This window comes from Panthera leo, chromosome C1, assembly GCF_018350215.1.
Source record: "Panthera leo isolate Ple1 chromosome C1, P.leo_Ple1_pat1.1, whole genome shotgun sequence".
Taxonomy (NCBI): domain Eukaryota; kingdom Metazoa; phylum Chordata; class Mammalia; order Carnivora; family Felidae; genus Panthera; species Panthera leo.
This window is the reverse complement of record NC_056686.1, coordinates 169,415,959-169,560,137: the sequence shown is the minus strand read 5'-3', so window position 1 is coordinate 169,560,137 and position 144,179 is coordinate 169,415,959. Positions and strand designations below refer to the sequence as shown.

General features: G+C 36.4%; 1 protein-coding gene across 2 annotated transcripts; it reads right to left on the bottom strand.

Annotated features, from left to right (window-relative positions):
* Positions 1 to 36,194: 36,194 nt before the first annotated feature.
* Positions 36,195 to 88,326, bottom strand: DNAJC10 (DnaJ heat shock protein family (Hsp40) member C10). Of its 2 annotated transcripts, none has more exons than XM_042949333.1 (23): positions 87,869 to 88,326; positions 86,042 to 86,390; positions 84,444 to 84,609; positions 82,797 to 82,847; positions 69,801 to 69,883; positions 69,390 to 69,521; positions 68,908 to 69,001; positions 67,789 to 67,866; positions 64,249 to 64,292; positions 63,475 to 63,612; positions 59,806 to 59,895; positions 58,937 to 59,050; positions 56,379 to 56,493; positions 51,395 to 51,522; positions 50,981 to 51,097; positions 47,820 to 47,921; positions 46,631 to 46,786; positions 45,544 to 45,677; positions 44,402 to 44,455; positions 43,992 to 44,139; positions 40,567 to 40,686; positions 38,628 to 38,732; positions 36,195 to 37,314 (listed from the first exon to the last, which is right to left on the bottom strand). In XM_042949333.1, exons 2-23 carry the CDS (start codon positions 86,243 to 86,245, stop codon positions 37,303 to 37,305), a joined length of 2,385 nt encoding a protein of 794 aa, XP_042805267.1. In that variant the 5' UTR covers positions 86,246 to 86,390; positions 87,869 to 88,326; the 3' UTR covers positions 36,195 to 37,302. The 2 variants fall into 2 exon arrangements, with proteins under 2 accessions (XP_042805267.1, XP_042805268.1); XM_042949334.1 differs by lacking the exon at positions 87,869 to 88,326 and adding an exon at positions 87,131 to 87,843.
* Between the last annotated feature and the right edge of the window lie 55,853 nt (positions 88,327 to 144,179).

The window sequence follows — 144,179 nt, the reverse complement described above, 5'->3', positions numbered from 1 at the left end:
TCAATATTTTATTTAATTTATAGTTTATATTCCAGTTTCATCAATTGTCCCAGCAATGTCCCTTAGAACATTTGTTCTCTTTTAGTGCAAGATTAAATTGTATTTGTTATTCTTCTTAACCTGTTTTTCTGAAATAATTCCTCAGCCTTTCTCTTTCACAGTGTTAACACTTATTTTTACATTACTTTAAAAAACTTTATTGAGATAAAATTGCCACACAACTAACTGTATATAAATTGTATGATTTGGTAAGTTTTGAAATATGTATACAAGTTTCCATATGTCCATTGTAATTTCTTCCTCCAGCCATCCACTGTCTCCCATTTTCCGTACAACCAGTGATAAGTTTTCTGCTATTTATATTTTTAGTCTTTTATATAAATGGAATGATGAAGTGTATGCTGTTTTCTTCCAGCATAATTATTTTGAGAATCATACATGTTTATGCATGTATCAATATTTTGTTTTTATCGTTGAGAAATACTTCTTTGCATATTAGCATAGATTGTTTACCCATTCTCCTGTTGTTGGACATTTGGATTGTTTGCAGGTTTTTGCAGTTACATATAAAGCTATGAACATTTATGTACAAGTCTTGTGTGGACATATTTCCCTTCTAGGCGTACAAGGAAATATGTGGATTACATGGTAGGTATATGTTTGACTTCTTAAGAAACTGCCAAACTTTTCCAAAGTTGTTGAAATATTTTACATTCCAACAGCATTATAGAAGTGTTCCAGATCCTCCAACTTCTAGCTAACTTTAAATGGTTATTACTTTTTCTTTTCTTTTCCTTTTTTTTTAAGAAAGAGAGAGAGAGAGAGAGAGAGAGAGAGAGAATATGAGTGGGGGAGGGGCAGAGGGAGCGAGAGAGAGAGAGAGAGAGAGAGAGAGAGAGAGAGAGAGAATCTTAAGCAGGCTCCACACTGAACTCAGAGCCTGACATGGGACTTGATCTCATGACCCTAGGATCACAACGTGAGCCAAAATCAAGACATTCAACCAACTGAGCCACCCAGGTGCCTCTAAATGGTTAGTCTCTTTAATTTTAGTTAAGTGCATAGAAATATCTCATTGTGGTTTTAAGCATTGCCCTAATAACTACATTGAGTTAATTTTGTGTGTTTGTCATATATATGTGTATATATATATATATATATATATATATATATATATATATATATATATACACATATATCTTTTTGGTTAAGTGTCTTTTCAAATATTTTCCTTGATACTGAGGTTTTTGAATGTTCTTCAATCTAAATTTGTCTGACTTCTTTTTTTAGATTTAGGTTATATGTATTCAGCTGGAATACTATAAAAGTAATATTTCCTTCTCAGAGCATCCTGTCTGGAGGCGTACTTTATTTCTCTGCTCTACATTCATAATATCACCTCATCAACATGTGGCCCATTCTTTCCACTTCATAGTTCCTCTTTTCTTCCTTGGAACTAATAAGGAATCTGTGGGGAAAGACTTTGAGACCCTGGAAATTGTCCTGCTCTTCATCAAATTTCCCCCTGGATTTAGTATCCCTTGATGATTACTTCCTGAACTAGTCTTTACTAGTATCATTGCAAAATGTTGGTTTTAGGGGCTCCTGGGGGGCTCAGTTGGTTGAACATCTGACTCTTGATTTTGGCTAAGGTCATGATCCTAGGGTTGTGGGATTGAGCCCTATGTCAGGCTCTGTGCTGAGCATGGAGTCTGCTTAGGATTCTCTCTCCCCACACCCTCCCCACCCCGCGTCCCCTGCCCCTTTGCTCTGTTCACGCTTGCTCTCTCTCTCTCAAGTGTGCATGTGTGTGTGTGTGTGTGTGTGTGTGTGTTGATTTTATAAGCACTCCTTCTACATTTATTAGTTCATATTCTACTCTAAGAGCCTGCTGATGTCTCTCTCTCACTCTTTCATGTGCACACCCTCCCTTTCTCCTCCCTTTTCTTTCATGGATTTCTTATGTTTTCAGTGAGTTAAAATTCATTACTGTCCTTATACTGATGCCCCAACTGATGCCCCAGATTTGGACAGGGTGTGACCTCTCAAGCTACCTTATGTGTCCTTATGAGAAAGGCCCTCATCATTTTTTAAAAAATTTTTTGTTCATTAATTTTTTTGAGAGAGAGAAAGCAGGGGTGGGGGAGAGAGAGAGGGAGACACAGAATCTGAAGCAGGCTCCGGGCTCTGAGCTGTCAGCACAGAGCCCGACGTGAGGCTTGAACTCACTAGCTGTGAGATCATGACCTGGGCTGAAGTTGGATGCTTAACCTACTGAGCCACCCAGGCACCTGGCCCCCATCATTTTTTGATCACTCCTTACTTTGTCACAGAAAGATGTTCTAAGCTTACCATGTAACTTTCCTGTTGCAGCCCTGAAATTAGTCATTTTTCTAAGTGGAGAATGATATTTAGAAACTAAGATCTGAACAGTACATGTTCTTATTTCCACTAGCATGTAATTGCTTCTAGGCCTTTTAAGGAGATAGAGCTAGGAAACCTATTCATCTATCATTTATTAATGAACTGGAAAGTTTAACAACTACCCAGTGGGGGAGGGGCAGGTAGGGATGGAAAGCCTTGATTTTTAGCATTTGCCAATTTTCAAGGTATAATCACTCCCACTGTGGGTGGTTTCAAGCTACCATTATGAAATCACTAAATGTGTCTGTGCAAAGAAATGGACGATTGACTTTCATGAGTCAGTAGAAGTGAACTCCAGTATACCAACCTAGATAATCTAGTTAATCTATCCAATTGCCTATCTATCCACCCATGTACCTAATTCCAATCCAACCCCACAGGGTTTTTTTCTTGACTTTACTCATTCCATATTTTAGCTTCCCTTCTTCCATAGTGAGAATCTTGTCTCTCAATAACATTAACATGTGAACTCATTTGCTCATTCCTACCAAATACAAAGAATTATTTAAGAATGGCTACATCCATATCACTATCTAAAACAAACCAGTTAAAAATAGTTCAAGATTTATTTGCATTTCCCCTAGACTGTAGGCGTATAGTTGAATCAATTTTTTAAAGTTCCTACAGGAGTGCCTGGGTGACTCAGTTGGTTAAGTATCCCACTCTTGGTTTTGGTTCAGGTCATGATCTCACAGTTGGTGAGTTTGAGCTTCATGTTGGGCTCTGTGCTGACAGTGTGGAGCCTGCTTTGGATTCTTTCTCTCCCTCTATCTCTCTGCCCCTCCCGCCACCCTCAAAATAAATAAACTTAAAAAAAAAGTTTCTAGGATTTGTTCTCCCTTCTCCTTCAATTCAGTTATGTAGTTTATTTGAAGTATATTTGGGTTCATTTATATTTGTATTAATTTTGAGGGTTTTCATTTCATCTTAGACAATTCTATTTTTTGAACATGTGGAACATTAACATGATTTCAAAAGTACAAAAAGGTATACTCGGAGAAGGTAACTGTCTCCTCTATCCATTCAACCCCATTCTACCATACCTCATGTAGGTCTCCAATTACCTTAATTTCTCATTTATCCTTCTTGTGTTTCTTTTTGCAAAAATAAACATGTATATTCTTAATTCCTTGTCTTTCTTAGACAAAGGTAACATAATACAGATAATCTTTTGAAGTTTGCATTGTTGTCTTTATAGTATATCCTAGAAATCACCCCATATCAGCTTATTATAAATCTTCCTTTTAAAAAAAACAAATTTTTTTCACAGCCAACTAGTGCTCTATTGAGTATAAACTATAGTTTATAAATTCGGTTTCCTATGTGTGAGTATTTAGGTTGTTTATAGTATTTTGAAATTACAAATAATGCTGTAGTGACAAAATTTGTGCATATCTTCAGTGTAGATTTTCTAGCAGTAGGGTTGCTGGGCAGAAGATAAATGCAAAAGTAGTTTTGGTATATGCTGCGAAACACATTTTTTTATGTTTATTTACTTTGAGAGAGACAGAGCAAGCAAGAGAGGGGCAGAGAGAGGAGGAGAGAGAAAGAATCCCAAGCAGGCTCCACACTGTCAGTGCAGAGCCCAATGTGGGGTTCGAACTCATGAGTTGTGACATCATGACCTGAGCGGAAACCAAGAGGTGGATGCCTAACCACCTGAGCCACTTGAGTGCCCCTGCTGTGACATACTTTTTAATTAACTTCCCTATTGTAATTCATCCTCAGATACTTAGCATGCTTATGGTGCTTTAAAATACATTAATTTAGACATTGACATTTGATTTCTCTTATAATAGGTGAGGATTTAGCACACCCAACACCTCTTTTCTTCCTCCTCCTTTCTTCTACAGTCTTATCACTGCTCTCTGACCTAGTTGTGGCTGAGGGAAAAGGAAAGTTATCTTTTGTAATTTCCCCTAGACTCCTCCTGAAGTAGACACAAACAGTATGCTTGCAGTGTCATTGCAGCCTTAAGACAGATCCCCTAGCTTGATTTCAGCAGATGGCCCTATAGTGTTCCAAAGCTGCTGGTGCTGGCTCAGCTTCTCCACTGGTCAAGTATGTACCTTCAAACACCTTTTTTTGCTCTCTGCTGTAGCAGTGTCACAAACTGGAAACCCCAGATTGGATCTGGCATTGTTTGACCCTTATAATATTTTTTAATGCTTTTTAAATTTTATTTGTTTTTAGGTAGGCTCCATGCAGAGGAGCTCCCCAACAGAGGGCTTGAACTCACGACCCTGAGATCAAAAGTCAGATACCCAACTGATTGAACCACCCAGGCACCCTAATATTTTGTAATATTTTAAAGTAGTTGACAACATTTGAAACATTTTTCATAAAAATCCAGACTCTCACTTTTCTTGGGAAATTGAAATCTCTAGGTCTCGGTTTCTACATGCCCATAATATTTTGGAGCTGAGAAACTGCTGCCCCATTTAGATAGGGCATGTACTAACGGCCCTCACTTATTTCACCTACTAGGCTATGTGACTTTGCAATCCCTGAACTACAAAGTCTCCCTTCTCTCTGGAAGGTAAGGACAGTAGTCCTTTCCCTTTATCCAAGCCAATGTATATTTTATATTGTTAAGCTGAAAGTCAATAACAGTATTTGCATTTTTATGAAAAATTTATTTGCTTTATAAAAAAAACAGTCCACTGAAAAGCCAAGTGGTAGGCTAGAATTAGATTTTTTTACTCTGTAGGTTTACTGGCATCATCACTTAGAGGAGAGTCTGAGGGCATTCTTCAATTCCACATTTATTTCCTATGTACCCAAGTTTTTCTCAAGCCTACAGATATAGATGTGCCCCAGTACTTCCTCCTTATTACTGAGACTTCTTTCCCAGGTCCTGTCTTTCTGGCTCCAATCCAACCTGGATCATTTTTAGTCTTTCTTGCTCCGTTATTGTCCTGTGATTGTGCTTCATTGCTCTATTGAGTTAGAGCCATTGTTAACTGGATTTTATGTATCTTTGTTTAAGCCTTCATTCAGTGGAGGCATACTGTTAACTAGCCACCTAAGAAAAAAAAATCTTCATTGTCTGCCTGCTATTTGTGCCTGGGTAAGCGTGTATGGAATTTTAGATTTCAAAATTTCTTCTCAGAACTTTGAAAGGCTTCCTTCCACAGTTTCCCAACATATCCAGAGTTCTAATTACATTCTGATTCTTGTTCTTTTGAAGGTAGCTGTGTGTGTGTGTGTGTGTGTGTGTGTGTGTGTGTGTGTGTGTTTCTTCAGAAGATTTTAGGATCTTCTGTTTGGTTCTAGAATTTGACAATTTCACTTTGAGTAAAAGTTTAAAATGACCTGCAGAGCCCTCTGTGATCTGCCTTTTTACTCTCAGTTTCTCCTCAACTCCTATCATTCTCCAACTAGGTCACTCCACTCTGTGGGAGGCTACTGTGAACTTGAACTTGCCAAGCATTTTTGGAGCCTCTTCTTTGGCTATTCTTACTTTGGATATTTTCCAGCAGCAGATATCCCTGTGGCTATGTTTTTCACCTCCATTGATGTCCTTTTCTCCAGGAGACCTACCCTGCCTACCCTGTTTAATACTGATACTCTCTTGCTGCTGCCCCTGCACACTTGATTCCTCTTCCCCGTGTTGCTTTTTTCTTTATTCCATAACCTATCTCCTTCTAATATGCCATAACATTTCCTTCTGCTAGGACTTTATTTTCTGTCTCTCGCTGCTAGAATCAAATCCTCATGAGGTCAAGAAATCTAATTTACTACCTGAAATACATACAACAAAGCCTAGTCTCATTTAAGTGCTCAGTGAATTTTTGTTGAACAATATGGGTTCATGTTGACCTCATGCAGCTGGCTCATAAATGACATCTATTCAGGCAGGCCAAAGGATAGGTGACAAAAAGGATCACAGTGTTCCATTAGTGGAAGAGTTGAACCTAGCATCTACTCACTTTGCAATTATAGGCCTGCAATTTATCAAGAAAGAAACTGGGATGCATTTTAAATAGACTGCTATAAGCCAATTGGTCTACAATCGGTGGGTGCAAGGAATTGTTCTTTCAAGAAATGAGATAGGTGAAACAATCCATTAGATGGGACTTTTTCAGATATTAACTTGAAGTGCCAAATAGGAAGCTATCAAAGAAACCAATCAACTCTACCAAGGTTGAGAACAGCCCTAATGAAAAGTTTTTTAGGAAATAAAATTGAATAGGTCCTTTATGTTATTTTTGGACTTTAAACTTTTCTCCTGTTCCACACCCTCTAAACCCCCCCTTACAAAGATCACCAAGCACACTAGTATAATTTTAGTTAGTTCAGTAAACAATATACTTCAGTTAGTGCATTTAATTATAGTGAAAACTATGAAAGAATTATAGCAGACTTTGAAGAAAAATTGTTCATTGATGATTTATGTACATTTGTGAAGATTGCTTATAAGTGGACTTCTACACCTATTTTTCTTTTATTCATTTAATCTCCAAATAAATATTGAGTGCTGAGCCCATGTCATAAAAAATGAACAAGATACAGTCTTGGTGTTCAAGTTTCATCTAGTCTAGGTCAGGGAAACAGACAAATAAACAGGCCTAAACTTACAAGGTAAATGTTTGAATCTAATATTCTGATTCTCTAGAATATTGTTTAGGAGTACTGATATCAAATTTAAAATTTGTGCCTTCTACACTTTGCAAATGCAAAATATAATTTAAAACACTTTAAACATTCACTGTTAAAGTGCACTTTTGACTTTTAAACATCTGTTCTATATCCGTGTTGGAATTAATTAAAATGTGATACTAAAAATTCTAACTAGAAATCTTATTGCTTAGTTATAATGATTAAATTCCTGTTTTTAAATTGTCTTATATATATTACATTGGAATGTCTTGAAACACTGCGTACAATTTGTATGCCTGGATGCTGATTTATTAATCAGAAAAGAAATGAGAGGAAAAATAAGGTATAGTTTTCAGTAAACAAAGTACAGCACTGTAAATATATTTTCCTTTTGATTTTTTAAATAAAATTTTCTTTTCTTTAGATTTATTGTAAGAATACAGTATATTAATACATGTAACATAGAAAATGTGTTAATTGGCTATTTATCAGTAAGGCTTCTGGTCAACAGTAGGCTATTAGTAAAGTTAGTAAACGAAGGTTATTCAAAGATTTTTCTTTTTTCTTTTTCTTTTTTTTTTTTTTTTTTTAGAGAGAAAGAATATGAGGGAGAGGGACAGGGGGAGAGAGAGAGAGAATATTAAGCAGGCTTCACACTCAGCACAGAGCTGGACACAGGGCTCAATTCCCCAACTGTGAGGCCCCATATTCATTGATTTTTTTTTTTCTGACTGGGGTGGGGGGGGGGGGAGTTGGTATCCCTGGATCCTTCATTGTTCAGGGGTCAACTATAGTCATTATTGGTGCCAGGTTTCACTTGTTGAGAAAAATTTCATTGGAGAGGCCAGTTTGAATAGTGTCTTGAATATAAGACATGGAATAAAATCAAGTTGGAATAAAAACCAGTTTTATACCTGGTTCTGCTAACAGGTATAAAATCATCATGGGCAAATCTGTTTACCCCAATATAGTGTCGGCATACACATTGGCTTCTAGCTGGGCTGAACATTCAAGATGTTTATGTGTCTTTAAAATTTCACTGGATTGCAACTCATTAGATACTAACTTGGGCAAAATAGTATTGAAAAATACTGTGTATAAATGGCCACCTGAACACATTTCTCTCTTAAATGCTAACTCTGGAGGTTGGGGGAAGATTTTTTATGTTAAGGCTTATTCACACCAAAGCATTCCAGCTTTTGTCGCCAAAAAATTATGATTCAGTAGGACTGAAAACTAGGCTGTGGAGTTTCTTTAATTGGAGAATTACTACTTGGATTCAGTTTTTATGGCTTGATCCCATCATGGATGAATTGGCCTCTTCTGACAGAACTCATTTCATGTAAGGTAGATCTGTGTGTGGGTATTTATCCAGTGGATTTATAGAGTTTATACTTTATCCCAAAGAAAGAATGTTAAAAATATTTACTTGAAAACAAATCATAAAGTTTAAAGACTAGAATAGAAGTTTAAATACTAGAATAATGAACAAGGGTAGAAAGAGACAGGAGAGAAATGAATATGATTAATTGGAAGAAGTAAAATAGAAAATAAAGGCAATGTCAAGAAACAAATCATATTAGCAGGCAGTGTAACTGATATATTAAGCAACTAAGGTTATTTGATATTTGGTGCTGGAAAGTATAATTATTACTGTTGTAACCTGAGAGAAGGGAAAATATGCTTCATTAAATAATGGCTTTTACTTTTGCCATTTTATGTACCAGATTTAAATGCATGTAAGTATTCAGGTCTATAAAGCCAAAGTATTTACACTGCAAACTTCTCAAATTTCACATGCAGGAAGTCATGCAAATTAAGTGAACAAACTACCAAGTATTTAGTACACGAAAGTATTTCAGTGGCTCTTGAAGGTTATAAGTATAAAACAAATTTCTTTTGCTCTTGAAGACCTAACTATCTTGGAAGACAACATATGGAATAATTGGAGAATAATACAGGGCTGAATAAAAGCTAATGCTTTCTTATAAACAAAAACAAAGCTATGTGGTAGAGAGTGAAATATTTTTAGAAATTTAGAAATCAATATAGAATAAGGAAGTCAATAAAGGCTTCATAAAGGAAGATGGAGTTTCTATTTCAAGGATGAGGTGAAGGATGTAAAAGGGATCCACGTGGGACAATACTATGAAGCAAGAATGAAAATATAATTTAGCTAACTTCCCATAAAATATTTTGGTATGAAAAAAGTAATAATTAAAAAACTGTAAATGTACAAATCAAAACCACAGGGTATCACCTCACATTCATGAGGGGGGCTAGTATGAGACAGAAAATAGCAAGGGTAAGTGAGGATTTACAGAAATTGGAATACTTGTGAACTGTTGGTGGGAATGTAAAACGGGGCAGCTACCATAGAAAACATTATGAGATTCCTCAAAAAACTAACAATAGAATTACCATATGATCCAGCAATTCCAATTCTAGGTTTATATCCAAAAGAACTGAAATCAGGGCATCAGAGGTATTTGTATACTCATGTTTATAGCAGCATTATTGACAATAGCCAAAAGGTAGAAGCAATCCAAGTTTCCCTTAATGGATAAAAGGAAAAACAAAATGAGGTACATAAATATAATTGAATATTATTTAGCCTTAAAAAAGAAAGAAAACTCTGTGGGGCACCTGGGTGGCTCATTTGATTGAGTGTCCAACTCTGATTTTTGTCTCAAGTCATGGGATCAAGCCCTATGTCAGGCTCCATGCTCTTGTGGAGTGGCTCTCTCCCTCTGCCCCTCTCCCTGACTTTGCTCTCTTTCTCTAAAATGAAAGAAGGAAATAAAAACTTTGATACATACTACAATATGGATGAATCTTGAAGACACGCTAAGTGAAATAAGCCAGTCACAAAAGCACAAATAGTGTATGATTCCATTTATATGAGATACCTAATGTAGCCAAGTATATAGACACGAAGTGTCTGATTTAGAAGTAGGACTCACAGTTCTAGGAATACTGAGGGGTTAGGCTGAGGCTGGTGTTTAGGTGAATATGTTCTCTAGCTGATTCCAGCTAATATTTTTTTCAATGAAAAAGATTTTTTTAAAGATAATTCTTTTTTGGCTGGAACTTTACCATGTGCATCAGCTACCACCCCTGTTTAATATTTTGTATTGCAAAATGAGACAGGTGAACATTATCAAATTACCACTATCATTAATTCTTCCAAACCCCTGGTCCCTATTGCAGACCTGCTACTCATTCTGACCCTTTCATTCCCACTATTTCCATTGGAGCTCTCATCTCCTGATTTGAGTGGCACTATGAAGAGAACTTCATAGTAACTAAAAATAATTGTTCACAGACTGTTGTGAAATCTGAAAACGATATTATAGCAAACATTAGGTGTCTGAATCCTTCTCAATTTTCTCCTCTCAAACCAAAGGAATTTCCTCCTTGATCACTATTAAACTTACAGGACCGAGTTTGTGCCTCCAACTTGGGGCACTATGGCTTACCTAAGAATGTCTCTGGACCCAATGTGTATAGGTGCATCTGTACCTCACACTGGGATATGAAAGAAATCTTGAACGTTGTTCCTAGGTTCTCTGGAGGATTGAATTCAGGTAACATCAAGAGGAATAATGGGCTGTACTCAATAACACAGGGAGAGGGTAGGAAGACTGTACATTCCAAGGATTATGGAAGCACATTCAAAGCCAGAGGAAGGTCTGTGCTCTGCCTTGGAACACAGAAAGGAATTAAAGGGGCAAGGGGTGTATATTACAGATCAGAATCCATGCGAATCCATTTCAGTCATTAATTACATAACTATGTACTGTTGTAACTATAGTGCCTGTGGTGTACCATGTTTCTTAAATAAGCATTATTATTCAGAAGTCTTCAGAATCATCTGTACAATTCACAAAATCTCTTAAAGAGCTGTTTAAAGGAAAGCCTTGTTTCTTAGAAATACAAGTTTTCATATAGAAGCAGTACTGTGATAATAACACAAAGGTGTTGAGCTGCAGAGAGAGAAAGAGATTGATTGATCCAGGACAGGAAAGAGCAATTTAGATTAGGACAAAGCATCCCTGAGATGAGCAACCACTGATGGTGGCTCTTTGAAGCCGTGGTATCCATCCAGGATGCTGTGGTATATCCATCAAGGACAAGTGCTAGGTGCTGCCAGCCAAAGAAATGGCCCTTGGGAACAGGAGGAATGGTTACTTTAGGACCATGGTGTGCCCTGCCTTTTCAGGCAGGTTCAGTTAGATTGCCCGTGCAGAGGATGGTGAACCTTTGTGTATAATCAGTCTTTAGTTTTGTTAGTGTGGGTTGACTGGAAAATCTCTAGTTAATTCTGTTGAAGAAATTAAGTCTTATGACCTGAGGAGGAAACAGGATCATAATTTTCAGGCATTCTGATAGCTGGAGCCAATTACATAGGCTCTAAATAGTGAAATGGCTCTCAGGTTCCAAATTGGGAGAGAGTAATGAAAGGAAAATAAATTGCACATACTCTCTTCCAAAGTAGTCCTACTTAGTGCCAACCAATTCCATTTTTATTCTGTAATTTTCCTACCTCTCCTAATACACTGATTTACCTGGCAAACAGATGATTATAAATTTGTCATTTGGAGTTCTGCATAAAATTTCAATAACATCTTAGTTATAAAGACAACACTTTGCCTTTTAAAAGCTAAACTTAGTCATTAAGCTTTATTATGGAAACTTTCAAACAGAAAAAATAGAATTACATAATCAACCCCTATTTATCCATTATTCAGCTCCAATACTTAGGATACAGTGAATCTTGTTTCAAGAGGTATTAACAACCACCTCCAATCCCTGGATTATAATTTTTTCCCTCCTCTACATCACCTCCCTTCAATGTCCCAGTTAGGGATTATTTTATTTTAAATTAAAATAAGTTTTTTTTTAAATTTATTTTTGAGAGAAAGAGCATGAGGAGGGGATGAGCAGAGAGAGATCTGAAGCAGGTTCTGGGCTCTGAGCTGTCAGCACAGAGCCTGACTGACACAGGGCTTGAACTCATGAACTGTGAGATCATGACCTGAGGCGAAGTTGCCCGCTTAACGGACTGAGCCACCCAGGTGCCTCATATTTTATTTTATTTTAAAGTTTGTTTATTTAGTTTGTGAGAGAGAGAGAGAGAGAGAGAGAGAGAGAGAGAACAAGTGAGAGAGGGGCAGAGAGAGAGAGAGAGAGAGAGAGAGAGAGAGTATCCCAAGCAGGCTTTGCACTGTCAGCGCAGAGCCTGACATGGGGTTCAAACTCACAAACCATGAGATCATGACCTGATCCAAAATCAAGAGTCTGACGCTCAACCAACTGAGCCACCCAGGTAATCTGGTCAGGGATTATTTTAAACCAAATTCCAGACATTGTTATTTTGTAAATATTGTTGGCACACCTGAACACCATTATTCCCTCTTCCCAAATAATATTTGGTTAATATCAAATATCCTGTCAGTGTTCTAAATATCCTCAAATGTTTCATAAATTTTTTGTGGTCTGTTTCTTCAAGTCAAAATCCACATAAAGTCCACACATTGCCTTTGACTGATACGACTCAAAAGTGTCTCTCTTTAATTTCTCTTTTAATGTAGAAGTTACTCTGTCCTCTTTTTTTCTTAAAAAAATTTTTTAATGTTTATTTTTTTCAAAAAAAATCTTTTTTAATGTTTATTTATTTTTGAGACAGAGAGAGGCAGAGCATGAATGGGGGAGGGTCAGAGAGAGAGGGAGACACAGAATCTGAAACAGGCTCCAGGCTCTGAGCGGTCAGCACAGAGCCCAACCCGGGGCTGGAACTCACGGACGGCAAGATCATGACCAGAGCCGAAGTCGGACGCTTAACTGACTGAGCCACCCAGGCGCCCCTTTAATGTTTATTTTCGAGAGTGAGAAAGAGTGCCAGCAGAGGAGGGGCAGAGAGACAGAGAGAGAGAGAGAGAAGGAGACACAGTATCTGAAACAGTCTCCAGGCTCTGAGCTGTCAGCAGGAGCCTGATGCGGGGCTTGAACTCGAGAACGACAAGATCATGACCTGAGCTAAAGTTGGACATTCAACCACCCAGAGCCACCCAGGCACCTCTTTCCTCCTTTTTTTCTTACCTTTTTTTTTTTTTTTTCCCCATTAAGAAAACTTATCAAGGCTCCTGGGTGGCTCAGTGGGTTAACCTTCTAACTCTCCATTTTGGCTCAGGTCATGATCTCATGATCTTGAGACTGAGCTCCCTGTTTGGCTCTGTGCTGGGCATGGAACCTGTTTAAGAAGCTCTCTCTCCCTGCCCCTCTGCCCCTCCCCACTCCTGCGTGTATGTGATCTGTTTCCTACCTTCCCCCACCCCGCTCCACTCTACTGCCGCGCAAAAAAGAAACTATGTCGTTTATCCTGCAAAATCCTCACATTCCTGATTTTTGTTGCTTGCATAAGTTTTTCTTAAAAAGACATGTTCTCTCATTTTATCTACATGACTACTTGATTAACTAGTTTTGTTTTTTGTTTTTTGTTTTTTGTTTTTGCCATTTAGCATATGAGTTTATCAGGATATGGAGAGATGAGGTAAGCAGTTTGTCCAAACTTAGAGTTACTAAGTAGTTGAACCAGGGCTAGACTGTAGGAAACCCTTTTCTTTGACCAGAGAGCTCTTTTTTTTCAAACAGTGGGCCTCATGTTTCATAAATTATAGTAGTAGTAGAAATACCAAAATATCTGAGGAGAATTTTGAATATTTAAAAAATGAGGCATTATCAGTATAATTTAATAAATGTTTTATGGCTTCTTAAAAGTAATCCATGTACACTTAGTTATCCAGGCACCATTTTTGTGACTGGGAATCCAATCAGGCCTAATATAGGTCCATATGTTTATCTGTATACAGTACTATATGTGCCTGTAAGACCTTCTTGAATTTTTTCTTTCATATCATTCATTCATTTACTTATTTTTGGCTTGTTTGCTATACTAGACTATACATTTTGGGATTCAAATTACAGTGTTAGTTTCTTTGCAATTTCTTATGGTCAGATGTACATGACTGATATTCAGGATCTTGATAGTGAAAAACAAAGGCAAATTAGGCTGTGTAAGTCTCATTCACTTCTAAGGTAGAAACAGCATTTTCTAGGAGTAATGAATTATCTTCTATGTCTCTGCTTATTTTTCACTGCCATCTGCTGGTGCCTGATATTGCTTTTCACTAAAATCTTTTAGGGAAATTTATCAAATGGACTTCTACAGAGAAAAAAATTATGAAGTCATAAAAATCAATTGAGAAAATGCCTATTGAAGGAATAATTGCTTTTTTGATAGGTAAAGCTAACTTAAATATACAATAGAAAGCACTAACTTCTAAAAAGTGTCGATTATATCTACTGCAATACTCCCTAAGTATTATAAGGGTTGTGAATTAAACATACAATCACCTACAACTTTTAGGCATTAAAATATTTATAACCTCTGGCCAACAATTCTTAACGCAATTGAATTGCTGACAAATTAATTTTAAACAGATTTAACAATATTGTACAATACTTCTGGTGGTTAATTAGAGTATACACTTTGTGTGTTAAGTTCTAAAAACAGAGGAGGACACAAGAAAACCCTGGCTTATCCTCAGAGAAGATAATTGTAAATTATGGGATGGGGGGGGGGGGGGAGATGGAAGAAATTTCTTATCATTTAGATTTTTTCTAACTTTATTTTTTTATTTTTTATTTTTTTAATATGAAATTTATTGTCAAATTGGTTTCCATACAACACCCAGTGCTCATCCCAACAGGTGCCCTCCCCAATGCCCATCACACACTTTCCCCTCCTTCCCACCCCCCATCAACCCTCAGTTTATTCTCAGTCCTTAGGAGTCTCTTATGGTTTGGCTCCCTCCCTCTCTAACTTTTTTTTTCCTTCCCCTCCCCCATGGTCTTCTGTTAAGTTTCTCAGGATCCATATATGAGTGAAAACATATGGTATCTGTCTTTCTCTGTATGATTTATTTCACTTAGCATAACACTCTCCAGTTCCATCCACATTGCCACAAAAGGCCATATTTCATTCTTTCTCATTGCCAAGTAGTATTCCATTGTGTATATAAACCACAATTTCTTTTTTTTTTTTAATATATGAAATTTATTGTCAAATTGGTTTCCATACAACACCCAGTGCTCATCCCAAAAGGTGCCCTCCTCAATACCCATCACCCACCCTCCCCTCCCTCCCACCCCCCATCAACCCTCAGTTTGTTCTCAGTTTTTAACAGTCTCTTAGGCTTTGGCTCTCTCCCACTCTAACCTCTTTTTTTTTTTTTTCTTCCCCTCCCCCATGGGTTTCTGTTAAGTTTCTCAGGATCCACATAAGAGTGAAACCATATGGTATCTGTCTTTCTCTGCATGGCTTATTTCACTTAGCATCACACTCTCCAGTTCCATCCACGTTGCTACAAAAGACCATATTTCATTCTTTCTCATTGCCACGTAGTATTCCATTGTGTATATAAACCACAATTTCTTTATCCATTCATCAGTTGATGGACATTTAGGTTCTTTCCATAATTTGGCTATTGTTGAGAGTGCTGCTATAAACATTGGGGTACAAGTGCCCCTATGCATCAGCACTCCTGTATCCCTTGGGTAAATTCCTAGCAGTGCTATTGCTGGGTCATAGGGTAGGTCTATTTTTAATTTTCTGAGGAACCTCCACACTGCTTTCCAGAGCAGCTGCACCAGTTTGCATTCCCACCAACAGTGCAAGAGGGTTCCTGTTTCTCCACATCCTCGCCAGCATCTATAGTCTCCTGATTTGTTCATTTTGGCCACTCTGACTGGCGTGAGGTGGTATCTGAGTGTGGTTTTGATTTGTATTTCCCTGATAAGGAGCGACGTTGAACATCTTTTCATGTGCCTGTTGGCCATCCGGATGTCTTCTTTAGAGAAGTGTCTATTCATGTTTTCTGCCCATTTCTTCACTGGGTTATTTGTTTTTCGGGTGTTGAGTTTGGTGAGTTCTTTATAGATTTTGGATACTAGCCCTTTGTCCGATATGTCATTTGCAAATATCTTTTCCCATTCCGTTGGTTGCCTTTTAGTTTTGTTGGTTGTTTCCTTTGCTGTGCAGAAGCTTTTTATCTTCATAAGGTCCCAGTAATTCACTTTTGCTTTTAATTCCCTTGCCTTTGGGGATGTGTCGAGTAAGAGATTGCTATGGCTGAGGTCAGAGAGGTCTTTTCCCGCTTTCTCCTCTAGGGTTTTGATGGTCTCCTGTCTCACATTCATGTCCTTTATCCATTTTGAGTTTATTTTTGTGAATGGTGTGAGAAAGTGGTCTAGTTTCAACCTTCTGCATGTTGCTGTCCAGTTCTCCCAGCACCATTTGTTAAAGAGACTGTCTTTTTTCCATTGCTTTGTCAAAGATGAGTTGGCCATACGTTTGTGGGTCTAGTTCTGGGGTTTCTATTCTATTCCATTGGTCTATGTGTCTGTTTTTGTGCCAATACCATGCTGTCTTGATGATTATAGCTTTGTAGTAGAGGCTAAAGTCTGGGATTGTGATGCCTCCTGCTTTGGTCTTCTTCTTCAAAATTACTTTGGCTATTCGGGGCCTTTTGTGGTTCCATATGAATTTTAGGATTGCTTGTTCTAGTTTCGAGAAGAATGCTGGTGCAATTTTGATTGGGATTGCATTGAATGTGTAGATAGCTTTGGGTAGTATTGACATTTTGACAATATTTATTCTTCCAATCCATGAGCAGGGAATGCTGAGGTATTTTTAAAAACAACAGTATAGTTGACATATTAATATCCTCAGTTTTTTTTAGTAAACTACATGAGATGTTCCTGTTCTAAACCTGGACATTTTATTATATAAATTTACATATCACGTTTATAAATCATTAAAAAGTTTTTCAATCCTATAGCAAAATAGAAAGTAAAGGATATTTAAAACACAGAACTAAGGAGAGTAAGCTGGAGACTAGTTAACATAAGTCTAAATTTACTCAGAAACAACGGAAAGATGGTACAGACTTTACCTTTATAATTTTCATGGTAACTAGAGAAAGAGAACATAGGTGTTTTATAAATTAACTAGTTAGTCATCTTAACACATGTAGGATAAATTGTCTTATTTTCTTGTGTTACTGCCTCCATTGGTGATGGCTCCTGATACATCCACATCCACATCCACATCCACATACACATATATTACATATATATATAAAATACATATATAGTGTCAGAGCCAAATACTTTATCCAAAGACCTGCAACAGATACTTCAATGCATAGGTGGGTCTCTTTGCAGGTTAACTGGCCTCAGAACCATGTTTTTATTGCCCAGAGTTTTATTGTTTTGTAATATGGTCACAAAGGATTTGAGTTTTTTGAATACTGATTTGATATCTTCCAAAACCCAGCACGAACTCATTAAAAAATGAGATATAATGACATACAACATTGTATCAGTTTTAGGTGTGCATCATAATGATTTGATATATGTGTGTTGTGAAGTGATCATCATAAGTCCAGTTAACACCTATCACCATACATAGTTGAACTTTTTCTCTTATGATGAGGACTTTTAAGATTTACTTTCAGCAACTTTCAAATATGCAATACAGTATGGTTAACTACAGTCACCATGCTGTACATTACAACACCAGGACTTATTTATTTTATAACTGGAAGTTTGTACCTTTTGACCACATCCACCCATTTCAACCCCCTCTTCCCTGCACCCTGCCTCTAGCGACTACCAATCTGTTCTATGTATCTAAGATTTTCTTTTTTTCCTAATTGCATCAATTCGATATATGACATTTGCATAAATTTAAATGTGTTACTTTGATACATTTGTATATTGTAATATTACTGCCAGTGTAATGATATATTTTACATTATTATAGTACAATATTGTCTATATTTACCTTATTATGCATTAGATCTCTATACCTTGTTTAGTACCTGTTAGAAGTTTGTACCTTTAAATGGCATTGGTCTTCTTCCCCCACCTCCCACCACCTGATCCACCAGTTTACTCTGCTTTTTTACAGGTTCCTTTTTACAGACCTTTTTAGATTACACACATGTAAGTGACAATCACATATTACTTGTCTTTCTCTGTCTGACTTATCTCACTTGACATAATGTGCTCAAGTTCCATCTATGTTGTTGCAAATGGCAGGATATCCTTCTTTCTCATGAATGAGTGATAATCCATTGTGTCCATACACCACAGTGTTTTGGTCCATTTATCTGTCGACAGGCACTTAGGTTGCCCTCATATCTTGACTACTGTGAATAATGCTGCAATAACAGAGGAATGCATACATCTTTTTGAAATCCTCATTTCCTTCAGTACATACCCAGATATGAAATTGCTAGACTATATGGTAGATATATATTTAATTTTTTGGAGAATCTCCTTATTGTTTTCCATAATGGTTGGACAAATTTATATTCTTGAAACAGTGTATAGGTGTTCCCTATTAACTACATCCTTACCAGCACCTGTTTTCCCTTATCTTGATGACAGTCATTCTAACAGATGTGAGGTGATATCTCATTGTGCATTTCCTTGGTGATTAGTGATGTTGAGAATCTTTTCACATGTCTCTTGCCCCTTTTGATGTCATCTTTGGAAAAATTTCTACTTAGTTCTGCCCATTTTTTTTGGATTTTTTAAAAGTTGAGTTCTTTATATTTTGGATATTAACCCCTTATCCTATATATGGTTTGCAACATTTTTGTGCCATTCTCTAGGTTGTCTTTTCATTTTGTTGTTTCTTTTGCTGTGCAGAAGCTTGTAGGTTTGATGTAGTCCATTTATTGGTTTTTGCTTTTGTTGTTTGTGCTTTTAGTGTCATGTCCAAAAAAAAACCATCATTAAGGCCAAGAATGAGGAGCTTCTTCCCTATGTTGAGTTTTATGGCATCAGATCTTATGTCTAAGTCTTTGATCCATTTTGATTTAATTTTTATGAGTGGTGTGAGATAGAGGTCCAATTTCATCGTTCTGCATGTGTTTCTCCATTTTTCCCAGTACCACTTGTTGAAGACGTTATCCTTTATTCATCGAGCTCCTGGCTACCTTGTCAAATATTAGTTGACTTTATATGTCAGAATTTAATTCTGGGCTTTCTTTTCTGTTCCTTTGGTCTATATGTTTTCTTTTGTGGCAGTACAATACTGTTTTTGTTACCATGACTTTGTAATATAATTTGAAATCAAGAAGCAGAATTCTTCTGGCTCTGTTCTTTTTTTCTCAGGATTGCTTTGACTATTTGGGATCTTTTGTGGTTCCACACAAATTTTATGATTGTTTCTTCTATTTCTGTAAAGAATGCATTTGGTATTTTGATGAGTATTGCATGGGATCTATAGATGGCTTTAGATAGTATGGACATTGTAACAATATTTATCCTTTCAATCCATGAACATAGGATATCTTTCTATTTGTTGTGCTGTCTTCCATTTTTTTCAGCAAAGTCCAGTAGTTTTCATTGTACAGATCTTTCACTTCTTGGGTTGAATTTATTCATAAGTATTTTATATCATAAATGGATTTTTTTAAAGATGATTCATCATTAGTGTAAAGGAATGCAATTAATTTCTGTATGTTGATTTTGTATCCTGCAACTTTACTGAAATTGTTACTTTTTTTCAGCAGTTTTTTTAATCTTTGGAATTTTCTATATACAACACATATCATCAGCAAATAATAATAATTTTATGTCTTCCTTTCTAACTTGGATGCCTTTTATTTCTTTATGTTGTTTAGTTGCTCTAGCTAGAACTTCCAGGACTATAGTAAATAGAATTGTGGGAGTGGGAATCCTGACCTTGTTCTGGATCTGAGAGGAAAAGTTTTTAATTTTTTTCCATTGAATATAATGTTAGCTGTGGGTTTGTCAAATATGGAATTTATTATATTGACGTATATTTTCTGTATACCCAGTCTTTTAAGAGTTTTTATCATGACAGAATGTTGTATTTTGTCAAATGCCTTTTCTGTGTCTATTGAGATGATTATGTGATTTTTGTCATTTGTTTTATTGGTGTGATCTATTATATTTATTGATTTGTGTATGTTGAACCATTCTTGCATCTCAGGGATAAATTCCACTTGGTCATGGTGTATACTCCTTTTAATGTGTTCTTGAATTCAGTTTACTAATATTTTGTTAAGAATTTTTGCATGTATATTCATTGGAAATAGTGGTCTATAGTATAGTGCGGGTTTTTTTTTTTTTTTTTTTTTTTTTTTTTTGTGGTGTTCTTATCTGGTTTTGGTATCAGGCTAATGCTGGCTTCATAGAATGAGTTTGGGAGTGTTCTCACCAACTCAGTATTTTGGAAGAGTTTGAGAAGGATTGGTGTTAATTCATCTTTAAATGTTTGGTAGAGTTCCCTTGTGAAACTGATCCTGGAGTTGGGTTTTTAATTTTTTTTTATTTTAATAGATTTTTTTTTTATTTTAGAAAGTGCGAGGAAGGGTAAGGGGCAGAGGGAGAAAAAGGGAGAATCTTAAGCATTCTCCATGCTCAAGCAGAGACCGATGTGGGTGGGGCTTGATCCCATGACCCTGGGATCCCATGACCTGAGCCAAAATCAAGAATCAGACACTCAACCAACTGAGCCACGCAGGTGCCACTGTGTTGGGTTTTTGATTACTGATTTAACCTCTTTAATCATGGGTCTGTTCTAAATTTCTTTTTCTTCAGGATTCAGTCTTGGTAAGTTGCTTATATCTAGAAATGTATGTAGTTCTAGGTTATCTCATTTGTTGGCATGTAATTATTTGTAATAGTTTTGTATGACCCTACGTATTTCTGTTGTATCAGTTGTAATGTCTCCTCTTTAATTTCTAATTATAGTTGAGTCAAATTCTTTCTTTTTTTGTCTTTATTTTATTTTATTTTACTTTATTTTTTTAATATAATTTGTTGTCAAGTTGGCTAACATACAGTGTATACAGTGTGCTCTTGGTTTTGGAGGTAAATTCCCATGGTTCATCGCTTACATACAACACCCAGTGCTCATACCAACAAGTGTCCTCCTCAATGCCCATCACCCATTTTCCCCTCCCCCCACCCTACCGCCATCAACCCTCAGTTTCCTCTGTACTTAGAGTCTCTTATGGTTTGCCTCCCTCCCTCTCTGTTTATAACTATTTTTCTCCTTCCTTTCCCCCATGGTCTTCTGCTAAGTTTCTCAATTTCCACATATGAGTGAAAACATAGATATCTATCCCTCTGTGACTGACTTATTTTACTTAGCATAATACCATCCAGTTCTATCCACATGGTTGCAAATGGCAGGATTTCATTCTTTCTCATTGTCAAGTAGTATTCCATTGAATATATAAACTACATCTTTTTTTTTTTTTTTAAATATATATATTTTAAAAATACTATTGCAGTTGTAAATGGCTGTACAACAAACAGTGGAGTTTCAAAATATATAAAGCAGAAACTAACAGCTAAAAGGATAAATTCACAAGTATAGTTAGGGACTTTAGCACCCCATTCTCAGTGATTGATAGAACTGCTAGACAGAAATTAGCAATGATACAGAATAGCTAAACACCATCACAAGCTAACAAGTTCTAATTTACACTTACAGAGCATTCTACCCAACAATAGCACAATACACTTTTTTTTTCAAGTGGAAATGAGTTAACATGCAATAATACATTCACCAAGAAAGACTATATGCTAGATCATAAAACAAACCTTATATTCAGAAGACTCGGAATTACAGAGTATAATTTTTTTTTTTTTTTTAATATATGAAATTTACTGTCAAATTGGTTTCCATACAACACCCAGTGCTCATCCCAAAAGGTGCCCTCCTCGGGGCGCCTGGGTGGCGCAGTCGGTTAAGCATCTGACTTCAGCCAGGTCACGATCTCGCGGTCCGTGAGTTCGAGCCCCGCGTCAGGCTCTGGGCTGATGGCTCGGAGCCTGGAGCCTGTTTCCGATTCTGTGTCTCCCTCTCTCTCTGCCCCTTCCCCGTTCATGCTCTGTCTCTCTGTCCCAAAAATAAATAAAAAACGTTGAAAAAAAAAAAAATTTCAAAATGTGCCCTCCTCAATACCCATCACCCACCCTGCCCTCCCTCCCACCCTGCCCTCCCTCCCACTCCCCATCAACCCTCAGTTTGTTCTCAGTTTTTAACAGTCTCTTATGCTTTGGCTCTCTCCCAGTCTAACCTCTTTTTTTTTTTTTTTTTTTTCCTTCCCCTCCCCCATGGGTTTCTGTTATGTTTCTCAGGATCCACATAAGAGTGAAACCATATGGTATCTGTCTTTCTCTGTATGGCTTATTTCACTTAGCATCACACTCTCCAGTTCCATCCATGTTGCTACAAAAGGCCATATTTCATTTTTTCTCATTGCCACGTAGTATTCCATTGTGTATGTAAACCACAATTTCTTTATCCATTCATCAGTTGATGGACATTTAGGCCATAAACTACATCTTCTTTATCCATTCATCAGTTGATGGACATTTAGACTCTTTCCATAATTTGGCTATTGTTGAAAATGCTACTATAAACATTGGGGTACATATGCCCCTATGAATCAGCACTCCTGTATCTTTTGGATAAATTCCTAGTAGTGCTGTTGCTGGGTCATAGGGTAGTTCTATTTTTAATTTGTTGAGGAACCTCCACACTGTTTTCCAGAGTGGCTGCACCAGTTTGCATTCCCACCAACAGTGAAAGAGGGTTCCCATTTCTCCACATCCTCTCCAGCATCTGTTGTTTCCTGAGTTGTTCATTTTAGCAACTCGGACTGGTGTGATATCTCAATGTGGTTTTGATTTGTATTTCCCTGATTATGAGTGGTGTTGAGCATCTTTTCATGTGCCTGTTGGCTATCTGGATGTCTTCTTCCCATTTCTTCACTGGATTATTTGTTTTTCAGATGTGGAGTTTGGTGAGTTCTTTATAGATTTTGGTTATTAATTCTTTACCCGATATGTCACTTGCAAATATCTTTTCCCATTTGGTCAGTTGCCTTTTAGTTTTGTTGACTGTTTCCTTTGCAGTGCAGAAGATTTTTATCTTGATGAGGTCCCAATAGTTCGTTTTTGTTTTTATTTCCCTTGCCTTTGGAGATGTGTTGAGCAAGAAATTGCTGTGGCTGAGGTCACTGAGGTTGTTGCCTGCTTTCTTCTCTAGGGTTTTGATGGTTTCCTGTCTCACATTTAGGTCTTTCATTCACTTTGAGTTTATTTTTGTGTATGGTGTAAGAAAGGGTATAGTTTCATTCTTCTGCATGTTGCTGTCCAGTTTTCCCAGCAACATTTGCTAAAGAAACTGACTTTTTTCCATTGGATACTCTCTCCTGCTTTGCCAAAGATTAGTTGGCTATACATTTGTGAGTCCAATCCTGGGTTTTCTATTCTATTCTATTCCATTGGTCCATGTGTCTATGTTTGTGCCAATACAATATTGTCTTGATGATCACAGCTTTGTAGTAGAGGCTAAAATCTTGGATTGTGATGCCTCCTGATTTGATTTTCTTTTTCAATATTAATCTGGATATGTGGAGTCTTTTATGGTTCCATACAAATTTTAGGATTGTTTTTTATAGCTTTGAGAAGAGTGCCAGTGCAATTTTGATTGGGATTGCATTGAATGTGTAGATTGCTTTGGGTAGTATTGATATTTTAACAATATTTGTTCTTTCAATCCATGAGCATGGAATGTTTTTCCATTTCCTTGTGTCTTCTTCAATTTTCTTCATAAGTTTTGTATAGTTTTCAGCATACAGAGCTTTTACATCTTTGGTTAGGCTTATTCCTACATATTTTATGGTTCTTGGTGCAATTGTAAATGGGATCAATTTCTTGATTTCTCTTTCTGTTGCTTCATTATTGGTATATAGAAATGCAACCAATTTATGTGCATTGATTTATGTGCATTGATTTTGTATCCTGTGACTTTGCTGAATTCATGAGTCAGTTCTAGCAGCTTTTTAGTGGACTCTTTCAGGTTTTCCATGTAGAGTATCATGTTGTCGGTGAAAACTGAAAATTTGACTTATTATTTGCCAATTTGGATGCATTTTATTTCATTTTGTTGTCTGATTGCTGAGGCTAGGACTTCCAACACTATGTTAAACGATAGTGGTGAAAGTGGACATCCCTGTTGTGTTCCTGGTCTCAGGGGGAAAGCTCTCAGTTTTTCCCCATTGAGAATGATATTACCTGTGGACTTCTCATATATGGCTTTTATGACGTTAAGGTATGTTCCTTCTATCCCGACTTTCTTGAGGGTTTTTATTAAGAAAGATGCTGTATTTTGTCAAATGTTTTTCTGCATCTATTGATGCATCTATTGCATCATATGGTTCTTACCCTTTCTTTTATTAATGTGATGTATCACATTGATTGATTTGCGAATATTGACCCAGCCCTGCAGCCCAGGAATGAATCCCACTTGATCATGGTGAATAATTCTTTTAATATGTTGTTGAATTTGATTTGCTAGTATCTTGTTGAGAATTTTTGCATCCATGTTCATTAGGGATATTGGCCTGTAATTCATCTTTCTTGTGGGGTCTCTGTCTGGTTTGGGAATCAAGGTAATGCTGGCTTCATAGGATGAGTCCAGAAGCTTTCATTATGTTTCTATTTTTTGGAACAGCTTGAGAAGGGTAGGTATTAACTCTGCTTTAAATGTCTGGTAGAATTCCCCTGGGAAGCCATCTGGCTTATGACTCTTATTTGTTCGGAGATTTTTGATAACTGACTTAATTTCTTTGCTAGTTATGTGTCTCTTCAAATTTTCCATTTCTTCCTGTTTGAGTTTTGGTAGTGTGTGTGTGTCTGGGAATTTGTCCATTTCTTCCAGGTTGTCCAGTTTGTTGGCATTTAATTTTTCATAGTATTCTCTGATAATTGTTTGTATTTCTGTGGTGTTGGTTGTGATATGTCTTTTTCATTTATGTTTTTATCTATTTGTGCCCTCTCTCTTTTCTTTTTGAGAAGTCTGGCAAAGGGTTTATCAATTTTGTTTGTTTTTTTCAAAAACAGCTCTTAGTTTCACTGATCTGTTCTACTGTGGTTTGTTTTTTTTTTTTTGGATTCTATATTGTTTATTTCTGCTCTAATATTTATTATTTTTCTTCTGCTGCTGGCCTTGGGGTTTCTTTGCTGTTCTGCTTCTAGTTTCTTTAGGTGTGCTGTTAGATTTTGTATTTGGGATTTTTTTTTTTTTCTTGAGATAGGCCTGGATTGCAATGTATTTTCCTCTAAGGTCTGCCTTTGCTGCATCCCAAAGGGTTTGGACTGTCGTGTTTTCATTTTCATTTGCTTCTATATATTTTTTAACTTCTTTGTTAATTGCCTGGTTGACTCATTCATTCTTTAGTAGGATGTTCTTCAACCTCCATGCATTTGGAGGTTTTCCAAACTTTTTCCTGTGGTTGATTTCAAGTTTCATAGCATTGTAATCTGAAAATGTGCATGGTATGATCTCAATTCTTTTATATTTATTGAGGCCTGTTTTGTGACCCAGTATGTGGTCTATCTTGGAAAATGTTCCATGTGTATTTGAGAAGAATGTATATTCTGCTTTAGGATGAAAAGCTCTGAATATATCCGTCCAGTCCATCTGGTCCAGTGTATCATTCAGGGCCATTCTTTCTTTATTGATTTCTGCTTAGGTGATTTGTTCCTTGTTGTAAGTGGAGTATTAAAGTCCCCTGTAATTACTACATTCTTACCAATAAGATTGCTTATGTTTGTGATTGTTTTATATATTTGGGGGCTTTCAAATTGGGTGCATAAACATTTATAATTGTTAGCTCTTCTCGATTGATAGACACCGTAATTATGATATAATGCCCTTCTTCATCTCTTATTACAATCTTTAGTTTAAAATCTACTTTTCCTGATATAAGTATGGACTCTCCAGCTTTCTTTTGACTTCCAGTAGCATGACAGATCTCCATCTCCTCACTTTCAATCTGAAGGTGTCCTCAGGTCTAAAATGAGTCTCTTGTAGACAGCAGATCGATGGGTCTTTGTTTTTTTATCCATTCTGATAGCTTGTGTCTTTTATTGGAGCATTTAGTCCATTTACATTCAGCATTATTATTGAAAGATATGGGTTTAGAGTAATTGGTTATCTGTAGGTTTCATGATTGTGGAATGTCTCTGGTACTTTCTGGTCTTTGCAGCATTCCACTCACAGGGTCCCCCTTAGGATCTCTTGCAGGGCTGGTTTGGTGGTCATGAACTCCTTCAGTTTTTGTTTGGGAAAGCCTTTATCTCTCCTTCTATTCTGAAGGACAGCCTTGCTGGATAAAGGTTTCTTGACTGCATATTTTTCCTATTGATCACATTGAATATCTCCTGCCACTCCCTTCTGGCCTGCCAAGCTTCAGTGGACAGGTCTGCTACTACCCTTAGGTGTCTACCCTTGTAGGTTAAGGCCCATTTATCCCTAGCTGCTTTCAGAATTCTCTCTTTATCTTTGTATTTTTCCAGTTTCACTATGATATGTCGTGGAAAAGACCTATTCCTGTCACTTCTGAAGGAAGTTCTCTGTGCCTCCTGGATTTGGATGCCTGCTTCCATCCCCAGATTGGAGAAATTCTCAGCTATAATTTGTTCAAGTAAAACTTCTACCCCTTTCTCTCTTTCTTCTTCTTCTGGAACTCCTTTGATACGGATATTATTATGTTTCATTGACTCACTTAGTTCTCTAATTCTCCCCTCATGGTGTAGTACTTTTTTATCTGTTTTTCTCAGCTTCATCATTTTCCATAGTTTTATCTTCTATTTCACTTGTTCTCCCCTCTACCTCTTCCATCCTCACTGTCACCACATCTAGTTTATTTTGCACCTCATGTACAACATTTCTTAATTTGTCATGACTATTTTTTAGTTCCTTGATCTCTGCAGCAATGGACCAGCTATATACCTTCCTCCCACAGCACTCAAAGGAGGGGATTGCTTTTTCTGACTACGAGCTGTACCTCTGAGCTAGTTACCAAGCCAGGGTCTGGCTCCCCTTCTCCCCAGGCACAGCCGGCCCCAGTCTGGAGAAAGCCCCACAGTTAGAAACTGGATCTTTCTCCGTTTCTTCTGATCCCGGGTCCAGGGGTTTTCTCTTGTCCAAATACATTCCTACACTTCCACAGCCTCTCTTTTCTTTTTGCCTCTCCTAATTTGTCTTTCTAATTTCTGCCCTCCATGCCTATGCTGCCTATTTTATCTCTCCCAGTTCACAGTCATGCACCTATGGCCTGCCAGGTTGTCCCCGTGGGCTCTTGGAGATGTCTCTGTCACTCTGCAGCACAGACTCTTGGAATTCCAAGTCCTCTGTCCTCAACACTGCTGTGTTTGAGAGACAAGGGAACTTCAGGTCCCCCTACTTCTCTGCCATGTTGACCATTCTCTCGAGACTTATTTTTTTCTTAATCTAACTAAAGTCTTGTCAAATTTGTTTATCTTAAAAAAAATTTTTTTTTACATTTATTTATTTTTGAGAGACACAGAGACACAGAGAGACAGAGTGTGAGCAAGGGAGGGACAGAGAGAGGGAGACAGAATCCGAAGGAGGCTCCAGGCTCCGAGCTGTCAGCACAGAGCCCGATGCAGGGTTCAAATTCATGAACTGAGATCATGACCTGAGCTGAAGTCGGATACTTAACTGACTGAGCCACCCAGGTGCCCGGAATTTGTTTACCTTTTTGAAAAAACAGGTCTTAGTTTCATTGATGCTTTCTTTTGTTTTTCTGGTCTCTATTTCATTTATGTCTGCTTTGATCTTTGTGATTTCCTTCCTTCTGCTAGCCTTAGTTTGTTCTTTTTTTGTTGTTCCTGAAGGTGTAAAGTTAGGTCATTAATTCGGTTCTAATTTTTGAATATATGTGTTTATTGCTATAAACTCTCTTTTCAGAACTGCTTTCACTGCATCTTACAAAATTTGATATGTTGTATTTCCATTTTCATTTTTTTCAAGATAAATATTTATTTCTCTTTGATTTCATCTTTGACCCATTGGTTGTGTAAAAGTGCACTGTTTAATTTCCACATATTTGTAGATTTTCTTGCTTTGCTCTTGTTGATTTCCAGTTTCATACCACTCCTGGTCAGAAAAGAAAGTTGGCATTATTCCAGTCTTCTTACATTTGCTAGGATTTGTTTTGTGTCCTATCATATTATCTATCCTGAAGAATGTTTTACGTGTACTTGAGAAGAATTTGTATTCTGATGCTATTGGATGGAATGTTCTCATGCATTATTCCATTCCAATGTTTCCTTGTTGACTTTTCTATCTGGAAAAGGTCTATCCATTGCTGATAGTGGGGTATTGAAGTCCTCTACTATTAATGTATTGTTGTCTATTTGTCCTTTAAGATCTGTTAGTATTACCTTAATATATTTCAGTGCTCAGGTGTTGGGAGCAAATATATTTATAATTGTTGTATCTTTTTGATATATTGATCCCTTTATCATTACATAATGACTGTTGTCTCATTACCATTTTTGGCTTGAGGTCTATTTTGTCCAGTAAAATTATGGTTAACCCAGTTTATTTATTTGTTTTATTTCTGCTTGCTTAGAATATCACCTTCCAGCCCATCACTTTGAGTCTACATGTGTTTTTAGAGTTGAAATAAGTCTTCTGTAGACACTCTATACTTGGGTCTTACTTTTTTACCCATCTATCCACTGTGCGCCTTTTTTTACTGGTGAGTTCAGTCTAATCATACCTACGGTGGTTGTTGATATGTAAGGATTTGCTACTGCCTTTTACCTCTTGGTTATTTTGTTTCTCCGTTGTTCGTTTTCCCTTTTTCTTTATTTCTTTTTTGATGTTTATTTATTTTTGAGAGAGAGAGAGCATGAGTGTGTGTGCACAAGTGGAAGAGGGGCAGAGAGAGAGGGAGACAGAAGATCTGAAGTGGGCTCTGCACCGACAGCAGAGAGCCTGATGTGGTGCTCGAACATACCAACAGTGAGATCATGACCTGAGATGAAGTCAGACACTTAACCATCTGAGCCACCCAGGCACCCCAAGCCTCCTCCAAGGTCCAAAGTCACCCACATAAGATACATAGATGGATGGATCTCCTAGATATCCTGGAATGCTTTGTATAGGTGCTTTTGTTCAGTTATGGATGTCAGATTAGTTGTAAATCATAGGAGAGAGAAAAACAAGGAAAGACTCACATTGCCATGATATCACCAAGTTTGTTTTTTAATTTCACATAGAATGAGACGATAGGGTATTTTCCTTTTTTTCCCATTTTTTTGAACTTAAATTTTAGTTAACATGCAGTGCAGTATTGGTTTCACAAGTAGAATTCAGTGATTCATGACTTATATACAACACCCAGAGCTCGTAGTAAATGCCCTCCTTAATAGGTATTTGTCTTTTTATGTCTAACGTATTTTACTTAGCATAATGTCCTCAAGGTCTATCCCATCAAATAGGATGACAAGATTTCCCCTTTTATTGTGGTTGAATAATATTCCATTTTGTGTATATATATGTGTGTGTGTGTGTATACACACATATATATACACATATATATACACACACACATATAATGTAGTATATACGTATATATGTATATACACATACATATATATGCATGTATGTAGTATATACATATATACATATGTATAAAATGTAGTATACACACACACACACACACACACACACACACACACACTACATTTTCTTTACCCATTCATCCATCAGTGAACACTTCGTTTGTTTCCATGTCTTGTGCTATTATAAATAATGCTGCAAAGGAGGTACAAATATATTTTCTAGTTAGTGTTTTTATTTCCTTCAGATAAAAACCCAGAAGTGGAATTATTGGTTCTTGTGGTAGTTTTTAATTTATATTCATTTTTACTGCTTTTGTGTATCCTACCTTCATACTATGATTTTTGGTCTTTTCTTTCCTCTCAAAGAGTCCCCTTTTATATTTCTTGCAGGGCTGGTTTAGTGGTCATGAACTTCTTTAATTTTTGTTTGTCTGGAAATTCTTTGTCTCTTCTTCTATTCTTAAATGATAGCTTTGCTGGATAATCTTGGCTGCAGGTTTTTTCCCATTCCACACTTTGAATATATCATGATGCTTCTTTCTGGCTTGGAAAATTTCTGCTGAAACAGCTGTTCATAACTTTATGGGGTTTCCTTTGTATGCAGCTGTCTTGTCTTGCTGACTTTATTATTTTTTTTCTTTATAACCATATTTTGCCATTATATGTCTTATGGATATAAGTCATATGTCTATATGGATCCGCTTCTGCTGATTTTGTTGGGGGTTCTCTGTGCTTGTTGGTCTGGATATCTGTTTCCTTCCCCGGATTAGGGAAGTTTTGAGCTATTATTTCTTTAGATAAATTGTCCCCTTTTCTCTTCCTTCTTCTTTGGGACTCCTACAACATGAATGCTATTACATTTGATGGAGTCACTGAGTTCCTTAAGTCTATTCTTCTTTTGCATAATTCTTTTTTTTTTTTTTTCTCTTTGGTTCAGCCTGATTACTTTCCATTACTTTGTCTTCTAGCTTATTGATTCATTCTGCTTCTTTAACACTTTCCACAAAGTATGTTTCTCATTTTGTCTATAGAGCCCTTTATCTCTGCTATGTTATTTGTGTCTCTGTGTTAATGGTCTCACTGATAGTCTCCACTCTTTTCTCAAGTCTGGGTAGTATCCTTATAATAATCAGTTTTACACTCCCCATCAGGCACGTTACTTGTATCTGATTCACTTAGATCCTCAGTCATAGCCTTGTCCTGTTTTTTTTCATGTGGAAAAATTCCTCTGTCTTCACATTTTGTGTTTCTGTGCCTGTTTCCCTGTGTAATGAAAGTCAGCTATGTCTCCCCTTCTTGAGGGTAATGGCCTAATGAAGGAGAGGTCCTGTAGTGCCCTGCATTGTAGTATCCCTTGTTCCCCAGGACCTGCTGCTCCTGGGAATGTCTGCAGTGTGTGTTGTCTGTGCTCTGCTGTTGTGTCCTGACTGCTTTATCCTCCAGGCCAGCCATCTGCAGAGGCTCTGCCTGTCTGTTGTAGGTTGTGTTTGGTCCCTGGCCCAAATGTGGTGTATTTTAACTAGGTGTGCTCTGGTCTATTTGTGAAATAGGAAATGTCACCACTGCCACTGGAACCAAGGCCTTGGCAAATTTGTGTTGGGAGTGTGGCATTGGCAGGGGTTTGGGCCAGCCTTCTTGGGGGAGATCCCCACCATGCTGGGACTCAGACAAGTATGACTGGGAAGGGTGGTTCCACTAGGGTGCAGGAGACAGGGCTTGGTGTAAGCAAGTTAGGGAGCAAGTTCCCTGGGTACTACACTGGTTACCACAGGTAGCCCTGTGCTTATGCTGAGTGGAGTGAAGGAAATGGCTCTGCCAGCTCCTTTATTCCTGGAGAGGTCTCTGTGAAGGCTGCCTCTTTGCCACATAGTCAAAGATGAACTAACCTCCCTATTATGTGCCCCATATTCTCATTAGATCGCTGTTTCCACACTGTATGTCCATAGGCTGTTTGTCCTTCCTTTCCTCCAGGAAAGTAGTCCCAATGTCCTCCGAGCTTTCCCAGAACCAAACACACTAACCTTTAACACTCCAGGCTTTAAGTCCCATTGGTTGTAAGAACTCATGAAATTCAGGCCTTCTCACATTCCAAGCCAATTGCTATAGGGATTAGTTTTCCCTGTTAGTCTCTTGCCCTTCCCTGGGACTCTGGCTCCCTCCTTACTGCAACAGCCACAATCCATTTCTCTCCCAAGCTGAATCTCCACACTTCCTACCTTCTTTTATGTGGCCTCTTTTCTACCTTTAGTTGTGGAGCATTATCAGCCAGTCTTCAGATTGATTTCTGGGTGTTTAACGACATATGATAGCTATGTCGTTGTGTTCATGGGACATGGTGAGCTGAGGGGACTGCTACTCTGTTGTCATCTTCCCCTCTCAGATTGTTCCTTTTTCTTAATGTAGGTTTTTGACCACTATAAACTTACACTGGAACTGCTTTTGTTGCATCTCCTAAGATTTGGTAGGTTGTATTTTCATTTGTCTCCAGGCATTTTGTTTGACCAATTGATAGTTCAGTAGCATGTTTAGTCTTCACACATACATCATTTTCCTCATTTTTTTTCCCTTGTATTTTACACCATCAGAAAAGATACTTGATAGGATTGAAAACTTCTTAAATTTATTAATATTTGTTTTATAGCCTAACATATGATCTATACTGGAAAATGTTCCCTGTTCATTTGCAAATGTCTATTCTGCGACTTTTGGGTGGAAAATTCTGTAAATCTGCTCATCTGGTCTAATGTTTTCTTTTTGATTTTCTGTCTAGATGACCTATCTACTGACGAAAATGGGGAGATATACCCTATTATTGCTATTTCTACCTTTAAGTCTTAACATTTGCTTTATATATTTAGTTGCTCCTAATTTAGGTGTGTAATTGTTGGGTTGATCCCTTTATCATTATATAACGAGCTTGTCACTTATTACAATCTTTCTCTTAAAGTATATTTTGTCTAATAAACATAGCCAGATCAGCTTTTGGTTTCCACTGGTAACAACTTCCTTCTCTTCACTTCTGAGCTAATGTGTGTCCTTAGAGCTGTAGTGTTTCTAGTAGGCAAGCAGGTTGTTGGGTGTTGTTTTTTTAATCCATCCAGCTATTCTATGCATTTTGAATGGAGAATTCATTTATATTTAATTATTGATGGGGAAGGCCTTACTATCATTCTTAATTGTTCTCTGGCTGTTTTATAGTTCTCTTGTTCTTGCTCTCTTGCTGTCTTGTGAGCGTAGATATTAATTTTATTCTATTCTCGTTAACTTTTGTGCATCTATTACAGGTTCTGCTATGTGATCACCATGAGTCTTACATAGAACATCTTTATATACATCAGTCTGATGCTAACAATTAAATTTTACCCTCCTACAAAAACTACCCTTTTACTCCTTTATTTGATGTCCGAATTTAAGTCTTTTTAGTATGAACAATTATAGTTTTACAACCTTTGTCTTTCAAACTTTATACCAGATTTATAAATGATGGAACCACCAGCATCACATTAGAGTACAGTGATTTTAAGTATATACTTTGGCCAGTGAGATCTATAGTTTCATGTTTTGTATTGACTAATGCCTTTTCATTTCAGTTTGAGTCCCATTAATATTCCTTGTAAGGCTTGTCTAATGGTGATGACTTCCTTCAGCTTTTGCTTATCTGGAAGACTCTCACTTTTAATTCTGAAGGACAGTTTTCTGGGTGTTCTTGGTTGGCAGTCTTAAAGTTTCCTCCTTGTTGTGATATTGCACCAGGGGATGGGGTTAATGATGAGATTGTGCCATAGCTTCTCTTGCCCACTCCAGTGTGCGTGTGTGTGTGTTCTCATTTACCTGATGTGTAAGAGTCACTTGGCTGGTGTCTGGATTTCTTTCAGAGGAAATAGTTTTGTACATATCTGTATGTTCAGTGTGTCCATGGGAGAAGGTGAATTCAGGAGCCTATCTCACTACCTTCTGTTGGAACCGATACATATATTTTAGTATTTTACCTCCTCACATAAAATGTTTGGAATAGCAGTTATTTAATGAAGAGTTCTCTATCAGTAATTAACATGGAAAAATTTTTCATAGACATCAGCACAGATCTTTTTGAATAGGTCTTTTGATCTTTTTTGAAGAGGACAGCAGGTACTAAAGAATGATCAAGTGATCAGACAATGCAATGAACTGATCAAGATACCATATCAGCTAGTCTGGCATCAGCCTCTAGCTGTACTTTGGGTTAATCACCTTTCACAAAATGGATCCAACTCCTTCCTAACAAGGGGACGGGGTGACAGGATATGAATCTAAGTGCAAATCTACTGTTAAATATAAAAGAGACTCAAGTTGTGAATTACTAACATTTTTAGATATGATAATACAGTTCTATTTAGCGTGGTGGTTGACCTGTCATTACTCTTACTGAAAATAAGGTATTCACCAGAGGAATCTGGGTGTATTTAAAAGTTTCAGTATATGGGGTGCCTGGGTGGCTCAGTTGGTTAACGTCCAACTCCGGCTCAGGTCATGATCTCGCGGTCCGTGAGTTCAAGCCCCACGTCAGACTCTGTGCTGGCAGCTCAGAGCCTGGAGCCTGTTTCAGGTTCTGTGTCTCCCTTTCTCTCTCTGACCCTCCCCTGTTCATGCTCTGTCTCTGTCTCAAAAATAAATAAACGTTAAAATAAAAAAAAAAGTTTCAGTATATGTGGAAGTAGCATATTACTACAAAGATCATTTCCTTTGCATCTTCAGAATCACTTATAGGAATCACTATAGAAAATTTAAAATGCACTTTGTTAATTTAAACTTTGTACTATTTAACAGGATGGACCAAATAAGTCTAATTTAAGACATTTACCTGAGTTTGGTAAACCTATGGACTAATTATACAAAAATTCTCTTAAAATGGCTTAAAAATATTACCTCATTAAAGACTTACATAAATGTAAATGTGTCCCATGGGAAACAACACAGCAATTCTGATAACTGTACCTAAGAAAATGCCTGCTTTGAATAGTTAGAAAATGCAAAAATTTAAGGAAAACTTTTACCATATAAAAATAATCTCATTTTTTTTAATCTTAATCATATACTTTAAGTAAAAATGATATAAAAGACCTTAAATAAAATTTGAGTAATTGGGGGCGCCTGGGTGGCTCAGTCGGTTAAGCGTCCGACTTCGGCTCAGGTCATGATCTCGCGGTCCGTGAGTTCGAGCCCCGCGTCAGACTCTGTGCTGACAGCTCAGAGCCTGGAGCCTGTTTCAGATTCTGTGTCTCCCTCTCTCTCTGACCCTCCCCCATTCATGCTCTGTCTCTGTCTCAAAAATAAAAAATAAACGTTAAAAAAAAAATTAAAAAAAAAAATTTGAGTAATTGGAATAAGTAAGCACATTAATATAAAAAACACAAACTCCAAATTTCCTATAGTCACATATTTAAATGTATCTAATTTCCAAATACAGATGCCTGATAGAATACTCCCTGGTCTGCCAGATACGGTGCTGTGATACCCAAGGCCAGCTGCACACAAAAATGGTGTTTCTGAGAGAAAGGGCATGTTTTATCAGGCACTCTTCAGAGTGCTCTACTTACATGGCTGTTAAAACCTTTAATTCTGCCAGCTGTTTTCGACACTGAGATGACTGTAGACGATAGCCTCCTGATGGATACTGTAGGATATATATATATATATATATATATACACACACACACACACACACACACATATATGTGTATATATATATATACACTATTTAACATGACTACCAGCAGCCCTGGCTTTAGAGCCAATTCCACAGGCACGTACTTAGACCAAGTTACAGGATACATATTGTTTACTAATTTTTTTTTTTTACTGCCTAAAATGTTTCTTAATAAGTCTGGAATTATATGTATGGGTAGTAGTTTAGGTACCTTTAAACCTGTTTATGGGTTCACTGTCAGAACTGTGAATTATAGACACACAGGAGACAGGGACCATCCCTTGGATTCCTTTTACATATGCTTCACTGTCCAGCACGGTGGTATTCAAATAATTGGTACATTAATTCAATAAATATTTACCAAGACTTCTTTAGGTCTTCGATTTTGACATTCTTATAGAAGCAAGCCAATTTTGAAAGATTTCTAGGCAGTGAAAATTTAATAAATGAAAGACACTTGCCATTACTGATCATAATTCAGAAAGGTTGAATTAAGGTTAGAAGTGGTGGGTGTTCTGAAACTGCCCACGTATATGATGTGGAATCCAAGGTTAGGACTCCAAGGATACAACTGAAGCAAAATAGGAGAGAATATGAGGGATTGGGTTAGATTTGAAAATAAAATCTGTTTTTGTAGAAATTACAGTGATAAAATTATGAGGAAATATTGGGGAAGGAGATAAAGTAACATTAAAAAAAATAAAACGCTTCCAATATAATAAAGTAGAATCCTAGTAAGTTTTTGAGAAAACTGTTGTTGTTTAATTCACTGACCTCTTTTGATCAGAATTTTTACCATTCCATAAACTCTCAACTGTAACTAAATAACTGCACTTTACTGACAATGTTTTGTGAAAATGCGAGCAAAAACTTCTTTGATTCTTTTAGTCTGAACAACCGAGAAATTAAAAGATCCCATCCTTAGATTTATATAATTGATTTTCTTAAAAAAATAAGTTCAGTTATGACAATATTTATCTGGAAACAGCAGCCTCCAGCAGCAAACTAACAATTGGAATAACCACAATGTCATTATGAGTCATAGTGAAACAAGCCTGCACACTTTTTGTATCTGAGTAACAAATCAGACAAGAGTGAAAAACGTCAACTATGGGGAAGGCAAATAGAGGATCTACATCAAAACAAAGTCCAAAAGGCAAAACCATAAATATTAGAACAATGCTTCAAAAGTCAATTGCTATCACAGGGAAAACATTTATGGAAGCAATTCAGAAAATAAATGAACATAGATCTTTAAAATATAGAACTCTAAATACTGATATATTTGGGATACTCTACAGTGCCCAGTTAATAGCTATAAATATTGTTTTCCTCAGGTATTTCTAGATGCTGTAGAAATCTATTGGATTTATTGTTAAAAATTTTTTCTCAATTGTGAAAAATTAAAATCAGTTCTTCAACCTTTAGAAAGGAAAGAAAAAAGAAAATCTCTTCACTATAATACAGCATGAAAATAGGGTATCTGCTTGTCACATCGTGTGTTTTTTTTAAAGAAACTATGGTCAGAATCCATTTCACACAATCTTTAAAACAGGTAACTAAATGCCAAGTTTTTCTTTTCAGGCCAGCCACAAAACTTGAGGGAATAGATCCCAGACATGTATGTACATGACAGAGCAGGCTGCTGTTTGAGCCAGCCAGTTTTAGTATCATTTCCAGGGGTCAGCAATCTATGGCCCATGGACTGAATGGCTTGGCCTGTTTGTGCATGGCCCTGAGCTAAGAACAATTTTTAACTTTTTAAAGGGTTGTAAACAAAGCAAACAAAGGAATATGTGACAACTGTACATGGTCTACAAAACTTAAAATATTTACGATCTGGCCTTTTACAGAAAAAGCTTGCAGACCTTTCATTTATACTAATGTTGTACAGAATTCAGACAGTGCAATTCCAATTCCAATGTTCATTTTTTCCGACCCAGAATGCAGCAATGTCCTAAAGAGGTCTTCTTGATGTCATTTGTTAGAATTCCTTTTCTCTTTCTTCTTCATCTTCATCATCATTAAAGTTCATCCTACAATAATGTAAAAGTGATTGAAAAAAAAAAGTATGAATTTACATTAAAATGTTGGTTACTTTATAGTACTTTATCTTTTAAAAAATAATTTAATGGATCACCATATGAAATATACCTTGCCTAAATGTAACAATGGAAAGGAAAAGGGATATCTCTTAGTTCTTACCTGCTCATGCAGATACTATCAATTACAGTTTTACAGTCATATTTTGGTACCTTTCTAAACTGAATTTCAATTCTGATATTCTGGCTATGACTAATAACATTTTCTGTTTCAAATGCTTTTTTTTTTTTTTTTAATTTTTTTAATGTTTATTTCTGAGACGAGAGAGACAGAGCATGAGTGGGGGAGGGGCAGAGAGAGAGGGGGACACAGAATCTGAAGCAGGCTCCAGGTTCTGAGCTGTCAGCACAGAGCCTGACGCGGGGCTCGAACTCACAGACTGTGAGATCATGACCTGAGCTAAAGCTGGACGCTCAACCGACTGAGCCACCCAGGTGTCCCTCAAATGTTTAACTTAAGATAAAAGTCACACTTTAAAACCTCTTGAGGAAGCGAAAATAAATCAAAACACCAGAAAAACATTTTTGTTCCCTAAACCCAAGGAAATAATTGTAACCATCTCTTTCCTATCTTTTAGATTTGGATAAAATGTAACCCTTGATACAGGATGTAAGGCTTTTTATACCGGAGTGTGCAGTTCTAATATGGTTCTATAAAGCCAGACATCTCTAGCCCTCCCCTCTCCAGAATATGCGCTGGTTCTTTTGTTCTTCTTTCACCTTATAGGGAAACAATCCAAGAAACTTCTATGTGATTTTATTAAGTTCCACTCAGAAAGCATTCCAGCATTCACAGACTCTTTGATCTGTTTGTATGTCCTAGAATGACAATGACTTAGAAAAAATGAACACTTCTTCCAAAGAATAGCAGAGGTTGCACTGTTTGATAAAATTGTAGGAGGGGCTGAAATGAGTATGGGTTCTGATACATCCTGACTATACCAAAAGAAAATCTGCTATGCAAAGTATGTTACGAGGCTCCAGTGTATTTATTCCTAACAAGTCAATACTTTACATTTTAACAAAATCTAAATAATTTATGGCCATAGTTCACTATGTTTTAAATGGTTGTACTTGTGCAAATTTCTACACTTTTCAATATACAGAGGTTACATTCTGATTGTCCTATTTTTGAATTAAGAAACTTCAACTTTACTATTTTTTGAAGCTTCCATTGTACCTGTTTATTGATAAATATAAAGTACAGTATAAAGCTGGCTGAAGTCAGCTCTAGATTTAGTCCTTACCTTATCTCTCTTTCCATGATTTTGAAGATTTTTCAATTTTTCATATATTAAGGTAGCAATCTCTTTTGCATCTCTGGTATCTATTTGCTCTCCCCAAATGTTTCTCTAAAATAAAAAACATTCTTCTTATAATCTTTTAGGTGTCTAATCAAAACATGACATTTGCATCTAAGAAACTTGATTATTCCTTAAAGTTCTAAATGTTTAAAACTCAAATTTCTTCAAGGAAATAATGCTACAAAGCAGTTAACTCATAATTTACTTAAATATGATACTGTTATGAACACATTTAAAGTATTTCCTTGGAAAAAATGCATTGCCAGCTCTAACTAATCTAATCTAATTCAAAACAACTAAAATATAAAGAAAAGCCATCCCCCAGAGGACTCAAATCATTCTAATCTTATACATATGTCATTGGCACAGTTAAAATCCTGACCAACTACAACACTAGAAATTAATGTGTATCTCCTGATTTTCATCTGCCCACAGTAGGAAGGTGGCTGAAAAGCAGTGAAGGGGGCAGGTCAATATATCAAGCTTTACTTTGGATCTGGAGTCATTTGCTTCCTGCTTCCTAGTGGGAACTCCACACTATCTGTTAAGATCTTGCTTTTGTGTGTACCTGCCCACCTGGTCTGTACTGCTGTTAACTGCAATCATTATTCTGCTTTGGTTTTCAAATCTGGTCTGGTCTTCTGGATGCCACCTGTCTCAGTTTGTACAGGGATATTTTGGTGTCTAATGTCCTCGGGGCTCCTCTAGACACATGGTAACATCATCTTTTCAAAGAGCTCCTTCTATGGCCAGATTAATTCTGTGACTGCTCATTATATTGATACTTTGCTTACATCATTCTACCTGAGACCCCTACTTATGCTACCCATTTCTCAGCTATTCTGAGAATTAGAAAGCAGAGCTAGTGATTCCAAAGGGATGAAGTGAATTCAGATCCTGATATAAGCTCCTTTACTCTCACTGAGATGTTTACCCTAGGCTGTTCTTAAGACAGAATTAGCCTCTTGGACCAATCAAAGTCCTTCATTGAAACATCTAGTTGACAATTCTAGACTTCTAAAATCCATCTAATTTCTTTAACTCTATTTTAAAATATAATTTCCAATAAATAACCTGACGTGTTAAGCTGATACTCCTTCTCAAAAAATATATTTATTTGAAATGTTTTACCATAAAACATAAATACATGGCAAATCCTTATTTATTTAATTACAATTCTATTGTCAAAAATATCATTCTTTTACTCAGGAAGATAGCAAAAGTCATGAGTATTTTCAGTTACCAATTACAGTGGTTGAAAGATATATGCATTTATATAAATGATAGTAGAGGTTATCGCCTGAGTTTTAAGATCCATTGGTAAATGTCTAATTTTCTTTTTGGGGAAAAAAAAAAAAAGCATATTGTCAGTGGCCCAAAGAAGGGAGTTGTGATCAAGCCATGGACCCTAACTTTTATTTTGTAGTCTAAACCACTAATAAATATTCCTCAAGACAAATGTTCAGGTACTAGTCTACTTCAAAAGTATGATAGTATTCTTTTAATTTTTTCCTTTCCTGGAAAAAATAATAATAAAGGTAACATGTTAATTGTATAAAAGTAGAAAATATAGAACTTCACAGAATATAATTATGTTGACTTCTCCACTCGGAAAAAACTACTCTAGTATCCTGCTATGTGTCTTTAGTAGTTTCTGTAATTCATTAGTATAAAAATTTTAAGGAGTGGATCATATCAACTTTGAGACAGAAAAACCTTTGAAAATCACTTGATGTATATGTGAAAAGAAGCTTCAGTAATATGCAATAAAATAAAACATGACAAAGGAAGGAGAAGCTAATGAAAACCTTCACACTAGTAACAAACCTTTTCAACTGGGTCTGCTAAAAGAAAGGCACATACGGGAACGCCAAATACATACCTTTGCTTTTTCGTAGGGATAAAATTTAACAGTTGGATAGGCTCTGATACCAGCTTTCTGGCATGTTTGAGCATAAGCCTGACAGTCTACTTTTCCAGCTTTCACTTTTCCTTTAATCATCTGAAAAGAGAGAAGTGGGGTTTGCCATTCACTGTGGCATAAACTATTTTGGCAACCACAAGGCAACATGATACTAAAATTTTCCCATCTTTGTAATAATAAAGACTTATTTCAAAAACTTAAGTTTTAATCCTTTCCATACTATTAAGATTGCTTCCGAATTTTTTAGTGGCTCTTATCAAGAAAAACTCCTTCCTGGTCCCCATACCTTGTCCACCACACCACAAACTCCCGATTCTGTCCTCAAACACCTTCTCCCATTCTCTGGTCTCACCTGCTGAGGTAACACTCTTCATTTTGCAGAAGGCTGTCGACACCTATATTCTCCAGTTCCTCTCTGTCAGGTGTCTTACATGCTCTTTGGGGTATGTGCATGTGGTCAAAACAGGATTCTTTTCTTAATTGTACTGGTTCCTCTAGCTACCTCCTTGCTTCTTTTTTTTTTTTGAGGTTAGTCTTTCATTGCTTTTCCTCCCTCATCATCTCATTTATCAACAGATTTTAGTCTAGCTTCTGTTTTTACTGCTCCCTCCACTGAAACTGCTGTAAGTTCTGCAGTGACTACTTGACCAAACTGAATGGACACTTTTCAGTCTTAATGGGTACCTGACATTGCTAAACATGCCTTTCTTTTTTCTTTCTTGGCATTTATCACTATTCTCTTAGCTTTCTTACTCCTCAGGCTGTACTATCTCATTTCTAGCATGGGGACCTCTTTCTACACCTGCCTCTCAAATTATAGTATTTAATCACAGTTGCATCTATGGTGAACACTTTTTTCACTGTAAGCAATCTCGCAAGGGAGATTTTATATATAAATGTGCCGAGATGTGCTGCCTAGCCCAACCTCCCCTGATTTCACACTCACCTATGTACTGGCCTGGTCAACTAAATAAGCATCCTGCACAGATGATTTCCAACATGGATCCTTTCCCTTTACCTACTCTTCCTTCTGTCCTACTATTCCCTCATTCAAGCCAGAAACTAGGGTCATCTTAGACTTCTTTCTCTGTCATACTTACCACAATTAATTGGACATTAAATCCTATTCTTTTATCTCTTTTACATTTGTCCCATTCTTTCTATCACCATTACCTTCATCACGGTTCAGATAACATCTCTCACTTCAGGACAATTAAAATACCTTTGCTGCCTCTAGTTTTGTGGCCAATGCCGGCTTATTCAAGAGGGGTTAGGGCAGCAGCAAAGCTGCATGCAGAAACACACTTATACTGAAGGTCAGAGAAATTTACAAAATATTTATCTTTAACATTAGTTGACTTGTATCTTCAATTGCTTATAAAGGAACACCATATTGTTTCTGGTGCTCTCATATCGTTCTCTGGCCTTGCTGGCCTGTGTACAGTTCCATCCAAAGTGCTCTTTCTAAAATGTAAAATGGATCCTACCATATCCAATAGTTTTCCCCTAGTGCTTATACAGAACTTATTCTGAACAATATGAAATCACAAAGAAAGAGGACCAAACCTTCTCCTCCTCAATTATTTACTAAGCCTGAGTTTTTGCCATTCCCCTTCTGTGTTTACACTCTGGTAGTCTGGACCAACAGTGAAGTTGACCGAACATGCACCACTCTCTTGCATCCCTGCATCTCTGCAAATACTGTCCTCTCTGCTCGGAGGACTCTCTAGCCAAACTCCTGGTCATGTGCCAGACTCCTGGTCATGTTGTAATTCTCATCTCAAATCCCAAGTTTTCGGTGGAGCCTTTTGTCTTTTCCTGGCAAGACTCTTTCTTCCTCCCATGTCCTTGCTCCCCTCTCATTTCACTAGAGCAATGATCCTGCTGTATTAAATGTATTTATTTGCATGTTATCTTCCCACTAGAATAAAACCTCAGACATGTAACTTTTGTCTTTCAATTTCTATAGCTCTAGTACTTACCGTAATGCTTCTAACCTAGTGCTTAGGATTTGTTGAATGATCTTTTTCATATTTAATAACTTTCTGGCATATCCAAGATATAGGTGTGTTATAAAATATATAACTAAGCTAAGTTTTTCAGTATACAAGGGAATGAAACCATTTTGTTAGAATTACTGGAGAAAAAGGAAGCACAAGAGGAAAAGAAGATCAAGTAAGCGGGAAAGATGAAGAACTTATTTGAAGGATGATCCAATAACAAATAATCTTTCATGACACCTAGGAGCTTTGAAGTCCCTTTGCTAAAAAATCCTGATGGGTTAGGATTGTCAGCTTTTGCTTTAGACTGGTGAAACTGGAGCTTTCTCATTCTAAGTGAGTGTTTTGTAGCCCAGGCAAAGCTCCCTGAAGCAAGAATGCTAACAGTCTGGATTAGGTCATTAACAGGATGATGGGGACAGAAACAAGAAAAAATTAGACTGTATTCTGTTTATGCATTCAGTTAAATTTTATAAGCATTTCCTGAGTCAGACTCAGATAAGACCTGTACCTTGCCCTCAAGAAGCTCCAGTCTTATGGAGGAGATAGATATCTAAATATTTATTCACTGTGTAAGTACACCAAATGGAGTACAAGACATCAAAGTGACACTGAGAAGGACAGAGAATACAGAAGTGCCAATGTAGCTGGATTTTGTAGGATAAGGAGAGAAAGATTCAGATGACTAATAACGAAAAGGCATTTTAGAGAGAGGGAACAGTATCTGCTCAGCAAACCTGGAGTATTTTGCTGTGTCTGAACTGTGAGGTGTGGGGTGGTGACAGAGATAAAGCTGAAGAGGTAGGAAGGGTCCCACCAGAGACCTGCAATCAAGGTTGTAAGTCAAGAAACTTGGCTAACAGGAAGCCAGAGAAGGCAGTATTTTAGCAAGATCAGCAGGGCAGAACTGAATAAGGCAGACTGGCAACGTGAGACTCGTTAAAAGGCACACATGAGAAGTCTGGAAGAGATGAAGAGGGCTTGAAGAGAAAGGCTAGCAGAGGGCATGACGAGGAGATGACAGATTTGAAAGGCACTTAAGAGGCAGGACAGGATCTAGTGATGGGCTGGTGGGCAGCAGAGTAATGGTGGAGGAAGGAAATAGGGAATAAGCAAGAGAAATGAGTTGTCTCTAATGGTTAGATGATGTCATCCATCAAGATAGAGATGTTAGCCAAAAGTATTAATAAAGAAGGAAGAAATCTACCACAAAGATGATACTCATAGAAATGAAATGGGATTTTTAAAAAATTCACAGGAAACTTCTTAGAAAAAAAGAATCATATATACCTTTACCTAATTATTTTATCTAATTTTTAAATAATCTAATTTTTAAAACATGCATGTAACTACAACTTACTTATATAGATAGACAAGACTTACCCTAGCCAAAAGCTCAAACTCTGGAGCAAAATTTTGGCAAGGTCCACACCAAGGAGCATAGAAATCAACCACCCAGTGATTTTTCCCTTGTATAACTTTTTCATTGAAAGTCTGAGGCGTTAGATCTATGGATGCTTGAGGTAAAAATCTGCGGCAAGGGATCAAAATTACTTTTCATTATATGAAACCAAGGAAAACGTCTAAAATATAGCAAAAGTTTCTAAGTTAAAACTGACTTCAAAGAATGACAATAAAGCACAACCCTATCTTGGTAAATTATAATTCTTTACTAAGTAGTTTAAAATGTGAGAGCCTTAAAAAACTTACAGTAAATTTAACTGCAGACATAAGACGAAGGTAAATAGCACTGAATCTATTTTATGCAATGATGCATATTTTTAATTACTCACCCTAGACCCCAAATCCTCAGGGAATAAGCATCTCTATTCCAACCATTGTAACTACTGAAAGAAGAGCAAATATGAAAGTTGTAAATACTATTTCCTATTATTGGATATGTTCAGAAAACAATCTCATTGCAGCAGTTTAAAAGTTTGACTGACTACTTAGCATCTCTCTTCTCAGTTACACCTAGCTACAAACGCTGCTTACATGGCTTCTCAAATACATTTTTCTCTAGTCTTGATGTTTTTTTGTGCTCCAGGTAGTCCTAAATGTTTAGCTGCCTGCTGGACATCTCCTATAGAAGCACGGGAATGGTGAAACTCAAAATGTCCGAGACTTCGGTTTCTGAACATTTACTCTGGTTATTATGTCTATCAAATTCCTACATACTTTTTAAGACCCATGTCAAAAGCCACCTCATAAATGCAGCCTTTCGTGATTTCCTCTCATAGTTGTGATCCTTTCCTTCTTTGAAATTCATAGTCTGTTTTTACTTTTCAAAGAATATTCCTTATATTCTGCCTTGCACTGAGTTGTCTACCTCAAATACCATGTGGTGTTGTAGAAACAAGTATGGGCACTGACACAGACCTGGGCTGAAACCCCAAGCAGCAGTGTGACTTGGGAAAGTTAACGAAGGTCTGTGGATCAGTTTACTTATCTGTAATAGTAGGAAAGGGTAGTAATTCTTATTTCTCAGGGTATATGTGAGGACCAGTGGAAATAATGTGAGCAAAGGATCAAGTACAGTACCTGAAACCAAACACTGACTTAATAAATGTTAGTACTTCCTCTCTTTATCTTCCTCTATACTGGAGTGTCAGCTTCATGAACATTGGGATTGTTCAATTCTTTTTTTTTCATCTTCTGAGGTTCTCCTTAGCACACTATCTTAAAACATGGTGGACTCCCCAAAAATGTTTGTTGGGTTAACTTTTATTTAGTTAAGATAAACAAATAAATAAGCTTTAAAAAAAAAAGTTATTTATCTCTACACCCAACATGGGGCTTGAAGTCATGACTCCAAGATCAAGAGTTACATGCTCTTCTGGCTGAACCAGCCAGGAGCCCCTAAGATAACTTTTAAATTTTAACTGTCTAAATAAGTGGTTATAATAAATGTCTTTAAATTTTAGGCAACACTTACTGATACTGAAAAGCTTTATTTGATTTTTGGGGAAAAAATCTTATCTCAGGGTATCTCCGAACATTTTCTTGGGCACAAAAAGAATGATACTGTTGGCAGTCTATACTGCCCACATTGATCAGTCCAGTTAATGTCTATAAAAGAGAAAAAGGAGAGATAAAATAGATCAAAGTGATAACAATAAAACTACCTCCATAACTATGTTTACAATAGAAAAATCATCATTTTGAGATGGTTCTTATATTATTTACCAGTGATTTTCACCAAATAAAAATGGGTAAGGGTTTAAAACATAACAGAATATATATAGTAATGAACTGAAAATGTAATGTTGCAGTTAAGACCTTACTACAATTACTGCAGATTAAATAACAGATTTCATACATGTACCTTATGGGGGGAAATGAAGTATTTCTAAAACTTAAGTGTTAGAAACCAGGAACTAATGAAGACCTCTGCAATGGTATTTCAAAGAGTTATTTTTCAAATAGAGACATGCATTGCAGCACACTGACTCATGCTTGAATTTAAAAATTTTACTGAGAAAAGCACAAAACTGTATTATCTTAAATGTTAAATACTAGAAATCACTTTTAACTCTTCCATTTGTTCATTTTTTCTTAGAAATATAAAAGTTGATTTCATTTTCCATTCTCATATTGAAATAACTTTTCCCCAATCTTTCATGATTTATAACACTATGTCTATTTGTAGGAAATCTTAAAATTCCAAATGTTTTACTGATCAAAGCTATTTTTTAAGTCCCACAATATTGTGAAGAAACTGTATTGTTAAGCTCTAAAAATAAAGGAGTAGAAAAATTTTAATAGAAAATAAAGGGATCTTTGGGTTGACTTTGGCAGAAATTTGGTCAGATACATACCAAACAAGTGACACAGGAAAAAGTAAGGGTAGATTATTCTATACCATTCACCTATCAGACAGAAACAGAGTTGAAATCTAAGTGGTGTAATTAAAGCTATTGGGAGTGATAATCTAGAGGTGAGTTCATCTCCGTTTTAAAACAATTCTGTTAAATACACATTAATGCTAAATGTTAAGATTTAAATAAACTACTGTACTATACCCGGGCCATTCTTTTCCACTCTGGCATTAGGACTTGACATGGATGACACCATGGAGAGTAGAAATCAACCATCCAGACTTCATCATGTTTTCTTTGTTTAACTAGTTCACTGAAAGTGGTGGGTGTCAGGGAGATCACTGAAGGATTCATAAGATCCTAAAGAGAATTTAACTTTCATTATAACTGATATAAAAAGGTATTGATACATTCTTGGCAAACGGTTATCACTTAGAAAAGTTCCTGGTTTATTTTTGTTTCTGTTTTTAATTTTAGAGAGAGCACAAGTGGGGGAGAGGGGCAGAGGGAGAGCCAGAATCCTAAGAAGTCTCTATGCTCAGCTTGGAGACCAACACGGGGCCCAATCCCACAACCCTGGGATCATGACCTGAGCTGAGATCAAGAGTCGGATGCTCAACCAACTGAGACACACAGAAGCCCCCCAAAATTCCTGTTTCTGAAGAATCAAAATATACTTATTTATATTTAAAATACAATCTAAAGTGAATTAATTTAAAAAGGACAAATGATTCCTAATTAATTTAGACTTTGCCCATTAATCTTCTGAAATCAAGGTATATTTTCTTGCTATTATGTATCATTAAAATCATCTTAGGTAGGGAAAAGAGGCAACTGTATTTAAGGTGATAGGAGATGGGACAAAAAGCTTAGAGGTGCCTAGATGTCTACAAAGGCCATATAGTTCTATTCTAGAACCAATGAGTGGTTTGGAAATAACCCTCTAATTATTACTGAAAAGCCTACTATTCTATATTTTCCTGACAGTCTGAATGGAGATACTGTACAACTTCCCTAACAGCTCACTTGCTCCAAATACTGTTTTAACAAAGCTTTAGTCTACAATGATGGGGTAATATTAACAAAAGTGTTAGCTTCACTGGGGAAATAATAATAAATAATACAGCACAAAATGAAAAACTATTTAAAAAAAATTTAGGGGCCCCTGGGTGGCTCAGTTGGTTAAATGTCCAACTCTTGATCTTGGCCCAGGTCATGACCTCACGGTTCAAGAGATTAAGCCCTGCATCAGGCTCTGCCATGACAGCATGGAGCCTGCTTGGGATTCTTTCTCTTCTTCTCTGCCCCTCCCTCACTTGCTCGCTGTTTCAAAATAATGATTTAAATTACCTCTACAATTGACAATACTATAAATTAAATTAATTTAAAATACCTCTATGAATTCCAAGATCTGTTCAGCAGAGTGATGTCCTTCATATTCATGAACGTTGGACTGGTTGAATACCACTGTTGTTGGATAAGCCTGAATGTTATACTGTTAGGAATGAGAATACAAATGAAAGATTTTATGCATTTTACCTATTGGTTTCAAATTCATAACCAGCTTGCTTTTAAGTAGCAACATTTAAAAAGTCCATTGCTAAATTGCTGGGTTATTGCAAAATTTTAGCCTGGCCAAATTTGGCAAAGAAAATGGATTTACAGTTGCACTGATAAATTACCCTTTTTATAGCTACTCCATTAGCCACAGAATCCACGGGCAATGAAACACTGAAAAGTGAGCAAGGCTAATTATGAGTGTGGGCCCTTTTTACTCTCCTGAACCAAGAGGATAAGGCTGTAAAGAGTAGGCTAATCTCTGGCTTGAGTTTTTGAAACCATAATACTCCAATTTGTCTAGAAGAAAATAAAGGAAACAAAGGAGCAAGGATAATAATGTGTATACAACCATATTTTAAGGAATTGTGACTCATTTCCTAAGAATATGGCCATCTTTTATTCATCATTCAAGGTAGTTTTTATAGTACAAAATACTGTTAAGTTCCTCCTCAGAGTAACATCAACACTGGCCCAGGAAGCATTTCTTCGAAGTTTTAACTTTTCTAAAAGTTAACAAGGCTATCTTGTGAATTTACTATAGCTAAACTTTGCATCCTTAAAGTTGATAAGCACTCAGTAGAAAATTGGAATTTTCTGAAATTGACTAGGATTCAAAAATAATTTTAGGAAAAACAATGGAAATATTTATCAAAATTTGTAAAATGAGTGTAAATTCAAATAACTCAGATATAATTGTTGTTTTGTTAATCTACTTAGTGATTGATTAGCATGTGTTGGGAATCTTTTTAGCACTTAAACATGTAGTTTCTAGTCTATTCTTCACAACAACTAATTACTCATTAGTGAGTAATGACCCTTGGCCTCTACTGCAGGTGAATTTGATACCACAGTTTTAAATCCTTACATTTTACTCAATTATCTAAAGAATATTTAATAGTTTAGATAAAAAGAAAAACTAGAAGAATTCAAATTAAGATAATTATTGTTTATCACATTAAGTTTGTGTCTTGCTTAGCATCTTTTCAAAGTCACATATAAGACATTCAAAACCAAAGGCCTTATTGTTTAAACATAGTTCAGTTAAATTTCAAACAGAATGAAGAGAGAAATCATCTAACAAATACCCACACATCCCCTTCCCTATATTTAAGGAAGATTAACTTCTTTATCACACTGGTATTACTAGGTCTTTTTTCTTGATCCTATTTGCTTTCCTTCATGAAAGTAGGAGCAATTGATGTCCTCAAATAAGTATATATCCATTCTACTGATGTTTTCCTCCTTTGCGATATGTTTATGTATCCCTGGGCAGTATAGTAAAATGTTTGAGCACTTAAAAATTTTCTGTAATTCTGTCATACTCTGTAAGCTATTATGCACTTGTTTTTGTCACCTTACATTGTATTTTTGAGACTTACCCATGCTGGTAAAGATAGACCTAGTTTAAATGCTCTATGATATTACATTGTGTGACTGGATAATTTATCAACATACTTGTAATGTCAGATTTCTAAATTTTTGTATATTTGATGGATTGCTGTAATTTGTACTTTCCTGATGACTAGTGAAATGCAACATTTTTTATGCTGGAATTCTTTTTCTAAAAAAAAAGTCTACAAACTTTCTTATTTTGTCTATTTAAAAAAATTGATTTGTAGCCTTGAAATATTCTGGCACTAATGCTTTATCAGTTACAAGTGCTACAAATAGTCTGTTGTCTTAACTTCATAGTGTCTTTTTCTTTGGTAATAGTTTTAATTTAATATAGTTAAAATCATTCACATTAATTTTTACCTTGTGTGTGTGGACTGAGAGATTACTCCTTACACAGATGCCATAAAGATTTCACCCTACATTAACTTCTACTATGTTTTTAAAACCTATTGTTTTCTTTTCCCTTCCCTTTCCCCCTTTTCTCTTCTTCTATCTTTTTAAAAAAGTTTCCTCTTAAAAAATATTTAAAATACACACAAAATCAGAGAGCAATAAGTTCTCAAGTACTCTTGTAGCTACAATCATCTGCTCACCACACTTATTTCATCTATTCTCCCTTCCAACTCTACCCCTACATCAAGATTATTCTAAAGCAAATTCCAGATGATTTATCATTTCATCCATATTTCAGTATATTTAAAATATAAGGACTTTCCCTGAAATGCAACTACACTGTCATTTTAATATCTAAAAATGAACAATTCCTGATAATTATCAGATACCCTGTCAGTGTTCAAATTTCCCCAATTATTCCTTGCTCATTTTTTTGCACTTGGTTTGAGCAGCATCCAAACAAGAAGACCTAAACACTTCATTTGAAGGATATGTCTTTTGAGTCTCTTTAATCTCTTCTGCTTTTCAATGTCATCTGTCCAGTAAATTAGGTGTTTGTCCTGTAAAATCCTCTACGTGCTGGGACTTGAAGAGTTCATGCCCATGGTGTCACTTAACATGTTCCTCTATCATTAGATTTCCTTAACACTGATGTCACAGCTTGATTTGATTTAGGTTTCATATACTTGTTCCAAGTATGTTTTATAAGTGGTATTATATACTTTCATCATGAGGTATATAATTTCTAGTTATTCTTGGAATGAAGAATGAATATTAATTAACCTAAGAACATATTTTTATGTATACAAAAGTTTCAAAAAGCTTGTTCATTTTTAAAATTTCTAGCTAACTACACTTAGAAGAGAATTATGAAGAAAACCTAGAATAAAACTATAGACTGCCAAAAGTGATATTACATCAAAAATCATAAAGATTTTAAATACTTGAATGACCATGTATTTTATCAAATAAACAATATTTTCCCAAGTTTGATAAATAAGACCATGTCTACATTCACTCAGTTATGTTGTCTACTCATGTTTTAATCCAATCATAATTTTATATCATTTTGTTGAAATTATTTGTTCAAATAATGTTACTCTTCTAAATGTAGATATACATTTGAAAGACAGCTTTTGTCAGTATAACTTAAAAACTATTTTACAAAAATGTTGATTAGAATAACTATTTTATACTTAGCCTTACCATGTTACAGAGTCCCTCGTGAACTGTACAATCTAGCGTACCAAACTTAAGCTGACCATAAAGATGCTTTGATGCTTTTCGTAACTCTGGCAACAAAGCTCGACATGGTGGACACCACTACGGAAGAAAAAAATATTCATAAGCGCTGAGCTAAATGAAACAAAAAGCCACATTTCTGCAACAAGCAATATATGCTAGATAAATCATACTTAGTGGTAAATCGTGTGTGTGTGTGTGTGTGTGTATTTTATCCCTAGAGGGGCAAGTACAATCCTGCTCTCATAGAAGCAATATGTGATACTGGCCAAAATTGAGTAACACAATTCTAGTGTTCAAGATTATATAGCAAATGTCTTTTTGCTGTGACAAGAGAAAATTTGAAACACTGACATTTGACAGATAAAAATAACTTACTGGTGCAAAAAAATCAACAAGCCATGGTTCCTTGTCATTGGCAGGAAAATTTTGAGGTCCAAGTGTGGTAACATGAGAATTAACACTTTCTTTGGCAAAGGCAAGTATATCATATAGAATCTTCTTTCCTTTGAAAGCGAATAAGAGAAAAATTAAAATTCACGTACCGCCTTTCTATCCATAGAAACATTTCAAAGTTTTTAGACTTAAAATATTAAAGAAAGGAAGATAAACTTATTGACCAAATTGATTTTGGTGAGGTTTCATCCTCAAAGGCAGAGTAATCACTTCATTGCAATATTTGTTGTGTTCTTTAAAAAAAAAAATTCTTTTAATGTTTATATATTTTTGAGAGAGAGAGAGACAGAACACAAGTGGGGGAGAGGCAGAGAAAGAGGGAGACCCAATCCGAAGCAGGGTCTGAGCTATCAGCACAGAGCCCAACGTGAGGCTTGAACTCACAAACTGTGAGATCATGACCTGAGCTGAAGTCAGATGCTTAACCGGGGCCACCCAGGTGCCCCTATTTGTGTTCTTTATGCTTACCCGAGCTATTACTGTTGCCTAATTACTAAACCTGTTTCTTCCAACTCAACCTCCCTTACAAATTCAAAACCTGTATTACCAACTGCCCAGTGAAGATATTTACATGGATGTCATGTAAACATTTAAAATATATTAAAATCGGAGTTATTCCCCCCCAAACTTGCTCCTTTTCTCACCTTCCCTATGTTGGCATTGGCATAATCATCCACCAGGTGCATAAGATTTCCCAGAGTGATACTCGCCTTCTTTCTTTGCTGGTGTACCATGGACCAAGACCAATTAGACTAGTGCCTAAATTCCGTCTTGCCTATTACAATAACCAAGCTGGTCTTTGTGTACTATCTTTCGTAACTAATCCATTTTTTCATTGCTACCACAGTTAATTTACAAAAACATTTGTCTGATTACACTATTCCTTGCTTAAAGGACTTTGATGATTTACTATTGCCTAAAGAATATACTCTTTGGTTTGACAAATAATGATTTTCTCAATTAGCACTTGGTCCATTTTCCCATGTGCCCTTTGACTTATTCACTTAATAGGCAATATTAAGTCAAATACCTATTATGTGTCATCCTTGTTTTAAATGTCATAGGGCATGCAAGAATAAAGATACAATCCTCAGAGAATTCACAGCACAGAAGAAATATTTTCACAATTATTTAAATACAATTATAAATGATACCACATTCTCCTGCTTTTTTCTTACTCTGTAGCTGCAGCTTCTTGAACTGGTTTACACATTCCTCTATCTTTGATCATCCTTAGGGCCCTGATCTTGTCTCTCTACTCACCCTTCCACAAGCTCATTCTCACTGAAGGCTTCAACTATCGTTGATATGATGATTATTTACATCTACCTTTTTCAGCCCAAATTCCTCTCCTGAGGCCTAGGCCTACATTCAACTACAGATTGGGGATGTCTACTCCCTATCAACTCCTCCCCTCAGTGTTCTCCTCTTCACTCAATGGTACAGTCACTCAATTGCCAAGTGAATGTCAGAAACTTGGGCTTCTTTCTCTTACTTCCCCACATCTAAACAATTGTCAAGTTATACTGACTTTATATATAAATACTGACTTTGTATTTAAAGGTTGGTCTAAGTCCCTTCAACCACATTACCATTATTTAGATAAGGCAGCCGTCTTCTCTTAGATGAATGACTGTATCAGGTTTCTATCTGCCTTCCCTTCCTCTAATTGTGCTTCTATCCATTCTAGGTGGCCAGTTGCTTTCCTAAAATGTAACACTAGTTAAATCATATGTCTGCATAAATCTGAGAGCATTTGCTTTGCCCTCAGGATAAAGTCCAAATTCCTTTGCCTGACAGATGATACACAGAATTTGGAACTCTGAGGCCTTCTCCAGCCTCAAGTCTCAATCCTTTCAAACACTCAAAATTCCATCTTGAAATTCTCCTTTCTAAGAATGGATGAGGCTCTCTCTTATCTCAGAGTCTAAGAGAACTTGTGCTGGTTCCTGTGCTTGGAACATGCTTGCTACTCTTCATTTGGTCAACCATTACTTACACTTTAGATCTTGACAAAGAGATTGCTTTCTCTTACCTCAGAAGATTGTTCCTCCTAAGTGTAACCCATACTTAGCTCTGGTGGTAGCCAGTCTCCAAGGCAGTCCTCAGTGACTATTACCTCATGTACTCACACCATTGTTGTACGTGTTGTACCAGGGTACAACAAATGGTGGATATGATGGTGTGTCCTGTCTGACATTAGATTACATAATAGATATTGCTGTTACGTCTGTGTATCTCTCTCTGATCATTATTCTGGGAGAAGCCAGCTGTCATTCTGTGAGCAGCCCTACAGAGAGATCCAAGTGATAAGGAACTGAGGCTTTTGGTTGACAGCCAGCAAGGAACTAAGTCTTGAAGCTAGCTGTGCCAGGAGCTAACCCTCCCCCCATAAGTATGACCACAGCAGCTACGGCTGGGTCTCTCACCTAGTCCACCAGCATACCCGCAGCAAATGTGGCTCAGCCCAACAGAAGGGCACACACAGCCACACAGGGGACACCCCCCTTGAATACCTGGCTCTGGTGGCCAGGAGGGATTGGGCTTCTGGGCCCAACAAGACACTCTCTACAGAAGGCCACTCCTTCTAGACCAGATATAACTGATCTACCTAAAACACAAAAACAAACATGAAGAATCAGGCCAAATGAGGAGACAGAGAGAGATAAAGTAGTCATAGAAATATTTAGTAGTTTAGTGGAAGAAAAATCTGAAAAATGCCCATAGTTGAAATGCTACATTTGGCACACTAGAAATGAAAACTATAGGTGTTGTTTACTTTTGTTCACAAGACCCTTAAAGTCTGCACTAACCTGATATGTCACCAGCATTCTTGCTCAAACACTAAAATAGCAGAAAAAAGTGAATTATTTTATTTTTTTAATGTTTATTTTTGAGAGATAGAGCACATGTGCGTGTGTGAGAGAGAGCGAGCATGAGTGGGGAAGGGGCAGAGAGAGAGATAGAGACAGAATCTGAAGCAGGCTCCAGGCTCTGAGCTGTCAGCACAGTGTCCGACACGGAGCTTGAACCCACAAGCTGTCAGATCATGGCCTGAGCCGAAGTCGAAAGCTTACCCGACTGAGACACCCAGGCACCCAAAAGTGAATAATTTTAAAAAGAAGAGTAAAGAGAATAAAGCAACTAAATATAATTCAATATATCTTTCTCCAAAAGAAACCTATTTACTAATAAAAGCAAAGTTATTTACAGTGAGTACGTTTATACAAAGCAAGGTAAAAAGAACCACAAAAGACCCCAAAGAGCCAAAGCAATCTTGAGAAAGAAGAACAAAGCTAGAGGTATCATGGTCCCTCATTTCAAGATACACTACAAAGCTGCAGTAAACAAAGCAGTATGATACTGGCACAAAAACATACACTTAGTTCAAAGAAACAGAATAGAGAGCCCAGAAATAAACCCATGCTTGTATGGTCAATCTCTGAAAAAGGAGGTAAGAATATATAATGGAGAAAAGACAAGTCTCCTCAGTAAGTGGTGCTGGGAAAACTGGACAGCTACATGCAAAAGAATAAAACTCAACCATTCTCTTACACCATACACAAAAATAAGTTCAAAATGGATCAAAGACCTAAATGGGAAACCGGAAACCATGGAAGTCCTAGAAGGAAACGTAAGTGGTAATCTCCAACATTACCTTAGCAACAATTTTTCTAGACCTGTCTACTAGGCAAGAAAAACAAAAGCAAAAACTATTAGGACTACACCAAAATAAAAAGCTTTTGCACAGTGAAGGAATAAAGAAAAAAAAAAAAAAAAAAAAAAAAAAAGCCAAGCTACTGAATGGGAGAAGATATTTTCAAATAACGTACTTAATAAAGGGTTAATATCCAGATTATATAAAGAACTCCTACAACTCTACACACACACACACACACAATCCAATTAAAAATGGGCAGAGGACCTGAAGAGACATTTTTCCAAAGAAGACACATACATAAATGGACAACAAACCAATGAAATGATGCTCAACATCATTAATCATCAGAGAAAGCAAATCAAAACCATGATGAGATATCACCTTACACCTGTCAGAACAACTAATACCAAAAAGCAAGAAATAGAGTTGGCAAGGATGTGGAGAAAAAAGAACTGGTAGGCAAACAGTATAGAGGTGGAAAACAGTATAGAGGTTCCTCAAAAAATTAGAAATAAAAATGCCATACAATCCAGTAATTCTACTGTTATTTACCCAGAGAAAACAAAAACACTAATTTGTTTTTTTTTTTTTTTTTCAAAATTTGAAAAGATATATGCACCCCATGCTCACTGCAGCATTATTTACAATAGCCAAGATATGGAAGCAACACAAGTGTACATCAATAGATGGGTAAGAGGATGTGTATATACACACAGACAACACACACACAAATGGAATATGATTACTCATCGATGAAAAAGAAGGAGATCTTGCCATTTGTGACAACACAGATGAACCTAAAATGAATGATGCTAAGTGAAATAAGTTTGAGAAGACAAATACCATATGATTTTACTTTTGTGGAATCTAAAAAACAAAACAAAGTAGAAACAGACTCATAGACACAAAGAACTGGTGATTACCAGAGGGGAGATAATTGGAGGGATGGGTGAATTGGAGTGGGGGCTAGACTTCCTGCTCTGGAATTAAGTAAGTCATGGAGTACAGAGCAGGGAATATAGTCAAAGGTATTATTAATACCACCATACAGTGACAGATGAGAACTACACTTGTGGTGAGCACAGCATAACGTACATAGTTGTGGAATCACTGTTGTATACCGGAAAGTAATGCAATACTGTGTGTCAACTACATTTCAGTTAAAAAATAATTAAAGAGGTAGAAAGTACAAATAAAAAATTATTTGAAAATACATACACATTTTTATCATTTTTCCCTTCTTACCATGATGAATTTCATATTCTTTGGTTCCTTGTCCTTTAAATACTGCTAGACATGGCTGAAACACATAGAGATTACTACAGATGTCTGGTGCAGAGGAACAGTCAAACTTGCCAACCTAAAGGAGAAAATTTAATTTGATGAAAACAAAATCTTATATATTCATTTTTTAAATATTCATAAAGAAATGCCATTGCTCTAACAGTTTCTAAACAGAAGTTAACTGGCCATGAAAATAAGAGATAGAAATAATTTGCAATGAACACTGAAACTAAGTTTAGTGAAGGAAAAACAAAGCCTCCTAGAGAGTTCAAAAACTTGAGAGAAAATATTCTAGAAAACATGAAGTTGCTTAAGACATCCACTCTTCTGATAATGCAGAAGACACTTATATAATCTTGGAGTGGAAGAGATAGAAAACTTTTTAAGACCTCAAAAGCAGAAATAAGAGAAAGGTTGACAATTTCATACAGTGTGAAAGAAAATTGCATAAAGAATACTAACAGGCAAATGATAAACCATGAAAAAATATTTGCAAGATTTTAGAGGATCCACTAAGAAATAAAAAGATAAATCTCCTTTCAGAAGAAAGAAAACAGGCCAGAGACAGAGAGAAAATAGAAAAATTATGATTTGTTAATAATCACAAAAGATTTTTTCAACCTCACTAGAAAGCAAATAAATGAAAATGAATATTATTAATATATCACTTTTGGCCTATAAGAATGGTGATTACAAAAAATGATGCTATCATGATTGGCACAGGTGTGGAGAAATGGCTACTCACATATTGCCAGTAAGAATACAAAACGATATAAACATTATGGAGGACACTGGTAATGAGGACAATTAAAAAAAAAAATCTTGATTAAGAAAATTCCTCATACTGCATTTTTACGGTATGTATTTTTGACATAAAATAGAAAAAACATAAGATGGATCTGTTAAACAATTATGGTGTAATCATATAGTGAAATACTACCTAGTCTTTAGGGATGATGGTATCTATATGAAGATAAATATAGGTATTTATTATCGTATCTATATTCATCATCAAATATCTATATTTATCATCATATATATTTAAATATGATATTTATCATCTATTTAGCATAGATTAAATATCTAAATATATTTACCATCATATATATTTAATAATATATATATTGATCACCATCCCTAAAGGCTAAATTTATATACACACACACACACACACACATATACATATAAATATATACATATGCATATAAGAAAAGCATAAGGGACCTTATAAGGCATTTAAGAAAATACATGACATTGTCAAATGGAAAATTCTACAAAAGAGAATATAGTAGTTCCTCACTTATCAGTGGTTTTACTTTCTGTCGTTTCAGTTTCCATTTGTCCAACTGTAGTCCAGAACACAGGATTCTCTTCTAAAGCACTGTCAGGTCGGGAGTAACTTAACAACACACCATGGTGCTTACATTATTCACCTCACTTCATTTCATCATGTAAGCACTTTACGGTTTCATATCAATTCACAAGGGAGAGTACAGTACAGTAAGATATTTTGAGAGAGAGCCCATATTCACATAACTTTTATTTTAATTATCCATTTTATTATTATTGTTAATCTCTTACTGCACCTAATTTATGAATGAAACTTTATTATAGGTATGTATGTATAGGAAAAAACATAATATATACAGGGTTTGGTACTCTCTGTGGTTTCAGGCATCCACTCGGGATCTTAGAACATATCTCCTGCAGATAAAGGAGGGACTACTGTAATAGTGAATCCATTTTTATTTAAAAAGTTCATATATAAATTTACATGTATGTCTATCACAATGGCCATTACAATATGTATGTATGTGCACATATATCCCTATGCCCACATACTACAACATATGCAGAAAAAGTCTGAGAGGTTACACAGTAAATTTTGTAGGAGAGCCATTAATAGTAGTGAGAATATGGGTAATTTTTAAATATTTGTTTTAATTCATTTTGTTCTTTATATATCCTAATTTTTAAACTATGATTACAAATTAAAGAAATACAAATTTTACTTTATTTTTTAAAAATGTTTATTTATTTTGAGAGAGTGCATGCGTGCATGAGAGGGGGAGGGGCAGAAAGCAAGGGAGAGGATCCTAGGCAGGCTCTGTGCTAGTGCAGAGCCTGACACGGGGCCCGAATTCCTGAACCATGAGATCACGACCTGAGTGGAAATCAAGAGTCAGATGCTTAGCCCACTGAGCCCCTCTGATGCCCCAAGAAACAAGAATTGTAAAAAGGAGAAGACATTCTTCTATAGTATGCATTTCAGAAAAATTTTCTGATACAGATACATCACATGCCAACTATCCAAGAGAAATGAAAGTTAACTACTTTTAGATATCGCTGTTGGTTTTTAACAGAAAAACAAAACTACAAAAGAAGAACAAAAGCATTTAGGAGTTTCTTAACCTAGAATCTCAAATAAACATTTTTACGTTCCTTAAAATATAACTTTATATATTAAATTAGTAGGAAAGCACACTAGCAGAAGGCTAGGCAGAATACATTTTCCTTACTTGAATATGTTCACTTTTAAGTAGAGTTTTTAGTTTCTTCAACTCAGGATCGTTTGAATTTTCATGTTTTCCAAAATTAAAAAATAAGAGCCACCGATGATGAGCCAATCGATCCTTAGAAGTGATAAAAAGGGGGGAAAAAGTGAAAAATAATGTCAGAGTCAAGAAATTCTAAGGGTTCTAATCTTTATTTCTTTGACCTAAATTTTAGCCACCTACCCATTACTTCAAAATACTGTCTAAAATTCAGACCCATTTATGCTTATTGTGTATTTCTTTGCAATAATGCAATGTAAATCAATCCTCTACTAAAGAAGATAAAAATCACTAAGTTATAAAATCTTAAAGCAGACAATTGTACCAAAAAATGTATCTAATTTTAATGATATATAGCTAAAAATTTGGGGGTAGGGAAGTAAACTATTTTTAGGCTTAGCAGTTTGGTAGGGATACGACTTGGAAGGCTCTGGGATCAAGAAGTAGAAAAAAAAAGTTGATTCTACTGCAAACTGAGTATTGCTAAAGCTGCTTAACTCTCAGTGAACAATATAAATAGTTCTATAAGCAAGAACATAAAATTCCAAAACAGATCCACAGCTGCTTTGTGATAAAAAATCTTGACTTTTCTGACACTCCTGCTGAAAGACGTCATTCAGGACTGGTTAAGTTTTCCTGAACTCTACACCCACCATGAAGTTGCAACTCCAGCAATTAGAGTTTAATATAGAATAACTGATATGTATATGAAATCCTTTGAAACTGCTACTTTCTGTCTAGTGATGAATGAGACAAATGCTGATTTTAAAATGTTAACATGTGAAATGCTACCAACATTTACTACCATTTATCATTATTAATAGAAACATTACCTCTAGTGTATTTGCCGAAAGTAGTTCAAAATCTGGAAGATTATGCATTATTTCCAAATATATTTCTTTAGCATCCAGTGAATGAAGGAACTAAAATAAAAGAATTATACTGTAATCTTTTTAATCAACACCCATTTATTTTAGTGTCCTTTTTTAGAGAACTCTTTAAAAAAAAAATCACAAAAGTTAAAGTTTTTAAGCTATTTATTCTAAATGTTGTATTTTTAAAAAAGTGTACCATAGTTTGCCAATCATTAAAAAGCTGTGTAACTGGGCTGTTTCTTAAAAACACTGATGTAAAATTACATTATATGGAATTTTCTGTTAATTGTGGTGCGCATTCTATAATAATCCTCATGATAATGTGGAGTAACCTCTGAATTACTGGGGAAAAACTGTATCATGTTCAGATTAATTTTAACGCTTAATCATGTCTTGTGGAAGGCCAATGCTTTATAAACTTTACAACTCAAGTACTACTTGAAAGATCTGAAACTCCAGTACAAACTTGTTGGAACTACCATGGTGTTCAGAGCTTAACTGTGCTCAACATAGGAGTAACCATTTGGATAGAAATGACAAGTATAACATAATAGAAAATGTTTTTTTCTAAGTTTCTTTCCTTAAAGCTTGTTTTTCTTTTCTTAGATTTTTAGCATATTGTTAAAGATCTATATGAAATATTTTCTGTTACCAAAGGGCTTACAAGGCCCAAACAAAACTTTCATGCCATGATACTACAGTTCATTGACATCAGTCACATTTATTAGGAAGGTTTTACTAAAAATACTTCTATAGCAGCTTATATAAATATGTAAGTGACTAATCCACTAGAATCTCATTATAAACCTGTTTGTTGTAGAGTAAAACGTGGTACTTACATTTATAAAGGATATTGTCTAACCTCTGAATTTCTCCCTTCCTCCCTCCCCTCCCTCTTAAAAAAAGTTCTTTATTCATTATACACAGAACATGTCTCCTATAAAATATACACATAAATCACTTTTAAAAAGTGTCATTTGGTGACCATTTTCTCAATTACAGAACACACTACATCAGTTGGGACAATAGCTCTGTCTGCCTCAAAATAACCTAATTATAGTACCCAAAGTCCTCTTTATATCTAATGCAAAGTTACAAACTTGTTTTTGGGATTATTTCCCAATATGTGTTTGAGGACACAAAATTAATAATATAACCTAGTATATTACAGTCACTGCACAATAAATCAGTTTATTACAAACTGAATTTTTTTCATTATTGATGGAATGCAAACAAATACTGGGTACTTTTAAATGGCAGATAACCACAAAATTACCTTTGATAATGGCATTTTGGGTTTTAGAATTACATTAGGATATGAATGGTGTAAAACACTGTTATAAATAACACATCTTAAAACAATGGGGGCCATACTGTAGTGACTCACTATACTGTGTGGACATTTATCAAATTAAGTGAATTTTCTACCCAATTACCCAGTACAATTTTGTTGACAATAAGGACTCAGTAAATAAATGTTTGCTGAATATACGGGTTAGGAAAGGGGGAAAAGATGGATGTCAAGTACTATAACTGAAATTTACCTGGGAAGGAGAGTGTTTAAAGAAGATATAAACTACATATGTCATACAAGTAAATAAACTCAGAGGCCAACAAAACAAACCACCAAGCAGAAAACACTGTTGCTAGAATACATAAGGCAAGATTTGCCAATAGTGAAAACGGAACGGTATTTAAGAGATAACCAAGAAGATGTTTATGTTAGACCATATGTTTTCTCATAGACCATATGTTTTCTCAATCAATTCACTTTGAGACAGACCACAAGCTATTTTACTTTTTTAAAAACTTGAATGCTTTTAAGAGAGACAAAGACTATTTAATTCATCACTCTCTGTTACTACAGTATTACAGTATTTCCAGAATCACTGATGTATGTCTCCTAGGGTTGCATCTGAGCTTGCAGTTTTATATCAAAAAGCAGAAAGATCTCACTAAAACATGAGATTGTGGTACTGAAGGCAAGAGCCTATGTTAAGGGAAGAGGCATGCTCATACACTGTGGCACAGTATAAATAGAAATTTTCTGTAGGGGCAATCTGGCAAAACAAAATTAAAATTGCCATGGCTATTTCATCTAAATAGGTAATTGAAGAAGTGCACAAAGATGAACAAACATTGTTCATTACAACACTGCTTATAATCATGAAACAGTAGGTAACTTAAATATCAAGAGAGCACTGATTAAGTAGGTCACATTTAGTCAATGGATTGCTACTTAGGGATTGTTGATATGTATATATATCTCTAGCACATAGCATATAATATACATAGGCATTATATATATTGTCCACTTACATGCCAGATAATCTTCTAGGGATTTGACATATAACAGTAAAAACATCCAAATTTAAAAATGTATTGTGGGAGAAAAATAAAAATAAAAAGGTAAGATATTAGTGTATATTATAAGGTGATAAATGCTCTAATAGCAGTGGGAGTGGATTTTAGAAAGATTTTAAAGAGCCACAGATTCTCCTGACATAGGTTACAGAATATGAGAAAAATAAGAATCGAGAAGGACTCCAAAGTATTTGGCCTGAATGATAATGGATGGGGTTTTTATCAACTGAGATTGGGAAAACTGTGGGTAGAGCAGATTTATGGGAGAATACTAGGAGTATAGTTATAGCCATCTAAGTTTGAGACATCAATTCATATCCCAGGGGAGATGTGGAATAATTCAGGCAGTAGGATATATATATATCTGGAGTGGAGGCCAGAGGTCTGGGCCACAGATAAAACTGGAGAGTTGTCAGCATGAAGTCATAATTCAGGTATATGTAAGTAGAGATCTGGAAGAGTATTTATCAAGATTTGATGGTGCTTGTCTGTGGGTGATTTGGTTTTAGTGAATTTTCCATCTGTCTTTATACATTTTTTTTTTTAAAGATATTATTTTTAAGTAATTTCTACATGCAACGTAGAGCTTGAAGTCACAGCCCTGAGATCAAGAGTCACATGCTCCACTGACTGAGCCAGCCAGGTGCCCAGCCTGTATACATGTCTATACCCATTAATGAATTTCAGAATGAATATGTTATTTTTGTCAACATCAAAAAAGCAGAATTAAAATACAGAGACACAAACTTATGAAAGTTTGTCTTTTATTATTTTCTTTTGAGGTTCTTTAGGGATCTATCCAATATCCCATTATTTATCTCAGCTTCTTGATAACTAGCTTGAACCTTGGTCTCCTCATTCATAAAATTAGGGAGGTGAACCATACTGGTGATCTCCAAACTAAGTATATACCAGAAAATCTAACAGGGTGCTTTAAAAAAAACAGATACTGACTCTGAGCCAAACCTACAAATGATCTATATTTTAACATTAGAAAATACACACTTAAATGAAAACCAATGAAAATTCATACAACCTAAGAATGTTTTCCACACTTTTGGGCTGTAAATTTTAATGGTTGATACCATTGTAAAAAATAATCCTTATAAGTAGACTTTACCATTAAACAGAATCCCAAAAGTTAAATATTTGTTCTAAATAATTAAACATTATAAATGGACTCGTTTCCTTGTTTACAAAATGGTGTATTATGTTTGAATGTGTGTGCTCACCTATATGTAAAGAAATTAAAGTAATTCATACCAAAACACTGCTTTTCTCTTTGTTATTTAATGTGGCGCCAGGAGGAAAATAGGCAGTAGTACTTGTCGTAATATCCAAACTTTTACAAAGGTTGTCCTGGGTGGTACAGTCCATCCATCCTATGTTAACAAGACCATCCTACAATGCAAAGCAACAAAAAATAGGTCGCGTGTAAGTAAAAGAGAAAGTTCGAGGGATTTAGCTTTATTTAGAAAGCCCCAACTTTTGTACTGTAAATTTAAAACTTTTAAAAAACTTTACTTGGAATATAAATGATGCAGATTGGAGTAACATGATTAATAAAGTTGGTCTAGTAGATAAAAAAATTATACCTAATAGACACAGAAAACATATTGAGCACACATAGATCTTTCACAAATTTCCTGACAAACTCCCAGGCAGCAAAGGGAACTTCAGTAGTGTTACAGTATCAACAACACACATATTATGTCCTCAACCATAGCATGATGAGAGCTAAATATGCAACAAAATAACAAAACAGTACAAAAAAAAATTGGGAGATGATACGAACACTAAATATAAACTCCTTTGTTTAAAGAAGAATTCATAACTAAATTACAGAATATTCGAAGTGAATAAAAGCACCAAAATTCTAGTTAGGAAGTTTTATAGCTATGAATACACTTATCAAAAAACAAAATTTATAAATAAGTGAGTTAAATGTTCAAGCAACTACAAAGAAATATTTGGAATCAATTTTTAAATGTCTTTCTTAACATGGCCATATAGTTTTGCAAAATAGCTGATGCTTACCAACATGCCACTGAGCCTGAGTCGTGTCTGTGAAGTTAAACAATCTAGGGAGGAAAAAAAAATTATGACATAATTTTAGCTTTATTAAGTCTATACTTCCTTTTGACTTTCCTCCCACAAACTACCATGTTGATTCTAAGGCAACTGACTGGACTCCAATGGTACGAATGACACATTTACTAAGTTTCATACTACACATGTGCATATACACACACACAAGCACACATGTGCATACGCACTCTCACACATTTTTCCATTCTCTCCTGTTAATTTCCTAAGGTTTCTAGTTAAAGAGAATCGCTTTTGGATCTTACTCTCAAATCTGCTCCTATCAACAATCCCCTTTATCGAAGAGATCTCATGATTTTGGGGAACTAAAATGTCACAAATCTATATGATAAAAACATATAAAGAACCTTTAAAATATAACAGTCTTTTATTTATTTAATTTTAATTACAGTAGTTAACACACAGTGTTAATTTCAGGTGTACAATATAGGGATTAAACAATTAGTGTTTATCATGGTGTACTAAAGTGGTTGTTTTCTCAACACTATTTGTTGAAGGGACTGTCTTTTTCCCATGTATATTCTTGCCTCCTTTGTCACAGACTGAGCATATAAGCATGGGTTTATTTCTGGGTTCTCTATTCTGTTCCATTGACCTATGTGTCTTTTTTGGCGCCAATACTACATTGTTCTGATTATTACAGCTTTGCAGTATATCCTGAAATCTGGGATTGTGATACCTCCAGTTTTGTTCTTTTTCAATATTGCTTTGGCTATTTGGGGTCTTTTGTGGTTCCACACAAACTTTAGGATTATGTGTTCTACTTCTGTGAAAAATGCTGTTGGTATTTTGAGAGGGATGGCATTAAATTTTCAGATTGATTTGGATAGCATAGGAGATTTTAACAACATTTGTTCTTATAATCCATGTGCATGGAATATTTTTCCATTTGCTTGTATCATCTTCAGTTTCTTTCATCAGTGTTTTATAGTTTTCAGAGTACAGGTCTTCCCTTAGTTGAGGGAACTAAACTTAGTTCCCTCCTCCTTAGTTGAGATTATTCTTAGGTATTTTTTTTTTTTTTTTTTTTTTTTGGTGCAATTCTAAATTCTTAATTTCTCTTCCTGTGGCTTCATTATTAGTGTATAAAAATGCAACAGATTTCTGTATACTAATTTTGTATCCTGTGACTTACTGAATTTATTGATCAGTTCTAATAGTTTTTTGGTAGAGTCTTTAGGGTTTTCTATATATAGTATCATATCATCTGCAAACAGTGAAAGTTTTACTTCTTTCTTACCGATGTGGATGCCTTTCATCTCTTTTTCTTGTCTGACTGCTGTGGCTATGACTTCTACTAGTATGTTGAATAAAAGTGGTGAGGGGACATCCTTGTCTTGTCCCTGATCTTAGAGGAAAAGCTCTCAGTTTGTCATCATTGAGTGTGATGTTAGCTGTAGGTTTTTTGTATATGACCTTTATTATGTTAAGGTATGTTCCTTCTAAACCTACTTTGTTGAGAGTTTTTATCATGAATGGATGTTGTACTTTGTGAAATGCTTTTTATGTACCTACTGAAATGATCATATCTTTATCTTTTCTCTTGCTGATGTAATGTATCACACTGATTGATTTGCTAATGTTGAACCATTCTTGCATCCCAGGAATAAATCCCACTTGATCATGGTGAATGTTTTTTTTTTTAGTGTACTGTTGGACTCGATTTGCTAATATTTTGTTGAAGATTTTTGCATCTATGTTTATCAGAGAGATTGGCCTGTAGTTCTCTTTTTCTGTAGGGTCTTTTGGTTTTGGTATCAGGATAATGCTAATCTCACAAAAGGAATATAGAAGCTTTCCTTCCTAAAATATTATACAATCTTAAAATAACTTCTTCTTCATTTTCACGGAAGCTCTTAAAAATATGAATATTGGGGGGCGCCTGGGTGGCTCGGTTGGTTGAGTGTCCGACTTCGGCTCAGGTCATGATCTCACAGTCCGTGAGTTCGAGCCCTGCGTCGGGCTCTGTGCTGACAGCTCAGAGCCTGGAGCCTGTTTCAGATTCTGTGTCTCCCTCTCTCTGTGACCCTCCCCCATTCATGCTCTGTCTCTCTCTGTCTCAAAAATAAATAAAAACGTTTAAAAAAAAAAATGAATATTGGGATACAATGAGACAGATTTAGAAGGAAACTGTAGCACCACAGAGCCTATAAAGACACGTAAAATCAATTTACCTGGGATGAAAAGTAAAAGAATATCAGAAAGTTTAAGTTTTCTTAATATGTGGAATGAACAGAAATTTCTGCATTAGGCCAAAATGGAACAAAATCCCTCACTGTTAGACTAAGGGTTATTTTTGCTTGAAGGCAATACCTTCTTAACATGGGTCTTACAGGATAGGGTGAGTGATTCATTTTAGCTGCAAGGCAATTCATTTGCAACAGAACAGTATAAAGCTGATAGGTAAAGTTTGGGTTAAAGACCCATGTTAGGATTAAACGTATAAAAACATGTTAATGAATTTTGTAACACTGGGCCAATCTCATTGTTTGAATGGAGTTTGTGGTTTGGTACATGGGGTACTGAATTTTCAAGTTAATTTACTGGTGGAAAGGTTCCTAGAAATGGAAAGTTATCATCTTCAAGTATATAATTTTATAAGGCAAACATACATACATTTTTTATATGTTAAGTATGAAGAAAAGTCCATAATACCAAAAAATTATTATTTGGGGAGGGTTACATCTGTCAACAACTACAAGTGGGGGAGGGGCAGACAGAAAGGGAGACAGAGGACCCAAAGCAGGCTCCACACTGTCAGAACAGGGCCCCGATGCAGGGCTTGAATTCACGAACTACAAGATCATGAGCTGAGCCGAAGATGGAAGGTTAATCAACTGAGCCACCCAGGCGCCCCAACGACTAATCATTTTTGCAAACTGCCAAACACATCTGTGGCTATCTGAAGGTATAATTATAATGAATGTAATTAAGCTGGAAAACTTGTCCACCAAACAAAGTTATAAATGAAACTTTAACAAAATAATTTTATAACAAGTGTAAAATAACAAAAAAAGGTAGATATTCATTAAATAAAAAATTATGCTCAGATATATATTATAGTTTGAAGTACTGAATAATCAATTATGGTAGCATACTTAAGACTGACACCTAGTCAAAGGGTACAAGCTTCCTGTTATAAGATTAACAAGTTCTGGGAACGTGATGTAGAACATCGTGATTATAACTAATACTACTATATTATACACTCAAAAATTGCTAAGAAAGTAGATTTTAAATGTTCTTACCATGAAACAGAAATTGTCCTTATGTGACAGGTTGGGGATGTTAGCTAATGCTATGGTGGTAATCATTTTGCAATATACGTAGTATATCAATAGGTTGTATACCCGTAAGTTACACAATGTTATAAGGCAATTATATCTCAATAAAACTGAAGAAAAAAATATTGCCACCTAAAAATTAAGTGTTATGATTTCTTCAACATAACAAAGTAACAAGTAAAATTACCTCCTCCTTTGGAACAAAAAGTGATCAGCCAGCCAACACCAGCAGCAAAAGCAGTTTCTATGGAGTTAACAAAATTTCCTTAAAAGAAAATAAAGCAAATTACCTATTTTTTGAATTCCGGAATTCATAAAAATCCTCTTGAAGCATGTCAAATTCCTATACTAACTCTCCATTGTTTTCATCACATAAAATCTAAATTCATCATTTCATTAAGAAAGAAACTAAAAGTGGCAACCAAGGCCCCTGTGGTCTGAGCTTTGTCTGCCCATTCAGCTAGCCATGTCTCCCCCCAGGCCACTCCACTCACTGCCCGTCTTTTTGTCAGATTCATGATGAAGCACTGCCAGTTTACCAAGTTCACAGTGATCTTTAAAGGCTTCATTTCCATGGCAGGTTGGGTCTGACTTCAGTCAAGAAGTCTTTTCTAACCCTTCCTCTTTTCCACATCGGAGTTTTTATGTTCTTCATGTTTCTCTAAGATTGCCTCTATCATAGTAGTTACTACATTGCATTTTAATGGTTTTACTCATGCCTTACTTGCTAAAATAATGAGGCCCTTGAAGCAGGGATTATATATTTTATTACTGCAGCTCCAACATTTAACACGGTTTCCGAGACGTAACTTGTATTTAATGAATGACATGAACACCTTACTAGATGTGAATACTACCATTTCATGGGTACCACAGAGTAGTTAAATAATCCACCTAAAGTCACTTGATGCATCAGAAGTCTAAGATTAGAAGTCAGAGTTTTTAAACTTTCAAATTACACTGGCTGGGCAGGAAGTGATGGCCTGATGCAGTACACTTACGAGAACAATAAAACACTTCGTTAACTAGACATTCAGTTCTACTTTGAAAGTTGTTTCACCTCACATCACATCATATTCATTTCCCACATCTTAACTGTTTGTTCTATACAGATAAGATTCATTTGTTAAATGCCAATTATTTAGCAGAGGTCAGATTAAAAAACAAAATTCCCTTCTAAAAAACATGGAAAAGATACTTTAAAATTTCAATATGACCAAAATGTTAACCCTGTTACTGGAGAAAACTTAAAATACCATTTTCAAAGTATCCTTGAAAATAAAACAAATGAAGAAAATAAAATTACCTGTCCATAATTCTGTCACTGTGCTTCTAACATGCTGCATGGCAAAATTCACCAAACTTTCCTTTGATCTGTCACCATGATATTTCACTGCGGCCTATTATTTATTTTTTTTGTAAAAAGAGAAGCATCTTTTACTATTTCTTTTAAAAATTCACTGAAAGTATTACTGAATACTTTTAATTGTACATTATTTTATATACAATAAGCACTCTCTCTCAAGAGTACAACATTTATAATGGTTAAATTGTGTTAAGACAGAAACTGATGGCAAACATTTAATTTTGAAGTAAAAAAGGTCAAAGTAATGGCATTGAATGTATTCATAACATAATCCAAAATGTTTACTATGACTAGAGCCTAGGTAGATGGCACCTTAAATAGGATTTAAAAACCAAAACATTCTACAAAACGACATAGTGGTTTTTCACTAGTATTTTTATCATTAAGGTTCCAAATGAAAAAATGCCAACTTTACCCCTTACCATTCCAGATCTAAACATGAAGAGGCTGGGATAACTGTTGACTCCTTTCATTCGGCAAAGCATTCTATCATCGCCACAGTTAACAGCACCGATTCGAAGTAATCCATCTACTTCTTTAGCAAAGTCTCTCCACTATGAGAAAAAATGAACAAGTATTTCTCTGATAAGATAATCTGTCTTTGCTTGAACACTCTCCAACCTATACATTTTCAAAGGAGAGTATTTTTATTTATTTATTTATTTATTTATTCATTATGTATTATTAGTATTTTAAAATCATACAAGTATGCAGTATTTGACAATTGATAGTTATCATTACTATTAATAGAAAAAAATCCTCATACATTAAAAAAGCACTCAACAGATTAGAAGTAATAAAACTTTAATAATCAGGATGTAAAAAATACATACTGTGGGAGCTAAATCATGGCAGTGTGAACATCCTGGGGAGTAAAAGTTCACAAACCACAGTTCTCCAGAATTAACAGCAGCATCTAAAGTATATAAAACCAAAACAACTTAGAATTATTTATTAAAGGTTTCTACATACTTTAAAGTTTTGTTAAGATCAGAATGAAGGCAGGCCTATATCTTTCATACTGCCTTTGTCATTTTCTATACAAGTTTTTCTATAAAAAGAGAACAGACTACAGTTGACCCCTGACCAACATGGATCTGAACTGTGTAGTCCTCTTATATGTGTATTTTTCTGATACAGTATAGTACTGTAAATGTATTTGCTCTTATGATTTTAATAATTTATTCTCATTTACTATAAATATACAGTACATAACATACATGAAAAATATATGTTAACTGTTATGTTATTGGTAAGGCTTCTATCAACAGAAATCTATTAACAACTTTCGGGAGAGTCAAAAGTTTTATTTGGATTTTCAACTGCAGAGGCAGGGGGCTCAGTTCCCCCAACCTCCTCATTGTTCAAGGGTCAGCCGTATATCAGCTATCAAACTGACAATACCTTAAAAAAAAAAAAACCTTTTAAGCACATACTTGAATAAAGAGCAACCCTGAGCTTCAGGACACTTGTCACCATGAAACTGTGAAAAGAGGTGGCACAAGGCATCAGCAGCCAAACCTCATCCAGGAGTTTGTGTGGATGAGAGAGATGAAGAAGAGAAACAGTGAGAGATGGGGACTGAAGTTCATCTACTATCTGCAGCACAGCTTAAATACCTGTGTCAGTCAATTCCAACAGCTACTTCAAATTCTGAGGGGATGAAAGACGAGAACTACACAATATAGTAGGACTGTGGGGATTAAATTTAAACTTTGCCCTTAAGTCATTTACCTTGGAAAACTGTATTATTAAAAAGTATTAGATCAAGGTTTTTAACAATTTAAAACAAATATGTATTTGTTAAGCTAATGGATCTGAATACCACATGATATCCAGCCAACAACACATTATGCATTATAATCTATAAAATGACCGATGCAAACTCTTAGAGAACACAGGCAGTAATTTCTTTGGACACTGGCTGCAGCAACATTGTTCTACATATGTCTCCTAAAGCCAAGGAAACAAAAGCAAAAATAAACTACTGGGATTACATCCGAATAAAAAGCTTTTGCATAGCAAAGAAACCATCAACAAAAGAAGCAACCTCCTGAATGGGAGGAGATACTCACAAATGATATATCTGATAAGGGATTAATATCTACAATATATAAAAAGCTTATCCAACTCAACACCAAAAAAGCACACAATCTGATTAAAAATGTGCAGAGAATCTGAACAGATGTTTTTCCAAAGAAGACAGACAGATGGCCATTAGCCATATGAAAATCACTAATCATCAGAGAAAAGCAAATCAAAACCATTATAAGATATCACTTTACACCTGTCAGAACAGCTAGAATCAAGAAGACAAAAAATAACAAATGTTGGTAAGGACATGGAAAAAAAGGAACACTAGTGGACTGTTGATGAGAATGTAAATTGGTGCAGAGAGGATCCTCAAAAAATTAAAAACAGAAGTACCATATGATCTGGTAATTTCACTACTGGGTATTTACCTAAAGAAAACAAACACGCTTATTTGAAAGATAACATGCATCTTTTTGGTTATTGCAGCATTATTTGTAACAGCCAAGATGTGGAAGCAGCCCAAGTATCCATTGACAGATTAATGGATTTAAAAATGTGGTGTACATGGGGGCGCCTGAGTGGCTCAGTCAAGCATCCTACTTCGGCTCAGGTCGTGATCTTGCAGTCGGTGAGTTCAAGACCCGCATTGGGCTCTGTGCTGATGGCTCAGAGCCTGGAGCCTGCTTTGGATTCTGTGTCTCCCTCTCTCTCTGCCCCTCCCCTGCTCACTTTGTCTCATTCTCAAAAATAAACATTATAAAGGAGATCCTGCCATTTATGACAATATGGATGAACCTAGAGGGTATTACGCTAACTGTAATAAATCAGAAAAACAAACACCATAGGATTTCACTTTTATGTGAAATCTAAAAAACAAAACAAATGAATAAACAAACAGCAGAATCAGACATATAAGTACAAACAGATGGTTTCCAGTGGGAAGGAAGGTGTGAGCAAAGGGCAAAATGGGTGAAGGGAAGTGGGAGATACAGGCTCCCAGTTATGGAAAAAGTCACAGGAATAAAAGACAGTTGTAGAGAATATAGTCAACAGTGTTGTAATAGAGTTACACAGTGACAGATGGTAGCTACACTTGTGGTGAGAGCAGCATCATACAGAGTTGTTCAATCACTTTGTTGTATACCTGAAACTAATGTAACACTCTGTGTCAACTATACTCAAAAAATAAACAAAAACTTTTTTAACCCTGTAAGGATGCACTCTAACATTCAAGGTAAAAAGGCAAAGACAATTTGCTTTTGGTATAAGTGTTTCTGTATAATTCCATTATCAAAATCAGTTATTAGTAATTTTAAGGAAGTTTCATAAACTATGTAATTATAGTAAGATACCAAAATAAACATACCATTTTATTTATTATTATTTTACTATTTATTTTTGAGAGAGACACAGAATGTGAGTGCAGGAGGGGCAGAGAGAGAGGGAGACACAGAATCCAAAGCAGGCTCCAGGCTCTGAGTTGTCAGCAGAGCCCCATGCTAGGGCTTGAACTCAGAGACCGCAAGATTATGACCTGAGCCAAAGTCAGATGCCTAAGTGACTGAGCCACCCAGGCGCCCCTCAAACATACTATTTTAAATATGCATAACTAATTTAGGTTAGATAGAAACGTGCAAGATTCAATGTTTACCTTCAATTGTAAGACACATGAATCTATGGAAAAAAAAGTTAATCTGTATATTACAGGTAAAGTGTGTAATTTAGGATAAGTTGTTCCGTGGCAATGTTTAGAAAGTATGACCAACAGACCACTCTAAGTGATTGAAATAACTGCCACCCTGACTTAGGCCCCCAACTGGTAATAATTTAGGTGAAATTTAAATAAACTTAGTGCAAACTTTAACAGAAATGGGATTATTTCATTAGCTATAAATAACTAATGAGGTGGGTATTTATATATGAAAAGATAAAGTAATGATTAGACAAAATAGGACTGTTATAAGTCTTCAATAAAAATATGTCATATAACAAATCTGAATGGCATTTGACACAAAACCTTGTTCAGAGGGAAAAAATGTCTATTTGGTACTTCGTTTTCATAGAGCACTTCTATCATGTTTGCTCGGTTCCCACTCTTGTTGACTAAGATTAAAAATATTCTTAATGCCATGTTATTAAAGCTCAATGGGATGTTTTTCCAAAACCCAGCAACATAGAATAAAACAAGTATATTTTAAAATGTGACACAGCTAATAACTTTGTGGCCCAGAAAAATGTCAAAATAGGATGAGGTCACAAAGAGAAGAGATAACAGAGATAGATCTAAGAGTGAAAAGCATAAATTACAAAGTAAGAGAAAACTAAAGTATAGGGTATAGGTCAATAAGAAAACATTGATGAATAACTCTTAGGCTAATAGGTTTATTTCCCTTAAAAAACAACAACAAAAAAAACAGTAGCATAAGCATGGGCTTTGACATGAATTTGAGCGCATGTCCTGTCTTGTACTGTGTCAGTCAGGAAAGGTTAAGCTACAGAAAACAGATGATTCCAATTATGTCATGGGCTGACAATAAAGGTTTATTCTACCATCTCTCACAATCTTATACTAAGTTGGCTGCAACGCTCTTCCAAATCATTTCACCGCTGACCCCGGCAGGGAGAAGGCTCTATTTTGAACATTCTTATTTCTCATGACAGAGCAAAATGGTGAACACATGCTAGCTTTTAAAGCTTCTGCCCAGGGGGCACCTGGGTGGCTCAGTCGGTTAAGCGGCCGACTTCGGCTCAGGTCATGATCTCGCGGTCCGTGAGTTCGAGCCCCGCGTTGGGCTCTGTGCTGACAGCTCAGAGCCTGGAGCCTGTTTCAGATTCTGTGTCTCCCTCTCTCTGACCCTCCCCCGTTCATGTTCTGTCTTTCTCTGTCTCAAAAATAAACGTTAAAAAAAATTAAAACAAACAAAAAAACACTTCTGGCCAGAAGTGACATCCATTACTTCTGTTCACATTTCATCAGCCAAAGCAAGTCATATAGTCACGCCTGACTTCTACAGAGTGGGATGTATAATTCTCCATCACAAAGGAGCACCTCAAGGATAAACAATCAACATAGATGATTAAAATAAAATATACCACAAATACCTATTAGCTGAACTTAAGCATATGTTTTCTTCCTGAAATGCAGTTTGTAATTTCTGAAAATAAAACTAGTAATATCGAGGACTGTTGTGGGGATTAAATATGATAAATATTAATTACCTGGAATAGGAACTTTTGCTCACTAATTATAGCAGTATTTTAATATCATTCTCTTCTACTTATCTACAAAACATTCTAATATGACCACATATTAGTTGACAGGACTTTGTTGTAACAACTCAGAAAGAGGCAGCACAGGACCTGCTGGCAGACAGCACTCTTTTGAAACAACAACAGCTCTATGTCACTACACTTTAAAAAAAAACTTTGCCACAATTTTTGTCCCTCAGAATGAAGCCTTTTAGAGGATATTTAATTTTTCATTGATTCATTTTATTGACTGAGGAATAATTCACTCCCTGATATATTATGGAAAAAAGGTAGAAAATGTAGTATGGAAAAAAGGTAGAAAATGTAGTATATTAGTTAAAGGAAGTTTGTGTAATTGTTTCCAATGCTAGAATTTCATCATTCTTGGTCCAAGGAAAAGGGTTCCAAAAAAAAAAAAAAGCCTACATCGATGAGAAGCAATCCAGTATAGCCCACATTCCTGAGATTCTTCAAAACCTAACTAAGGATCCAGTTATTGCACCTACTCTAGCAAACAAGGCCCAGAATATTCAGAAATTCACCCTTTATGGGCTGTGCTTTGCATCATTTCCAACACACTGAATGGAAAGTTTTGCTAGATGCCCTTATACCTTGTGTTAACTAGTGTTAAGTATGTCTGGTTCATGATAAGAAGACCCTGAAAATAACACTAACTACTCTCCAAAGAAAAGTTTTCTGACAAACTTTAATTGAACAAAATCCTAGATTTCTCTTTATTAGGAAATGATGGGGATGTAAAAAAAGAAGAAAAAGGAAAAAAGAGGCAGAGGCGCTGTGAGCTCCTCTGTCATTTCTTGAGCATTTCTTCAAAAGGATGCCTATACTGTGTAGGCACTACTCAGAATGACTAGTGTAAGTGCAAGATGTCCTCTGCTCCTGCAGATACTGTCTAGAACCTGCTTATCGTGACAGATATCATATTCTTCTGTGACATGTAAAAAGATAATATGCACCATGTTCAAGGGGAAGAAGAACATTTTTAAAGCTTTCAAAGTGAATTTATTAAACACATTTTCTCTTCTGTACTATAGTTAAGCATTCTGGAGTTCACTCCTGATAAGAGTGAACTATGTAATTTGGACTAACTCTCCCAATACAACTGCAAAATTGGACAAAATATAAAAGATTTCTGTTGAAAGCATCAGAGAATTACCAATGTAGTAAAGAATTGGGGGGCCAAAGTATGGGAGCAGGTGGAAATCACAGAGCCAATGTTAGAAAAGGTAGTTGATAGGCAAGATACTGAGCAGAGTTTTCAATACATTCAGGAGGCTAGAGGGACAAAAATGGGAGTGGACACATAGAAGAAAGCGTCCTGTGAATAAAGATGAACTGGAAAGTGACCAGTCCTCTCAAAGTCCAAAAAGCTCAGCTTTTCGATCGCAGTCCCTGCTTGGATAAAGCTGATCTGAGATTGTTAGTGACCTCACCCTAGAAGATAGCGTAACTCCTCTCAAGAGAGAGAACATACATAACTTTAAAATATCTTTGTAATTATACGTGTGATTAGTTATACAAAAGACAAGCCTGAGTAACCCAAACGAATAGAAATAACTGGTAATAGAAAGAGACCCACAACCAAGAAGGCTAATGTGATATTTATACAAGTACAAATTGATACTACTCTCTTGCCACCTCACCTCAGCTTCTTCAACTAAAACTTCACTCAGGACCAGCTAGTCTCACCCCAGTAACACACAAAGTAGTATCAGACATGAGATGCAATGGCAACAACTATACACTGAACCTATCAGTATTATTTATTGCTTTTGAAAACTTACCTCTAAGGTTTTGTGGCTGTATTTTTAACTACTCCTTGGGGTTCTATACGAAATATTAGCAATTCTTAACTGTTCCATAGTGACACACTGAAAAAAGTTTGAACCCATATACAGTGTACATCAGGGAAGTCTCCCCTTCCTGGGTGGGCTCATTAGCTTGCAAGTTCTGTTCAGTGCCTCCAACTATATCTCCAAATCCAGTTTTCTGCCCCACTAGTCCACAAAACACTCACTGGCAGACTAACAGACGAGCGATAATAATAACCATACAAGAAGGCAATAGGTTCCTACAACTACATGCAGCTCATACCATCAGTTCTGTCTACCAACAATCTAAAATAATCAAAGTTTCTTCAATCTCCTTTGGATGGAAGGTACGTTTTCTATTCACTCCACTCAGAACTTGAACAAGCGTTCATGTGTTGAGTCTATGGACAAAGTGATGTACTAGATAGCTCTGTGTAGGCTGGAGCTTACCGACAGGATGTAAAAAATAAGAATAAAATTCTTGGTCAGAAGAAACTGTTCAAAATCAAGTAACTATAATATATATTTTTATAATGGTGTATGTAAGAAACATACATATACATTTATTGCAGCTAGATGCTATTTTTCATTTCTAAATTAGAGATTATAATAGAGCAAAACAATTGAAATTTGAAATAAAATATACTGATCAAAATAGAAAAGAGTAAACCTATTTCATTATACTTGTACAAACTCTGAAAAGTGTAAGACTAATCCAGTATCTAAAATTTTCTAAAATGCAATGGAAAACTGCAATAGAACTGTATTTTTATATCCATTTTCACATAAATCAAAGTCAAAAGAAATCTGCTTCCAAAATAACCACAAAGTTACCCCTAACTCTGCAATCCAAAAGCTCCCAAACTGGAAGTTTGCAAGTTCGCAGCAAGTTCCCCGGGCTTCCAAACCTGTCCTGACCTGATCTGGGGCTATGTATTACTTTTACTTTTTTTTTTTTTTTTAGTATACATACTTATGCATTTCTTGGCAGAAATTATAACGTTTTAGGAATGCCTAGGTGGCTGAGTCGGTTAAGCATCTAACTCTTTATCTTGGCTCAGGTCATGATCTCACGTTTCTGATATGGAGCCCTGTGTCACGCTCTGTGCTGACAGCAAGTGGCCTGCTTGGGATTCTCTCTCTCCCTCTCTCTCTCTGCTCCTTCTCTGCATGTGCACGTCCCTCTCTCTCTCTCTCTCTCAAATAAATTAAAACACTGTCTTAAAAAAGTATACTGCCCCACATTCTGCAAAGAACATTATTTGATACATGGTGTATACTGTGAAAATTATTATTTAAAAAAATTAAAAATCTGTTTTAACATGTATTCATTTCTGAGACAGAGTGCGAGTAGGGGACAGGCAGAGAGACAGGGAGACACAGGATCTGAGGCAGGCTCAGCTATCAGCTCAGAATCCACAAACCGCGAGATCATGACCTGAACTGAAGTGGGACGCTTAACTGACTACTAAGCCACCCAGGTGCCCCTATACTGTGAAAATTATTAAAGGGTAACTTCACTAGAGTCAGAGACTAGAATGAGGAGCCATACCTCTCAGCATCAATTACAGGAAGAATTGTCAATTACAGACCCCAAGAGAATCATCATCAACAGAAAAGAATCATCAATTATAGGCCTCAACAAGAAAAGATGTATTTGAATTTCCTATAAGAAATTGACTACTTCTACATATCAGCCCACGAGAAACTGTCATTACCCTGAACTCTTGCTTTCCTCCCAATGGATTTTCATTCAGAACCCCTCCCAACTTCCTCCTTCTCCATAAAATAACGTTCTTCTCCTTTGTTTATTGGACCTTGCCTACAATCTTGCCCTAGCTTGCATATCCCAAAACGCAGTTCTCTGCTATTCCTCAATAAACCCATTCTTTTGCTAGTAAAACAACTATTTTAATGTTACATTATTATTACTTGGTGATCAGCCATGGGATCCAGACAGGACCCCCAACAACCAGGAGACTGGCGAGCAAACAAGCGCAGGTATCCACAGAGCCAACTGAGCATACTGCTTCCTTACAAACCTGGAGTTTGAGGTTAACTTTTTTCCTGGATTTCAAGTTCTGTTCTCTGTGTTCTAAGCTCTCCAAGCTTTATTCAGGATTTGTTTCAAGGCTTTGTCCTTAAGAGTACTTGTTTGGCCTTTGGTCCAACTCCTTTTTAGAACCAGACTGCTCCTGTTGGAACTGTGTCGACCTTTGGCTCAACTCCTTTTTGTGACACACCATTTCTATAGAAACTGTTTTTGTTGGGAAAGTGCTAGCCTTCGGTCACCTCTTTTCTGGAACTGGACTGTTCCTGTTGGAACTGTGCTGGTCTTCAGTCTGATTCCTTATGGAATCAGGCTGTATCTATTGGAATTTTTCTTTTTGCCTTAGAAAAAAAACCTCTAAGAAATGGGATCCCAGTCATCAAAATGTTTTTCTAGGGCACCTCCACTTCTAGGACCCCAGCTGGTTTTATGTTTAAAACTACGGTCCTTCCTCATGCCTATTTCTAACTAAATGGACCCACTTAACTAAACATAATTTAGAACTTCAATGGCCATTACAGTGAACTTTTGATTTCCTTAAACCGACTTTTCGCAAAACTAAACTGGATAGACATGGCTCTACAACTGTCAAAACTGAATGAGATGTCTACATGGATTGGCATTTGGAAGCATCCAAACGTTATCAGGAACCTAAAATTGCCTCTATAAAATATAATTTCTACACTGACTGAGGCAAACAACTAAAAAAAGACAAAAAGGCTTCCAAGGCCTCCCTTCCCCAACCCATCTGGTCTCAAGACTCCTGGCAGCCCCCCTCCTGCTCAAGCCCAACTCCATTGCCATCATCCTCCCTCACGCCTCACCTCTTCTATACCCTTGGTTTCCTCATGCAAATTCTCTCACTGAACTTCTCTTCCTCAGAATCTCTCCCAGCTCTCTCCTCTCCTAAACCTTTTAAAACCTGCCCCATTAGAGACTTCTGAGGATCCAAATAACCCCCAAATTTCTTCTGTTCCCTGGACTAAGGCTGAATTCACAAGCCATAGTTAAAGAGTTTCCTAAAGTGACTGAGGACCCCCATAGATTTGCTGAAGATTTCAGCAGTGTTATTCAAACTTACCATCCTGGTTTCTCAGATATATATCAGTTAGTCTACATGCTTGTAGATGAACTGGGCCAGGCCAAGGAGTGGAGAAACTAGCCCAGTGGAAACATCCTGAAAGGGATTCAATACACAAACAGATCCCTAACTTTTGGCAAGACATCAGAACACTTGGCTGGAAACCTCCACGGAGAAATTACAGTGGCCTTTCTTAGGCCTGTTGATTGGAACTAAATTTAGGCTTGCACAAAAGCCTGATGAATCTATTCATGACTATTACAATCATTCAAACTGTCTTTAAAGAAAATTCTGATCTTGCTGTAGATGTTGAATCCACACAGGTAGCATTTAACTTTATGTTTATTAGCAGGCTGAACTGGGGTCTTTTTCTTTTAATTAAAAGAACCAAGATGAATGTGAAACTATGTCCCCTCTAGATTTAATTTGGCAAACCAGCCTGCTTGCACCCTAGACGAATTACCTGAAAGACCGCTAAAATTCTTAATTTTCAACTCCAGCAAATGAAAGCCCCTAAGCAAAACCAAAAACCTCCTACTTTCTATTACTGCAAAGAGCCAGAACATTGGAAAAAAGACTGTTACCCTCTTAAATGCTTCAGACATCTTCAGCCCTCTAGCTAGCCTTTCCAATGTCCTCCTAATTCCCAATGATGGGACTCCAAGGAAATACAAGTGGTCTTCCCAATCTTCCCACTTCATCAGGTTGGGGAAATCACTCTCCAGATTGGGAATGCATTTCTCTCTGTCCTTGACACCAGAGCTACAGTCTGGAAGCTCCATCTCACTGCTATGAAATAGACCTGCTTCAGCATACTAAAACAGTTCAAACAGTGGGGGTCTTGAATCAACCTCTGCAGGTTCCTATCTATCATCCTAACCCCTTTTGTCTAGGCCCTTTAAGGAGTACACACTTTTTTCTCCTTAGTTCTGCCACCCCATTCAGCTATCAGGCTGAGATTTCTTAGAAAATATTATGCCAGAATTCCTTTCTCCCAAAAGGGGGAATAATTTTACAATTTGAGATTGGTAATTAAAATACCCAACCAGGTAAGTTAAACGACCCTTCAACATCTTTTATTATATCTGATGGTACCACAGCGGAGCCTGGGGACAATGATCATTTGTTCCTATTGGATCGGCTACCATCCTCTTTATGTGCAAGATCTTCCACTGATACTGGCAGAATCTACCGTGCATCTCCCATCAAGATTCAAACAGATCCCTCAACCCCCTCCCCAGAATTAATGAATACCTTAAAGAAGTCCTTCAAGGCATCCAGCCCACACAGAAGATTACAAGGCTCAGGGTCTCATTATTCCCTGCACTAGTGCCCATGACATCCTTATTTTACCTATGAGAAAACTAAATGGCCAAGAAAGGAGGTTTGTTCAGGACCTCCAAGCAATAAATAACATTTTTATCACTTGGCACCCTGTTGTTCCTAACCCCCATAGGCTACAGATATCTATTCCCACACAAGCAAATTTTTCACTACTATCTATATAGTACACTTTTAGTATTCCAGTTGGTAAGGCTAGCCAATTTATTTTTGTTTGTATTCTGGAAGAACAGAAATATACCTGAACAATAATGCTCTAAGGTGTCACAGAGAGTCCTTCTCATTTTTTCCAAACCTTAAAAGCTGATTTGGATGACATAGTTTTCTCAGGTTCTACTTTGTTACATTTGCTTCTCTGCTGCCCTTCTCAAACCTCTTCACAGGAAGACAATACCTACCCTTTAAAACTTTTGGACTTGGACATAAAGTCTCCAAAGAAAAAATGCAGTTTGCTCAAACTTAGGTTCTACACTTAGGGTGTAGACAAACAAAACTAGGGAACAAAACCCGATTTCAGAATAAGGGCTACATTTGGATTCTGGGAGGCTTCATTGCATCCTGACTTCCCTCAAATCTAAAACCAGTATTTAATTACAACGTTTTCTTGGACTGACTAGCCAATGTTGAAACTGGATTCCAAACTTCTCTCTTATAGCTCAACCTCTATATGCTTTACCAAAAAAAAAAAAAAAAAGACAAACCTGACTCTATTATTTGGAAACACCAAGCACAGCTTTTAGGACTTAAAAAACAAAACAAAACCTGATGAAGTCCCTCGCTTTTGGACACCCAACTTCCCTTTTTTCTCTTTGCATGTGAGAGAGAAGGGGGAAATCTCTTCTTCTGATTATGGCCTTTCAGAAACACCCTCATCATGATTCTGTGATCACATTAATTCTTTAGCTGCTTTTTCTGAAGGATTAGAAGCTTTGGAATCCACAAGTCTTTCTTTCATTTATTATCTGACTCTAAAACTCTTATCTAAATTCATGGCCTCTCAATTTGCAACCTTACAGGCTGTATTATTAGGTAACATTTGTTTCCAAACAGTTCTTTTGAGATAACAATACTGTTTTAATACATCTTTGAGGTTTTGCTATTTTTTTTTGAGGTTCTGTTATTTTTTGCAAGAAGTTGATTAGCTATTACTTCATGTTTATACTTGCACAGTATCCTCCCAAATGCACTTGGTTAATTCAGTGTGCTTTTGCAGTATTCACCGTTTTGCTTTCATGGCCACTTTAAGTGGGACTTCCAGAAGGCACCCATAACTCTGCAGGGAGAACTTTTCTCCCTGAAGTTGGAATAAATGCCAATAAATATTTTCAGTTAGCTACTTTCAGATCTCGGGTCTTGGTTTAGAACCAAGAATTTTGTTACTTCTTGTTTTGCATATATCTTAAGTGTTGTATTTTGTTGTCTGCCAATCTTTTGTAACAATCATGTACCCAATAAAGAAATGATCTCCAATGTTTACGATCTTTATAAATATGAACTATACACGAGAAGTGCATGAGAGTTCTCTTTCCTTGCCTTCCTCATTAATGAAATGAGGCCATAAGTGGCTTCTAACTGCTATGTACCTTCCTGAAAGATCCTTCTTGGGATTGAGGAACAAAACCATTAAATATGAAATAACTGACTCTTGATTAGGTATACTTTCAGAAAAAGATCTTGATCAAAAGGGGGAAATGTAAAAATTAATACAGGAAAACCTCACTAAAGTGGACTGGGAAAGTGAAAAGGTGGAAATCACATGACTCAATGTCAATTACAGGAAAAACTATCAACTGCAGACCCTAACACAAGAATTATCAAAGGAAAAAATGATCAGGTCAGAACAGGAAAAGATGTACACTGAATTTTTATAAGAAATTGACTACCCCTGCAAATCAGCTAATGAGAAACTGTCATCACTTTGAATTCCTGCTTTTCTAATGGACTTTCATTCAAAACAACCCCTCTGAACTTCCTCCTCCTCCTCCATAAAAAAAACATTACTTTTATTTGCTAGACTGGCCTTTGGTTTTGCCATAGCTTGTGTGTCCTGAATTATAATTTTCTGCTATTCCTGAATAAACCTATTTTTGCTAGTAAAACTATTATATTTAAAAAGTTAACAATACCACATTATCTTGCTGCAATCAAAAAATTTTCTAAATTTCAAATATATCTGTCCTCAAGAGTTTTAGGTAAGAGACTGGTCTTGGACCAGTTTTAGAAAATCATATGCCCACAAACTTACCAAACTCTCTTCTATCCAATGTTATGATTTCAGGATCATCATCATAAATACCTAATTTAAAAGCAAACATTATAAAATTAACAGTTTATCATAAAAATAAATTACCACATAGAAACAGATTACTTAGGTCTTGTTTTAAACACCAAAAAAATCAGATTACTATACTAAATGTCAAAGTTGAAGAAAGTGCAATAAACAGAAAGACCAAGAGTAAATAATACCACTGGTAATGCATCTAAAGAATGATAAAAAACAAAAAATTAGTTTCCCGATATGGACTGTTGCAGCTATGTTTGGGGGTTCCCAATACCCATAATTTCATCTCCACAGAAAATTTCTATTATTTTTTAATTTTTTATTTTGCAATAATTATAGACTACCAGGAAGTAGTAAAAATAGCACAGACTTACATGTTCCCTTCACTCAGCTTCCCCTAATGACTTATGTAGTTTTAACAAAATCTAGGAAATTGACACTGATACCTTACTGTTAACTAGAGACGTCACTTCCTTTTCTGATTATGTTTTTTTTTAAATAAATAGTATCACTAAAGTATTTCCTACTGTTAAAAGTCTTATTAGAATGCTTATAGAGACAAAGACCAACTTAATTAATACAAATTTTACTTATCGTAATTAAAACCAGTGTGAGAAAATTTGTTTCTATATAAGATACCAAAATAATACTAGTGATGGATATAAACCAGGTGTCAGTAAACTTATTCTGCAGAGGCCAGTTAAATAGGCCTTGTGGGACACATGGTTTCTGTCACAACTATTCAATTTTGCCCCTGAAGTGAAAGAAGCCACAGATAATATGCAAATAAATGAGCATAATTTTATTCTAATTATCATATTCTCATAATTCTAGGATTAATTAAAACCTTACAAAAACAGGTGGCTGGCCAGATTTTAGCCCATGAAATGTAGTCTACTGATATCAGATATATACTACTGAGCTGCAGTGATATATTAGAAAATACTATTTTGAAGGAAAAAAAAAGGCAGTCTTGAGAAACAAATACTCCAGATATGAATTTAAAATATTTTATGTAGTCTAATATAAAAGCATACCTCAGTTCTTAGTGTGCATTTGAGGCTAATCAATAATGAAGAGAAATACCGGGTAAGCAAATGCTCCCTCTAGCCTTGCTGGATACCTGTGTTTACTTTACCTGCCCTTGATTTCTTTAACTTGCTTCCTCCCTCCACACTTCCCTCATTTCTTATTCCTGTCAACACGTCAATCCTATTATTAATAAGGATTCCACAAGAGAAGGATGGCATTTCTACTGAACTGACCACTATTAAACTTAAAGGAAACTTCAGATTTTCTTGGAAAATATGATGCTTTAAAAATACTAAAAGGCTTTAGGATTTAACATCTACTGCAAATATTCTTTTTTTAATTAAACTACAATCCTTATTTTAAAAGTATCTAACAAGATCATAACCAAAATACCTTCACATCTGTGCAGACAATATCTACATACCACCTGACTTTCCTTTTGAACGCAGCTCCCATGTTACATTAAACAGAGTCAAGGTGACACATGTTAACTGCCTATGTTAAGTGGTGAAACAAAATTAATTTTCTAAATTTACTCAAATAAAAAACAAGATTTCACAGAGTATCATATCACCTTACCAAAATCATAACGATAATAATTCCAGCTTTCATATTGGCCACCTTCTTGATTATCTGCAAGTCCCTTTTCTCCGTATTTGTCATACTTTTTCCGCAGATCTTCATCTTTGAGTACTTCATATGCTCTATTTATTTTTAAAAAATCACTATGTGCGTTTGGGTTATTCTATTAAAATATTAGACATAATAGTTGTTTCAGATATGTGATCAAGTATCTCCAAAACCTCTATGAAGTTTTAATTTAACCTTGAAATTTCTGGGAGAACAGACATCAAAATAAGGAGGAAGAATACAGTATGAAATGGGTTATTATGGATTGAAATTAGAAAGTATTTTGAAGAACTATAATCTTCCAAAAAAAAGAATAAGAAAAGAACAGAGAAATGAGAATTGAGGCCTCAAAAAGCTGAAAGATATGGCCCTACAATATAAGTCATTCCTTACATGAAATGCAATTGAGAAAAACTAATAAAACCTTGAAACCTTTAATTTTGTAAATATTATTTTTTATCCCAAGACAATTACAAAGAAATTTGTAGGTAATTTTTCTATTTGAGGCAAAATCAACATATTAACCAAAAACAAACAAACAGAAATGTCCCCCAATCCATCAAATGATTAAATGAGACTAGTATCAGAGTAAAACTCAAAACTGGATTGGAAATGTTCCTCATTCGTTACTCTTTCACAGAACTGGTTTTTGAAGAATGCTTTCATCTAAATAATAATTAGATGTAAAAGGTTTACTATCTTTCATATGGAAACTTAAAAATCATATTTCTGAAATTTTAAAGAAAAATATGAAAAAATAAAAATTCTAAATATTAATAGAAGGTAAATCTCCAGGGAAAGATAACCAACTAACAAGTTTTAGTGAAATATTGATTCTACTGCTGAACTTTATGCAATCAAAATAAAATAACCCTCTTTTAGGCATTTTATATAGAAAACAGAAAATTATAAACCATACCTTTCAAATCCTTGAGGAGTTAAATCTCATTAAAATAATTAGATACATTATAAAAAATACCATAAGTATTAAAACTAAATTAGTTTTGAAAGATGACGTAATTGAATACATAATCAAATATTTATGCCTGGAATTACCTGGATTTGGCTGCTCTTAAGTTTTCATTTGTAATAATTTCTGACTCTGGTGTGGGATTTGTGCATGGAGAAAACAGTACAAGTTGAAGCATGTTATTATTATTACTGCCATTTTTAGCAAGAAACTTCCAAGTTCTAAGGGAGTAATTTTCCTATTACAGTTATAAAATACTTGTTCTTAACTTACTTTACTGAGAAAACTACTTCAACTACCCCATAGACATTATCGTTGGTTTTGGAATTAACATCTGTAATGGAACTGGTACAACTCAGTTTTCAAATTAACAGGGAATTGCATTTTTGATATCAATATTCTTTCACACTATTCTCAACCAGAATATTTTGCTGCTTCTGTTTTTTAGTACAGAAGCTAAATTGTGACTTTTGACATGTGATTGTTTTTAAGCATTTTGAGCACTTAAAATTTAACTATGTATCAAAACTTCACTGAAATACATTAATCAGACGTATTTAAAGAGAAAACTACCTACCGGGTTTTTATCAGGATGTAGCTTCAACGCCAATTTCTTAAAAGCTTGTCTTATTTCTCTACTGCTTGCAGTTTTGGATACTCCAAGTAAACTGTAAAAATCCTGATCTGTGCCCACTAAAACGGCCATATACACTATTAGAAAACACAGAATGACCCTTTTCAAGTCTCTGACGTAGTCATTTTTATTTAACCAGACTCCCATTCTTTTTCTTACACAAGTTCTGATTTAAGTGAACATTAAGATACACGCTGGTTCCAACTGATAGAATATGCAGGTTTGAGAACTTCTGTTCACATTACTCCCAGGGCGAATCAAGCATCATGAAATTTCCTCCCAAAATGTCAATCTAAAGAGAGGAAACAAGGTAGTTAAAAATACATTAAAAAACAAACAAACAAAAAAACCCAGCAATAACGCTGTTAAATAACATGGCCAGTAATACAAGCTCCATTTGATGGCAAATCAGGGTGAGTGCCCAGGCTCTATTCTTTGGGGGCCCCTTCACTGCTTCCATATCCAGGTAGCCAGATTTGTGAAACCACTCAAGATAGGAGGTAAGTGTAAAGGGTAGTGTGCGGTTGTAGCTAGCTAGAACACTTTGAAAACAAATTCAATGATTTGCTCTGATCAGCACCAGAACACAAGTCTGGGAAAAAAACGTTTCCTTCCTTTTCTATCTAGCTTAATTAAGCACAGCTCTTTTGTAAAACCACTTCCTTTTTGGCCACTTCTTTTACCACTGTAAGACTACATCGTTTTCATTTTAATCAGATTTCACTTGTAGAAAATATCCTTTGGAAGGACTAGAAGGAAGGAAGGGTCCTTTCAAAGAGTATTTTTCATACACCTCTTCCAACAAGGGCAGTGAATTTATATTGTTAGACAACATACTTAGTATGGCCGGTTTGTTCCGAATTTTCTCAAAAGGTCCTTACACTACATGTAAGTAGGGACTACTTTATATAAATAGTCGAATAATAACTACAAGTTAACAGTGTAATTTTATCGCAAAGTTTACATCTAAGATAAATAAAAATGAAAAGGAAACAGAAAAGGAGAAGGAATCAGTTACTTTAACATGCTCACCTGTGTAGGGTCAATAATCTCCACTTCATCAGATCACAAAAGATACCAAAACACTTTGAAAAATCTAACCTTCTTAGCATTGTTTCTCCTTTCTTCATTTAATCCTAAATGTCTAAATCTTCTCCTTACCTGCGAACGGTCTTTGGCTCATTTCTAACTTGTTTCATGCAACCAAAACATAATTTTGTAAAGCATAGTGATGGCGAGTAACAAGTATCAGACTAAAAAACTAGAGGAAAATAGAGAACATATTCTCCAATACCACTATGGGACAAGTGGTGTTGCTAGCGGTCGTTCTCAGTCAGCGTGGGTGTGGTTGACTTGATCTCCGCCAAGCTTCGGGGACAGGTGGAAGCTGCAGGTAAAGGCAGTGTGAAGGATTTCTGGCTGCCATCACCCCAGAATAGGATGCGGGGAGAGGGGAAAGTTGGGGAAGTCCCGTGAAAGAGACCAAGAAGTGCTGCTGGTGTGTGAAGTCTCCGGCCGGGTTAGGGTGAAAAGAGACTGAGTGACTGAGGCTTAAGTGAGAGAAACTGTAGCAAGACGTGGGGAGACGAGGTCAGAAGGGTGATGATGTAGATAATCAGAAAAAGATGGGGAGCGAGAACACAAAACCCGTCGCAGGGGCAGAGAGGAAGGGAGGGGAGACTGAGGTGCACAGGCATTGCGCTCTCCCTTCCAGGAGGGCCCAGGCCGCCGCCGGCTCCTACAGAGCCCCGGGCCCCGGCCCATGCCCACCTCAGTGTAGCGGGGTCGCCTCCTGCAGCTACTCCCCCATCCTCAATTCCCGGCGGCGGACCCCACCCGGCCGAGCGCAAGCTGTGCGCGCGTTAACAAAGCGCGCACTCTCCGACCGCCGGGCCGCCGCGCTCGGGATGGGGGAGGACGAGCCGCACCGGCAGCAACGAGCGCTGCAGTTCCAGTCGGCTCCTCGCGCCCCGGTCCCCACGGCGAACCGGGGCGGGGCCTGGCGCGGGGCACTGTGGGAAAGGCGGAGAGGACGCGGCCTGGGAACACCCGCAGCAACTCGGCGGGCGCGGCGGCAGCTGGGTGGGGAGGGCGGTTTAGCTTTAGGTTGACGTGGCCATCAGCGTTGAATCCGGCTCCGGCTCCGGGTCCAACCCGGAGCTGAAAAACCTGTTCAACCCCAGAAGCCCGCGCCCCCGCATTAAACCGGCTGGCGCACGCGGCAGGCCGGACGTAGGTTGAGGGAGCCCGCCCCTTCCTTCTCCCGTTGCTATGGTGACAGGGAAACCTGGGAGGCGGGTTTAGGCGTGCAATTTCCGTGTGGCCATATTCTTAAAGGAAAATTAGAGCTATAGAGCGTTTTTCTGGTTGGTGGGTGGGTGTGGCAGAGAGGGGAAATTTTGTGGATAAAGGGGAGCTTTATCTAGCGGGCTGAAGAGTCAGTAGGAAACTTGGGAGAAATAAAAATATTTGTGTGTGTGTTAGAACAAACATTTGAGCATTCTACAGTATTGTCTGGTTTCCTAGTCATTCACGCTAGAAACTGGGGAGTTATCCATACTTCTCTCTCTCACCTTTACATTTAAATGGTTTGGTACAAAAACTTCAGTTTTGATCTGTGGAACACAGAACAGTGGAAGTAGCTACATTTGCAACCATCAAAAGAAAAAAAAACATTGTGAGGATGCCTGCTTAAGACATTAACCCTAATATGAAATACGTTGTAATTGGTAACAATTTCATGGGTAGTAAATCAAATGTAAGCTTATAAAAAACTGACTGAATGGGATCCATAGCTGAACTAATACATTGCAAGAAAGAGAAGGAAGGAGGTGAACAAAGGCAGAAATATTAGAAGAGCCTAATGTAATAGTAAATATGTGGTAGGAACTAGTCTAAGTATACACGTATTAATTCAGTCCTCCAAATATTCTTATATTATTTTGACTATAATTATATCCATTTCACAATTGCGGAAACAGGTAAATATGTGATAGACCTGGGATTCACACTTAAGCAGCTTGACTCCAAAGACTGCGATGCTAATCATTATGTCACACTGTGTGTGTACCAACAAAATCTTTAGAGTAAATTGGAAAGCAAAATAGAAAACTGGCGAATCAAGCAGGGAGCTGATCACAGTGGGTTTTATGCTATGATGAGAACATAGACTATCTTTTTGGTAATGAGGAAGCCCCTTAAAGCTTTTAAAGTAAGGGACTCAGGCTGTATTTTAGATTGTTCTGGTAGCTTTTGGAAAGTGAATACAAAGGGAACCAGATGAGAAAGGAAGAACAATTAGAAGAGTGAGTGCTAGAGAAGGTAAATTTGGCAAGAAATGGTTATTGCTTGGATATGGGAAATAAAGGAGAGGAAGGATCTAAGGTTAGTTCTGGTATAGGTAGCTGAATACATGCACTGAATGAGGATCGGGGGAAAAAATAAAGGGTTCTGATTTGGATATATCTATTTCAAAGATCCTAGATTATGTCCGAATAAATATATCTGGCCTAAATCTCATGGGGAATATTTAGACTGAAGAAAAAAATAGGAGATTATCAAATAATCTGTGGTAGCTGGAGCCATGAGTATAAATAAGAGTACCCAGAGAAAGTATGCAGAATAAAAGCTGTGAGCCAAGGATAAAATCTTGGGGAATTCTGATACCTAGAATTTACACAGCAAAGGAAACCATCAACTAAATGAAAAGACAGCCTTTGGAATGGGAGAAAAATATTTGCAGGTTATATATCTGATAAAGGGTTGATATCCAAAAAATATAAACACCTATAAACTCAATAGCAAACACCCCAAACAATTTAATTTAAAAAATGGGCAGAGTGGGGCCCTGGGTGACTCAGTCAGATGAGTGTCCAATTTAGGCTCAGGTCACGATCTCAACGGTTTGTTTTGTAGGCAGGTTTCATAGCCCCATGTTGGGCTCTGGGCTGACAGCTCAGAGCCTGGAGCCTGCTTTGGATTCTGTGTCTCCCTCTCTCTCTGCCCCTCCCCTGCTTGCACTCTGTCTCTCTCTCTCAAAAATAAACATTAAAATTTTTTAAAATGGGAAGAGGATCTGAATAGACATTTTTTTAAAGAAGACATATTGGTGGCCAAGAAGCATATGAAAAGGTGTTCAGCATCATTAATCATCAGGGAAATACAAGTCAAAAACACAATGGGATATCACCTCATACTAGTCAGAATGACTATTATCAAAAAGAGAAAAAAAATAACAAGTGTTAGTGAGGATGTGGAGAAAAGGGAACCCTTGTACTGTTGATGAGAATATAAATTGGTGCAGCCCCTATGAAAAACGGTATGGAAGTTCCTCAAAAAATTAAAAATACAACTACCATATGATCTAGCAATTCTACTTCTGGGTATTTACCCTAAGAAAATGAAAAGACTTATTAGAAAAGATCTATGCACCCTCATGTTCGTTGCAGCATTATTCACAATAGCCAAGATATGGAAACAACCTAAATGTTGATTGATAGATGAATGGATAAAGAGAATGTAGTATATATGTAAAACAATATTATTTAGCCATAAAAAAGAATGAAATCTTGTCATTTGTGACAACATGGATTGATTTTGAGGGCATTATGCTAAGTGAAAAAGGACATAAAGAAAAAGACAAATACTATATGACCTTACTTACATATGGAATCTAAAACACACACACACACACACACACACACACACACACACACACACACAACACCAAACTCATAGATACAGGGAGCAGATTGTTGATTGCCAGAGGCTGGGAGTAGGGGGTGGGTGGGATGGATGGAGAAAGTCAAAAGGTACAAACTTCCAGTCATAAAATAAATAAGTCCTAGGGATGTAATGTACAGCATGGTGACTGTAGTTAATAATATTGTAATGCATACTTGAAAGTTACTAAGAGAATAGATGCTAAAAGTTCTCACTATAAGAAAAAAACTTCTGGGGCGCCTGGGTGGCTCAGTTGGTTGAGCGTCCAACTTCGGCTCAGGTCATGATCTCACGGCTCATGAGTTCAAGCCCTGCGTTGGGCTCTGTGCTGACAGCTCAGAGCCTGGAGCCTGCTTCGGATACTGTATATACCTCTCTCCTGCCCCTCCCCCGCTCATGCTCTGTCTCTCTCTCAAAAATAAATAAACATTCAAAAAAATTTTTTAAAAAAGAAAAAATTCTGTGACTATGTATGGGATGGATGTTAATTAGACTTATTTTGGTGGTCATTTCACAACATATATAAATGTTATGTTGCATATCTGAAACTAATATTTCAATTATACCTTAATAAAGAATTTACAAATTAAAAAACAGAATGTAAATTCTATGATGGAATTAGTGCAGGTGCAGAGAAATAAATAGATTCAAGAAAAAAGTAAAAGGATATATATATATGTGTGTATATATATATATGTATATATATATATATATATATATATATATATACATATATATATATATATATATATGTAATTTGGTGATGAATTGGTCATGGTAGGGTAAGAGAAAGACATTTGAAGACACATTTATACTTCAGATAATTGACATCAGGGATGTCCACCTGCTTTAGGGAAACCAAAGCCTTACCAGCATCAGTATAATAAATCAAAATTTGATACCCTTGTTCTATCATATCTGCATGAGATATGTTATAACAAGGGGACTGTTTTCATTTCTTTTTTTTATTCCATCTGGGGCATTGCTACTCATCTTTTAAGACCTGTTCATGTTTCTTCTAAAAAATAATTTTCTGTGAGCCATTCAAGCATATTTGAGGATTTCATCCATTATTATTGCATTTATCATTCCATATAGTAATTATGTTTCATTGGTTGGTCTATTATAATGAATTCTTTCAGATCAGGAATTAGATTTTATTTACTTTTTCCCTCAAGGTCTAGCTAGAACAGTGCTTGGTGCCTATTCAATGCATGCATTATGATGGAATGAAAAGTCAATATTTATCATGTGCAAAGAGGAAAGAATGGACCTTTGTTCCTAAAGTCATTATCATCTGGCCAAAGGGGAGGGACATGAAGAACACACATTCACATGTAGAAATATAATATAATAATAAATATCAAATGAGTGGTATAAACAATAAGTTCTATAAAGACTCAAGTTGGGGCTTAATGGCTCAGAATCAAATGAGGGTGCAATATGGGTGTTTTTGAATTTCAAAAAAAAATACATAATAAATTTGGAGTTTCAGAACCAGATAAAATCTTTGAGGTGATGGAGTGCATTCTTTAAATTTGTAGGGGAGGAAACTGTGGCCCAGGAAAGTTGATGAGTACTTGCCAAAGACACTGAAATGTAAATGGATGAAATGAGAATATAACCTATGTTTCCTGTCTTCCCAACCAGTGTGAAATGATAATGATCATCACAATAAAACTTACATGTGCTTTATATGTCCTAGACACTCTATCAAGCACTTTACTTGTATTAACACATTTAATTGTCATAACAATTCTGTGAGGTAAGTGCAATTATTACATCAATTTTACAGATGAAGAAACTGAGGCTAGAAGAGGTTAAGCTACTTGACCAATGTGACCCAGTTAGTAAGTGGCAGATGTTGGATTTCAGCCTGGGTGGTCTAGATCTGGAGTCTGTAAGGAGCACCACAATCAATTAATTGAAATATTTTTGACAACATTTATTTAAGCTAAAATTAGGTGTTATTTCCATATATTTTTTTCAAAACAACATAATAACCTGTCACAAGTGTTTCATTTTGGGGGTAAATTGTAATAGCTTATTAGACCATATCAAATTTGTAAGGACACAATAATTGATATGATATCTTAAAATCACCTACAGCATCCACTAATGGAATTGGTATTTGATATATGTGTTGAAAATATTTGAATTTGTGGTTGCTTATATTTCCGTGATGATTATAATTTCATATTCTCATCTCTAACAAGTAGGTCAAACTTTAGCTGTAGTTAACCTTTCTTTTATGTTTGTTTCCCTACATCTCAATTATTTTGAGACTACAGTTTTTAGTGTTAAAAAAAAGTTATGTGGTAACTAAGCCCTTAAACTAAAAGTCAAAATAAAGCAGACAGGAATGTACACACGCATACACATATATGCGTATACACACACACACACACACACACACACACACACACACACACACACACATATATATATACACACAAACACACATATGTATGTGTATTTTGTAAATGATGGTTTTTCTTGGCACTAATTCCTACATAAATACTTGCTAAATTGAAATGAAAGCAGTACAAAGCAAATATGGGTTGACAGTCCCAAATATGGGAAATATTTTGTCTTTCCATTTTACTCGATAAACAATAGGGGGCCAGGAGATAAGATTATCAATTGATAAAATGTGCCTGCCAGCCTACCTACATCCCAGGTTTTTGGAGATGATAGAGAAGTTTATTTAAAAAAAAAAAATCCACATCATTGTTGCAGAACAAGTGCCCTCTTCATTGGACCAGAAACTTTGAGGAATCCCTGAAATGTGTATCGACAGAAGAAATCACTGAGTAAAGCACAAGGAAAAACACTGTAAAATGTGAGAATGGCTCTGGATGTTTGTAACTAATGAAGAGAAGGACATGGGAATGAGGGAGCTTATAGGTGTCTTTTGGTTGAGTCACTGCATTTAGGGTAGCTATGCAGGTTGTCCCCTGTGTGGGATGTCCCCAAGACCATCCCCAGGCTGGACACTTCACTAGAATGATCCATTGGAATAAGAATATAATTGTACTCATGGCTGCGATTTAATACAGGGTAAGGGAACAAAGCAGAATCAGCAAAGAGAGGAGGTTCACAGGTTGAGTCTGGAGGAAACCAGGTGGAAGCTTCCAAGGGTCCTCTCTCAGTAGAGTCACATAGGGGACACAACTCCAGCAGCGAGTTGTGGCAACACGTGCAAAGTGCTGTGACCACATGTGCAAAGGGTTGTGTTCAAGGGAAGCTCAGTAAAGACTAAGTGACCAAAATTTTTCCTGGGAGCTGGGAATGTAGGCATCCTTTGCTTAGCATGCACCAAAATTCTAGACCCCCAGAAGGAAAATAGATTTTCAGCACAAACTACATTGTTTTTAGATTTCAGCCACAGCAAGCCATTCAGGAAAGGTGTCCCTGCGCCGCCCCCTCCTCCAGAAGTTATCAGCCAAATTCCCAGACACCAGGCAAGGACCAACTTTCCAAGCAAGACTTTCCAAGAACGAGAATCTCAGGTTTACTATGATAACTTTTTTCTAGCTTCCTCTAATACTCTACTTCAACCAATCGAGTAGTGCATAGTGGAAGCATCTTCTGCCAGACAGGTAGAGTGAGGAAATGAGCATTTTCGAGGTGTCAAGGAAAGACCCTAGTTTGCTAAGGTGGAAGAAGATGCCATATTCAGAAAATTAGTGATTGGCACCATTCTCCCAGCAGCACATTTTCCCTTCTTTGTCAACACAAAGGAGATCGTATAGTGCATAGTAATAGCAAGGGGAGTTAAGGAGTGTACGCAGAGTGGGCTATGTGCATCCCAAGATGTACACAGTTGATTTTCTGGGAGTGGGCACAGGGAGAAAATTTTTAAATTTCTTTCTTTCTTTCTTTCTTTCTTTCTTTCTTTCTGGAGGAATTTTTAAAAGCTCTTTTATTTTTGAGAGACAGAGAGAGAGAAAGGGCGCAAGCGAGAAGGGGAGGGGCGAGAGAAAGGAGAGAAAGAGAATCCTAAGCAGGCTCCGCACTGCCAGCATGAGCCCCAGATGCGGGGCTTGAACTCACAAACTGCAAGATCATGACCTGAGCCGAGACCAAGGGTCAGTCACTTAACTGGCTGAGCCACCCAGGTGCCCTGTTAACTCTTTATTTAAAAAAAAATTTTTTTTTTGAAAAATTTAACTTGTATTACTAGAATGTCAGCTACTTGGAGTCAGGGATCCAGAACCCTGATCATGACAGAGAGGGGCTAGTGTTTTCCCAATCAAAATCCCCACAGCACTAGGACTAGGGTGCCTTTTCTGAATCTGATGGGTGGCCTTCTAAATCCCTGGGTCCTTGCCCAGAATGTGATAGGCAATGGAGGACCTGAACAGCTACTGTTTCTTTCTCAGGAGTTTTATCACAGGCCTGGTGTGTTTGATGTCTGGTTGTTTGACATTGTTCGCTCAACAGTTGGCACAAAAAAACGGGGCATCTGGGCCAGCATACCAAGGTCTGCAGATCAAAGACCTACTCTAGAAATGGGAAAAGCCCAAATAGGGCAGTATGACTAGTTTCAAGGATTGGGAAGGATAATTACTAACATTACAAGAACTAGTCCTTTGGAGTCTCAAGTTTCTTAAATAATAAATTTGCTGAGAATGCCAAGATTTGGGGAGAAAGATTGCCAATATCCCGTGGCTGTTATTAAGGGCTTTGAGGGAGTTGCATAAGATGTGACACAGAAGAAGCGTGATCCGGAACTTCAGGTGAAACTACTAGTTGAATATTCTGGTGGGTGGAATGTGCAAAGAATTTTAGATAAAGTAAGACCAAATAAATAGACCATTTCTCTAATCCACTTTCTATAACTAGAGCAGTGAAGGTTGTCATGTAACCAGCATAAACAGTGTTCTGTCAACACTATGTAATATGAGATAGATAATGCTTTTAGGTCACTATGTAGAGCAAGAAGAGGGGGAAGTTTAAAGTGTGTGGCCATTATTATCATCCCATCTGCTCCCTGCTTCCATGAAAGTGATAACCTTAAATCAGACCAAGTGAGTGATAACCTTAAATCAGACTAAGTGAACTAACAGAATTTCTGGGTTGGCCTCCATAATGAGGTTACCCCTTGGAAGGCTATGTGTTTATGGCATTTAGATAAAGGGGCCAAATGGTAGCTGCTAACCAATCCCACCCCACCATGATCCCCAACTTGACTGATGATTCATTTATTAAAGCTGTGCAATTGCAGATGCTCACATAACACCGTTAAAGCATTGAGAGTATAATACTGTTTACTTTGGGGCTATCCAAAGACCCTCCAATCAGACATGGATTACACTTTATGGCCCAGAAAATAATAAGCTAGGCCTTCCAGCGTAGGATCCTATGACTACTGCATGCACATATCATCTGCAGAGTGTGTGGCAATAAAGTGCTGGAACAGGTGCCTAAAAAAGACAAATTTCAATAGTCTGTTGCTTACCATGCCATTGGTAGACTGGCTGGACCACCTACGTAATGCTATATCTGCCCTAGGTACATCTCCTCAAAGATTTATCCATTCTTAGCCATGTTTTAGCAATCCAGAAAATGTGGGACATGGAAGTATCTGGAGTGGAACAAATACAGTGCAGGACCTCAGCCTACATACAACTTCCCACAATCTCTCCTTTTCTTTCCTACCCTGACTTGATCAATTAGTTAAGAAGCCCAGACTGCATCTTATGTGAGTGGGTGGGTAGACACCAACCTAGATGCACTGTTGTGGCCCCTCTCTCTACCTTGCCCCTTGCTATATTGCACTTCTAGATGCAGACATTGCACTTCCGCACTTATGCAGACACTCTATTGTGTGGTCACTGCAGTTATCATTCTTAGGATACGTGTACTCATTATTAGCTCCATGAAAGGTGGGAGAGTGTGGTGACAACAGGGAAAGTCCTATATCCCAGAGAAATTGATTTATGGTTTGGTGGGTCAGATAACAACTTATGATAACTGTTTGAATTGCATAATCATTTGGTAACCCACAGTCAGGCATTCACTATCTTCCAGGGTCTATAGAAAGCTGAGGACTACTTTCATGTTGATAATTGTTATGAAAGGACACCATTGCCATGTAAACTCTAAAGGCCTAGGCTGTGATTTTCCTAGTGGGGCATATTAGAAGCACCTTACAGTATTTCAGTCTGTCACAGGCATTTCAGTATCATTTAGATCTATTGCTCATAAGGTTCAAGAGAAAGACCCATTTGCATCACAGCTTAGATCTACTTATTTCAGACTCTTTCTTAATTCAGATCCATCAAAAACTGGCCAGTCTCATGAATTACTTGGCAAATGAGTTGAAGTAACACATCTATATATTGTAGATACTGCCTCCAAAATTTGAGAATCCACCCAATGTTGAATCTCTTCCTTCCTGATTGATGCAGCAACCCATACCTTTATGCCATTTACACTACTTATACCATTATAACTTATATCAACTCATACCATTATAACACTTTAAAAGAGATATTCCAGGGCACCTGGGTGATTCAGTTGGATAAGCATCCAACTTTTGATTCCAGCTCAGGTCATGGTCTCGCAGTTCGTGGGTTCAAGCACCACATTGGGCTCCGTGCTAACGGTGTGGAGTCTGCTTTGGATTCTCTCTCTCTCTCTCTCTCTCTCAAAATAAATAAATTAATTAAAAAAAAAGAGATATTCCATCATGTTCTGGACCACTGGACCTCTAGAAATCTTACCAATATGACAGGGTCCTGAAGTTTATCTCCTATTCTCCGGCATATGTATGGACTTGTTACATTCTGCTTATCTATTCCAAATCAATATAGTGGATCTGTATGATGGTCTTAGGATATTGGAATGACTAAATTCCCTCCAAACCATATTATGACAGTAAGAGTTTTAACATAGTCCTGGAATAAGGTAATAGAGATATGCTGTTGGTGGTGCCAGGTACATGGAAATTGTTTCCGTTTTCTCTTTTATAACTAAAAAACCCAGCATTTAACAGGTTAATTACTAACTGCATACCAGGTGCCAAAGATTGTGCTAGATTTTTTTTTCAGCTATGAAAATATATTTGAAAATGTAACTTTCTTTAGCATTATCATTTTATTCTCCAAGAACCAATGACTTTTGCCCTAGCCCAAAAGGCAAGTTAAATGAGAATATGTTAGGAATCACCAGTCCTGCATGTCTCAGACTTTCAGTGGTGCTACTAATGTTTGAAATTCACCCTGAGGTGTAATTTTCCTTTTAGTTTACTTTCTTTGTGTCTGTGTCAAACAGTTTCAGATGCTTCAAGTTGACCCTTTCTAGGATAAAAGCTCTACCTTCCCTCAAGGAACCAATGCTGGGATTTTGCTTGTTACTAAGCATATTTATATTATACAATCTAGGGCAAGGGAAGTAACCATAGAATGGTTTTACATCCTCTTAGACTTACTATTAGACTCAGGCTAAACTCTATGAACCCTACTGTGCTTAGCAGATTATGGTGGCATTTTGGGTTGCTAGGGATCAACAAAAACTCAGAATTACTGTCTAAAAATTCCCAGAAGGTCTGGTTTGTTTTCCTTTCCCAAGGGAAGTGTAAGTCTGGACAAGGGCACTGGTTCCCCTGGGGCAGGCTAAAGGGGGAAAATTCATAGTATATTCCTGTTCTCATGTTGCAAGTCTCTCTCTCTTACTTGAAGTCTTGGAGTTGGTTCAGTCTGGGAGCTAAGGAAGTCTGTGAATCTCCACTATGGTAACTTATTTTTCTGTCCAGAATATCTAGACGTTTTTCTTCTATATCTGTTAAATAGTAAATAGCTGCCTATCATTTACATTTGTTGGGACCCTATAGTCAATGAGCCATTGCTACAATCACTGAAGATCAAAACACTTTATTTTAATTCCATTTCTGTAATAACTGTACCCTCCTATCCCTGGTAGTTTAACCCTATCACCTGGGCTCTACAGTTTTGGGATCTTATTGTTCTCAATGAAATCAGCAACTCATTTCTACTGCAATATTCTCCACCATCATTTCTGGCCAATAGAGGATAGCTAACACAGAGCTCTTTAAGGATGTTACTGCCCCTCTCCCAATGTATTTGTTAATACTTTGGTTAAGTTAATGTTCTTTTGTTCCTCCTGAAGGGATGGTTTGGGAGTGGCAGGGTAGACTGAATATCATAGATCCATTTCAACTCATCCGTTTTCCTGAGCCTTTAGACTTCTTCCTCTATAGTATTCCAGGAAAGTTCTGACATTTTGACCTCATTAACTACAAGGAATCATTTAATCTAGGCTTCATTTAGCTAACCTAACAGATTATTAACAGGTGCTGATGCCAAAATATTAGACATGATATCCTTAAGTGAGTGCACTTATGTCAGTGAATTTGGCCCTACTGAATAGTATATTCTAGACTTCTTGGTCTAAATAGAACTCATTTTTCTACATGCTTCCTGGGCTCTGGTCAATATAAATTGGAACTTCTATTATTTTCTAAATTTTTACATTTTTCTATGAAATTTAAAAAATGGAATAATTTTGATTTATAGAAAAGGTACAGCGATAGTACAGAGAGTTCCTGTATATTCTTCACCTAGTTTCCCCAAATATTTACACCTTCCATAATCATGGGACATTTGTGAATCTAATGTTTAAAAATTGGTACTATACCATTAACTCTACTACAGACTTTATTTGGATTTTTCCAGTTTCTGCACTAATAATTGGCAGTTCTTCTAACTCATTTTGTGTGCACACTATTTCTTGAGGAAGCAGGTCTTGTACTGCTCCATCCGGACTATGTTGTGCCTTGAATGAATAAGATCTAGAATGTTATGGGCCTAGAAAGAATAAGAAATGGTAGGGATGAGTTCTGGGAGCATCATTGTGAGGAGCCCAAAATATCCAATATATAAGGGTAGAAAAAGAAAAAGAAAGCTTCAAAAAAATTCTTATTTCACTTAGCATAATGCTCTGTTCTCTAAGTTCATCTATGTTGCAAATGGCAGGATATCCTTTTTTAAAAGGCTAAATAATATTCCATTGTGTGTTTGTATATCTGTGTGTATGTGATATTTTCTTATCCATTCATCCATTGACAGACACTCAGGTTGTTGCTATACCTTGGTTATTGTAAATAATGTTGAAATGAACATGGGAGTATATCTTTTGGAGAAAATTATTTCTTTTGTATATTCATATATCCAGAAATGGGATCATATTAGTTCTATCTTAATTTTTTTGAGGAGCCTCCACACCATTTTTCATAGTGGCTGTTTCAGTTTATATTCCTACCAAAAAGGTTCCCTTCTCTCCACATCTTTGCCAACACTTGTTATTTCTTGTTTTTTTCATAATAGACATCCTAACAAAAGTGAGGTGATATCACATTGTGGTTTTGATTTGCATTTCCCTTATGATTAGTGATTTCAATTACCTTTTCATGTACCTGTTGGCCATTTGTATGTCTTCTTTGGAAAAATGTCTATTTAGGTCTTTTGCCCATTTTACGAATTTTTTTAACTTTTTGTTTTTATTTTTTAGAGAGAGAGAGAGAATGAGTGTGAACAGAAGGGAAGGGCTGAGGGAGAGAGAGAAAATCCGAAGTAGGCTCTGTGCTATCAGCACAGAGCCTGAAGTGAGCCTTGATCCCATGAACCACAAGATCATGACCTGAGCTGAAATCAAGACTCATGTGCTTAACCAGCTGAGCCACCCAGGCACCCCTGCTCATTTCATTATTGGGTTAGTATTATTATTATTTTTTAGCTAGTAATTTATGTATCTTGTATACTTTAGATGTTAACCCCTTATCAGAGATGTGGTTCGCAAATATTTTCTCACTTTCAGTAGACTGTCTTTTCATTTTGCTCATGGTTCCCTTTGCTGTACAGAAGCTTTTTAATTTTCTGTAGTCCCACTTGTTTATTTTTGCTTTTGTTGCCTTCACTTTTAGTGGCAAATACAAAAAAAATTTTCCACGATTGATGTCAAGGAGCTTACCACTTATGTTTTCTCCTGTAAGTCTTATAGTTTCAGGTCTTAAATTAAAGTCTAATCCATTTTGAGTTAATTTGGAGGTATGATGTAAGATAGTGGCCCAGTTTCATTCTTTTGCATTTCACTGTCCAGTTTTCCCAATATCACTTAGTGAAGAGACTGTCCTTTCCTCACTATATATTCTTTGTTTCTTTGTCCTAAATTAATTGACCATACATGCATGGATTTATTTCTGGGTTCTCTATTCTGTTCCACTGAATAGGTGTCTGTTTTTATGCTAACACATTACTGTTTTAATTACCATAGCTTTGTAGTGTAGTTTGAAATCAGGATGTGCAATGCATCCAGCTTTGCTGTTCTTTCTCAAGATTGCTTTGGTTATTTGGGGTCTTTTGAGGTTCCATACAAATTTTAGGTCTTTTTGTTACTATTTCTGTTAAAAATGCCATTGGAATTTTGATAGGAATTACATTGAATCTATAGATCACTTTGGATAGTATGAACACTTTCTTAAAGCTGTTTAAAAAATTTATTTGTTTTGAGAGAGAGAGAAAGCAAGCAAGCAAGGAAGGGGCAGAGAGAGAGGGAGAGAGAGAATCCTAACCAGGCTCTGCACTGTCAGCATGGAGCCTGATGTGGGGCTTGAACTCATGAACTGTGAGATCATGACCTGAACCGAAAACAAGAGTCAGACCCTTAACAGACTGAGCCACCCAGGGACCCCTGGATAGTATGGAAATTTTAACAATATTAATTCTACCAATCCATAAGCACAGGACATGTTTCCATTGATTTTTGTCTTCAATTTCTTTTTTTAATGTTTTATATTTCTCAGGATACAGACCTTTCACCTCTTTGGTTAAATTTATTCCTTAGTACTTTATTCTTTTTAATGCAATTGTAAATGGGTTTTCTTAATTTCTCTTTCTGATAGCTCATTGTTAGCATATAAAAATAAACTGATTTTTATGTCTTGATTCTATATTCTGAAAATTTGCTGAATTCATTTATTAGTTCTAACATGTTTTTTTTCGATGGAGTCTTTAGGGTTTTCTATATATAATATTATGTCATCTGCAAATAGAGACTTCTATCTGCAGATTTTACTTTTACCTTTCAAATTTGGATGACTTTTATTTCTTTTTCTTGCACAATTGCTCAGGCTAGCACTGCTGGTAGTATACCAAATAAAAGTGGTGAGAGTAGCCAAACTTGTTTTATTCCTGATTTTCAGGGAAAAGCTGTCAGCATTTCGCCATTAAATATGACAATAGCTATGGGTTGTCATATATGGCCTTTATTTATGTTGTTGTATGTTCCTTCAACACTCAGTTTCTTGAGAGTTTTTACCACACAAAAATGTAGAATTTTGCCAAATCCTTTGTTGGTATCTATTGAGGCGAGCATGTGATTTTTCTCTTTCATTAATGTGGCATATAAAATTTATTGATTTGTATATGTTGAAGCATCTATGCATCCCAAGGAAAAATCTCACTTGATCATGGTGTATGATCCTTTTAATGTACTGTTTAATTAGATTTGCTAATATTTTCTTAAGGATTTTTGCTTTTATGTTCATCAGGGATACTGGCCTGTGGTTTTCTTTTCTTGTAGTGTCCTTGTTTGGCTTTTGTATGAGGTTAATAATGGCCTCATAAAATGAATTTGGAAGTGTTCCCATCACTTTAATTTTCTGGAAGAGTTTGTAAAAGATTATTGTTAATTCTTAGAATGTTTGGTAGATTCACCTGTGAAGCCATGTTGTCCTCAACCTTTTTTTGTTGTTGGGAGGTTTTTGATTACTGATATGACGTTCTAACTAGTAATGGGTCTGATTAGATTTTCTATTTGTTCATGGGTTTGTTTTGGTAGGTAGTGTGATTCTATACATTTCTTCTACGTTATTTGATTTGTTGGCATATGATTTCTTCACAGTAATTTCTTATGACCTTTGTATTTTTGTGTTATCTGTTGCAATGTCTCTTCTTTCATTTATAATGTAACTTATTTCCTTTATAAAATAACTTAACATTGTATAATACAATATAACTTATTTCCTTTATAATATAACTTATTATATTATTAATATAATATAATGTAATATAACATTTATAACATAACTTATAAAGTTATTTTTCTTGGCAAGTCTAGCTAAAGGCTTATATATTTCTTTTATCTTTTCAAAAAAGCTGCTTTTAGCGCCATTGATCTTTTCAGTCTCCATTTCATTTATTTCTGCTCTGGTATTTGTTATTTTTTTTCTTTTGACTAATCTTGGGCTTTTTTTTTTCTAGCTCCTTGAGGAAAGTTAGGTTAAGATCTTTTTTGTGGGTATAATGTAGGCATTTATAACTCTGAACTTTGCTCTTACAACTGCTTTTCATCATCCCATAAATTTTAGTATCTTGTGATTCCTTTTTTATTTGTCTCAAGGTCTTTTTTGATTTCTCTTTTAATTTCTTCTCTGATCCATTACTTGATTAGGAGAATGTTGTTTAGTCCCCACACATTTATAAATTTTTCAGTTTTCTTCTTATAATTGATTGCTGGTTTCATATCATTGTGGTTCAAAAAGATGCTTGATATGCTTTCAATCTTCTTACATTTTTAAGAACTGTTTTGTGGCCCCACATATGATCTATCCTGTAGAATGATCTATGTATTAGAAGAATGTTACCTGAGATGATCTATGTCTGTTGGACCCCAAGTGTACTGCTGTGGGAATTGCTTCTGCACCATTAAAAACTGCTTCATTTTTTTTGCTATAGTTACATGGGACTTGTGAATGCAAGTTCTGTTGGCTATCAGGGCTAGGTGATTTGGTGGCCTGGCTTTTGGGTTGCAGCTATAAAAGTTGGGGTGCTAGTTATATAAACAAATGCCTTCTAGGGAGATACTAGGGACTTGATTTTGTTGTTGGAATGAGCTGGATGGTAAAGGTGGGTGATGTGTCCACTAGTTCCCCCAGTCTCCACGGAAGATAGCAGCCAGTCCCTAGATGCATGTCAAAGTAGAAGCTGGACCCTGAGGCAACAGCTTGTAAAGTATGCAGTTAGATCCATTTTAGGGAACAACTGGGGGATGGGTGTTTTTGCCTGCCCCCTCTGCTTTGAGCCTTAGGGGAGCTGTGGCAAGTGATCATGTACACACTTGTTAAAAACTATTTCTTTGTTAGCTACAGTCCTGTGGAACTCATGAATGCAAGCCATGTTGGTTATCAGAGCCTAGCAATTTGGGGTCCCATCCCTCAGGCAGCTGGGAAAGGGGGTGCCTCCAGACATTTGTACAAGCACCATCCAAAGAGATACTGGCAGCCTTGTTTTATGGTTGGAGCAAGCCATGAGAAGTGGGTGCCTTTGCCTGCTCCCTCTGCACTGAGCCCTGAGGCTGATAGCTGTGGTGAGTATTCATGTACCTTTTAAGAATTTCTTCTTTGCTTTCCTTCATCCCATGGGTCTTATGATGCATGCCCTATTGGCCCTCAAAAGCCAGATAACTTGGGGTCTTGTTCTTTGGATGGGAGTCTTAAAGTTGGGTGCTAGATGTATGACCAAAATTCTTCACTTCTCAGGGAGAAGCTGGAAGCTGGGGGTTCCCTCCTGTGTATATGGTGCCATGGCAGGGTGGAGTTTGTGGTGAGAATGTGTCTCAGCTTTTCCTAGCCATCTTGATGTGGGTATGCTCTCATTTGCACAATATGCAGGAGTCAGTCAGTAGTTTCTGGATTTCTTTCAGAGGGAATTTCTGTGTGTAACTTTGGTGCATTTGTGGGAGGAGCAAAGTTCAGGAGCTTCCTGGGTCATCATCTTGATCCTTCCTCCTCTTTTAAGTTCTGAGTACTATTTTATCCCATAAATTTTGATACCTTGTGTTTTTATTCTCATTCAGTTCAAAATATTTTCTAATGTCTCCTATAATTCTTCTTTGACCTATGGGTTATTTAGATGTAACAAGGAGAATACACTAGTATATATATGGAAGAATTTTTGTGAAGAAGTGAATAGACCATGGCAGAAGTGATGTGCTTAGGAATAGTGCCTGACACATAATAATTGTTATGCATCAGCTATTATTTTTCACCTCCAAATTTACCTTTGGGTTTCCTCATTCTGTTTTAAGGAGGATCTAAATTCTCTTATCTCTGCTACTATAAACCCTGCTTACTCTTTCATACCCCTTTGTTACTACTAGTGTGAAATAGGAATGCTTCAAGGGCCCAGATTTTCTTATAGTACTAATATATAATTGGTTTGTTTAATTAACCAGACTCAGTGAGTAAGAGAGAACCACACTTTCTTTTTCTTTTTCCTTTTTTTTTTAAGTTTATTTATTTATTTTGAGAGAGTGCGTGCTCGCACACACCGGGAAATGGCAGAAAGAGAGGAAGAAAGAATCCCAAGCAGGTTCCATGCTGTCAGCACAGAGCCCAATGTGGGAATCCCTCTCGAACCATGAAATCATGACCTGATCTGAAATCCAGAGTTGGTCGCTCAATCTACTGAGCCACCCACGTGCCCTGAGCCACAACTTCTTTTTGTAACTTTTGCTTGCTGCGTGCCCATTAAAATTCTGTGGCCAAAACAAGAAAACAAGAAAAGAACAAAGGTATATGTTTTGTTGTTGCTGTTGTTGTTTGTTTGTTTTTATTTTTTTTTTAATTTTTAAATTTTTTTTAAATGTTTGTTTATTTTTGAAACAGGGAGAGACAGAGCATGAACGGGGGAGGGTCAGAGAGAGAGGGAGACACAGAATCTGAAACAGGCTCCAGGCTCTGAGCTGTCAGCCCAGAGCCCGACGCGGGGTTCAAACTCACGGACCGCGAGATCATGACCTGAGCCGAAGTTGGCTGCTTAACTGACTGAGCCACCCAGGCGCCAGTTTGTTTGTTTTTAAAACCTTGTTGCTTCATTGATTGCCTTTTTCAATCTGAAAAGCTTACTTTGTCTACCTTGGAATGTATTACTCAGAACCAATTTCAAGTTAAATGACTCCTTCTCAATGAATTTATTTATTTTTAAAAAATGTATTCATTTATTGGTTGAGAGAGAGAGAGAGAGAGTGTACATGTGCACGCATGAGCGTGAGCAGGAGAGGGGCAGAGCGAGAGGGAGAGAGAGAATCTCAAGCAGGCTCCCTGCTGACAGCAGGGCTTGACTCACCAACTGGGAGATAATGACTTGAGCCAAAACCAAGAGTTGGATGCTCAACGGACTGAGCCACCCTGGTACCCCTCAATGAATTTATTTTATACCTAAAAGAATTTTTTTACTAAATGGTGTTTCCAGACCATTTCCTTTCCTTTCCTTTCCTTTCCTTTCCTTTCCTTTCCTTTCCTTTCCTTTCCTTTCCTTTCCTCAACATTATAAAACATCAAACAGAACTGAATGTGCCTCTTGCCCAAACTAATATATTCAAAGTTAAGATTACATGAAAATGTTAGAACTTCAGCTGCCACACTAATATGCTGCAAAAGACCATCCTCCATGTTGAATCTGGATGCTAAAGAGATAGGACAAAATCCTGTGTCCCTAAATGAGGGAATAGGATTTCAGGGAAGGGAGTGGACACTGAAGGGCTCTTTGAGATTTTTAAACACTGAACCACTGTTCCTGTTTGTCTAGGTATAAGTGTCTGACCTGGTGATGAGATCTTTTGAACTTTTCATACCTTAACAGCCAACCTCTCACATTTTGATATAGGTTTCTACCTGTTCTCCACTGAAAAGTTTCAGTTTCTAGAATAGACTTTTCAACAAGAGCTTAGTATTAGATTAAAAAATTCTGTTGGCATACCTGAGCACAAAAATCTGATCTGTTCTTCTCAACAGCAGTGATTACTTTGGTGCAGTCATTGCATTTATAAGAATGTTTTATAGCATAGTAGTGAAATCAGCAATATTCTGCAGTTAAATATTACTGTTTAAGTCTACTGCCATAAATTTTTCACTTGAAGACTTAGTCCTCATCAAGATTAATTTACATCCCAAAGACCTAATCTACTCCTTGTAAAAATGTCCTCGTTGATGCCTTTTCCTTCATTAATTATTAATGTTAATTAGTTGAATAACTTTTTTTTAAATTTACAAAGCTAAGGGGCAGATTGTCACCAAGTTCTTGGCAGCAAACATACTGTCACTCTGCCTGTCCTCCTGTCTCATTATTATTGTTTTTGTTCAATTCGTAAAAATGCCACTGAGCCAGCGAAAGGTGCCATCCACTAATAATTAGGCAAAATGAGCTGCCAAGGAAAAGTATCTTTCCAGGGAATAAGACTTCATATAGAATTTCTGTTTGAAAAATTATCATACATGATATTTGGTCCTAAAGATAACTGGAGATTTTCATTTTTTCTATATTCATAAAGTAAACACAAACTTTTATTTGATTTTTATTCTGCTTTATCAATTTGACAGTTGCAAAAGCAAGAAAACTACAGTTTGCCACATTATCTAGGACATATCTGAGGAAAAAAAACTCTTTAAATACTTCAATTAATCATCAGAACATGAAGTATGATCTAGGGACTCTTGGCGACCTCAAATTCTTTCCAAATATCCAAGGAGGTCAAAGCCATTTGTATGATAATAATGGCATGTTAATTATTTATAATTGCACTCATAATAATAGTAAGATTAAATTGTATATAAATGATTTTTAGAACAGTGGGATATTAATGTGCTTTGCTCATTCTGTTACAAGTGTCCAGTGAAGTTTTCTGGAGGCTATGTGATGTATCATATCACAGTAGATTGAATGTAGAAACAGGTAGGAAAATCTAGCTCTCATTTATAAGGGACAGACATTAAAAACTCTTGTAGAAATGTAGAGTACTATCATCTGCATTAATTTTTTTAGGGAAAGTTTTCATAAACATGTTAATACATAATGGATCCATTATTTTTAAAATGAATTAATAAATATTTAAAATTTCTGTTTAATTTCTAATGTGGTAACTATTAATAGACACAATGGACACAAAAAAAACGTTTTAGAAGTCCTTAATAAATTTAAGGGTGTAAAAAGATCTTGAGACAAATGTTTGGGAACGACCAATTGATCCAATTGCCAAGAAAACTCCTTACTTTTATCATTATATCCTGAGAATTGTGCACTTGAATTTTAGCCTAACATTTTTAATCACTTTAATGACTTCAACTCCATTTCTAGTTCATGTTTTCTATGCCCCCATCCACCCCCAATTCTAGATTCACTGCGAGGTCAATTACCTTAGATCCTGAATTTAGAGTCCTGAATACCTGGAGTAACTTGGTGACTTGAGAGGCAAAATTCCTTGAAAGATATGAGAAGATAAGAGTACAAAGGGTGAGCTTCAAAGAACTGTGATTTTATAACTGGTAACATTTTCCTTGTAACTCCTATATTCATGCAACCCAGGCAATAAGAACTGACCAGAGCTAGAACCTTACCATTTATGGATGGTCTATAATATGTCAGATATTCTATTAGCTACTTTGTTTTTTATTTTTAATCCTACAGTTTGGAGCTTTGCATAATTGACTCATTTCATGGGTGAAGAAACCTAGCTTTGGAAATGATTTACTCAAGGCAGCACAGTTTGCCGAGTGAGGATTCCCTGCCAGTCCGGGTGAACAAAAGGTATCTTTCAATTCCTTTTTTTTTTTTTTCTTTAGATTTTACAATGAGGGAGATCTGGAACATAATAGACATTTAATAAATACATTTTTTTTTTTTTTTGTAGAATGGAGGCATAAATTTGACCCAACTTAAGAGTTAAGTTCTGCTTAGCAGTTTTAGGATTCTTTCTCTTTTCTCTCAGATCATTTCAGCTCTCTGATGAGAATCAGAATTTCTAACTGTTCCCTCTGCTCATAAAACCATTGCAATCAGAGATCTTTTATCATGGAGAGTCACTGACCTTTCAAGGGCTGAAAAAATTGATGAGTGAAGACAGGCCTGTTTCTTCCAGAATGTAAATTGGAATTAATCTAAGAGGAACTTAAAAATAAATTGCCACTGGAGACTGAAGAGCTATTAGACATAAAGATCAAGTCCCAAGTAGGATTTTTTACATAACGTGAAATATACATCTTGAATTACTTCCCCACACCCTCTCCTTCAAGGAAATTCTATCTTGCTTTCATTGTCTATTTAGAACAATTTGGTTGTTCAGTTCTGCTTTAACAATCAACTTAAAGTACATGAACAGTTTCATGTCATTAACTTTCATCTCTATTTGCCATTATAACTTAAAATCTTAAAAAGTAATGGTTATCCTTTGAGAAAGTACTTTGTGTGACTTTCCTGTATCTGAAAGATCACAAGGAAAAGAGTGAATAATTCACACAAATCCAAACTGATATATTTTAGCTGCTAACTATTTACTCATTTTATTTTCAGCAGGAAAAGACTTTAACTTAAACCAGTTACATCAACAGTAGTAGGGGAGTAACACCAGCCACGTTGCCGATAAAGAGTTTGTTTGTTTGTTTATTTATTTATATTTTTATTTCTTTTTTTATTACTATTTTAAAAAATTTATATCCAAGTTAGTTAACATATAGTGTAATAATTATTTCAGGAATAGAATTTGGTGATTTATCCCCTACATATAGCACCCAGTACTCATCCCAACAAGTGTCCTCCTTAATGCCCCTTGCCCATTTAGCCCATCCCCCCAAGCCCAAGCCCCTCCAGCTACCCTCAGTCTGTTCTCTACATTTAAGAGTCTCTTATGGTTTGTTCCCCTCCCTGTTCTATATTATTTTTGCTTCCCTTCCTTTATGTTCATCTGTTTTGTATCTTAAATTCCATATGAGTGAAGTTCATATGATATTTGTCTTTCTCTGACTGACTTATTTCACTTAGTTATACACTCTACACTCTAGTTATACACTCTACACTCTAGTTGCACCCACACTATTGCAAATGGCAAGATTTCATTCTTTTTGATTGCTGAGCAATATTCCATTGTATATATATATCACATCTTCTTTATCCATTCATCAGTCAATGGACATTTGGGCTTTTTCCATACTTTGGCTACTGTTGATAGCACTGCTATAAACATTGGGGTGCATGTGCTCCTTTGAAGCAGCATTCCTGTATCCTTTGGATAAATACCTAGTAGTGCAAATGCTGGGTCATAGGGTAGTTCTATTTTTAATTTTTTGAGGAACCCCCATACTGTTTTCCAGAATGGCTGCAACAGTTTGCATTCCCACCGGTAGTGCAAAAGAGACCCTCTTTCTCTGCATCCTCGCCAGCATCTGTTGTTGCCTGAGTTGTTAATGTTAGCCATTCTGACTGGTGTGAGGTGGTATCTCATTGTGGTTTTGATTTGTATTTCCCTGCTGATGAGTGGTGTTGAGCATCTTTTCATGTGTCTGTTAGCCATCTGGATATCTTCTTTGGAAAAGTGTCTATTCATGTCTTTTGCCCATTTCTTTACTGGATTATTTGTTTTTTTGGGTCTTGAGTTTGATAAGTTCTTTATAGATTTTGGATACTAACCCTCTATCTGGCATTTCATTTACAAATATCTTCTCCCATTCTGTCAGTGGCCTTTTAATTTTGCAGATTGTTTTCTTCACTGTGCAGAAGCTTTTTATCTTGATGAGGTCCTAATAGTTCATTTTTGCTTTTGTTTCCCTTGCCTCTGGAGACATGTCAAGTAAGAAGTTGCTGCGGCTGAGGTCTAAGAGGTTGTTGCCTGTTTTCTCCTCTAGGATTTTGATGGTTTTCTGTCTTACATTTAGGTCTTTCATCCATTTTGAGTTTATTTTTGTCTGTGGTATAAGAAAGCGGTCCAGGTTCATTCTTCTGCACATTGCTGTCCAGTTTTTCCAACACCGCTAATAAAGAGTTTAGACTCATTCAAGTAAAAGCGATTAAGATGGCATATGAAAATAAGTTCAGAAAAATCTAAAAAATTAAGAAAATAACTAAAAGTATTTTCTGATTTGGGGCACCTGGGTGGCTCAGTTGGTTAAGCGTCCGACTTCGGCTCAGGTCATGATCTCACGGCTTGTGAGTTGGAGCCCCGCATTGGGCTCTGTGCTGACAGCTCAGAGCCTGGAGCCTGCTTCAGATTCTGTGTCTCTCTCTCTCTCTGCCCCTTTCCAGCTCACACTCTGTATCTCTCTCTCTCAAAAAGAAAATAAACATTACAAAAATAAAAAAGTATTTTCTGATTTAATATCAATTTCTTCTATATTTCCTTATTCAGAAATATTTTTATAGCTTTTATAATTATGAAAAATAAGATGAGTGTCTATTTTCTCTGACCTCATTTATTTATTTGTTGTACATATTTTATGATGTGTATCACATTTAACTTCCTGTGCACATTTTCCCCCTCACCCGCTAGCGTGCAAGCTCATAAGGCCAGAGAACCTGCTGTTCATCTTTGCCTCCCTCACCAAAAGCAGTACTGTGCTTTGCATATTGTATATGTCCAATAAATATTCATAGGAATAAATTATTATTCATCACACACGCTAACGTTTCTCTCACAATTTTAATCTTAATTCTATATTGGTTTCTTTAGAGAAATCTAGAATCTAGAGCCTCAAATTTAATTATCTTGCTTAGATTTTATTTATTTCTTTATTGATTTGTATTCGTTAAATGAGTGTTAACATAAAGTGCAGGGAACCTCCTAACCAATGATTAAAACTGGTATTATTAGTATTGTCTCTGTCAATTACTTTTGCTGGCATAAAAGTTCTGTTCTTTGATCATACCGTGGAGATTGCATCTCCTGTCATATCTTTGAAGATGGCCTCAAATCACAGAAGAGTGAAAGTGAATAGCTAATGTCAGACAGATCTAGTACTCTTTGTCATTTGGACACAGGTTTAAAAGATGAACATACCTCACGTGTAGGATGAAATAACATATGACTAAAACCGGGCAGAAAGTAAACACAGTATTTGTGTCGGGAAAGACATATTTCCTTTAATGAAAACTAATGAGGCTATGCATTCCATGGATTACTTTTTTTTTAATGGGAAAGTCCCCCAGAACTAAGTTTCATATGTCGTATTTTGGAGACATTTAGGGACAAGAGTGAGGTATCCTCACACTGCAGCCAACCTGAGTAAGCCACTAATGTTTACATTTTGGGAAACATGACCTACTATAAAAGTGCTTGCATTGACAAGAGGAGTGATAGTACAGCAGCAAAGAAAAGTAGTTTTCCTCATGAGAAGAGAAAGTAGGAGAATAAAGGAATAAAGTCTTGTCTGTCTGTTTTTTCAGGAGAGACACAGAATCAGATGACCAGCAGTCTAGCAGCAGCCTGAGCACCGTGATCAAGAGCAGGGTCACAGGAGAATGAGACAGACTTGGGTTTGAATCCCAGGTGTGCCGTTTTAGTACTGGACAAATCAGTTAACTCCTTTTCTCCTTATCTGTAAAATAGTCATAATGATGCTGTCAGAGATTCTTTTGATAATTATAAAAGACCATGTGTTTAAAAAGCCTGGTACATAATAAACATTCACAATGGTAACAAAGGAAAAAACAAACTTGTTCTTTCTATAGAAACATTCCTTAAGCAGAGAATGGTATTTCCTCATGCTATTTTAGCTTAGTAAAAATCTCTCTTTTGTTTTTGTTTTTTTTGAGAGAGAGAGAGAAAGAGAGAAAGAGAGCAGGACGGGGGGGGGGGGGGGTAGAGGGAGAGAAAGAGAATCTCAAACAAGCTCCATGCTGAGCATGGAGGTGGGGCTTGATCCCATGACCCTGGGATCATGACCTGAACCAAAATCAAGAATCAGATGCTCAACCAACTGAGCCACCCAGGTGCCCTGAAATACCTCTTAAGAACCTGCAACTGTCATCAAAAAGTACTCTAATCTAAGAAACCACCTATGTTCCATTACTTTTTTGAAGATGAATTCATTCAAGTCAGATAAGTATCATGCAGTGTAAAATCATACGTACATCTGTATTCTTGATTTTAATTCAGTTTCTTGTAAAATATATCACACTCACCCAAAGCAGCAGCACTTTATTATCCCCTCAGGGAACTGATGGAATCAGTTTTCAGAAACTAAAAAGTAAGAAAAATTCAATCCTGAAATTTGGCATATGTACCAAAATGCAGCACATTGTGAGTCTGAAACAATCATACCCATTTCCTTACTGAGAAAAGGAAGAGTGAATTGCTTCCTGATTGTAGATAGTAGTGTGGGTGGCGGGTAGTACAGAGTTTTATGTAGAAGCATAAGTTATCCTGATGAATACAATTCCCGGTCTGGGTTCCTCTGGGGAGGTTCAGGGTGAGGGCTGTGGAGCCTGAATATTACCACTTATCTCTTTATCCTCAAGTTATAATTAAAAATTAATAATCGGGGCATCTGGATGGCTCAGTCAGTTAAGCATCTGACTTCAGCTCAGGTCATGATCTCACAGTTTGTGAGTTCGAGCTCCATGTCGGGCTCTGCACTGAGTGAGTATGGAGCCTGCTAGGGATTATCTGTCTCCCTCTCTCTCTGCCCCTCCCCTTCTCACTCTCTCTCTCTCAAAATAAATAAATAAAATTCTTAAAAAAATGAATAATCACAGATATTTGAGTCAAACAGGGGTCAAGATTCCAACATTTTTACTGATAATGGGCTATGTCAGGAATAGACATACAGCTTTTAATATTTAAGAATAATTGCAATATATTACTGCCTAGTCCTCCTGTTAGTTGATAGTATTGCCAAGTGCCTGAAGAGGTTCCTTTGGAACTAGAGGTCGCAGGGCCAAATACACTATGTTCTCATGTTCTCCCACATGAGTATATTTAGCGATGAAATCAGCTTGAAATGAACAGCGAGAACAACCTTAAAGGGGAGATGAGGTCATTGCCCAGCAGTTGTATCCCTTCATTTTGGTGATGGGGTGTGTCTTGTGCTCACTGTGTGCAAATGTCTCTGGGCTTTAAAGGGAAAATTTTTTTTCATGATAGACATAGGCATAAAAAGGAGTAGAAAAATAAAAATTGCTTGTATGCCTACCATCCCAACATAATAACTATTAACACATTTAGTTTTTACAAATCTGCCAAAATATTGAAAAAATAGTTTTATTCTTTTTACTCTAAAATCATACTATAAGTATTTTTAATGTTATAATCTTGATAAATATATATTTAATGACAGTGTAGTGCATAATATTTTACTAAATGGATTTAGCATAAGTTATTTAACCAGTCACCCCAATGGTGATTTTCAGTTTTTAAACTTGTTTTTAGATTTCCCTTTGCTAATGTAAATAATGCTGATGTATCATTCTGCATAGAATCTTTGCTGCTTCATATTTCTTACCTTAAGCTAGATTCTCAAGAGTTGAATTTTAGGGTCCAAGGTATATTTAGGGTCAAAGTATACTCCCACAAGACATTTTCAGTAGGGGGCAAAGAACTTTCTCCTAATAAAAACCCAATCAGCTCTCTAATATCTGGCACCTGAAGGTAGTTCTGAGAAGCTGTATTTTAGGAATGGCAACAGGGCATATAAGACCTGTATATGGAAGTTGCATTCTGTCACTGATAATAACCACCACTGTTACTAAGAGAAAATGTTGACCTTTGTTGCTCTTCTGATGCAGTAGAGGAGTTTAACAGAAAACAACATATTTTCAACTGGATAAATTCTTTAAGGAGAAAAAGGGAAACTAGCATTTGTTGAGTGCCTTCTTGGTCCAGGCACAGTGCTTCCATTTTTATATGTATTATTGTTGGAGTTACATGGTAGGGTTTGTTGCCTCGATTTACCCCTCATCTTTTTTCCCCTTATGGTTGTGGTCAATAGAATATAGTATCAGAGACCTGAGTATAACAGTGCTCCAGATTTTAGCCATGTTACTGGTAAAGCTGGATTAAAAGATGTGAAACACCTCCAGTTTCCTTCCAAACCTAGACTTTGGAATCCATAGGACTGTCACTTATCTACTTGCTTACAGGTGAGAAGCTGGAGTTGAGAAAGCAGGCTCTCTTGGCCTGCTTATTTAAAGATTAAAAACACAGGTGCCCATTGTGTAAGAGAACAGGAGAGCCCCAGAAGACAAAAGGCAGTCTCCTGTCCACATGGCAACGTCTTTTGTTTACTTTGGACCAATGGGGAACTGCCTTTCTGTAAACCAATCAGGTCACCCAATCCTCCTGTCCTGACGAGGGAGGGGTATAGAAAACATGTGTCCTCATGGAAATGTGACAAAGGGAACTAGGATCTGGATCCCTTAATTTCCCAAATTATTACAAATAGTCTTCAAAAGAATATTATAAGGATTAGAATCCTATTTGTCGGTAAGGAAACTGAAATTCAGATAAGTTAAGCAATTCTCAAGTTCACATAGCCAGGCAGCAAGTGAGCCAATGTTCAAACCCAGACCCCAAGGCCCACATTCTTTTCATTGAGCTGTTGAGCACTATTGTCTTCATGAGTCTCACCGCACCCCTCTCCCATTCTCATTTTAATAGAGGCTTTTTAAATATGTAATGTCTTACCATTGAGAAGCAACTCTGATGGTGGGAATTTCAGACCTCTTGGTAGACCAGATGAATTGAGGTTTGGGTCAGTTTGGCCTTTGGCATTTCTCAAGTGATGAATCTATCTGTAACTTTTGGGACAGCTATAGCAATCACAACTCTATGTATGGAGACTTCCTCCTGTTAGGAGAGATCTCTCATCTTTTGGGCCCACACTGCAAGACCTTGACTGCTCTTTCACCTGGGTTATTTCCCACGGATTATTTATGCATCTAATATGTGAGGAGGTGACATACATTCTCCTCTAGACAAAGATCAGGCTTGCTTACTGGTTGCTGTACAAGCAGTGCATTTCCTAAGCTAAGTGTTCCTCAGGTGCAACATAAACCCACTAGATGCACAGCATCCATTTGAGCCTATTGTATCATTACATTGTATGATACCAATATAAAAATAGACATATATATCAATGGAGTAGAACTGAGAGTCCAGAAATAAACTCATACATTTATGGTCAATTGGTTTTCAATGAAGGTGCCAAACAGTTAAATAGGGGCTGGGACAGCCAGATACCCACGTACAGTAGAGTGAAATTGGACTACTACTCACACCATATGCAAAAATGAACTCAGAATGGATCAAAGTCCTAAATGCAAGAGCTAAGTTACATATATAACTCTTAGAAGAAAATATAGGTATAAATCTTTGTGAGTTTATATTAGGAAATGGTCTTCTAGGTATTTGGATATAATACCAAAAACTGAGGCAACAAAAGAATAAAAATAGATAAATTGGACTTCTTAAAAATTAAAAAGTTTGACTCTTATCAAGAAGATGAACAGGGGTGCCTAGATGGCTCAATTGGTTAAGCATCTGACTCTTGGTTTTGGCTTAGGTTGTGGGATGATCTTGTGGTCGTGGGACGCAGCCCCACATTGGTCTCCGTGCTGAGCATGGAGCCTGCTTGAGATTCTGTCTCCCTCTGCTTTTTGCCCTCCCTTGCACATGTGTGCACTCTCTCTCTCAAAAATAAATAAATATTAAAAAAAATGATGAACAGACATGCCATGAACCCTGCCCTTGGTGGGGTGGGGGGGCGGGTGTGCTAGAGGGTGCCTCCTTAAGCCAGAGCTTGGAACAGACTTTCTCCTGGCAAAGTGAGTTCAATGGCTGAGATAAGGTACCCCAGCTGAGAGCCTCATAACCCAATTCAGACTAGTCTTCTCTGTAAAATAAAATAAATAAAAAGAAAGAAAAAAAATGAAAATGAACAGACAATACCAAGAATGGGAGAAAGTATTTGAAAAAAATATATCTGATAAGGGTCTAGTATCCAGAATATATATAAATAACTGTTACAGCTCAACAATGAAATGGCAAATAACCCAACTAAAAAGTGAGCAAAGATATTACTCCAAAGAAGATCCAAAATGGTCAGCAAACAATTAAAAAAATGCTCAACATTATTAGCCATCAGGGCAATGCAAATAAAGTCAGAGATACCACTTCACATACACTTGGATGGCCGAAACAAAAAAGATTAATAACAAATGTTGACAAGGCTGTAGGGAAATCAGAGCCCTCATTTCTGGTGGGAATGTAAACAGATGCAGTTACTTCGTAATGGTTCCTCAAAAGGTTAAAATGTTGCTATATAATCCCATAATTCCACTCTTAGGGATATACCTCAAAGTGATGAGAACATACATACATGCACAATCTTATACACAAGAGTTCATAGCAGCATTCATTATAGTAGCCCCAAAGTGGAAACAATCCAAAAGTCTTACCAATTGATGAATGGATGATAAAATGTGATATATTCATACAATGGAATATTTTTGGGCCATACAAAGAAGTTCTGATACATACTATAACATGGATAAACCTTGAAAACTTTATGCCTAGTGAAAAGGAGCCTGACACAAAAGGGCACAAATTGTAGGATTCCATTTAGAAGAAATGTGTACTATAGGCAAATCCTTAGAAATGGAAGAAGCTGCTGAGGGTAGTGGGGAGTGACTTTTAATGAGTATGGAGTTTCTTTTTGGGCTGATGAAAATGTTCTGGAATTACATAGTGGTGATGGATGAGTAAGCTTATGAATTTGCTAAATATCACATAATTGTACAATTTAAAAGGATGAATTTTATGGAATGTGAATTTTATCTCAATTAAAAAATGAAACATCAATATTAAAAACTGTGCCAAGCCACAGTCCAGAAACAGATGAGTTGGATAAATGGCAATGACATGACGAGACTTTTATTTTTTCCCCCTAGGAAAGGAATTTTGAAAGAGAGCGAAAATGGATTTATGAAAAAACTAATAAGTAATCTCTGATTAGGTAAGATATAGTCATAGATCTCTAGAAAAATATAAATTATCTGAAATGGCCCAAGAAGAGGTAGACATGTTTGCACTGATTAGTGTGTAGGAAATGGGAAAGGTTTTTACAGATAATCATAAAAAGTCACCAGGTCCAGATTGCTTTATACCTGAATTCAACCTGACTTTCAAAGGACATAACTCCTCTATTATTAACTATTTCAGACCACAGCGTTTTTAATAAAATTAAAAACTAGTTCATGTGTGCATGCAAAATAACCACAATTAATTTTTCAAAGACAACCTTAATACTGAATACTAGTAAGAATCATTCAAACAAAATATATATGAATATATATGAATGTACACACAAATATCATAAAACAGTAGCAAATTAAATTCAGCAATGTATTAAAGAATAATAAACGATAGACAAGTGACTTTTTTTGGTTTTCAGCATTGAAAGATAGTTTTTTTTATGTTTGTTTATTTATTTTGAGAAAGAGAGTATGAGTGGGGAAGGAGTAGAGGGAGAGGGAGAGAGAATCCCAAAGTGAGGTCTGTACTGATGAACTGTGAGATCATGAACGGAGCCAAAATCAAGAGTCACTCAGTCAACTGAACCACCCAGGAGCCCCAAGAGATGGTATAACATTAGGAAATGTATAAATGCAAATTATTACCTTAGGTGATTAAAGAAACACCGTGTAATTATATTAACTGATGTTTTCCTCTTTTTGGTATTGCTAGCATATTTGCAGGGTATATTTTAACTCATTTCTCACCCAGTTTGCAGATAGCTTTTGGACTACTCAAAAAATTTTCCAGTCCATAAACTTGTATAGAGAAGACTAAATAAAGGAAGAATATGGACAATCTTCCACAGTTCCTCTAGAAAAGCAGGTTGCAAAGGCCAGTTAAATCAAGTTCAAATTGGTTCAAATCAAGTTCATTATGTAGTACGGAATCATGATATGATATATGATGATTAAGATTGCTCTAATGACTAATGGAATAGATTTTGTGTCTTATTAAAATGCAAATGATCTTGGCAGGGGTAATATATTCAGCTTCATTTGCCAGTTACAACAGTTACACTGTTAGGGAAGTGGAGAGGAAGAAAAATATATTGGATACTTAAGATGGAGAGAAAAGTGCACCATCAAGAAGGCAAAAGTACTTCAGGAGATCAGTTTTCTGACCTAATACTTTGGCTTATGGTGAGTCCTTAAGTCTATGCTCTAATCACAGAGGCCTCAATGAGAAAGGGAAGGGTAGATTCAGAGGATGGGCAGACAGGAGAAGAGTTAGCATTCAAGAAGTGCCTTCCATGGCCCCAGCTTCTGACAGGCATTTTAATAATAGCAAGCACTATGTTCAGAATTTATAGATGAGAAGACTGAATTTCAGGGACGTTGTCATGCACAAGGTGACCCAGCTCTTCAAATGCTAAGCCAAATGTTAATTCCAAATTTGTCTCTAAAGTCAGTATTGTTTCCATTGAAGTAATTAAGGGAAAGAATAGTCCATGAAATAATTTTCTTCAGTAATGAGAATATGAGATGAGTATTGCATAAACATATTATACAAAACATATGAATATTTCCTTAACTGATTTACTCAAAACTTAAGTGAAATGTAGAAGTAGAAAATGTCCTTTTTGTCAAACACAAAGAGGAAAAACAGCCAGTAGGGATTGTTCTATTTCTTTAGTATATAAGTTTCATTAAGCCTTGAAACCAGGCCAACCATCTGTCTCTCTTTGATAGCCAAGGTTTTACACAGTTTCTGGAGATATATATATATATATATATATATATATATATATATATATACACACACACACACACATATATATATATATATATATATATATATATATCTTTTGCTGTCTCTCTCTCTCTCTCTCTCTGGGTTTTATGTGAATATAAAGGACACAGATATAAACTCTCTGGTATGTCATTTAACAAATCATGATTTTTATATTTGTCTGGTGGATTAAAAATTACATGTTTTGCATTAAAAAAGCTATAAAGATCGCTTCTTCAGGAAAGCCTGTCTTTGAAGTCCTTGAGGGTGATTACTTACACAAGAGTTTCCAGATTGGGTTTGTAGTCTACTTTAAAGCAGAATAAAAAATAAACTAGTGAGTTTTTCTTCATTGGAATTGTTTAGCTTAAATGTCCACATAGTTTATTTTTCTTGTATATTTAATTAGAAGTCTATATTGATCAGAAAATAAAAGATACAGGGGCACCTGGGTGGCTCAGTTGGTTAAGCATCCGACTCTTGATTTAGGCTCAGGTCATGATTTCATGTGGGTTCATGGTTTTAAGCCCTCTGTGTTAAAAGGCTGGAGCTTTCTTGGGATTCTCTTTATCTCCCTCTGTCTCTGGCCTTCCCTTGCTCACTCTCTGTCTCTCAAAATAAATAAACTTAAGAAAAGAAAACAAATATATAATATTTAATATGTAACATATATATGTATATATATGAGTATATCAAACCATTTGTCTTAATTTTTTGCCAGTTTATCTTTGCAATGAGGTTTTAGAAATAGTTTTGGCTTGTCATATAATTTAAAAATATATGTAATTAAAAAATATTGTAAATATGATCCTGTCTTGTACCATTTTTCATTCTTACCAGCAGTTTGCTCAAAGCCTTACTAATAGAAGGTGTTGTCACACTTTGCTCACCAATCTGAGAGTAAGAGGTGATATCTTAATTGCATTTTTTTTGTTATGAATCAGGTCCAGCATATTCTCATATGTTTAAGGGCCAATTGTATTTCATTTAGTTCACTTTTTCTATGCTGATTGTGTCTTTTTAAAAATTATTTTTAAATTTTTAATGTTAATTTTTGAGAGAAAGAGACAGAGTGTGAGCAGAAGGGCAGAGAGAAAGGGAGACACAGAATCTGAATCAGGCTCCAGGCTCTAAGCTGTCAGCACAGAGCCCCACACAGGGCCTGAACCCAAGGGTCATGAGGTCGTGACCTGAGCTGAAGTCAGAGGCTTAACCCACTGAGCCACCCAGGCACCCCTATGCTGATTGTGTCTTTGTCTATTTTTCTACTTGTTTGTTTGTTTCTTTGTTTCTTGTTCTTCAAATCTCTAGAAGGTAGTTAAGCCCTTTGTCAGTGAAAAGTTGCAAACTTTTCTGCCTGTTTATTTATTTTCCACTGGTTGCTTTTTTTGGTTACAATTAAAAATTTGAATAATGCACGGAGTGCCTGGCTGGCCCAGTCTATAGACCATGTGACTTAAAAAAATTTTTTTAATGTTTATTTATTTTTGAGACAGACAGAGAGGGAGAGAACGAACAGGGGAGGGGCAGAGAGAGTGGGAGACACAGGATCCAAAGCAGGCTCCAGACTCTGAGCTGTCAGCATAGCTTTGTCTTCTCCCCAAAATTGTATAGTTTAATTTTTTTTTTAAATTAAGATGTTTGATCTATTTTGAGTTTATCTTTGTGGACTCAGTTTTTATTTTTCTGTATTTAGAAAGTGCAGTCAGTTTGACTGTAGTACTTGATTTGAAGACACAAGTTGTTCTAATGAAATTGATATATTAGGGAACAGTGTGAACATAATACTAAGTTTTTCATTTGCGAATGAACAGTTTTTTCTATGGGAAATACTAAATGCACATAGAAAATTACCCAGCCGATCTGAGTTACACTATTAAGGAGTACACAATGCGCATGCACAGAAAACCCTCAACTATCTACCAGCTACTCCAGTTCACCACATGTTTTACCCTACAAGGTTGTGTTTTGCTATTACTTTACACATTTGTAAACTTAAAAAAAAATTTTTTTTAATGTTTATTTATTTCTGAGAGGAGGGGAGGGGCAGAGAGAGAGGGAAACACAGAATCCAAAGCAGGTTCCAGGCTCTGAGCTGTCAGCATGCGGGGCTCAAACTTGTGAACAGCAAGATCATGACCTGAGCTGAAGTCGGGCACCAGCTCAGGAAGACTGAGCCATCCCGGTGCCCCTGTAAACTTTCTATGTTAAAAAAAAAACGCTCATTCCACATCTCAAATATGTGTAAATATCATGGTTCAAAAATGCCAAGCAGTGCAGAGAAGAGGAAAACTATAAAACCTGAAATAGTAATGATTTTCAAAGAAATGAGAAAGTATGTGATTCCTCTCAAGCAAAAGGCATTAAGGAATTTACATTGTTGACAATGAAGAGACTCCACAAATACGAAAGAAGCATCTATGGCTGGAACAATTTCAAGTGCTGTGCGATCAGTAAGAACAACATCTTAACAAAATGGAAGAAATGGAAAGATTGTGGAATATGGTTTGAAGACTAAACCGTGTTGTCAACAACTTTTCTCACAATCAAAGAGAAAGCATAATCTATATATAAGGCCTTAAACAGACATTGCCAAATCCTGCAAAAGTGGCTTCTTTTTTTTTACGACTGTTGGTTTGGTGACTTGAAAAATGACTATAGTTTCAAAGTCGTAAGCTATCTGGCGAAGCTAAGAGAACAAACAAGAAAGCCATGAAAGAATTTCCAGCATTGAAACAGACAGATGTCAATGAAGAAGTAGGCTATACAGTGTGTGACATTGCAGTTTTGATGAAACAAGTACCTATTAAAAATGTACTTCTTGAAAGTTTTCTGTCTCAAAGGCAGAAAAACAGGCTATTTAAGTATTTAAGATGTAAAACATCATAAATTGTGATAATCCTCTTTCTACTACCTCATAGTGAGTCACAGGCTGCAACCCTTCCCAAGTGCACTTCTACAAGCAAACTTCAGGTCTTTTTCAAGGTTGAGTGCCATTTTTATTACAGTATGTACATATTTCTTAATCATTTAGCATGTATAAAATTATGCTGTATTTTTAAAAATTAAATTCCTATCTTTTTTTTTTTTAACATTTATTTATTTTTGAGACAGAGAGAGACAGAGCATGAACGGGGGAAGGGTCAGAGAGAGAGGGAGACACAGAATCCGAAACAGGCTCCAGGCTCTGAGCAGTCAGCACAGAGCCCGACGCGGGGCTCGAACTCACCTACCGCGAGATCGTGACCTGGGCCGAAGTCGGACGCTTAACCGACTGAGCCACCCAGGCGCCCCTCCTATCTTTTTTATGTGTCACCAATGAAGTTTTTGAGTGTTGAACCATAAGCCCTATAATTTTTTATTCTGAGATTTTGCACAATGGGGAGATTTTTGGGAACATATATTTTCTGTTACAGCAGAACTGATCACACATATTTTCTGATTATTTGAAATATTGCTTTTATCTTTAAATTTGTATATGTAACTTTTCTATTTCTGACATGCAATTTTGTTTCATGGTCAGTCTAACTACTTATATGCCAATGCCATGTTATTTTAATTTTTGAGGTTTGATAATATTTTATTTATTAAAAAAATTTTTCATGTTTATTTATTTTTGAGAGAGAGAGAGAGAGAGTGAAGGCAAGGGAGTGGCAGATAGAGGGGGAGACACAGAATCCAAAGCAGGTTCCAGGCTCTGGGCTGTCAGCAGAGAGCTCGGGGTGGGGACTGAACTCACAAACCATGAAATCATGACCTGAGCTGAAGTCAGATGCTTAACCAACTGAGTCACCCAGGCACCCTGAGTCTTGATAATATTTTAATATCTAGTAGAGTTAGCTAATCTTCCTCCTTATGCCCACATGCCCCACACATAGTTCTTATATTTTAGTGGTTTTTTGGTCCTATTTTTGCTTGCTTATTTTTTCATATGGACTTTTGAATGAATTTCATGATCTCTAGGAAGAAAGATGTTGATAATTTAAATGGAATTGCATTAAATTCATGAATCAATACCGAGAGAACTGACACGTTTCTGATATTGAGCATTCCTCATCATGAAATATCTCCAGAAAATGCCTTCCATTTGTTCAAGTCTCTATTTATCTATTTCAGAAGTGTTTTGATAATTTTTTCTCATAGAGGGTTTTATATTTCTTTTTTTTAAATGTTTATTTATTTTAGAGAGAGAAAGAGAGACAGAGCGCAAGCAGGGTAGGGGCAGAGAGAGAGGGAGACACAGAATCCTAAGCAGGCTTCAGGCTCTGATCTGTCAGCACAGAGCCTGATGCGGGGCTTGAACCCACGAACCGCAAGATCATGACCTGAGCCAAAGTTGGATGCCTAACCGACTGCGCCACCCAAACACCCCTGATGGTTTTATATTTCTTAAACATATTTCTACTACTTTATTTTTTATATTTTTATATTTTATATTTATCGATGCTAAATGAGATTTTACTTTCCGTTATATCATTTAAATGTTTGTTGTTTTAATTAAGTCTGTTAATTTCTGTGTATTAATTATACATTTGGCTACCATGCTAAATTATTTTATTGTTTGTGGTTGCTTTTCTACTGATTTTCTTGGGATTTTCAGGTATGTATAATAACAGATCTTATAATTATGTTATTAAGCAAGAGAAGGTATTGAGAGAATTTTCCAATTCACATGCCCTAAATGCCTTTTCTTTCTTAATGGAATTAAAACTAATACTTCCAATACGCTGTGAAATAGTAGTGATGGTGTTTATCTTGGTCTCATTCTTGTCTTTTAAAGGAATGGTTCTAGTATTTTTCTGTTATATAAGTTCCTGGCTTTCAGGATAGATTGATAGGTTGATAGATATGATAGATTGAGCACGTTTCTACCTATTACCATTTTAATGAGTGTTTTTTTTTTTAGGAAGGAGAAGATAATTCCTGGGCCTAACTGAGCATCATTTGATAAAATAGGCTGTCAAGAATGTACAGAAAGGAACAGCTGGGTGGCTCAGTTGGTTAAACGTCTGACTCTTGATTTCTGCTCAGGTCATGATCTCATAGTTTGTAAGCTTAAGCCCCACATCAGGCTCTTTGCTGACTGCATAGAGCCTGCTTGGGATTCTTTGTTTTTCTCTCTTTGCCCCTCCGCAACTAGCTCTCTCTCAAAAATAAACATTAAAAAAAAAAAGAATGTACAGAAGAAGCACTGTACGTGGAAACCAGACTTCTTGAGTTTTGTATAAGTGGTTGTGAAAATGATACTTCTTTGAGTATATGCCTTTGAATCTACCACTGAATTTGTTTCATATTTCACTATGATGAGAAGTGGCAATTCTGAAAAGATGATGGACAAGTTTGTGTGCGGGACTGGGTTGGGTAGGGTATATATGGGTCTAGGAATGAAACTTTGTGATTAATAAATGTGATGAAATTCAGAACTGTGTGTCAATTTTTATTTTGCTCTAGGCTTTGCATCCTAAGATTTTATATTAATACAGATGGTATTGGCTTTTTACCTGCCAAATGCACACACAGCTACGACATTACTATAAATTAAAGTTGGGCATAGATTAAAGTAATAAGAATTTCAAGGGGATAATTAAGGGATGGTTTACAGGAGGCTGGGACCCTGTTTCATTGTGTTTTTCTAGAGTGCTTTTCTATCCATGTAAAGAAAGATGAATTTGGGGGCAAATTTAAAAACAATACAACTGCAGTTCTATTGTATAGTGACTGAGACACATTAGAGACTGAGACACATTGATATGTGATTGGTTTCCCATGCTTGAGGACCATTTTGGCTGGATAAGAATGCCTGGAAAGCTTTTTTAAATATAAATAGAAATTCTCAACACCCTCCACCAGAGATTCTAATTCAGTAGATCTGAAGTCCAAGAATAATCTCCTTCATCTTGTTTGATTATGATGCACCATTGCCCTAGGCCTAGAGCAGTGTATCCCAACCTTGCCTTGATCTAGTTCCAGAACAATGATTCTCAATCTTGACTGCACAATAGAATCACTTGGGGAGCCCTTAAAAAGGATTGAAAGCTGAGCTCTACTCTGAGACACTCGATTTATCTGTGCTATTGTGGGACTGAGGAATCCATAGGTTTTTAGAGCTCCTCGGGTGATTTTAATGTACAATCAGAACTGAGAAATACTATTAAATAGTGTAGGTGTGAACAAATAGAAGGAAACTTGGATTTTTTTTAAACAGAGGAGTTACATACGAGATGGACCTTTTGGACCCATTATTTTTATGATGGTAAAAAAAATGGATTAAAATGGGAGAGATAAGGAGTGTGAAAAACACCTGTAATAATGCAGTATAGATATAATGCAGTATAGAATAATGTAGTTGAGAGCTGTTCTACTGAAGCACTGACAGTAAAAATGGAAAGAGAAATTTTGAAAGAGGAAATATTTAGAATGAAGAATTATCAGGTCTTTGAGATGAAGTCTTTTAGTAAGGAGTGTGTTCAACCACATGAGTCTGTTGAGAGGTCAGGGTTGGATTGTATGGTGAGGAAGTCATGGAGATTTTTTGAGAGTATTATTCCAGTAAAGAGGTGGAACACAATTTAAGATGCAAAGGATTGTAGAGAAAATTAATGATGAAGAAAATATGGAATTAATGATGAACAAAACATGGTTAACTTAAAATCCTTAACTCAGGTGCCTGGGTAGCTCAGGTGGTCAAGTGTCTGACTCTTGTTTTAAGCTTAGATCATGATCTCAAGGTTTGTGAGATCAAGCCCCGTGTTGGGCTCTTCGCTGACAATGCAGAACCTGCTTGGGGTTCCCTTTCTCTGCCCCTTCCCCACCCCTCAAAATAAATAAATTAAAAAAATTTTCAAATAAAATCGTTAACCAAGAAGACAAGAAAGAAATAACATGCTTACTAGAAAGGAAAAATAGTTTAGAGAAGGTGGTTGTTGTTTTAAAGAAGTGTGAGATCTACACATAAGGTGAAATCAGAGATTGAAAGCAGAAAGCCAAACAAAATAAACCTCTAAATTTTTTTTGCACATTCAAACTATGGGAAAAAATTCAACAAATATTACTTGACTGATGGGAATATTTGTCAAAAGGTGCTATGGGTTTAAAAAATAAAACCCTGAGAACAATTTTAGGTTTTGTCAAAACAACAAATTCTTATCACTTTGATCAGTGAAATAGCAATACTTGAGCCCACTGGGCCATTTATTAAAAGTTATACCTTACAAACACAACTGCCAGAATAAGTCATGTCCTCTCATTTTGAGAACTGATCTTCCTTTGGAATCCTTGGTGGATAGAAGATGGCTACACTTAGTCTTGTCCATTAAAGATCATTTAGTCTTTTCTGCCTAGAATAGCCTCTTTGGGGGATGTAGTCAATCAATTCAAAATTCAAACTTCCTAAAAAGCTGTTTCTCTTCTCTTTCAAGTCTCATTTCGCCTTCCTCTGTTTCAAGAGAGTAGGTGTTTGTGGGAGGTGGTGATGGTAGCTTACATTCAGTCATGATGGTCTATCTCTCCATTACCCTGAGATTTGCCCCTTTTTTGTGTCATATCATATCCACTAAAATGAGGTTATTTGATCCGATCTACTCCTGCGGAGGCATGTTTATACCACCCTGGTTTTTGACTAGTGTGTAGGCGTCCTCTGTTTAAGTCCATGGTTCCTCTCATTTGTCCCCTCTCATAATGGTCCTGTTAATATCTCCCGTCTTGACCACAGCATCACTAAGAATGGAATAGATGGGCAGCCTACTAAAATGTTGCTTAATTTATATAACAGGAAAAGCTGTAGGCCTGATAGCTAAAAATCTGACATGAGTCACCTTATGGAGAGTGATGAATTTCTACATAGTTTCTAGACCTAAGTTAGTTCACATACCTAGAACTCCTTCACTGAAGGGAGGCCTGGTCCTCTTGAGGAAGGATACGGCACACTGCCAGCATACTATACATACTGTAAATCTTCCTCCAAGCCTTTCCCAATGGACCACTACTAGAATGATTCATACACGTGAAATGGAAATACCCATAGTTTTCAGAGTTTATTACATATGGTATATAAATTGATGTTATTCTCTGGGTACACCAAACCCACCATGACCCACCAATTAAGATGGGAGCTTATGGTGGCCAAGGGATAGAAGGAGGCTTAGCCTAAGTTTGAGTTACATGGACCTAAGACTGAATAGAAACTGGCTGGTGTTTTCTCCCCTAGTTCCTGAATATGTAATTGGAATAGATGTATTTGGCAATTAGCAAAATTTCTACTTCTTGCTGCCTCATCAAATTTTATTCCTCTGAGTCTATTATCCCTTATTTTTTCCCCCAGATATATTGAGGTCTAATTGACAAATAAGATTGTATATATTTAGGTGTACAATGTGATGATTTGATATATGTATATGTTGTGAAGTGATTACCATAATTAATTTAATTAATACATCCATCACCTCACATAGCTACCATTTATTTTCTTTGGTGGTGAGAAAACTTAAGATTTATTCTCTCAGAAAATTTCAAGTGTACAATACAGTATTATTAATTATTACCATTGTTCTGTACATTAGATACCCAGATCTGGTTCATCTTATAACTAAAAGTTTATACCCTTTGACCAACCTCAATACATGTTCCTCACTCCCTAACCACTAGAAACCACCATTCTACTCTCTGCTTCTATGAGTTCAACATTTTTAGCTTTCACTTATAAGTGAGAACACACAGTATTTGTATTTCTGTGTCTGGCTTATTTCAGTTAGTATAATGTTCTCCAGTTTCAACCATGTTTCTGGGAATGGTGGAATTTCCTTCTTTTTATGGCTCAGTAATATTCCATTGTATATGTGCCACATTTTTAATCCATTTATCTATTGATGACACTTAGATTGTTTCCATATTTTGGCTATTGTAAGAAAAGTTGTAATGAATATGGGGATGCAGATATTTCTTTGAGATACTGATTTTATTTCCTTCAGATATATATACCCAGAAGTAGAATTAATGGGTAATATGATAGTTCTATTTTTAATTTTTTGAGGAAACTTCATATTGTTTTACATAATGGATGTACCAATTTACATTCCCACCAACAGCACACAAAGGTGCCCTTTTCACCACACCCTTGCCAACAGTTGCTGTCGTTTTGATGCTAACCATTCTTACTGATGTGAGGTGATATTTCATTGTGGTTTTGATTTGTGTTTCTCTGATGATTAGTGATATTAGACACTTTTTCATATACTTATTGTCCATGTGTATGTCTTCTTAGGAAAAATGTCTATTCAAGTCACTTGCTATTTTAAAATCAGATTGTCTTGGGGCGCCTGGGTGGCTCAGTCGGTTAAGCGTCCGACTTCAGCACAGGTCACGATCTCACGGTCCGTGAGTTTGAGCCCCGCGTCGGGCTCTGGGCTGATGGCTCAGAGCCTGGAGCCTGCTTCCGATTCTGTGTCTCCCTCTCTCTCTGCCCCTCCCCCGTTCATGCTCTGTCTCTCTCTGTCTCAAAAATAAATAAACGTTAAAAAAAAATTTAAAAAAAAAATCAGATTGTCTTTTGTGTTTGTATTTTTTTGCTACTGAATGGTGAGTTCTTATATATTTTAGATATTAACCTGTTATCAGATATATGGTTTATGAATATTTCCTCACATTCCATAGGTTGCTCTTAATTTTGCTAATTGTTTCCTTTGCTGCACAGAATATTTTTAGTTTGCTATACTCCCACTGTTTATTTCTGCTTTTGTTGCCTGGGCTTCTGGTGTAATATTAAAAAAAAATTATCGTGGAGATCAACGTCAAGGAGTCTTTTTTCCCCCTATGTTTTATTGTAGGAGTTTTGTGGTTTCACGTCTTACATTTAAGTCCTTAATCCATTTCAAGTTAATTTTTGTTTATGGCATAATGTTTAAGAGTCCGATTTTATTCTTTTGCATGTGAATATTCAGTTTTCCAAACACCATGTCTTGAAGAAACAATCCTTTCCCCATTGTGTGTATTGGCATTTGTGTAGTATCAGTTGTAATGTTTCCTCTTTCAAAACTCATTTTATTTGGGTCTACTCTTTTTTTTTCTTAGTCTAACTAATTAAGAGTTTCTCAACTTTATCTTTCAAAAAACCAACTCTTCGTTTTGTTCATCTTTTCTATTGTTTTTTTCTGGTCTCTGCTTTGTTTATTTCTGTCTGATATTTGTTATTTCCTTCCTTCTCCTATCTTTAGCCTAGTTTGTTCTTTTTCTAGTTCCTTGAGGTGTAAAGTTAGGTAGCTTATTTGAGATCTTTCTTTTTCAGAATGCAGTCTTTTATTGCTATAAACTTCCCACTTAGAACTGCTTTTGCTGCATCCCATAAGTTTGTTGTGTTTCCACTTTGATTTGTCTCAAGATATGTTTTTATTTCCTTTTTGATTTCTTCTTTGATCCATTGGTCATTCTAGACTATGTTGCTTAATTTCCATATATTTGTAAATTTTTCAATTTTCCTTCTGTTACTGATATCTAGTTTCATACTATTGTGGTCAGAAATGATATTTGGTATGATTTCCAAAGATTTGCTTTGTGGCCCTACATATAATCCAGATGGACATTGTTCTATATGTACTTGGGAAGGATGTGTATTCTGCTGCTATTGATGAGATGTTCTGTATATGTTTCTTCAGTCCATTTGGTGTATAGTGATATTCTAGTCCATGGTTTTTCTTATTGCTTTTATGTCTGGATGAACTAGACCCACATTCAGGATTCATAATCAGACCAAGATTGGTGGATCTGCCTTTGGGGGTACACATGAGTGCATCTCCCTTTGGATCCCTATCTGGGAAGCACTGCTCCTGAATCACAGCATGAGAGGCTGGAGCCAGGTCACAGCCTGCTTTCAGAGTCCACAGCTGTGGCTGAGGTTGGTGGGCCTGTTACCTAAAGCATGGGACAGTGTGACTCCTCCCAGGTTCCTTGGCAGATGGTGCTAGTGGCAGGATCAAGGCCAAATAAGGCTGTAGCTGAGTCCACAGTGGGGTGGGGCTGGGTCTGTAGTCAGGATCACAGCCGGTGAGTCTGCCACCTGTATGTGGGCCTACCTTCTGAAATAGCCCCTTTTTGGTCTTGGGCTCCACTGGAGTTTTGCAAACTCCTACCTGGATCCCAAAGCTCCCACAAAGGCACTTTTGCCCATGGGTGGCTGCCAAATTGTTGTTGCTGTGGAAGGATATGAACAGTGGACTTTTTATTCTGCCATCTGGCTCCGTTCATTTTTTTAATGTAGTGATCTTTATTTCATTAAGCCAGATGTAAAACTGCTGATTTATATAAGCATGTAGATTTTTTGTGACAAGAAAATATAATCTCTGAACCATAAAATAATAATAATAATAAACTTTGAAAAAATAAGTTAAAGTGAAAATGGCAAAATCTAGTTCATGGTAATAGTCTTAACAATTTTTCTGGATGTTTGAAAATTTTCAATAATAAATACATTGGGAAAAGAAAAACAAAATTTAATTTGATTAAAATTAGTCAAGAAAACAATTTATAAACTTCCAAAGAAGATGTCTTCTAAGGAACGACTAACCTTGTCAATAAGTACTTTGTATTTTGAGTTTACCCTTTCTTACCTTTTTTCTTAGAAAAACAGTAATGCTACAAGCCATTATCAAAAGACTTTGTGGACCTGAAATATACATTGTTTTAGTCTGAGAATGAAAAAGAAATGCAATTCATTGATTTATGTATCTCATTAGAATAACGTCAAAGCAGTAAATTCACTCTATGCAGCACTTCCTTGACATTATGAAGTATGCAATATTAGTGATTCAGAAAATCCAAATGTATGGATTAATTAGAAATAATTTTAAGGTGGAGTGATTTCTTTCTGTCAGACACTAGGATACTTGGATAGGCAGTGGTGTCCTTTTAAATGTTCAACTCAACCATATTTCCTTCTCCCATACCTCCCCAAAAGATCCATAATTTTGTATGTGATATTTGTATTTCAATGTATGTCTTTCTATTTTAACTACATTTGTATTCATCCCTAAACAATATGCTGATGTTTCAAAACTATATAAATGTTAGAATTTATCTATCCTCTGCCACTTGTGAGATTTTTCCATTTTAATACATGTAGCTCTGTCCTTCATTTCATAGCTATGTGTTTTTCCAAATTATGAATATATATAATTTACATATCTATTCATCGATAGCATTGATGGACATTTAGGTTGCATTCAATTTTTTTGCTCTTATAAATAAGTCTTGTGTATGATTCTTTGGGCATATATGCAAAAAGTTCTTTAGTAGTGGAACGACTATGTTTATAGAGAACTTGGGTTTCTTTTGTAAATTGCCTATTTAAAAGTTTTGCTTATTATTCTATTGGGCTGTTTTTCTTTTTCTCATCAATTTTTCTTTATGCATTTGGGATACTAATCCTTTGCTACTTACAAGGGTTGAAGACAAATTTTCTCAGTCTATGTCTGATCTTTTCACTTTAAAAAAATTGGGGATTTTAACACTCAATTTTTATGGTTTATCTTATTTTAGTAAAATCTTGTTTAAGAAGTTTTAAATTTTGGGGGCGCTTGGGTGGCTCAGTCAGTTGAGCGTCAGACTTTGGCTCAGGTCATGATCTCACTGTTCATGAGTTTGAGCCTTGCGTTGGGCTAGCTGCTGTCAGCACAGAGCCTGCTTCAGATCCTCTGTGCCCCTGTCTTTCTCTCTACCCCTTCCCTGCTTAAGGTTTCTCACTCTAAAAAAATAAACATAAAAAAAAGAAGATTTAAATTTTCTTGAGTTCTTCTGTATATTCTTCAAAAAAGTTTGAAGTTTGATTTTAATATGTAGTCTTTCAATTATCTTGGAGTTCATTTTTCTGTTATTCCAGCATGGTTTTTTTGTTTGTTTTTTGTTTGTTTGTTTTGTTTTTTTGCTACTCCAATCTTTCTTCACTGTGAAATATTTTTTCCCAGCTGTTCCTCAGTTTGTTATTCTGTTCTATGTATCTACTTCTGAGGTCACGTCACATCATCTAAAGCTACACAATATGTCTTGTTTTAGGTATGGTTAGCCTTCTCCATATTTTTCAGTTTTTTAAAATGGTCTTGGCTATTGTGGCTTTTTGGTTTTTCACATCAATTCTTTTTAGAATCAGATTATCAAATTCATATATATTTTCTTGACTTTTGGTGGGAATTGTATCAATTTTACAGATTAAATGGGGAGAAGTCTCTATCCTTATATTATTTCATTTTCTTTAGTGTCTTTTCATAAAGTTTATAAATGTCCTACATTTTCCTAGATTTATTCCTACCTACCTTATGCATTTGTTGTGACGTTACAAAATATATCTCAAAATGCTAGATTTCAGCAATTTATTGGTAGTGTATAGGAATGTATTTGATACCTTACATCCAATTAATTGTAATAACTTACCAGTAGTTTCATATAGGACTTTTATGTAGATAGTAATATTGTCTAATAAAAATGTCAATGTCAGTTTCCCTTCTTTTCCTCAATACTTCCATCTTTTTTATTTCTTCTTTTTTTAAAGAACACTCTCCAGTACTATGTCAAATAATGTAGTGATAGCTCGTAGTCTTCTATCTACTTTTAGTGGCAATGCTTCTAACAATTCGCTGTTTACCCTGAAGTCTCTGAATGGATGTTTGTAAACAATGGTAGGGAAAGTCTTTAATCCTAGCACCTAATCTTGTTTCTGGTATACAGTAGACACTTATTAAATAATTGTTGATTTAAATTTCATTATTTTTCCTGGTATATGGACATATATTATGTAAGAGCATTTCTATCAGGCATAAAAATCCTAGAAAATTATATGCTTACGGGTAAAGTGATTACAGCTTGCAATCTGGTAACATCTTAAATTATCCAGAGTAGATGTCAACTTGAATATGTAGGAATCTTTCTAATCTCTGTGATAAACAGGAGGGAATTACTCTGTGACTGGGGAGAATTGATTTATGACAAAACTGCTGTTTTTAAACATCTGTTATTACCAGCCCACTAGGCATAAACACTCAAATGTTAAGCATGTCATTCAGAAGCTATGTTTTTCTGTTTGCCTTCTTTGTAAACCAATAGTAGGTATTAGGAAAAGGAAAGCAAGTTCTGCTATTCTGCTACTCAATTAATTTCTATTGCTTTCTAACAAATTATTATAGATTCAGCAGCTTAAAACAACACTAATTTATTATCTCAGGCTTCTGTGGGTTAGGAGTTTGGGCACCGGTTAGCTGGATTCTCTCCTCAGGTCGTACAGGGCTGCAATCAAGATGCCAGCTGTGCTATAATTTTCTTCTAGGGTTTGGGTTTTCTTCTAAGCTCATTTAGGTTATTGGCAGACATTCAGTTCCTTGCAGCTTTATTATTATTATTATTTTTTAATTTTATTTTTTATTTTTTAAAATTTACATCCAAATTGGTTAGCATATAGTGCAACATAGGAGTAGATTCCTTAATGACCTTACCCATTTAGCTCATCCCCCCTCCCACAACCCCTCCAGTAACCCTCAGTTTGTTCTCCATATTTATGTTAGGTCTCTATATTTATGTTATGTCTGTGTATTTATGTTCTCCATATCTGTTTTGTTCCCCTCTCTGTTTTTATATTATTTTTGTTTCCCTTCCCTTATGTTCATCTGTTTTATCTCTTAAAGTCTTCAGATGAGTGAAGTCATATGATTTTTGTCTTTCTCTGACTAATTTCACTTAGCATAATACCCTCCAGTTCCATCCACGTAGTTGCAAATGGCAAGATTTCATTCTTTTTGATTGCCGAGTAATACTCCATTGTATATATATATACCACATCTTCTTTATCCATTCATCCATCCATAGACATTTCGGCTCTGTCTATATTTTGGCTATTGTTGGTAGTGCTTCTAGAAACATGGGGTGCATGTGTCCCTTCGAAACAGCACACTTGTATCCCGTGGATAAATGCCTAGTAGTGCAATTGCTGGGTAGTAGGGTAGTTCTACTTTTAGTTTTTTGAGGAACCTCCATACTGTTTTCCAGAGTGGCTGCACCAGCTCGCATTCCCAGCATTGATATATTTGATTTTGATAAGAAGATGACTTACTTCATTGGGTCTGACAAGTAATCAGAATATGTTTCATCTTGGCAAAATGGTAAGATGTTGTCCAAGACGGCGTGCCTCCCAGTCTCCAATGATTTTGTTGACTCTATTTTTAGTCTGCTTTCTTTCCCATTAAAAAAAATATGAATTCAGGTATCCAGGCAGTTCTTCATTTTCTTTCTTTGTTTTTTCTGATCTTATTAGCACACTATAAATCTGGTGACCATTGCTACGGTTTTTTACTAGCAAATTGCTTCAGTGGCTGTTGCTTTTATAATTTGCTATTAGTGATCATTGTCTTATTGCTCTTTTTTTTAAAATATGAAATTTATTGTCAAATTGGTTTCCATACAACACCCAGTGCTCATCCCAACAGGTGCCCTCCTCAATACCTCTCACCCACCCTCCCCTCCCTCCCACCCCCCATCTCAGTTTGTTCTCAGTTTTTAAGAGTCTCTTATGTTTTGGTTCCCTCCCTCTCTAACCTTTTTTTTTTTTCCTTCCCTTTCCCCATGGGTTTCTGTTAAGTTTCTCAGGATCCACACAGGAGTGAAAACATATGATATCTGTGTTTCTCTGTATGACTTATTTCACTTGGCATAACACTCTCCAGTTCCATCCACGTTGCTACAAAAGGCCATATTTCATTCTTTCTCATTGCCATGTAGTATTCCATTGTGTATACAAACCACAATTTCTTATCCATTCATCTGTTCATGGACATTTAGGCTCTTTCCATAATTTGGCTATCATTGAAAGTGCTGCTATAAACATTGGGGTACAAGTGCCCCTATGCATCAGCACTCCTGTATCCCTTGGGTAAATTCCTAGCAGTGCTATTGCTGAGTCATAGGGTAGATCTATTTTTAATTTTTTGAGGAACCTCCACACTGTTTTCCAGAGCGGCCGCACCAGTTTGGATTCCCACCAGCAGTGCAAGAGGGTTCCCATTTCTCCACATCCTCACCAACGTCTATAGTCTCCTGATTTGTTCATTTTAGCCACTCTGATTGGCGTGAGGTGGTATCTGAGTGTGGTTTTGATTTGTATTTCCCTGATGAGGAACGACATTGAGCATCTTTTCATGTGCCTGTTGGCCATCTGGATGTCTTCTTTAGAGAAGTGTCTATTCATGTTTTCTGCCCATTTCTTCACTGGATTATTTGTTTTTTGGGTGTGGAGTTTGGTGAGTTCTTTATAGATTTTGGATACTAGCCCTTTGTCTGATATGTCTTTTGCAAATATCTTTTCCCATTCCGTTGGTTGCCTTTTAGTTTTGTTGGTTGTTTCCTTTGCAGTGCAGAAGTTTTTATCTTGATGAGGTCCCAATAGTTCATTTTTGCTTTTAATTCCCTTGCCTTTGGGGATGTATCAAGTAAGAAATTGCTGCAGCTGAGGTCAGAGAGGTTTTTTTCCTGCTTTCTCCTCTAGGGTTTTGATGGTTTCCCGTCTCATTCAGGCCACACACTTCCAAAACTCAAACAGGAAGAAATAGAAAACTTGAACAGACCCATAACCAGAGAAGAAATTGAATCAGTCATCAAAAATCTCCCAACAAATAAGAGTCCAGGACCAGATGGCTTCCCTGGGGAATTCTACCAGACATTTAAAGCAGAGATAATACCTATCCTCAAGCTGTTCCAAAAAATAAAAAGGGAAGGAAAACTTCCAGACTCAATCTATGAAGCCAGCATTACTTTGATTCCTAAACCAGACAGAGACCCAGTAAAAAAAGAGAACTACAGACCAATATCCCTGATGAATATGGATGCAAAAATTCTCAATAAGATATTAGCAAATCAAATTCAACAGCATATAAAAAGAATTATTTACCATGATCAAGTGGGATTCATTCCTGGGGTGCAGGGCTGGTTCAACATTTGCAAATCAATCAATGTGATACATCACATTAATAAAAGAAAAGATAAGGAACATGTGACCCTGTCAATTGATGCAGAAAAGGCATTTGACAAAATTCAGCATTCTTTCTTAATAAAAACCCTCGAGAAAGTTGGGATAGAAGCAACATACTTAAACGTCATAAAAACCATTTATGAAAAGCCCACAGCTAACATCATCCTCAATGGGGGAAAACTTAGAGCTTTTTCCCTGAGATCAGGAACACAACAGGGATGCCCACTCTCACCGCTGTTGTTTAATATAGTGTTGGAAGTTCTAGCATCAGCAATGAGACAACAAAAGGAAATCAAAGCCATCAAAATTGGCAAAGATGAAGTCAAGCTTTCACTTTTTGCAGATGACATGATACTATACATGGAAAATCCAATAGACTCCACCAGAAGTCTACTGGAACTGATACATGAATTCAGCAAAGTTGCAGGATACAAAATCAATGTACAGAAATCAGTTGCATTCTTATACACTAATAATGAAGCAACAGAAAGACAAATAAAAAAACTGATCCCATTCACAAATGCACCCAGAATCATAAAATACCTAGGAATAAACCTAACCAAAGATGTAAAAGATCTGTATGCTGAAAACTACAGAAAGCTTATGAAGGAAATTGAAGAAGATATAAAGAAATGGAAAAACTTTCCGTGCTCACTGATTGGAAGAATAAATATTGTTAAAATGTCAATACTACCCAAAGCTATCTACACATTCAATGCAATCCCAATCACAATTGCGCCAACATTCTTCTTGAAGCTAGGACAAGCAATCCAAAAATTTGTATGGAACCACAAAAGGCCCTGAATAGCCAAAGTAATTTTGAAGAAGAAGACCAAAGCAGGAGTTCCTTGCAGTTTTGGGAATGAGGTCCTTGTGTTCTTACTAGTTGTTAGCTGGAGACCACCCTAAGCAACTAAAAGCCAATACTGTAGTCAGTTCACAACATGGCTGTTTGCTTTCTTTCTAGTAAGCCAATCAGAGAAAATTCTTGTTTTTAAGGGCCCACCCTTGGGTCAGAGCCACCCAAGGTAATCTTCCTTCTGATTTACTCAAAGTCAACTGATTTGGGACCTTAATGACATCTGTAAAATTCTTTTGCCAGGTAATATAACATAATCACTGGAGTGATACCTCATCGTATTCACTGGGTCTGTCCATACTCAAGGGGAGAGGATTATACAGGGTTGAGGGTCAATGGGGATCATTTTAGGATTCTGACTGCCACAGCTATTATACACTCATATATAGAAGGTCACTTTTCTTCTTCCATTCTCTCAGATAAACATTTTCTTTCTTATTTCATGGCATTGTTGTATGAAGGTCTCAACAAATCTTTCTCTTTCCAAATGTTTGCACATGCCTTAAACTGCCATATGCCTTAAATTGATAGTTTGGTTTTAGCCTTATTTCTTAGGTAAGCCTGGGGACATTTTTTTCATGTGACACTTGGTAGTTGGATAATTGATAGACTTTAATTCAAGAGCTTCTGGGTTTCACTGGTTTTAAGCTGCTGTCAGCTACATTCAAAGGCACAAAGACACACACACATGTGCATACACATAGTTACAATATTAGAGAATTCTAAAATGACAGAAAGACCATTTTCATGGCATTTTGTTTTACTTTTGGGAGACGTGCACTTTATTAGGAGTGCCTACATTTTAGTAGCATTTTGTAGTTTACAAGGTGTAGTTTACAAGGTGTACCACATTTTATGTTATTATGCCTATCAGCTCTGTTGTAGGGGAGGAAAGTGAGGCCAACATCGGTAATTTCCCAAATTGCACATGTAGGGTTGAGTAGGACAGGGAATTGAACCCACGATTTCTGACTTCAAGTATAAACCTTTTTCATTTATCTGCTTCATTGCCACATGAGTAGAAAGAGTTTGTAAATGTATTTCTTACGTTTGCATTAAATAATAAAGACAGAGAAGTGAGGGGAATTCTTGTGTATAGTCTTATTTTGTGCAACTCTGAACTGGTTTCCTATGATTTATTTGTAATTCCTTTTGAATTGGTTTTATTTTATATTATGCTCTCTCATTTATAATTTGGCATATGTTTCTTGTCTGCTTCATATTCTCCTTGTATTTTTATGAGGCTGTATATATTCTTCTTTAAAAGAGGGAACAAATGGAAAACACGCCTGTTAGATTTATTCAAGGATTTCACAGCCCTTCGTACACTATACCTTATCATCCACATTTCATTGTCTGGTGGCAAATTTTCTAACAAAAGAAAGATAATAATATCCAGAATGGAAATATTCATGAGGTTTGGAGATTTATGAGGAAATTCTACAACGCAAGTGGCTTTTGTTAAGTAGATGAAGCTTACAAACATGATGAAAGATGGTACAAAATCGTGGACTGGAGACTGTTTAAATTAAATGATTCTTCATGTAACATAGATACGTGATAAATTCAAATAGATCAAAAGAATGTGTGGTGAGAAGTGAGTTTTTCTCCTGACCCCATATTCCAGTCCCTGTCAGTAATTTGGTGGCTTGCAGGGATTCTCTGGTTAATATTTCTTCAAAATGGGAAAAAAGGATTTGCTAATGTTTAAAAGTAGAGCAGAATTTAAAAATGAGTGGAAAATGGCAATTAAACACATTAGTGGCATAAGGGAGAAAACTTCTGGTTATGCAATTTCCGAAAAGATACTATCCTTAAACTGATACAAAATTGAATGATAGAATATGCTGCTGTTTGTGCATACTTGCTGGACTCAGAACAACATGACAAACATTTTCTCACTTATTGAGCTGCTTCTACCGTGTTCTTGCTAAGCTTGTTACTAGAATCCATTCCTTCAGTTATCTTCTCTTGGACTAATCTCTCAGTTACGGTATAGAAGAAAATGTGTCATTACAGAATCAAGAGGTGTTGTGAGTTGAATTGTGTACCTCCAAAAGATATGTTGAAGTCCTAACCTATGATACGTGTACATGTGGCATTATTTGGAAATAAGGTCTTTGCAGATATAATCAAGTTAAGATGTGGCTATATTGCCTTAGGGTAGGCTCTAAATTCAGTGAGCTGTGTCCTTATTAGAAGGCCATGTGGAAATACAGACACACACGGGAAGAATACCATGTGATGGTAGAAGCAGAGATCGGAGTAATGCAGTGGCAAGCTGAGGAATGGCAAAGTTTGCTGGTATTAACAGAATCTAGGAGGGAAGCTCTTCTAGCTTCCAGAAGTGTGAGAGAATAAATTTTGGTTGTTTTAACAACTACTTGCATGCAAAACACACATTACCTCATTACGGTTCTTCTCATAACAGCATTGCAGGTAGATATTATCTTCATTTTACAGATGTAAAGACACAGACTCAGAAGTCTTAAATAACTTTCCAAAGTCACATAGCTAATGGTCTCTGTCTGATATAGAAGCCATTATACCACACTCTTATTGATGATCACCCATTTATAAAGGGACAGCTAAACTTAGGAATGGTTTTATCCATCTGGGGTTGCTTCACATGGTCTGATTATAGGAGCATTAGAAACAAAAATTACATTTCCTACTGGTGCCTGAAAGTTCACTATTTCCCACAATTAATATTTCTTTTTAAAATACAAATATTCCGGGAGGATTAACATATTATGCCAATGAAAATATAAATATGTTAGAGTATTTTCTTTTTTTTCTTGATATCATAGAAGATCTACCAGCTTAAGAATATTGTTTGCTGAAGTTGAAATATGGTGGCAGAGTAGGAGGATCCTAGGCTTGTCTTGTCCAGCAAATATAACTAGATAACTATCAAACCATTCTAAATACCCAGAAATTGACCAGAAGACTGACAGAACAAATGCCACAACCAGAGGTAAAGAAGAAGACATATTGAAGAAGGTAGGAAGTGCATAGATGCAGTTTGGAAGAAAAACAGATTGTGGTTGCTGTGGTAGGGAGGGAGTCTTGGTTGCAGAGAAGGGCGAGAGAAGGGCACAAAGGGGAGCGCACATCTGAAGATGACTTACCTGAAGGATAAGGACACAATAGAACACAGAGCACACATTGAAGATGCTCTGGTAGTGCCAGGCCACAGGACACAGGGAACACTACACAGCAGGGCACAACAGGACCTCTCCTCCATTACCGTCAAGAACGGGAGACGTAGCTGACTTTCCTAACACACAGAAGCAGGAACAGAGGCTTAGACAAAATAAGAAGACAGAGAATTTTATCGCAAATGGAAGAATAGGACATGGCCATGGCCCGAGATCTAAGTGAAACGGATACAAGCAACATGCCTGATAAAGAATTTAAAGTGATGATTGTAAGGATACTACCTGGACTTGAGAAAAGAATGGAAGACATGAATGAGGCCCTTAACACAGAGATAAGGAATAACACAGCAGAGATAAAAGGCTCTATAAATGAAATGAGAAAGACTTGATGGAATGAACAGAAGGCTGGAAGCAGCAGAGGAACAAATTAGTGACCTAGAAGACAGAGTAATAGGAAGTAATCAAGGTGAACAAAAGAGAAAAAAAAGAATTATGCATAGTTAGAATAGACTTAGGGAACTCAGTGACTCCATGAAATGTAACAATATTCATATAATAGGAGTCCTAGAAGAAGAAGAGAGAGAAAAGGGGGCAGAAAATTTATTTGAAGAAATAATAGCTAACAGCTTCCATAATCTGGGGAATATCTAGCTAGATCCAGAAGACATAGAGAACTCCCATCAAATTCAACAAAAGCAGATCCACCACAAGGCATATTTTAACGAAACTGGCAAAATATGGTAATGAAGAAAAAATATTGAAAGTAACACGGTAATTTGCAACAATGTGGATGGAACTGGAGGGTATTATCTAAGTGAAATAAGTCAGTCAGAGAAAGACAGACATTACATGATTTCACCCATATGTAGAATTTGAAAAACTTAACAGATGATCATAGGGGAAGGAAAGGAAAAGTAAGATAAAAACCATAAGACACTCTTAAATACAGAGAACAAACTGAGGCTTGATGGGGGTGGGGAAAATGGGTGCTGGGCATTAAGGAGGGTACTTGTTGGGATGAGGACTGGGTGTTGTATGTAAGTGATGAATCACTGGGTTCTACTAATAGGTGTTTTATGTTTTTGGTGGAGCTACCCATTACAAGCTAAGTAAAAGGACATTTTTAAGATTCATTTTCATTTTTCACAGATGTTAAAATCTAAGCCTAGGGCACAGAGAAGAGAAGAGCCTGACTCACATTTGCTGAAGATTTATAACTCTGATAAAGGCTGCACCCAGAATGAATAAATAATGATTCTATTGTGTTTTCCCAGTTCAGTTCCATTAAAATAGCTTCAAAGTGAAATTATCATAGAATGTGCATTATAGGTAAACCACAGCTGGCTTGCCTGACAAAAGAAAGAGAAAATCAAATTATTTGAAATTATTTGAATTATATGAAAATAGATTTTCAGAGGTTTTGATTGTATTGAATGTTGCTTGGCTAAGTATATACCATTCCTAGCTTTGTGCTTAATGTGTCTCAGAGGCTGTTCGTTTGTTTGTTTAGAAGAAAAGTAATGTGTTGGTGGTAAATAGAATGATAACTCCTGGGGTGATGTGGTGTCATGATGGCTAAGAATCCTACTTGTGGTGGATGGATATGCAGTAGCTAACGTGACACAATTGGTAGCTCTACTAATGGAATGATGTGAGGGAAATAAGGACTGTATACTAGTTGGCCTGCTCTGGAAGCCTTGAAGAAGAACCTTAAGCTCAGATCAGCCAGTTATCAACTCAGGATTCAGTGAAAGCCAGAAGGCAGGGTTTAAAGTGTCTCTTATCTCTTGCAGCCAGAGCCTGGACTGGGATAGGAACTGACATGTGAGAGTGGTCAAAATGCAAAGGAGATGGAGAAAGTAGCCTTGACAGGTGCCCTAAGTTAGCATCAGGGCCTTTATAGTGGAAACTTGAGAAATGGGATAAGGAAATTGGGTGGATGTGCTAGACAAGTTTGAACTTGTTTGTTTTTCAAAAAATGTTTATTTATTTATTTTGAGAGAGAGACAGAGACAGAGACAGAGACAGAGAGACAGAGAGAATCCCAAGCAGAGTCTGCACTGTCAGGACAAAGCCCATGACTTAAGCTAAAATCAAGAGTCAGACATTTAACCATCTGAACCACCCAGGCACCCTGAGAAATGTGAACTATTAATTCCCCTGGGCTCATTGTTCCTTGACCTACATGCTAGGGAAGAGCAACCTCTTCTTGCCTGGGGATGAAAGACCCTGCATGAAAGACCTCAACAGGGCCAAATGCCTTGCAAATGGTGCTTGACTTCCTTAAGACATATTCCTTCCTTCTGTCATTGCCTAAAAAGCAGAAACAAGAGTCAAAGCAGCATAGCTTGAGAGAGAAAGCCTGGGCATGGGGGCTTGGGAGGGGGGGAAGAGGATCGCTTACTTTCCAAAGAAATGTAGGAGATGGAAATGATGTACCAGCTGGAACTTTGGAATATGTGTGGGAGTACATCTTAAAGGCATTGGCCTAGGGCTTGTGCAGAAAACAAGGCTGGAAAGTGGAGAGTTTATAGACTCACTGTCTATATGCCCATGACTCAACATTTATTGGGCTAGAGAGGACACCAGGAGCCCATTGTAATATCCTGCTGACATGGCTCTTTGAAGCTAGGAGGAGAAGCCAGAACTTCTTTGACAGAACATTGAGGAACAGTGCTAGAAGCTCAGGAGGTAGGCATGTTAGAATGAATTTATTATGTGAGACTAGAAAAACCATCCCTGCTTCTCTTCCCTGGAAGAGCCCTGATAACACTTCATTCACTAAAGCAATAAGAAATGCAGTATTGATGGAGATATTGGCAACTTTGAGAAGTTCTATAGTAGCTGTCCTCTCTAGGCTACAGCTCACAGTTGGAGATTGCTATCTGTGGTTGTCAAGAGAACAGGAGAATGATAGGATTCCAGAATATCTGAGGCCAAATGGTTGTATTTGGACATAATTATTGTAATGGGTGACAAGGCCAGCATGGCAACTAGGAAGCCTTGGCCTACTGGGGTCTGTGCCAAGGGTTCATTCATCATGCTTCTCCTGGAAGAAGACAGATGGAAAGTCCATCAGCGTGTAGTTTGTTAACTTCAGTATATAAAAATGAGTTATGAAGACTGATATTAAAGGGAACAAAGGAAAATAGATTCCATATCTGAGCCAGAGTGATCTGAGATAGTTCACAGATGCAGAGCCTATTGATTGAGGGAAGCCTCAGTTCTTTTGAGAAAGGACATTGAAAGGCTACTTCCAGTATACACAATAATATTTTCTTCAATCCTTACCCAGAAGGATTTGTATCCACCTATCAGATAGTGATACATTGAGTAAAGACCTTTCAAGGGGTTTTGGGTAAATAATTTGAGCTGGTACTTATGACAGGGGAGCAGAAGTGTTATCATGAGCCTTGGGTAAGGTGGAACTTTGGGAGAGCAGGTGCTAAATGGAGTCCTGGCCTAAATCTGTCACATAGTAAGTCAAACTCCTGGCACCAAGGAAAAGAATCATAAGTAAAACTGAAAACTAGGAGAAACTAGAGGTTAGTGTCACCCTCAAAGGCCTAAAGGACACAGGTTTATTTCCAACATATTTCCTTTCAATTCATCTCTTTGACTCATATAACAACCATGTGGATTTTGACAGATGACAGTAGACTACCACGGACTTAACCAAATAGTGGGTCCAATCACAGGTGTGCCAAATATTTTATCTCCACTGGAACAAATCAATATACCTGTGGTACTTGGTAT

Excerpts from the sequence above, each read along its gene's own strand:
- DNAJC10 (XM_042949333.1), bottom strand. The coding sequence starts at position 86,245 with ATGGGAGTCTGGTTAAATAAAAATGACTACGTCAGAGACTTGAAAAGG. Across the intron at positions 67,867-68,907 it reads AGTGACAGAATTATGGACAG|GAAATTTTGTTAACTCCATA; the intron begins GTAATTTTATTT and ends TTTTCTTTTAAG. Across the intron at positions 46,787-47,819 it reads AGATCTTGGAATTCATAGAG|GATCTTATGAATCCTTCAGT; the intron begins GTATTTTAAATT and ends AATTCTCTTTAG.